Source organism: Ceratotherium simum, chromosome 26 (assembly GCF_057802395.1).
Source record: "Ceratotherium simum simum isolate JZ-2026a chromosome 26, ASM5780239v1, whole genome shotgun sequence".
Lineage (NCBI taxonomy): Eukaryota > Metazoa > Chordata > Mammalia > Perissodactyla > Rhinocerotidae > Ceratotherium > Ceratotherium simum.
In genome coordinates, this window is record NC_141925.1 from 38526761 (window position 1) to 38628437 (window position 101677).

Sequence of the window (101677 nt, forward strand, 5' to 3'; positions counted from 1 at the left end):
AATGAATTACATCAATAGATCTCCTAATAGTGAACCATTTGGGGACAAATGGTATCTAAATGTCTTCTCCCCCATTGATCTAGGGCCTGTTCCTCACAATAGCCTCCTCTCTTGGAAGAGACCATATTGATTCTCCTTAAAACCACAATGAGATAGAAATTCTAAGATCCCAGGAGACAGGCCACACAGCTCCCCTTATTTTTTTACTAAATGCAATGCCAAGATCATCCCCGCCTGTGCCAGCCCTCTGCCAAGTGAGGCTCTGGGATGGCTCCCCAGGTTTATGGTCCTAGAACTGATATGACTGTTGCCAGGCCCTGCACCCCATCTCTTCTTGCAAGACTGGGGCCTGTACTGGTTTATGGCTAAGGTCAGGGCTGAAAATGTGGCCCCAGAACATCCAACCAGCATAGACCCTAAGGAACAGGTTTCCCTGCTCTCAGAGAAATATGAGCAGCAAGCAGGCGCTTGTTTGGCTGCAGGGGCCTCAGACATCAACTGTCCTCCCTCATTACAGACATAAGTCTTGGCTTAAAATTGACAGGCTCAGTCATCTGCTTCCCACGAAGCGAAGGTATTACATGGCACTGTGGGGTGGGGTCAGGCTCCTCCAAGGGTGGCCAAGGCTCCTGTGGTAGGCGGGAAGTCCCACCAGGAAAGGGGGGGACCTTGGACCTCTGCTCCATGTTGCACACATGGCCAGTGGCCACTAGGACCGCTGGCTGGACTAGCTGGGCCTTCTCTGTGCCAGGCCCTGCTGGATGGTGATGAGACAGTTGAGGGGACACAGTTGCTAGACTTTGAGCTTTAGTTCAAAGGCTGATGGGGGAGGCAGATGAGGACAACCCAGTGTCCCAAGAAAAGGAGGGATTGGCACCGAGGGAGGGTTCCAGGCAATAGCTTGCACAAAGGGCTGTGCGTAAGAGTCTGGCACCTTCTAGTAGCTGTAGGACTGATAAAGTGCAGGACAGGGATGAGGCAGAAGGCGAGGCTGGGAAGGTCCCCAGGGACCAGTTCCTGGCAGCCCTTGGCATCATGGGAAGTCAGGCCACTAAAGCTGGAGAGACATAGCTAGGTTTGCATCTAGAGGCCAGACTGGAGGCCCAGGAGGAGGCTGCTGGTTGTGCGGGTGTGAGACGGACCAGAGCGGGGGTGGGGGGTGGGGTGGGGGGTGGAAATAGCACAGGCCCTGGGGACTGATAGGATGCATGGGACAAGGGACAAGGAAGAACTGGGATGACTTGGGTGAATGGTAGACACAGTGGGAGGAGTCCTAACACACAAGAGTCAGCATGTCCTTCCTCAGGAAGGAGGCCTTGTTATCCCCATTATAAAGAAAACTGAATGCCAGAGAAGAAGTTACTTACCCAGTCTCACAGGCAGAAAGTGGCAAAGCCAGGATCCAAACTCGGGTCGGACAACCAAGCTCCACTGGAGGGACATCTGCCGAAACACACTCGGTGAGCCTGGGTCTCCAGCTGAGCCAGGAGGGAAACACTTTGAGCAACTCTTGTTGGCACACCACCCAGGTACGCAGGTGAGATCTGCAGAACCACACTCGGAGGCCTGCAGACACCAAGGAAGTCCTTGCCTCTGTCCTCGCCCCAAGGTCAAACAAGACCAGGACTGTCCTGGGCACAGAGGAAGCCTTGCTGGCCGGTGCCAAACACAGCCTCTTCACGGCAGCCCTTCACGTGGACCTCCTACTTCCAGCATGTTACAAGACACCTCATTACCGCCCCACGTGGCCCCAGTTCTGCTGGCTGGCGGCCCCTGGACCCAACAACAGGATGCTTTGTCAGCGAACCTTGCCAACAGCCACCACCTTCATGCACTTTCCTCCATCTTATCACAGAACCTCATTTCCATGGTGCAGACCTGAACCTGGGCAGCAGCAGCTGCATGACCTCCTCCAGGTTTGGCAAAACCTTTGAGGTAATGCCTGCTCCTCAGAGCCAGGGTCAGAGGGGTATTCGGCAGGCCAAGGTGAGCTGCAGATGCTGGCAGCTGTGCTATCACTCCCTCCTGGGGCTGTCGACCTCCAACATGGTCAAGCCCAGGGGGTGTGGTAGCGGTCACTGGGAGTCAGGGGCTTGACTTCATCTCTGCCACTAAGTCCCTGACCTCGGGCCAAACCCCCTGCTTGGCACCCAGTCCCTGACCTCTCAGGACTGTGTGCAAAGGATGCCGTTCATGAGGTGGAGTGCACCTCATGGGGGGGTACAGGGGCAGGATAGGCGCTGTGGTTACCCTTCACTGTGCTTGAGTCTGCAGGCAGCCCATGTGATTGTGCTAAGCCTCAGTTTCCCCACTGCCATCTCCACCATACAGGGTGGAAAGGATTGAAGGAGGTAATGCCTGGCAGTCATGCTTAGTATCAGGACACTTCCTCTCAGCACTGAAATCCTGAGGCTGTTACCACCACAGGGCACCTAAGGACAGGACAGGAAGGCGAGCTGCTGCTCCTGGCTGGCCTGCTGTGGATCTTGGACGGGTCCCTGGCCGCTCTGGCCTAAGGTCCCTACTTGGTTAAGGAGCAGAGGGGGTCTCTCCCAGCTGAGATGCCCAGGGTCCAGTCCCTGTACCCCGTTCCTATGCTTGGTGCCACCTGAACCTTGCAGGACAGGCCTGCCTGAGAGTGACACTGTGCCCTTCTGGGTGAAAACAGCCCAGCATGGGGCCCACCAACGGCTCACGAACAAGGATTATGATAATGTCAAGTTTAATCTGCCAAATATACAAGTTGGATTCGTGGAGCATGTTTTGCCTGGGTGCTGCACAGTAAACGGAGGGTTCTTTAAATGATCCATGGGTAGGGTTAAGAATGGGCCCTGGCGAAAGGCAGAGGGGAGGCCTCAGTCAGAGGGGACTGGCCAGGGACGAGGAACCCAGGGGCCTGGGCTCCCAGACGACAGCCCCTCTTGAGTGAGCACCCAGGCACCAGATGGGCTGGTTGTCGCAAACTCGTCAGCAGCTGCCCCTAGCACAACCACCCCTACCGTGCAATCTATGGGACAAACGGAAGCTCTTCTTAGCCCACCTCCCAGGCACCCCCCAACCTGGGTTCTGCATTCTAAAAACAGCAAAAACATTCCCATGGTTACATATGAAATGCTGTCCTGCATCTTTCTGTCTCAAAGATAGCAGCTGCCCCCACCCCCCAGCCCCCCACCCACCATCCCCCCAAACCATTTCTGTGCCAAGATGAAGAGGAGGCCCCAGGCCATGGGGGGCTCCTCGTCGTGAGGGGCTGCTGCAGCAGCGCCAGGGCACAGGGTGGGCGAGACACGGCAGCGGTGCTGGCAGCACGGCCCAGGTCCCTGGTCTCTCCTGCCACAGGCCGTGCTACTTATTCAGGGAGAGTGACTGCATCCGTTTTCCTGACAAAGTTGCATCGTCTTTTGCTGAGGAATGGGAAGGGAAGGTAGAAGTTAGAACAAAACCACCCTCCACATATACAACCCCACATACCCCAGAATCATAGAACTGTAGGTCTGAAAGGCCTCAGAAAACATTTTGTGCAACTGGCTCAGCTGGCAGATGAGGACATCCAAGGAGAAGGGCCCACCCTGATGCCCTCCCAAGGAGACGATTTCTGCTGAAGCCACTGGACCCACGTGTCCAGTCCTCACCATGTTTGGGTGGCTGCCCCCTCCACAAAGGCCCACCAACATGGGAGCTACAGGGCAAATGGAAACTCTTCTTACCCACTCCCAGGTAGAACCCCATAATTCCAACCTCTCCCCGTGGATTCTAAAGTCTAAAATCAGCAACAACGTTCAAATAGTTTTACACAAGTCCTTTCCTGCTTGGCTTGTGAAGCAAGAGCTGCTAGTGAGGAGTGGGAATAACCAGCTATCTCTCCAGGGTGATGACAATGCCCTGGGCAACTGATTTCCCATCTCTAGGCCTCGGTTTCCTTGTGATTTGGTGAGGAGGCAGGACAGCAGGATCTCTAAGGGCTCTCATGGCCTCAAAGATGGAAGGAGTGCATGAAGCCAGGAGACAGAAAGTCATGAGTCAAATGCTCCTATAAACCAGACCAACTTCCCACAGCCAACCTGGCCTAGAGGAACCCCCTGCCACCTTTGGCCCCACTGGAGGGAGAGCATGGGGAAAGAGGGACACCTGGGCCAGATTTCCTCTGGGTCTGCACTGTGAAATCCAGCACAACCCTGCCCCACCCTCCCCAGCCCCTTGGATGGACAGCAGTGACCCCAGGCACCCGAGATCTTAGTGGGGCCTTCCAGTCCTGAAAGTCTGCACTAGGTCCCTCCCTGAGGCCTCCCTCTGGTGCCATGGACAGTGTTCTGCTGAGATTCAAACCCCTATCTGACTGTGCTGTGGCTGGACCCTCCTAGCACCCTGAGAGGTGGTGGGCGGAAACGCCCCTCCCCCTGACAGCCAGGAATGCAAGTGTGTGTGTGTGCACATGCGCGCACGCACACCAGGTGAGCCTCCGTTGAACAATCTGACCCCATCCCATGCCACAACACGGACACTGGAGTGCAGGGCTGGGTGGCGGGCAGCCATGGCCCAGCCAGTGGCTCAGGACCCACCTTTCCTCTCCTCTTCTTTCTTCCTAGCAGCCTCCTCCCGTTGTTTCCGGATGATCGCCAGCCGGGCAAGGTCAGCCTTGGCTTGTTCTGTCTTCCCAGCTAAATGCATTTTCATGTAACGCTCTTTTGCTTTCTGCTTCTCGATTTCTTCTCTGTTTGGATAAAATGGTGTCACAGAGGACATCTCTCCCACCATGATCAGCTAAGCTGGACGTGAGAGCCAGAATAAAGGCCTGGGGCCCAAGTGGAGGAGGACACCCAAGCTGAGGGAGGGGCCCTGGCTCCGCAGGCCCCCTCCTTGATGGACATGCACCAAACAAACAAGCAGAGGGACAGGCCTGGACTTGCGCATGGATAGGCTTAAGGGGCTGGGGGAAGTTCAAGTGGTGCACGTGGCTTCCCTAGGTGGCAAACATGGGATGGGGGTGAGCTGAGCACCTATGACCTCTGGAGAGCCTTAGCGTACAGTGGACAATGTAGGCTGGAGGGGACAGGCTGACTAGGGTCTGGTGTCCACGGTGAGAAAGGGGGATCAAAACCTATTCAACAGTGTGTCCAGAGAGGATGACCAGGAGGAGTAAGGCGCTGGAAACCACTTTCTATAAGGAGTGGACCAAGTGGCCACAGATGGGAACCAGGCACACCCAGTCTCAGGGCAATGTGGCATGGCACACTGTCAGTCAGAGCAGCTACATGTGCAAGAGACTGCCTCCACAGGGTGAGCCCCATTGGGTGCAGGAATAAGAGACTCCATGGGACAAAGGTGTCAGTCACTAAGTCACTAGGCAGAGAGAGGGGTGAGGGTCTTAGTTTCCCTCTGAGGATCTTCTTCCCAAGCCTGAGATTCTGAACTGGAGTGGGTGACCTTCAAGGTGTGAGATTGAAGGGTCCCATTTGCACCAGGTTCCTGGAAGAGCCAAGTTCTGGAGGAGGGGCAGGGATGCCCTGCCTGGCAGGAGCTTGGAGGAGGGACTTGGCCTCCTAGAGGCCCTCACTGCACACAGGCTGAGGAGTAAGAGAAACAGGCATGGGGCCTGGCTGGAGGGTAGGGAGAGAAACCCAGCCACCAGAAGTCAGATGAGCAGATGTCTCACCCAGGAGACTCTGGACAAGACACTTGCTACAGAGATGAGGAGGCAACACCTATCAGTCCAGCAGGTCCTACCCTGGGAGGGAGGTGCAGAGTCAGGAGCCTCAAAGCTGAGCCCTGGAGCTCCAAACCTGGCAGGACCACAGAGGCATCTGGAATGACGAGCAAGGTTGCTCAAAGGCTCTGCAGAGCCCCCTCAGTGAAGGCTAAGTGCCAGGCAGGCTGCCAGCCTTTATGGCTTTCATCTCTGCAACTCCAAAAGGCAGAGGTAGCCACTGGATCCCTTTTACTGATGAGAACAGTAAGGCCCAGAAAGAACAGTAACCTGTCCAAGGGTACACAGCAGCTGTGGCAGAACCTGGGCAGGCACTAGAGCCCTTCTGCTCTGGGAAGGCTAGCAGTAGCCCAGGCTGCTGGATTTCTGGGGACCCAGTCCCGAGAAGGAAGCTACTGGAGTGGTAGCTTCTACACCCCAAGCTCATGGCCCTTCCCTGTGGGGATTTCATAGACATATCCCTCAGCAGCCATGGGGTCAGCGCAGGAAGGTGGATTTAAATCCTAGCAGTCCAAGCAACTAGAAGGATGTGCAGCTATGACAAACAACTATGTACTGGGGCTTTGGGGGAAAAATAAATAAATAAAAATCTTTAAATCCTAGCAGTCCAGTCAGGAGGGAAACCAGGGCTGCTTTCTCTAGTGGCCTTCAATCTCTCATAAGGCCCTTGACTTCACCTGGTGGTCATCAAAATTCAGGGCACTACTTATCGAAGACTAGCCAGGTGCCAGGCACGTTAATACTCGATTAGGTCCTCACAGAACCCATGAGGAAGCTATCTGCAGCTCCATCTTCACCTGGGACTTGAGGAGGGCCCGGGGCAGCTGCAGCGCTGGGTGGGACCTTCCTGCACTATTCTGCCATCTGGATGGCACAGGCCCCCAATCCCCTCCCAATCCCCATGGCTATGACGTCACAGATGGGTGCAGGCCAGCAATGGTCAGATCAGGCTGATATGAGGGAAGTCTCCCTGGAGTAGGGTGCTCTGAAGGGAGGGACTGTAGGGTAACCCTCCACATCCCTGGGCATTACTGCAATTGCAACACAGGTCTGAATCTGCTGTTCTACTTTCCCTCTTATGTTTCTATTGGCGAAAAAAAACCTTGTTTTTTGGAGAAGCTACCATAGAGCTTTTGGGGAATGAGATGAAACAGAAACAAACACCATAGCTGGAACCCCACCCAGCCACCCAGGAATCCAGGTGGAGGAGCTGGGCACCTCAGCCCCCACAGGTCAGCCCCTGCCCGTGTGCCCAGGTCACGAGGCCCAGCAGCAGAGGTTACCGTTCTCTCCTCGAAAGCTCCTTGGGCCCGTCCAGGTCCAGCTGTGTGACTTTTTTGGTTGTCTGTGCCACCCGGTTGGGGTTCTCGATGTCAATGAGCCCTTCCACGCCTTTGCGCTTTTGCTAAGACAGAACAAGAAGCTGGCGGCTGGAGAAGTTTGGGACTGCAGAGCCCCTGAAGGCCACTCCCCCCATCTCTCAACAGCCCATCTGGACTGGGACAAACTCCTGTTCCACCCCAGCCCAATGTGATGCTTGGCCTAAGTCTCACAGTGGGCAGAGCATTCAGGAGTATTTTCACCAGCCTGGGAGGCACAAGGAGGGCGAGTGCATATGACGAGAGCCCAATCTATGCTGAGTCCCAGCAACCAGGGATTATTATCCCAGTGTCAGAAGAGACAGAGTGGAGGTACAGGGTAAAATAACTTGCCCAAGGCCAAAAGGAAGTAGAGTAGATGAGATGTGAACCCAAGCCTAACTCACATGCTCTCAGCACAGAGCACTACTCCCTCACTTCAAGCTCATCATCTGAACGCAGTTTTCCATGGAGTCGCATGCCTGACTGCAACTAGCAATGCTGGAGCCCCAGGAGGGTGGGCCAGGGAGGTGTGTCCTCAGGACCAGTTCTAAATCCTAGCCATCTCAGCTGACAGGCGGGAAATGTGACTAGAGAATGAGCCATCAGATCACACAGTGTATGGGTTTTGCAACCTGGCCCAAGAACCTGGAGCCTGCACCTCCCACCTCCCACCTCCCCCGGGGAAGTTCAGAAAGAGATGAGAGCACAGGTTCTCAATGTAGCAGGTTTGGTCCAAGTTTCAGGCTCTGTCAGTCCTAGCTTTTCTCTTTAAGCGACCAGGGAGATTGCTTCCAACGCCCGCCAATCTCAGCACCATACAGCGCTCCAGATGCCCATATCCAATGAGGCTACATTTACACACCTCCTCTTGGATACCTGACATCCTAAACTTAATGCGTCTAAAACAGAACTCAAGATTCACCCCTCACCCACCTCGCTCCTCTGCACAATCCTAAGCATGGCTTTCCCTCAGCCCCTTCACCCAATCCTCAGCAAATCCCAGTGAGGCGCGCTCTAAAATATGGCCTGAATCTGCCCACCCTTCTCCACTGTCATTGCCATCACCCTAAGGCAAGCCACAACTTCTTGTCTGGATACCTGCTGCCATCTCCCTGCTGCCACCCTCAACACCCTACAATTCACTTTCTGCAGAGGCTAGAACAATCTTTTGTTTTTGGTGAGGAAGATTGGCCCTGAGCTAACAACTGTGCCCACCTTCCTCTATTTTGTATATGGGATGCTGCCACACCATGGCTGACGAGTGGTGTAGGTCCGCGCAGGGGATCCAGGCCCCCGAACCTTGGGCGGCTGAAGCGGAGCGTGTGAACTTAACCACTATGCCACCAGGCTGGCCCCTAGGATGTAAACCCTTAAGAGCAAGGACTCTGTTTGCATCTGCCACCATGACTGGTAATCAACAGGCACTCGATAAATGTTTGTTGAGTGAATGAGTCTAAGTCTCAGGCCCCACCAGACTCAGTACCTGGTAATCATCTTCTTCATCCTCACTCTCATCTGAGTCTAGGGATTTCTTCTCTTTTTTGGGGTCACCTGCAGCCCCATCTCCACCTTCTTCTCCTTGTTCCTCTTCTTCCTGTTTCAGAAATGGACAACCTGCATAATCAAAAATGCAAAACAAACCCCCAAGACTGTGGCCCACACCCCACCACCCTCAGACTGTGGACCTTGAGAAATTAAGCAGCTGGAAGGCTCAGACTAAGTATGAGAAGGGTCCTACTCTGCGATCCTGGCCCCCAGTGGAGGACTTGGCTCAGAGGCAGCCTATCCACTTGGCTCCATGGCCTGAAAGCCATTCCCACAGCCCCTCATATGCCATTAAAGGCCCCACTCCCCTTCCCAGTCCGTGCAGCTGAGGCGGCCTGGGTGAGCAGCTCGTCTCCCAGGGTCACAAAGACTCAGCTGGGGCTGGCCCATATGGACCACAGTCCTCCTCAGCTTCCCTCCTGCTCCCCCAGCTGCCACATGTAGCTGCCAGGCTGTACTCGCTTTCCTGGGCAAGTCCTCCCCTGCTTTCCACTCCCACGGTCAGTGGCAGGCCAGCCACTCCAACCTGCCCAAGCAGATGCCCTGCTGTGCCGGCTTCCCAACAAAACAGCCCAGCGTGCCGCTTCTCTCCACCTTTCTTGCCTCCCCACCAAAAACCCCCCTTGTTACAAAACCATACGTCCTTCCCCCCCAGCACTTGCTCACACGCTCTTCGAGGTCCTGCTGCCAGCTCCTTCACCAGGCCCTCCTCTTCCTCTCCCTCTCCCTTCTCGGGGCTCCCAGGGACTTCACAGCTGTGCCACTCATCTGGCCTGACTGTGCTCCCTTCAGCCCTCAACCAGGTGAGGATCTAATGGTGTGGCAGGGGACGTGGATACCAACAATCATGGAAACATATTCTGTTTCCTGACAGAGGGCTGGAAAAAGTACAATGGGAACAGAGTAGAGGGATCTACTAGGCTCATACTGGATGGGGAAGGATGGGTAGCATCGATGACTATCCCAGAGGAGTGATGCAGAGCAAGGTCTGGAGGAACAGAAGGTGCTTTGCCTGTTGGGGTGTGGGAAGGCAGGGTCTAATGTCATACTGAGGTTGGCCAACAGTCCTGCATGGCTGGAGCAGACAAGTGGCGAGTGCTGGGAGTATGAGCTGCGGAGGGGCAGGGCCTGGCAAAGGGAGAGCCCCCGCAAGGCAGCAAGACAGGACCAAGATCAGAGACTCACTAAGGCAACCGTTGCTGAGTGAACAAAGTTCTAATTGATCCAATCAGAGGATGGCTTCCCTCTTGACTGTCATTAGTTGTTCTGGGACTCCCACCTGCTGCCCACTGCACCCACTACCACAAACCGCAGGTGCTGGCTTCTTCCTGAGAATGTGTGGTCTTGGCCTAGCCAAACTGGGTGCCAAAGAGGCAGGGTGCCACCCTGGGCCACTGGAGTGGCCTGGACAGGCATGTACTCACCCTGGCCTTCTGCTTTTCAGCCTGGAGCTGTGCGTCGATCTCCTCAGGGCTCGTGTACTGCCTTGCCCGGCCTTTGTGGCCTCCCTTTCTCCCTGCACAAAGATCGGCAGTTTAGGAAGGCAAGTGGGAAGCAGCTCCCTTGATTGTCCTGAGCCCCAGAGGGCTGTCCTGCTTGATGTGCTCTCATCAGAGGCTGCAGAAACTTCACCTACCCCTCACCAAGCTCCACCCAAACCTATACTCCCCCACCCTCACGTGTTTAAAAGGACACAAGAGGCAACACGCAACCACCCAATGTACCACCAAACTGTGTGCTGGATGCAGGCTGCCACGAATAAGACCTGAGGAGAGGACAGAGAGGACGGTGCACTGCATGGAGTGACTGGCTAAATCCCCCTTGGAATCCAAACATAGTGGACTCAGATGCAATCACAAGAACATATGACACTTACGCCCCTGCTGTCACTACAGTGCTTTCTACCTGCAGTGTTCTGTCCCAGCCACAGCTTCATTTGATCCTTCTCACAAACCTATGGTGCAGGAGTCACTGCTGGTCTCATTTTAGACAAGGAGACTTAGGATCAAGGCAGAGTGGTGAAAAGCACAAATGTTGGAGTCCAACCCCTGTGTTCAAATCTCAGCTCTACTGCTTACCAGCTTTGACTTTGGGCATATACTTAACCCCACAGAGTCTGTTTCTTCATCTGCGTCTCCACCTCACAGGGTTGTCATAAAGATGGATTTGCTAACACGTGTAAAGCCGTTGGAACAGTGCCCAGCACTGGATAAGCTCTACAAAAATGTTTGCTATGGTTGTTACTTTTCTCTCTAATACAGTATTTGCTGGGGGAAAAGAAACTAAACCACTGGCCACATTGGTGATCTACTACAGATGTCAGGGGATATAACAAAATACTTCGTGTTCACCTAAGTGGTATGATAGAAAGAGAAAACTTCAAACCTTTAGGAGAAAACTTTTTTGTGCTTGGAGTAAGAAACATGGCTTGCAAACAAAGTTAAAGTTGAAAACAAACCTGACTACCATCCAAGAGTTAAAAATGTGACTAGCAATTAAAGTTCATCTATGAGTATCAGTTTTATAGTCTGACCCTCTTGAGCCAGGACACCAGACTGAGTCCTGCTAAAGCCATCAGCCAGTTTTATAGCAGGGTGGCACCCCCTCTGCCGGTCCCAGAGGATGCTGGGTAACTGTGGCCTCGATCCATCCCTACCTCTCCTGAAAGCTGCAGCCCACCAGATTTCTAGAGTCCCTCATTGTGAGCAGAGATCTGTAATTAGACAGCCAGAGCTGCTCCAGACTCCAGAGACAGCAGCAGAGATATTGGCCCCCCCTGATTTCCTAGACAGCAGCTGCAGAGCCATAATTGTACTGCTACAGACCACACCACACATTTTTAATGACTACCTGGGTTCCCAGGGGCATCTCAGTCTATGTTCATGAAAAGTTCTAGCGTGAGAGATCAAGCTTGCCATTAAAAAAGCCAACACCCTTTCTTGCCCTCTTAATATTCCAGATAATAGTAACAACTCAAAGTTGGCTACTATAAGCTCTCATCCTGCACACTTGGCTATGGGTTACTGACCTTATCTTGGTCTACAGCAACTTTTATCAGGTCTTTTTGCCTTTAAAAATGCTTCACAGTTACATAAGGGAAACAAGAGTTGGTCACTTGCGCGTGGGGAATTTTATACTTTTTTTTTTTTAACATCTTCATGTTTTCTTTTGCTCTTCAAACAAATTAAAACAAGCAAGAAATGTAAACCTTGTCTGCCCACAAAGCTTTTCACAAGCCAAAAGGCCAAATCACTTAACCAAGAATTTCTATCTAGGATTTTCTAATTGTAACCTCCAACCTTGGCACAAAGTTATCTATTAAGTAGAACTCTAGGGCCAGAATTCTGGAGCCAGAAGGGCTCATTTAGCACCCTCCTTTTGCAGAACAGGAGACTGAGGAACACAGAGGAGACATGGCTCTTCCTACCACAGAATAAATCAGTAGAGGACTAGGTTTAAATGGAGTCAGCTCTGTAAACCTGGAAATAGAGTCAGGAAGTCATTTAGGTTTGAAAAAGCCCCAAGTAGATTTTCCTGTGGGCTGATGTATCTTAGCCAACCTGACACATGAGCTACCAATATTACCTGAACATCTGTTCTGTGCCAGGAGCTAGCCAGGCAGTTCAGTGCTCCTTCATTTTACGACCCCTATCCCCAGGTCTCCAAGCTAAGGCTTACTAGCAGGTGTTCCAGATGAGGAAAACAGGCTGGGGAAAGTTAAAAAACTTGTTCAAGGCCACAGAGTTAGTAACACAGCTACGCTTCAAATCGAGAACTTGGCTCAGGGTAAAGAGAATGGAGGACGGTCTACAATGTACTGGGAAGCCACGGATCCTTCAACGAACCGGCAAAATCTTAAAAATAACAATAGTTAATGCTTGGTGGGCACTTAACGACTGCCCGGCCCCGTCTTGGCACTCCACGTGGGTTACCTAGTCTAAACCTCGCATGAGCACTACGAGGTAGGTACAATCATCATGCCCATTTGCAAATCAGAAAATTGACACAGGGAGGTTCAGCGACGAGCTCACATCGAGCCGCAGCCGGACAGGGCAGTCAAAGCCAGATCTCCCTGGCTCGAGAGCCTCCAGGCCTGGCTCGCCCAGAGCCCGAGAGGACCCACGTTTTACGCGCGAGCCAGGCGGGCCCAGTACGGGCGCGGGACACGGTGACTCAGTCCCCTGCAAGCCTGGAAGTGGGAGGAAACTCCAGACCCCCCAGGCCAGGAGAAGCGCGCCCTAGATCCGGCCCTCCGCGTCGGCAGGACCCTGAGCCTCCGACTCCCCTGAGACCAGCGAGGGAGTGGCTCAAGGCCACCACCGTCCTGAGTTTCCCATCAAGACAATTGGGCGTCGAGGCCCAGGCCTGGCCCTCAGCCGGGGCGGACGAATGCCCTCTGCGCAGCTCTCCGAGACACTCGCAGGCTGAGGGGACAGCGGGAGCCGGGTTCGGGCCGCTCCTCGAGGCCCGCGGGCCACGCGCGCCCCACCCCTCACCTCCTTTAGGCATCGCGGCTCCGGCAGCTGCGGCGGCGGCGGCGGCGCCTCGAACTGACACCGGAACCGGAAATGTCTCGGACTCGACTTCTTCCGCCCGGTCCAGTCGCCTCCGCGCGCCTCTGCCGCCGTCGCGGTGAGGACCGAGGACCTCAGGGAGGCCAGCGCACGAAGCCGGACTGTCCCGCACGCCGCCTGAGTCCAGGATCGCCCGGGCGCCGCCGGGCAACAGCGCCCCTGGTCTCCCCACCCGGGGAGATGTGTGAGCGTGCCGGCCACCCCCCGGGAAGTGAGGGCTAAAGGCAAGAGCGATTCTGGAATTCTATACACGCAGATCTGCGGACACCTAAGATGACGCAATCTCCGCGCGGAGCTGGGCGGGGCTCCGCGAGGACCTTATCCTGAAGAGATCGCCTGGGAGGCGGAAGTTGCCGAATGAGAAGCGGCGACTGATAGCGGCGGAGGCCGGGGTGAGTGTTTTTCCTCTGTTCTTGAGTACCTTGGTAACGGCAGGGGCCAGCGATCGGAGGTCTGCACCGGCCCAGAGGGACCGGGAGGTCGGAGTGAGTTCCCGAGAGGACGCCTCCTCCGTTCTGCCGAGGGCACTGGAGGTTTGGGGGTTCTCTTCTAGGTTGTTTCCCCCACACTATTTTCTCTGCCGAGAACGTTTTGTAAATACTGCTTGTTCTTGTAAGCCCGTTTCTGATGTCGCCCTCTCTGTGAGCCTTCCCTCCTTCCCTCTGAATGCCTTTCCACTCGCCGCCTCTCTCGAGCGTTCCCTCTCTTGTATTGCCCTATACCTCTTTCTTCTTGATCTAGTTACCTCCTGCCTCTTACCTTTCCTCGGAGGCTTCCTCTGACTCCCAGATTGGGCCAGGGCCCTCGAATTTTCCCTAGATCATAGGAAATTGGTCGGTCGCGTGTCTTTTTCCTACCAGCCTGTGCGCGCTGGGGCAGAGACCAGATTCCATCGATCTCTAGCTTCAGCTCAGGGGAGACTGGTGCACTGATGTGGAAGTGAGGCGCCCCCGCCCCCAATCAGTCAGACTCTGCCAGTTCCCAGCTGTGCGACCCTGACTTTACCTCTTGGAGTTTGATTCCTCATCTGTAAGATTGTTATGGAGAATTTATGAAAGAAGGACGTGTGTGTATTGGGGGGGGGAGAGGCTTTGTATACTGTCAGGTACCTTATAGAAGGGAGGGACTGAATGAATTTGGGGGAGATGAGTCTGCTATAAATCAAAATAAGAAAAAACCTGAGTTCTCTTTGCCAGCTTGGAAATGCTGTGTGGTTTGAAAAATGCTTTGCTGTTTGGATTTGGACTGGCCTGTTGTATGGGCTTTACATGACTTGCCTTTTTGTAGCCTGTTTGTTGGGTTTAAAAGAGACCTCGGCAATCTGGCTAATCTTCTGCCGTCATTTTACAGACAAGACTGAGGACCAGAGAGGGAAAGTGACTTCCCCCGAGTCACAGAGTAATTGGTAGAGCTAGACAAGAACCTAAGCCTGTAACTGAAGAGACCAAAGATCTTTCTATTACACTCCTGGGAAGCAGATCCTAAGGTACTTTGGCTTTACAGCCTCTTTTAAACACTTATTCTCTCAGCTCCCCAATTATAGTCCTCCTCACACTGTGTTGTAAATGCCTTTTCACTTTGTCCTCTTGCTAGACTATCACCTCAGGGACAGAGGTTGTGTCTTATTCTTTGTTCTGTGTTCTCAATGTTAGCTAATAATAACAGCAAATGTGTTTTAAGCATACATTAAATGCCAGGCATGTTACATATAATTATAATTAAGTCTTCACAGTGATCCTATAAGGTAGGTTCTATTATCCTCATTTTACGGGTGAGGAAACAGATATAAGGAAGTGAATGTACAAAATGTTGGCTGGTGAAGGCCTTTGGGGATCTGGGGTTCAGATACCAATTCATTTAATTTTTCCCCCCAGATCTTTGCAGATTATTTTGTGAGGAAAAATGCCTAAAGTCAAAAGAAGCCGGAAAGCTCCCCCAGATGGCTGGGAGTTGATCGAGCCAACACTGGATGAGTTAGATCAAAAGATGAGAGAAGGTGAGTGGGGGAGTTCCTGTCTGAGGGGTCTGTGTCCAAGGGTCACAGCTTAGATGCCTCCAGGGGCCAGGCATAAATGCAAGTATAAATGGGAAGAGACAGGTGGCAGCGCTGTGGCCTCCTGACACTGACATGTTTTATTTGTTTTTATTAACTCATAGGAATGTTATAAGTGCCAGAAAATAAGATAACACTAATGAAAAAGTCCTCAAAAACGTTTTTTGGCCAACTTAAATATAAAAGCATTAGGGAATATAGATCAAATAGTCTACCAATAATTATTTACTATTTTGGTTAGATGTACATTCAAAATCATGCCATATATATTTACTTGGAAAATCCTGTTCTTTTTCACTTTTGCATTTTCTGAAACTTTTTTTTTTCAGATTTTTTTTGTAGGTCTCTGACACTGTTTTCATCATCACTTAGTTTTTGCATCATCCTCCAGTTTTCCAGAATGCACCATCTTCACTTCCCTCTAAATGTTATGTGATCCTGCACATTGTGGATCAATGTAGTGTGCTGTCTTTGGATATTTTATCTGAAGCCACAAGCATCTGTAGGTCTTATATGATCACAGTGTAACTATTTACTGAATTGTTTTTTAAAGATTTTATTTATTTATTTTTTTCCCCCAAAGCCCCAGTAGATAGTTGTATGTCATAGCTGCACATCCTTCCAGTTGCTGTATGTGGGACTCGGCCCCAGGATGAACGGAGAAGTGGTGCCTCGGTGCGCACCCGGGATCTGAACCCGGGCTGCCAGCATCGGAGCGCGTGCACTTAACCACCAAGCCACGGGGCCGGCCCTGAATTGTTTTTTAAAGTGATCTTTTTTTTTAAGCTTTTTTGTAACTAATCCAATCCTTGTTATTATGAGGTCATACCTCTAGCAATAATTACTAAATCAGTGTTAAATTACTTTGCCTCCTTTTTCCAAAACTGATTGTTTCAGATAACTTCTATTAAATGCCCAGAACTTGCCGTAATCAAGGTAATTTTGGGCTGAGAGATTTCTTCCCTAAACAGATCTTTATTCAAAATAAAGGACCTTGGAGAGTGCTGTAACAGAAGAGATTTTGTGAGTTTTTGAAAATAAATCTACTTCCTCTTTTAAGGAATGACTTTTTTGGGGAGAGTATTGAGGATGTATGTGATATTATTTACCTCCAAAAAGAAGTATTCTTTCTCCCATTTTTATTTAACCATTTCACCCTTCAGCATTTTTTTGCTTTCTCATTTTTGATAAACACACAGGTTTAAGACTTGGTTTCACATTACTCTCACTGCCACTATAAAGAAAGCAGACTGAGTGGATGGCAGGTGGTACCCGGCTTGGCTTCTGTGTTGGAAACAACAGGGAGCTCTGGAGAGGGGCAGAAGCTGCTCCTCACCTAGAGCCCATTTTACGTGGCATGTAGGCTCAGCATTGCCAGATTTGCTGAATTCTTTTTTTCCGAGAGAAGCCAGAGATCCACCTGTTTTATGTGAACGCTTCTAATTAAAAATTGAAACTTAAAATTATTTGTGGGAGGAGCCAAACAAAGCCTGCCCAGGCTGGTCGAGGCTGCCAGCTTCCAGCTAGTTTGTGCCTGTGGGATCTGTGGCCATGCTCCTAGGCCAGAGAGGACCCTTGTGTGGCCTTTGCACAGAAAAGCCCAAAGCCAGTGGCATTACTAGGCCTGTCCTCCTGATCTGAGGGCCATTTACAGGACAACTCACGCTTATTGAAGTTATTGGCACTGTTATCTTAGGAAGGAAAATTCCTGTTTTCTCTTTTAGTTTGTCCCTGGTATTTCCTAGCTGAGCACAACTGCCCAGCTCTTTATGTGTCTCTTAGGTCATTACTCAAGTTTTGGTATAGCCACTGGTGTCTTATAAGTCCCCAAACAAAAAGAGCCTGATTATAGGGACTGAGGGGCAGAGATGGGGGGAATTATATGTGGCAGGGGGTTTTATGGGTGACTGAGAAATAAAGGCACTATCTCTGTGGACTGTAACCAGGACATGTAAATAACTTCGCTTTTATAACTGAAAATCAAGCATAATCAACACTTGCATAATGAACATTTAATTAGACTTTTTGTGTGTGTGTAAGGAAGGTTAGCCCTAAGCTAACATCCGATGCCAATCCTCTTTTTGCTGAGGAAGACTGGCCCTGGGCTAACGTCCGTGCCCATCTTCCTCTACTTTATATGGGACGCCGCCACAGCATGGCTTGAAGAGCAGTGTGTCGGTGTGCACGCGGGATCCGAACCTGTGAACCCTGGGCTGCCAACAGGGATTGCACACACTTAACCACTATGCCACCGGGCTGGCCACCTAATTAGACTTTTTAAGAATAGCACTTTAAGAGAATTGTTGCCCAAGTGTTGATGTTATGGGCAGTTCTAGCAATAGCAAAGAGGCTAAAAACCAAAGTCTCATCTATGCCACAATACCCCCTACCTCTGCCCTCTTTTCATACCCTCCTAGTAGCAGGACTGTGCATCACCTGTCGGAAGCTGCCTTCCACTTTGTGTGTGAACCTGTACAAAACGATATCCAAGAGTGTTCACATGATCTTGTGACAATGGGTCGAAAAAGAGACTTAAAAAATGCAGGTGATGCTACGATTAAAAGATTGAGAAATGACTCAAAAGCACAGGGAGAGGGGTTCCACTTCCAGGATGGCAGCATAAGGAACTCCAGCTCCCCCCGCCCCAGTGGTCTTATCCAGTCATATGGCTTCCCACACTCTCCACCCAGGTGACCAAGTGTCTTCTCCAGCCTTGACTCAGCACTAACACTCTATACCAACTGCTTCTTAGATGGCCTCATTTGGTTATCTAAAGCCACCTCAAAATTAACATGTGCAGAACTGAATCCTCACTCACCCCCCCTCCACACACATACACAGCTGCTTCCCTTCTCAGGCCACAAAACATGGGGCTGTCCTTGACTCTCCTCTTTCTTTCATTCTTCCTATGCAAGCATCCAAGACATCCCGATTCCTAAAAAGGGTGGCAGAATGGAGAGGGAAAATTGTTACAGATAAATAAGACTTGAGACAAATCAACCAAATACAACGTCTGGATGTTGTTTGGATCTTAATTCCGACACACCAGTTGTCAACAGGTGTTTTTTGAGGCAATTGGTGAAAATTGAACACTGATTGAGTATGGGATGCTAATAAGGAGTAATGGTTGATTTTGTTAGGTGGCATATTGGCATTAAAGTCCTTAATACATTATAGATACAGACGTATTTATGAATGTGATGCTTGAGATTCATTTTAAAATACTCCAATGCCCTCCACCCTCAAAAGTGGGGAGAACCAGATAAAATAAAAATAGGTGAATGAATGTTAGTAATTGTTGAAACTGGGTGATAAGTACTTGGGAATTCAATATACTGTTTTTTTCTGTGTACTTGAAATTATCCATAGTGAAATCTTAGAAAATTCATGCATCTAAAATCTGACTCCTTTTATCCCATGCCCCCACCACCTGGTCCAGGCCACCCTCCCCTCTCACCTGGATTACTGCAGTAGCCTTCTGCTCCTCCTTTCCCTCCAGTCATCTCCACAGGGCGGCCAGGGTGAGGGTTTTTTTTTTGTGAGGGAGATCAGCCCTGAGCTAACATCCGTGCTAATCCTCCTCTTTTTGCTAAGGAAGACTGGCTCTGAGCTAACATCTATTGCCAGTCCTTCTCCTTTTTCTCCCCAAAGCCCCAGTAGATAGTTGTATGTCATAGTTGCACATCCTGCTAGCTGCTGTATGTGGGACGCGGCCTCAGCATGGCGGGAGAAGCGGTGCGTTGGTGTGCGCCCGGGATCCGAACCTGGGCCGCCAGTAGCGGAGCGCACGCACTTTACCGCTAAGCCACCGGGCCGGCCCCTGGGGTGAGGGTTTTAAGTCAGATCATGTCACTATCTGCTCGGGACCCTGCAGTGACTCTGCTACTCATCAGAGCAAAACGAAAGTCCTTCCCTGGCCTTCCAGGGCCAACACACTCTGGCCCTGGCTCTCTCGTGCTCCACCACACCCACCACCCACTAACCACACTGCTCCTCCTTGATCCCTGGTACAGCCCTGCCTTGGGGCCTTTGCATTGCTGTTTGCTCTGTCTTGTAAGCATGTTCACCCCACATTTCTTTTTCTTTTTTTAATTGAGATATAATTGACATAAAACACTGTATTAGGCGTATAACATGATTTGATATGCGTATATATTGCAGAATGATTACCACAATAAGTTTAGTTAAGATCCATCACCTCACATAGTTAGAATTTTTTTTTCTTGTGATGAGAACTTTTAAGATCTCCTCTCTTAGCAACTTTCAGACACACCATACAGCATTGTTAACTATAGTCCTCATGCTGTACATTACATCTACAGGACTGATTCATCTTATAACTGGAAGTTTGTACCTTTTGACCCCCTTCACTCACTTTGCCCACCCCCATCCTACCCCACCGGCCTCATTTCTTAAGGTCTCCTATCAGGTGTCTCCTTTGTGCCTTCTTTGATCACCTGTATAAAATGGCAGCTCCCCCCTTTCCCCGCTCGCCATCCCCTTCCATGTTTTCTTTTTCTGTGGCCATTACCACTCACCTCCAGGTGCTGATCTGCTTCCCTCCCCTGGAATGCAGGTTGGGGGCTTCTCTGTCTTGCCCGCTGCTGTATCTTGGGCACCCAGAGCGGGGCCTCACCCCTAGCAGGCACGCAGTGTGCACTTGCTGAGTCCTCAACGCCTGCCTTTTGCTGGGAGCACAGAATTTTGTTTGTGGAGCTGAATTAGAAATCCTAGGTGATAGAATGGTCTCCACATTGGAGAAAGGGAGGTACAGTTTTCTTGACCACTCCCTGCCTTTCTTCTCTGCTCTAAAAACTGAGAGGAGGTGGTAGACAAAGACCAACTGGTAACTACTAAGGGAAAGAGGTGCCTTGGGGCAGCTGTGAGCGCTCCTTGATCTGCATGTGCTGACGGAGCAGTTATTTCCTGCGCATCCACTGGGCTAAGAATTTTCAGACTTCTCCAGTTTTTTTTTTTCTCTTCCCTATCCCTAAAGGACTTTGATTGGGAAATGAAATTAGAGGTACCTTAAAGATGATTAGGATGCCACTTGTGGGCCCAGAATTATCTTTTTTTTTTTTTTGTGAGGAGATCAGCCCTGTGCTAAAATCTGCCAGTCCTCCTCTTTTTCTGCTGAGGAAGACTGGCCCTGGGCTAACATCCATGCCCATCTTCCTCCACTTCATACGGGACGCCGCCACAGCATGGCTTGCCAAGCAGTGCGTCGGTGTGCGACTGGGATCCGAACCGGCGAACCCCAGGCCGCCGCAGCGGAGTGCGCGCACTTAACCACTTGCGCCACTGGGCCAGCCCCGGCCCAGAATTATCTTGAGAAACTATTACAAATCTAGAAGTATAGAGACCAGGGTATTTTTTTTTTTTTAAAGATTTTATTTATTTATTTTCCCCCCCAAAGCCCCAGTAGATAGTTGTATGTCATAGCTGCACATTCTTCTAGTTGCTGTATGTGGGACACGGCCTCAGCATGACCAGAGAAGCAGTGTGTCGGTGCGCAGCCGGGATCCGAACCCGGGCCGCCAGCAGCAGAGCGCACGCACTTAACCACTAAGCCACGGGGCCGGCCCGAGACCAGGGTATTAACAGAGATTATCTTTGAATGATTTTTTTAAATGTTCGTTTTCTAATTTATCTAATTAAAAAGACATTTTTAATTTAAAACAATCATGTTTAAATCATGTGGTTTATTCTTCTTTATCCTTTTTAATATAACAGCTCTATTGAGATATAAATCATATACTATAAAATTTGCCCTTTTAAAGTGTTCAACTAAGGGATGTTTAGTATATTTGTGGAAGTTGGCCAACCACCATCACAATTTTACATTTCATCACCCCTAAAAGAAACCCCATACCCTTTAATAGTCATCCTCCCCACTCCACTTCCCCCATGTCTCCCAGTTCTAGGCAACCACTCATCTCCTTTCTGTCTCTGTAGACATAGAGTCATATCATAGGTGGGCTTTGAGGACTAGTTTCTTGTACTTGGCATAATGTTTTCAAGGTTCAGCCATGTTGCAGCATGTATCATTACTTCATTCCTTTTTATGACTGAATAATAATCACTGTATTAGGTTACATTTTGTTTATCCATTCATCAGCTGACGGACTCTGGGGTTGTTTCTTCTTTTTGGCTATTGTGAATAATGCTGCTGTGAACATTCATATACAAGTTTTTGTGTGCATGTGTGGTTTTCAGTTTTCTTGGGTATGTACCTAGGAGTAGAATTGCTAGGTCATCTAATAACTCTATGTTTAACTTCCTGAAGAACTGCCAGACTGTTTTCCACTGCAGCTGCACCATTTTACATTCCCACTAGCAATGTATGAGGATTCCAGTTTCTCCACATCCTCAACACTTGTTATTGTCTGTCATTTTGTTTAGAGCCACCCTAGTGGGTATAAAGTCACATTTATTCTTTATCCCTAGTTATCAAAAAAATAACACTACATCCTGCGCAAATTAACCCTACCCCTCAAAACAAAATAAACACAGACCTTCTTCTCCCCAGCTGAAACAGAACCTCATGAGGGAAAGAGGAAAGTGGAATCTCTGTGGCCCATCTTCAGGATTCACCACCAGAAAACCCGCTATATTTTTGACCTCTTCTACAAGCGGAAAGCCATAAGCAGAGGTAATTGGCTAAATTCTCTCTTGGCCTTTCCAAGTTGAGTAGCTTTTGGATTAATTTAAGTAATGGCTCTTATTCTTGCAACCTCAGCAAGTGTCATGATTTTTCTTACCACTAAAAAAGGGAGAGGGGCCAATGTTAGCTAACGATGGGTAGTGGTGGACAGGGGGTGAGGGAAGCTTTGTTACTCCATGGTCTGATGCCCTTTCCCATCTTTTTGACAGAACTATATGAATATTGTATTAAAGAGGGCTATGCAGATAAAAACCTCATCGCAAAATGGAAAAAGCAGGGTTATGAGAACTTATGCTGTCTGCGGTGCATTCAGACACGAGACACCAATTTTGGGACAAACTGCATTTGCCGGGTCCCCAAAAGCAAGCTGGAAGTGGTAATGTCTCCACCCCTGTGACGTCTGACAATTGAATTTGATGTTTCTTTCAGTTCAGAATTCTGACCAGGTTGACGCCTGGTTGATGGCTGGAATGTGGTTTTGTCCTTGGACGTCCTGCTGGCCATCCCCCCCGGGAGTCCCTCTGTTCAGGAATCTGTGCTGGGCAGTTTGGCAGGAATCATGTTTTTTAGGTCTGGGGGCCACTCTCACCTCCACCTTTGGGAAAGTTATTGAATTCCTTTCCTCACTTACGAAATGGGGATGATTTAGTTGGGTTTCACCATCAGATCTCGTTTGCATAGATAAGGGTCTTGCTCCTCTAAAAAAGAGGAAAAAGGAAAATAAACACAAACCACTGCTCTGGGGTCTTCCGTCCCCTGGGCAGGTCCCTGGCCAGACATCGGGCCACACCTGGTCTGGGGACAAGAGGGATCTGCTGCCATACAGATTCAAGTACACACCCTTCTCCCCGCCGTACCCCCATTAGGAAGTCCCCCAGCCCAGAGGAGGCCCTGAGGCCCCTGGCGCTGAGCCTCCTGTGCAGTGGCAGACCCACCTCCAGCTCGGTGCAGGGTATGACATGCTTGCTTTGTAAATAACAAGAATCATTCACACAGATTTTCCCCCCTTTTTGGGGGCACGCGTGTATGTTGAATTTGCATAAATTAAACGTGCATAGAGATATAACTTCAGTGTCAACAGCAGCTGTTTCCATCTTCATGAGGGAACCTGATCTTCCCCATCCAGAACTGTCATGGAGGTGCTTCTGAGGAGTGTCCTGTAGGGAGTGAATGTCCTGTTGCCCTCCTTCTTGGCGGGAGGGTTACTGTGGGGGCAGGGGTGGCATGTGGCAGGGGCGCAGTGTCTCAGCCATCCTCTGTTGCAGGGCCGGATCATCGAATGCACACACTGCGGCTGCCGGGGCTGCTCTGGCTGAGGCCCTCGGGCCCTGACCCCTCTCCACCCTGGACTTTGGACTTCACAGGTTTCTGCCACCCCCTTTCCCAGGAGCGGCTCTTCTCAGAGTGGTGCCCCAGGCCCTAGTCGGGCCATGGTCTCTACATGCGAAGGCTTTGGTTCATCAGCTGTGATTTGTAGAAATAAAACTTTTAAACCTTTCAGGCCCTGCGTTCGTTCTTTCACAGAGCCAGCAGTCTGTGGGACCCTGGGAGAGCACCTGGCCCTGGAGACCAGTTGCCTTTCGGACTGGATCCTGACTCCACTTCGTAGGTGATGCATGACCGTGAGCGAGTTCACTTTCCTCATCAGTGATGGAGGTGACAACCTCTCAGGCGAGGACGGCCTGAAATGACATGCCAAGGTGGCCCAAGCTGCTCCTGGACCTGCTGTGAACTTGTCAGCACCCTGGGCCCAGCTTGTCCTCATACCAACGCCTGCAAGATGCTTACTCTGGGCCAGACCTTTCTCTCATGCTTGAGGCTACACCAGATGTTCACGTGTCTTTAATATGAAAGGGACTCCTGGGGCTTCCACAAAGCACTGTGAAGGCCATGCACATTGTTCCAGCTCTGCTGGGGGTCCCCGGGGGCCTCCCCATCACTTGCCCCCAGGGCCTCTGTCCATGTCAGCTTTGGGGACGGTGTCCTGGTCCCCCTTGGGCTTGGTCCGGAACTTTTGCCATGGGTGGGGGGTTTCCTCTGCTGGCATCACTTTCAGCCACTGCTTATAATAAGCTCGGAAGCCATCGATCTTCTCTAAGTAGGTGTTTTTCCCTTTGTACTGTAATTGGAAGAGCATGGGGTTCAGGGTTCCGAGGAGCCACGATTAGAATCACCACATGCTACCTACAGCTAAGCCCAGACCACAGCAGCTGGCTCAGGCCCCAGGGAAGCTGTTCTTGCTTCCAGGTGGTTAAGGGGAGAGGGCAGAAAGGCTGTTTAATAGGAGTATCTTACTGGGGAGAAACAAAGTTGCTGTTCCATGGGCTAACAATCCTTCCTGCATACCTGCTGCTCTGCTCCTGTACCCAGGGATGTCACCCCAGCTCCACAAGCTAGAATCGTTGGGTGCCCCCAACCCTGCCTCCACAGTCTGCTGAGCATCTGCCCCTCGCTGGCACAGCCACTGCCTCTCTGACCATCCCCAGCACTGAGACAGTGGCCTCTGTGGAGAGGGGGGAGAAAAGGAGGAAACAAGATGTACCAGGCAGATACCAAAAGAAGGCTAGTAGAGGAATACAAAGAAAAAACAAAGTATTGGGGATACAGACTGCTACCACATGATGATAAAAAGGCTAATTCAAAAGATTTAACAATTCTAAACTTACGTGTACCTAAGATAGCCTGAAAGTACGTAAAGCAAAAACTTGACAATCACAAATAGAAGTCAGTCCACTGTCATAAGGGAGTATGGATGTAGGATTTGAATTCAATAAGCGTTAGGCCTGTGGTAGTCTGGTGACTGTTGATTGAACCTGAGAAGACACCTAGTGGGCCCTACACTACAGAGTGAAGAGGCAGTCCAGTAACCAGAAGATATTTGTAACAGAACAAAAGACTAGTATCCAGAATATATAAAGTACTCTGAAGAATCAATAAGACAAGACTAACAACCAACTGTCCAAACATGCCCAGCTATATGCCCTCTGCCTGACACACTCTCCACTGCCGTCTCACTAATTCTTACTAAGCCTTCAAAATGGCACTCGAGCGTCGCGCCAGCACAGACGTCCCTGACCCCAAGCTCCCACGGCTCGGTGTGTCCTTGCCAACTTGTCTCCCTCCTCACTGGGATTGTGCTCCTCCAGGTCACAGCTGGAGCAGTCAGCACAGGGTCTGACTCAGTGGACCTAAAAACCGAACCCCCAGAGCCTGATATCCTCAGAACAGCAGGGAAAGAAGGCCATTACAAAACACTCCATCACCGCCCTACTGCCATCCCCATTCACTCAACAAACAACAGTCTGTATTGGGCACCAGGCATTGGACAGGCCCCGGGGACCCAGGTGAGCAAGGCAGACGGTCTCCACCTCTAGGGGCTTATGGTTTCGTGAGGGCGAGTCACACATGGATTACAGGCTGTGAAACACGGTGACAGGGAATAGTGCTGTATGTTAACAGGAAGCAAGGCAGCCAGAGGGGCATCTCTGAGAAAGAGCCTGCAGGAGGAGAAGGAGCCATGTACGTGAAAAGCAGGGGAAGCCTAGTCAAGGCAGAAGGAATACAAAAACCCCGAGGCAGGAAAGAGGCTGGTGGTGTCTTTAGAAATGATGGAAGGCCAGTGGGACCGACAGCATCAACAAAGGGAAGAGTGGCCTGAGATGAAATGAGGCACGTGGACAGGAACTCGCGTGCTGTGGTCTAAGGAGTTCGGGATTTCTCCTAAGGGAAGCTACTGACAGTTTAGAGCAAGGGAAGGCCAATCCCAGAGGCCAGAACCAGGGGTGGGGGTGGCGCTGGTTAAGGAGACAATGGGCACATTAGAGCTGGGCGCACATACCCGGTCAAAGGTGGGCGGGTACTGGGCTGCGAACTCCAGCTGGCGGATGACCACTTCATTCACCGGGACGCTGTTCCGCCTCATGTCCTTCAGGATGTTGATGAGATAGGTGTAGTCCAGCTGCTTGAGGGCCGCATTGATGAGGGTGCTGTAGATGTGGGTGTTGGGGATCATCTGGGATTTCTGAAACATCACAGACATAATCAGTGAGATGATGGTGATTGTTGGGACAAAGCAGCCTGCTGTGGCACGTCCGGCTTGGGCAGTTACCCTGCCAGTCAGGTCTGCTCTGCAGACCAGCGACCAGGGACAAGAAGGGCAGAACCTTGTAGCAACAATGGGCTGCACTCCTCTCTCCAAAAGGAGAACACAGGTGCCCTGCCCTGTGGGTCCATCCCACCCTGTAGAGGACCCTACCCTCTCAGCCCCGAAGAGCTTGGAGAGAAAGTGTTGCTCTTGGAGATCAATGGACTCAGGCAGTAAACCATGCGCAGGAGATGACCTCCTTGGCTCTGGGCTGTGGTTTACTGCACCCCCCCGTCCCCCAAGAATTCTGACACATCCCTGCTCCAGTAATATCCTCCATCCATTCAGAGCGCTGGGGCCAAGACCTGTCCCCACCCCTCAATTTCACCCCACTGCCACCACCTTCAAGATCATAACACCCCTTACTTTCAACGGCCATTCCTGCAGCAGCTCACCAGGGTCTTTCTCCCAAATTGGGCCAATGACCATTCTACACTTGAAGCCAGAGCAACCCCACTCTTCCTGCCCCACGCACAGTTTATCCTGTCTGGGTGCAGAGGCCTGGGGGATTCAGGAGGCCCCCTCCTCCCTCCATCTAGCTTTCTTCTTGATTACCCCAGAGAGCTCCTGAGCACCACAGGTCCTGTCCAGCTCTGGGCCCGCTCACCTTCATGTCTGCGAGCAGCTGCAGACCGTCCCGTGGCCTGCGGCACCCAATAGCCAGATTGCAGAATGTCTGCAGGTTGGGGACAATTCCCCTCTTCGCCAGGACTGGCAGTAGCGCCTGTGGGGACAGACATGGCATCACAGTAAGCTGTAACCCACCAGCCCTGGTGAGAGCCTTCTCTGGGAAGCCCGTGGCTGGACACTGGACACCCTGGGGCACAGCTCTGCTCAGAGGCCTCCTGGCTCCCTCTGCTGACCACATTGGGCGCTGGCCTCAGTCCAGCTTTCAAGGGTCCCATGACCCGTCCAGCCATCTCTCAGGGCCCAGCTCCCCAAAATTCAGCTCTCTGCAAGTACACCCTGCCTCCCAGCCTGCCTGTCTCCAACATGCCATCCCTTCTCCCTGAATGCCCTTCACATTCCCGTGCCTCCCCGCTCCTCTGCTGGCCGTCCATCCCTGCACTCAGGCCTTCAACATCGATGGAGCACCAGGGTCCCTGGGGGCTGGCAGTCCTGCTGTCCAGGGCAGACGACAACACCGACAAGCGTGGGAAGTGCTGGCTGAGGGAGCCCCAGGCCAGGGGTGAGGAAGAGGATGCCTGCTCAGCCTGGCTGGCTCAGGGAGGGGCTCTCGCACGTCTGGCTTGTCTAGAGAAAGGTGTGATCTGCACTGTGGGCTGATGGCAGAGGCTGTGTCTCTGTCATCCGATGCTCACGAGTGCCCAGGTCAGCACTTCTGGCAAAAAAGGCATCCTAGGGAAACGTGGAATGAAGGGACAAAATCCCATGAAGGCCCGTGTCTCCATCTGTGAACCAGGGAAGCCTCCACGTGTGGTCAGTAAAAAAAGAGATGTGAAGCTCTCAGCACAGCGTCTGGCACCAGGTAAGTGCGATGTCAGTGGAGGGGGGCGGTGGCTGAAACGTGGGACACTCAGGCATCATTATGAGCTACCCACCTCTTGAGGCACGTGTCCCCACAGCCCCCTGTACGCCTCATGCCCGTCAGTGAGGGTATGTTTGGTGTTTGCCTCCCACCAATCTGTGAGCTCCTTGAGGAGGGCGGAGAGTCAGCTGGCTAGGTCACGCTCGATTACCAGCTTTTCACTCAAGCCCAGGCCCAGACAAGGGCTCCGCACAGCCTGCCCACCGGCTGTGGGAATGGATGACAGACGTGGCAGGGGAGCCAGGTCCCGCAGTCGGAGGGGTCAGAGGAGGGAAGGGTAAGGAGGGGGCCCAGTCGACAGCCCCATGCCTGCCTCTGTGCCCCTCACCTTCGCCCCCTCCAGATCGCCCAGCTTGCTCTTCTTCCTAATCAGCGTGTTGAAGAACGTCACGTCAGCCTCCACCTGGTGCGTGTCCAGGACGGTCAGCAGTGAGGACTCTGCGGGGCTCCCGGGCTCCACCACCTCAGCCAACAGCGTGAGGGTTTTGATGTCGGGCTGGAGCCCATGCTCTGCCATCTTGCCCAGGAAGCCCTCCATGCCCCCCATCAAGGCCAGTCTGTCGGCTGAGGTGGTCACAGTCCCAAAGGAGACCACATTTGGGGGGACTGTCCCCGGGGTCAGGAGGTTGGCCTCCAGCCTCCAGGAAGGTGGCTCCGGGGTCACGGAGGCAAGGGCCACTGTGTGGTCAGGCTCCACCTTGGTTTCTACCTCAGGCTGGACCTTGCTGGGGACCCTGGCCTCCTGAGGCTGTGGAGGCCCCTCAAGAGCCTGAAAAGGTTCCAGAAACAGCTGCCTCTCCAGGGCCTCCACATGCAGCCTGGCTGACACACTGTCGCTCGCCCTGGCCCAGGCTCTCCTCCTCGCCCGCCGCCCACCTGCCGGAGTCTGGAGCAGGACCGTCTCCTCCCTGGGCCTCAGAAGCAGTGCTGAGGCCACCTCTGGGTCCCCCAGGCTACAGTCCCGAGCTGCCCCCAACAGCAGGTTGTAGCCGTGCCGGCTTGGCTGGAGCCCCAGACTCAGCATCTGCCTCCACACCTGCGGGGGAAAGACAAGCCTCAGCTCCGTGCTCTCTCTCAGGGAGCAGGCTCCGGGAGTCAGCGATCAGCCAGCAAACACGAAGGGCACGAGAAGGACCCGGAGAGTGTCTAACCCAACACCTGGCTCTGGGCAACTAAGAATCCCAAGAATCTGGAACTCTGGGACACTTCACAGGGGTGCCACTCCTTTCCTCTCTCTAGCTCACCCTAAAACTGTTCTGCCCTCTCGCAGGGCCCCTGTACCAGGGAACAAGCTTTGCCCTGGGTCTCTGCCCATCTTCTCTGTACTCCCCTGGGGAGTTCGAAGCTGGGGTCAGGCAGCCCTGTTTCCTCAAGAGATGAGATCCTCTTCACCACACAGCGTGGTGTCTAGCACACTCAGTGTGTGCTCCAGCACCATGCTCTGCCTGGCTGAATCCTGCTCCACCCGAGCCCACTCCGTGCTCTCAAAGAAGCATGCAATCCAAACCTTAAGTCAGCCTAGACTCTTCCAGAACCTAGCCTCTCTGGCCGTCCCTCCCCAAGGAAGCACAGGTGACCCGCCCACTCTGATCATGCCTGGGTTGCTCTGATACCAAGACCACGCCATTCCTAAGATGCTGCACGGGCTCACTGGTCTCGCTTGCTCCTGTCTGCGGGCTTGATGGGAGGCCACACACAGTGGGGCTAAGAGCGCACATCTGACTTCCTGCCCTCATGAGGCACGAGCGTGCAGACGAGGCGGGGGTGGGTCATTTGGCGAGAGGACTGCTGCCCACTGGACGGGGTCTTGAGAGCAAGGGTCTTGGCAGCAACCACCATGGGGAATGTTGACAGAACTGAGGTTTAGCAGGGACACAGACACTATCCCGTGGCAGCAGGGATTCAGGCTCTAGAGTCATATGGACCCCGGTTCAAATCCCAGCTCTGCCATTTAGCGGCTGTGAGACCTCAGACACTTACTTAACCTCTGTGAGCCTCAGTTTCCTCATCTGTAAAATGGGGCTACTGCTGCCAAGCTTGAGCAGTTTAATGAGTGCGCAACACAAAGTGGCTGTTAGTATTATAGACCGTTTCTAACTAGAACAGATCTAGGCCAATGAGTGGTAGGAACTAGATCTTGGCTGATTTTCACTAAAAAGCAGCCAGAAGACGGCCAGCGGCCACTGCTTCCGGAGAGTCTACAGCGGGGAGGCAATATTTGGTCCAGGGCTGTCCCAGATGACTGGGGCTCAAACTCTGTGCAGACCAACTGCCTGGGGATCTTGTTGAGATGCAGATCTGGACACAGTAGACCTAGGTGGGGCTGAGACCCTGCATTTCTGACAAGCTCCCAAGTGACGCTGCTGCTGCTGGTCTGTGGGCTCCACCTTAAGCTGGAGGGTTCCAAGGGGGCTACAGTCCTTCCCAACTCTGAGAAGCTAGGAAAGCAGCCATGGCACCACTGCTAATACTACCTCCCCTCTTGAAAAGGGGGGGTCAGCTCTGGTCTGAGGTGGGATTAGAGCAGCGTGTCTCAACTCTGATGTCCCTGAGAAATTCTCAGGACCAAATGCAGACTCCTGGGTCCCACCTGCAGAGATGCTGAGGCGGGTGCTGCGCGGGATGGGCTGTGAGCACCCCGGGTGGGTGCACTGCAGGCATTCAGGGACCATAAGCTTAGCAGATCTGGGCTGACTGCACAGAAGGTCCCCCAGCAGAGTGGGAGAGTGTGGGCGGGCTGTGTCCTCACTTGAAGGGCAACCACGCCACCTCCGTGGGGCTTCTCTTCCTGCCATCTGTATAACGGGGAAGCAGTGTCCTCTGGGAAGGCCAAAAGATCGCAAAAATAAAAACACCCAGCACAGGGCAGGAGCAGGTGCTCAAGAAATCCACACAGGATCACCATTTCCACCTGACACAGGTGCATGGGGGAAGCAGGAGGGGCAGGAAGGCAGAGCTGGGAGGGACAGACCTGCAGGGCGTATCGGAAGCCCGTCTTCTTGTCCTGGATGCAGCCCATGAGCAGGAAGCTGAAGGTCTCCTCTGTGACCGCATGCCCTTTGTGAACAATTTCCTGGAGAAAGGAATGAGGAGGTCCCACTGAGAACCTGCCACCAAGCCTAGGCCCGGCCCGACAAGTCTGACTCAGGGCAGACACTCCCGGGGCAGTCCCAGGTTGGTGCACATTTAAGAGGTGGGGCCTCACTCTGGCTCTGGGGCTGGATCAGAACCAGCTCCCGAGCAGAGATGTCCAACTGCTGCCTGCACTTCCTCCTCCTCTCTTTCCCAGGCCTCTCTTCCTGGCTCTGCTACTATCGCTTCTGTGCAGCCCCTCTGCAAAGACCACCCCAGTGGTCACTTTAAGCCCCTGTCCTCAAGGCTTTGGAATTACACAGAGCTGGCTTCAAGTCCCAGTTTCACCACTGGCCAGCCGTGAGAGTGGGCAAGGCGTTCAGCTCCCTGCTCTCACCGTCCTCCTCTGTGCAGTGGGTCACAGGCAGGACCTGCCTTACAGGATCCTTGGAACGACCCCACAAGATGGCGTGCTGCCTGCACATGGCAAGTAGTTACCACTGGCCTCTCTCGGGCGTGTCAGGGTTGGCCACTGCCTTCTTGAGATGCTCCTTCCACCTCTCAGCACCTCAGAGTCTCCTCCTTCTCACCCCCACAACTGCCGCTCTCCCGCCTCCCGCTCTGTCACCAACTCTTCTACCTCAGTGAGGCTTTTTAGTCTGTGCTCTCTTCCTGGACAATCACAGCTGTCTCTTAACTGGTCCCTCTCCCTCACCAGCCAGACTGACCTGCCTAAAATACCAATCTGACACCTCTGGACAGGTCAGGTCAGAGGCCTATGAGCCACGCTGCCCCATTCCGGAAGCTTCAGGTACCTGCCTCAAACCCTGGGGGGATTCGTCATTCACAAGGAGGTCTGCAGGCTCGAGACCTGGTGATCCTGCCTCTCCAGCAGGGCAGGGCAGCCCAAGGCAGCCAACCCAGGGACTGGCCAAAGGCTGCTGTGCACCCCGTGGTGCATGGACAGCCTATCAGGCCCTCTCTCCTGGGACGGGCAGGTGGGAACTCACTACGTGCAGTGAGGAAGGGCGTCGGTCAGTGATGGAAGGAGCGAGACAGAAAGTAGTCGAGTCACAGTGGGTAGAACATAAGAGCAGAGAGTGAGCTGCATGTGCAGGGCCTGAGGGACGAGCAGAAGGACAGGGCTGCCAAGGGTTAGCTGAGCCCTGACACTGCCCTGGTTCTCCTGAGGTTTGGTTGTGGGCACCTGGAGCCCTGCCTGCTTCCCATAAGCCTTCCTTTAGGTGTTAACTCGTGTCTGTCTTGCCTCCTTGCAACCTGAGAAAGCAGAACCACTACCCACTTGGGGTCCTTCCTGCTCAAACCCCCTCCTGATCTCCTTCTCTGTGAACTGGGAATAAAACCCTTCTACTGGGCAGCTGGGGAATAGAAGAGGCTACAGACCAAAGGCCTAATGCAGTTGGGGCCAACTGCACTCCGACGCCTCCACTCGCCTGTTTCCCTGGAACCTGACACACCAACCGGCCAGACTCCACAGCTCCCTGGGCACCTGGACTTCTGCTCCCACTGCTCGTTCTAAGCAGAAGGCCCTCCCCGGTGAGCACTGACTCATCTTGAGTGCTATGAAGCCCGCCCGCCTCCAGGGCACCAACAAGTCCCACACAGAGGGACACGGCACACAGAAGCATACACAACTCACCACCCTCATGGGGTTGCGGGCCTCTCTGTCCATCAGACTAAGGCCACTGAGAGCAGGGTCTCGTGGGAGTCATCTGTGAACCCCAGAGCCCAGCACGTGGCCTGTCTCATTGGCCCCTGAACCTTCCTACATGAGTGACACAGACAGCCGCAGCCTCACACCTGTTACATGGGACTGGCAGGAAGGAAGAGCCACCCCCACCTTGAACACATCGAGGCACATCTTGAGGTCTGCGCACATGGCAGCCATCTTCAGCAGAGCGTGGTACGTTTTCAAGTTGAGCTGAAAGTTTCTGGCCTGGAGCTGCTGCCGGAGCTTCAGGGCGCTCTGCAGAGCAGAGTCCTTCCAGGGGGACTCAGCGCATACATTGAACAGGGCTGTATAGGTGGCATCTGAGGGCTCCAGGTCCCGCTTTTTCATCTGTAGAGATGGGGAGAAACTTAGAGGTGGCTCTGGAATCAGCTGAGTGCACAGGTGACAGCCACCTTGAGAGGAAGCTAGAGAGGACTCTGTTACCACATTCGACATGCCTAAGACGTGGGGTCTGTGCTAAGGCAGAGCTGAGTGACATTAACCTGACTCAGCCAGAGGAACTCTGAAAATTGACCCTGCACCTCAGATGCACCAAACAAGAAACCATCCTCCCCCAGGTGCTTTTCAGCCCATCCCGAGCCTGAGGTGCTCTGCAGCAGGGTCCTCCCAATGCTCCCACCCTCTGGTGGACCAGGTCGCCCTGACTGTTAAGGGGCCATGGGGTGGATCTGGTCTGGGAAAGGGTGGGAGAGGGCAATCAAACCCCAGCTCCAGTGTTTATTGAGGGGTCCTGGGCAAGTTAGTTCGTCACTGGAAAAATGGGGATGATACTGTCACCTTGAAAGGCTGTTGCAAGGGTCGGGTAGGAGAGTGGCCCCCGGACGAGCAGCAGCCGGGAGCATGTTACTGCAGCACATCTCAGGGGCCCCCTGGCTCTGCTGAGTCACAAACCCTGGGGTGGGGTCGACACTGTGCTTATCAAGCTCTGATCAAAGTGACTGAGCAGCTCCCTGATAAAGCCAAGCGCTCTCTGTTTCCCAGAGAACGGCCACCAGACCGGGCGCAGGCGACGGAAGAGTATAAAGAGCCCTGCTCTTAGAGTCAGGCCATTTGGGGCTCGAATCCCAGCACCAGCACTCTGGAGAGGGGTAACCTTGGACATGGCCTTCATCTCTCCAGGCCTCAGTTTCCTCATCTGAAAACGAACAGGGCAAGGATGGGGGTGAGAGAAAAGGAACATGAACAAACTGGGGCAGCATGGAAAGGGACGGGGACGGGTGGGGCCACGCAGGTGCTGGAGGACTTGCCACATCATCTCGTGTAATTACCCACAATCAGCGACGTTTCACAGATGATGATACTGAGGCCGGAGAGGTTAAATCGCCTGCCCAGGGTAATGCATTAGCAGGTGACACTTCAGGATCTGCACCCAGCTCTTTTTTGTGCCAAAGCCCATGCTCTTTGGAGCCTCGCCCCTGCGCCCCACACTCACGTCATTGTAGAGCTTGAAGGCCTTCTTCAGGTAGCCGGCCCGCCCGCAGCCCCCGATCAGCACTGTGTAGTTGCACTCAAGGGGCTGGAGTCGCTCTTCCTTCAGCATCTGCCTCTCAAACAGGTCCAGGGCCTCAGCCAGCTGTGCGGGGAGAACATAAGAGGGGGCTCAGGGTGGCCTCAGAGAGCCTCAGCCAAGAGAGGGAGACTGAGGCTGAGGTACCCTCCCCTGGGGCCAAGAACAGGCCTGCCCAGGAGCCAAACACCCTGTGGTCTGCAGCAAGGGAGCTTCGTGGTGGCCAGGAAGAAAAGCCCACTGGACACCCACCACCTAGAGGAGCTCTCGGCCCTACTGCCACGGCTGCCTTCCCTCTAGCAGGACAGTGAACTCCTTGAGGGCAGGGGCCATGTCTTTGCATCTCTGTGGCTCTCGAGTGGAGCCAGGGCCTGGCACTTAGTAACTCCTCAGAAAATGTTAATTCTGTGAATCCCAGGATCTGCCTGCCCTTGCTTCCTTGGTGACCCCACCTGCAGTACCAGCCCCCTGGCTCTGAGCTGATGGGAGTCTGGGTTCCAGTCATTTAGTAGGGATGCTCAGAGCCACTGTGCTGCACGATCACAGGGGGCTGTGACACGATCACAGCGACAGTCTCCTGAGATGGCACAGGATGGCAGCCCTGTGTCACTAGCTTCCTCCAACTGCAAACCCCTTTGGCCCACAGTAGTCTTTGCCCCATCCCTACTCCTACACCATCCCCTTTAAAGCCTCAGTTCACTCCTTTACCACTTAATTATCTTATTTCATCCATTCATTCAACCAGTAATCACTGAGTCCTATTAGGTACCAGGCAAGGTCTATATGCTGGGGATACAGCAGTGAGCAAGAGGGAGCTCCCTCATGGAGTACATCTTCTAGCGTGGAAAGACAGACACCAAATGAGATAACTAAGAAAAATATATACTATGTCAAATGGTGATAGGTGCTATGTAAAAAATAAAGCAAAAAGTGTCAGAAGAAGGGTGTGGGAGATTCAGTTTTAGATACGACAGCCAAGCAGGGCCTCACCCAGAAGTTGACAGATGAGCAAAGATCTGAAGGAGGCCAGGGAAGGAGCCATATGGCTATCTAAGGGAACAGCCAGTGCAAAGGCCCTGAGGCAGAAGTGTGCCTAGGAGTTGGAGGAGCAGAGAGGAGGCTGAGGTGGCTGCAGCAGAGTAAGTGAGGCAGAGGGGATGAGAGCAGAGAGATAAGGGGTGTGGAGGGCAGATCCTGCAGCCTTCATAAGCCATTGTGAGGACTTTGGCTTCTCTTTGTTTACTTCTCAACTTTTCATTATGGAAAATTTTAAACATACACAAAAGTAGAAAGAAGAGTATAAGATGGTGAAGAAGAGTGTACAATGATAAAGTTTGGCCAATCTTGTTTCATTTATACCCTGCACTCTCCCCCAAACTGTATTTTTTAAGGCAAATTCCAGACATTCTATCATTTCATTCATAAAATCTTCAACACATACCTCCAAGAGATTTTTAAATAGAAACGGAATGTCATTATCAATATCTAAGAAAGTGAACATCATTGATGTCACTGAATACACTGGGAATTCTGGAGAGAAGAGTAACATTATCTGCTTTCTGCTTTAACAGGATGACTCCGTGCTGCCAGCTGACGGCGGGGCAAGAGGAGGAGAGAGCCTCGGGGAGCCCAGTGCCATGTGTTGTAACAGCTGAGGAGGGCGAGGAGAAGGCTACGCCTGGGTGTTCAGGGGTAGGGTCATGAGAAGCGTTAGGACTGGTGACATTTTGAAGCTAGAGCCAGTGAGAGAAAGAGAAGAGTAGGGGTGACCTGAAGGTATTTGGCCTGGGTAGATACAACAGTGGGATTGCTATTCAGTGAGATGAAGAAAGTATAGGGAAAACAAGGTTGGGAAAAACAATCTCGGTGGATGTAGGTGGGTGTAAGAGAGATGGCGAGGAGGTAGCTGGATACACAGATCAGGAGTCCACGGGAAGGCCAGGCTGGAGATACAAATACCAGAACTGCAGTGAGGAGGCTGGCACTGAAAGCCAGGAGGCTGGCGGGTCACCCGGCGCAGTACCTGGGGTGAGTGAAGACAGAGGAGAGAAGAGCCCTGAGCATCCCAACATTCAGAGATCGGGAAGGCAGGGCCCCTCACAGAATACCGAGCCATGGGCAAGTAGGAGCCAGGAGCAGCAGAATCCACAGGTTCCCTCACCTTCCCTTCCTTGATCAGGTGTTTGCACTGAAAGAAGTACCAGTAAGGGGTGTTTCTTCGGCCCCGCCATGATTTTGGCTCCAGCTCCCTTGCCTCGTCTTCTTCAACACTCTGTTCCCTGAGCCGCAGGTTATACAACTGGGCCGTCGATTTGCGGAACATTCTCCGGGAGGAGTATTTGTCGGAGAGGGTCCCAAAGCTTTCCTCCCCGTCTTCCTCCTGGGTGGCTGTGGGGCTGGGCTGGCTGGGGTCAGAGCTGAGGCTGCCCGTGTTCTTCTGGCTCCCCTGGCCCAGGGGCAGCTGAGAGAGGGAGCTGCTGAAGGCTGCTGGCGCTGGCCGAGTCAGCCCCATGGCCCTCAGCCATGCAGGCCTCTTCCTGCCTCCTGCCCACCTGGCTCTGAGAGGGTCAAGGTGTTGCAGGAGGGACAGTCCCACGGGGTGGGGGCGGGAGAAGAGCTGGGCAAGTTTCACGAGGTCCATCTCTGGCTTTCCCCTCCAGGGCCTGACAAAGGTCAGAAAAAATAATGAAGTCAACTCAGGATCGCAGTCACAAAAAGCAGAAAGAAGACAGAGAAGTGGTGACAAGCCCAGACCGAGATTAGAAAGCCTAGGTTCAGACTGCAGCTCTGCCAAACAACCATCCATGAGTCCCTGGGCACTCACTGCTCTGGCCTCAGCCTCCTTGCCTGTAAACTGGGGTTAACTACAACGTTGCCCACACAGCACTGTAGCAATGACTGAACGAGGTCTCAGATATACACAGTGCAGTACAGTGCTGGCACAGTAAGCAGTCCACGGACAGAAACTATTCTCAAGCCATGATCTACGACACCTGTCACTAAAGCCAGATCTGAGTTTGAGTCCTGGCCAGAGCTGTGACTGGGCCCATTACTTAATCTCCCTGTGCCTCATTCAAATATGATGTTGAAATAAGTATCAAAATGTTTTAAAGACAAACTTATAGCATACTAGTATACATGCTTCTTTTTCTTTTTTATTTATTTATTTATTTATTTTTCCCCCAAAGCCCCAGTAGATAGTTGTATGTCATAGTTGCACATCCTTCTAGTTGCTGTATGTGGGACACGGCCTCAGCATGGCCGGAGAAGCGGTGCGTCGATGCGAGCCCGAGGTCCGAACCCGGGCCGCCAGCAGCAGAGCGCACCCACTTAACCGCTAAGCCACGGGGGCGGGCCCCATGCTTCTTTTTCAAGGCATTAAATAACAAGACCCCATCATGTCAAAGCAGTGCTGAGTGTAAATAACAGCTTGCAGTGGCTGCAGATACTCTGTCTCCAACTATCATTTGCACTCGTCCCCACTTGAAATTACGACTTAATTTCGGGCACAGCTAACGCTACTCGTCCGTCAGTCACGGAAAGCAATGCTCCATTTCACACAGAGAAAATAAAGGTGTCATTTTCTTCCTACCCAAGTTCATTAACCTGCCCAGACTAATAACCCCTGAATTAGAGGCACGCTGCCGCTGTCCTTCCTCTGGGTACCCGCTCCCCGCCGACGCTCCCCGGACCCTCAGGCCACCGGGACCCCTGTCCACACTGGCCTTCAGAGCCTTGGTTTCCTCACCGGGCGCCCCCGGCTCCGACCCCGGCTGCGAAACTCGCTACCTCTCTGGCCTGTCCCCGCCAACGTCCCGGGCTCCGGATCAAATAGGAACTCGCTCGAAGAATCCGGCCCAGTGAACGCGGCCCCACGCCCGCCCGGCACCGCCTAGCCCCCCGCGTCACCTCCCACCCTTCCCCGCCTCGCTCCCCGCCAGGCCTCGCGTCAACCCCAGTGGCGCCCCAGCCTCGCCGCGCCGCAGAACCTACTCTCCTTCCCCGCCACCTCTGGCGCGCGCCCCAGGCGACTTCGCGCAAGCGCAGTCCGCGTCACGAACTCCCCGTGCACGTGGTTTCAGGTTACCCGCGGCCCAGAGGACAGGCGGGCGTTCGGCTGGCGGCTAGCCGGGCCTAGCGGAGCGGCCCGTACTCCGCGCTCGATTGGCCCGGTCTGGACGGGCGACGGGCAGGCGCGGGCTCCGGGCGCTCCCGGCATCCCTCGGGCGGCGGTGGCGGCGGTGGCGGCGGCGGCGGCGGCGAGGCGAGGGGAGGCGGTGGCGGACCGTGTGCGGCCGGGCCGGCGGAAGGCAGAGGTGTGAGCGCGGCGAGGGACCTGAAGGGGAGCCGGGCCGGTGGGGCCGCCGCCGCCGCCATGCAGGAAATCATCGCCAGCGTGGACCACATCAAGTTCGACTTGGAGATCGCGGTGGAGCAGCAGCTCGGGGCGCAGCCGCTGCCCTTCCCCGGCATGGACAGTGAGCGCGGGGCCGGGGCCGGGGCCGGGGCCGGCGGGCGAGGGGCGCGACCGACTCGGTCCCGGGACCCTCTCAGTCCCAGGAGCCCGTCCTCTGGGCTCCGGGATGTCCTCCCCCTCGGTTCGGGACCTTCTCCTTGGTCCCAGGATCCCCTTCTCTGGGTTCCGGGACGCCTTCCCCCCGGGTTCGGGAGCTCTTCCCCTTCGGTCCCGGGGATCCTTTCCCCCCGGTCCTGGGATCCCCTTCTTCCTGCACTCGGACTCCAGAGCCCTTTCCTCGGATCGTCGATTCTCTGGGCTCTTGTAAGGCAATCTTAAGGAGAGCAGGACCATGTCCTCTTGTTCAAAGAATTCTTGAGTGAAGGCGGGTATCTCGGATTGGCAGTTACTCCCTCCTCCCTCTAACTACAGGAAAGTACTAAGATAGCCCCCTTTCCCACCTCCAGCCCCCCCGCTTTGAGCGCCCTCCTCTTGTTTTCATCCAAATTGGGATATTGGATGACTCATGCTGAGGGAAGGACCACCTCTCCCTCTCTGTCGGAGACCCACAGTTAAAGACTCTCAAGCTCCATTCCTCTCCTAGGACTCGCACTTCTGAGAGCCTATCCCCACTTCTTCTCTGGACCCCAACTCTGGGTCATTCATGACACCTGGGCAGTTGCCTGGGCTCCCTCCATTCTCCTTCACATGGTGGCTCCTGCTTCCCCCACGCCCTCACTTAGGTGGGATGTCTAGGACTTGAAAAGAAACCAGCAGTTTTCTTGTCTTCTCACCTTTCCGGATACAGTTGATGTCTGACGCTATAACATTAAAGCTCAGAGGGCTCTTAGAAGTCACTGAGTTCAATCCACAGCTGGGGCAACTGAGGCCTGGGTGGGGGAAGGGACTGGCTGAAAACCACTCAGTGCCTGGGGAGCTGGGTAAGCTCTCCAGAGTTCTTGACTGGTTCTGTTTGCAGTTCCCTGTGCTGTCTCACATAGCTGCTAGTGGACTTTGGCCCGTGTTCAACCACCGGTCCCTGGTCTGGTAGAGACTCCCTGCAGCCTTATTCCCCTCAAGTGCACTTCTGCACACATGGCCTCAGGTGTCCCCCTCATGCTGACACTTCTGTGTGAGATGTTGCTTATACCCAAGAGACATACCTCAGACAACCTTATTTTATACGTGCACAAGCACCATCTCCACTGTGTATGTCTTATAAGGAACTGCTCAAATTCAAATACACACTTATTTATCTACCCTTCGATGCATGTGATCACCTCGTGCTTGTACACGTACATCCACTTGGGCACACGTGGCCTTTTCCTGTGTTGGTGGCACTAGCTTGAGACCATGGAAGGTCCATGCAGGGCAGCTCTTTCCCTCCCACCTTTTTTCAGCCTGGGACCACAGATACTTGAGTCTGTGAGGGCAGGCGCAGTGGCGAGGGGCCCACACACCTATTCTTAGGGAGGGTCAAGGACAGCCTAGCCATGCGTGTGGCCCTAGCCTCCCGCCTCAGACTTGGTAGGTGCCCTCAGCACTCACTGCCTGCCCTCAGATTGAGTTCATTGTGTTAAAGCCCAGGGCGGCCACAGCCCTTCCTCCCTTGTCCCTGCACTTCATTCCTGTCTTAGTTTTGGGAAGAACTGTCAGTTCTGCCCTCAAGGCATGCTCTTTTATCCTGTCCGCCTGAAACCACTAGACTTCTGGCTTTAAGTAATGAAGCAACCTTAATCTCTGAAAAGAACGAAGGCCCAGAAATACTCTTAAGTGATACATTTTTTAGTGTAAGACTTTTTAGACTTTTTGAAATGCAAATGAATGACAGTGTTATGACTCCCAGTTCTACAACCTTAAGTCTGTCCTAGCAAAATCTGCCTGCTTCTAAGAAGCCAAGGAATCTCGTGCAAGTTAGCAAGGAGAGGCACGTAAATGGCCTTCAGAGATGCTGTCACTGGGTTTTCAGCCATTCTAAAATGCCTGCTGATAGAGAAAACTGTTTTTGAAGCCACGACAGTTTATTCTGGTAGCCATGGCAGGCGAATTTCTGGTGTCGTTAGAACAGCTTACTCCTGGAGCCCACTGACTTCTACCATGTTCAGCTTTTATTCTCCTGTACCCCTCTCCTGAGCCGGCTGCATCTGTGTAAGCAAGAGACTGTGCTCCTTTAATAATTGTGTGTTGATGTTGCATATTAAGAGCAGTCCTGCTTCTGTGTCTTTTTTTTTTTTTTTTTTGGTGAGGAAGTTCAGCCCTGAGCTAACATCTGCCAGTCCTCCTCTTTTTGCTGAGGAAGACTGGCCCTGGGCTAACATCCGTGCCCATCTTCCTCTACTTTATATGGGATGCCGCCACAGCATGACTTGCCAATCGGTGCGTCGGTACGCGCCCGGGATCCGAACCTGGGCCGCCAGCAGCGGAGCGCGCACACTTAACCGCTATGCCACCCGGCCGGCCCCTTCTGTGTCTTAAATTATGCTTTTCCTTTCAGAATAGCGTCTCCGAGGCACTCGCCTCTTCTCTGCAGCCTGTCCCTCCTCAGAGTCCCCATTTGCTTTTTTGTGCTTCCTGCCTCACGTTAAAGTGCCGGTGAATTAGCCCTCTGGAAGGTCCGAGCTAGGGGTAATTAATTTCTGTGATCTTGTGCTCCATCCTTCCTTCTCCCACCCACTTGTAACTCCCTGAAAGCGTCTTGCTTACAGAAGGCTTTCAGAAAGCATGGAGTAATGACTGGTCTCAATGTATATGTCTCATTTTGCAGGGAATGGCTGAAATAAGCTTTTTCCTTGCTTGGTGGGACATGGCATTTTTTTGCTAGTCTGTTTCCTATATCCTGAACCCTTCGTGAGTTAAGGGCCAGAAGGCTTCCCTCCCTGTCTGGAGACATCACCAGTAGCAGTCGCAGCTTGCTTTGTTTGATGCCTTTCCTTTTCTCTCGTTTCTCCAGAGTCGGGGGCTGCTGTCTGTGAGTTCTTTTTGAAAGCTGCCTGTGGCAAAGGTAAGAGACCCCTGGCTCCTGACATTCCTCCTGAGGAATCCCACCACCCTGGGGATGGGTTGCCAAGCGGTGCATCAGTGCGCGCCCGGGATCCGAACCGGTGAACCCCGGGCCGCCGCAGCGGAGCGCACACACTTAACCACTTGCGCCACCGGGCTGGCCCCTCGTGGAGTCTTGTTCATACTGACCAGGCCTTAACAGAGGCTGCACTATCCACTAATGAGCAGACTGTCCACTAATTTATAAGGATAAGTATCACTGGGCAAGACCTTACGTGCCATGTATAGGACCGGGCATTTTTCTTTCTGTAGGCAAATTTATCTGGAAACTAAATTTTAATCAGAAGCTTGAATAGGGAGCAGAGAATTAGAGCAAGGGGGCTGGTTTTTTTTTTTGTTTTTTTTTTTTTTTTAAAGATTTTATTTATTTATTTTTCCCCCAAAGCCCCAGTACATAGTTGTATGTCATAGCTGCACATTCTTCTAGTTGCTGTATGTGGGATGTGGCCTCAGCATGGCTGGAGGAGTGGTGCCTCGGTGCGCACCCGGGATCCGAACCCGGGCCGCCGGCAGCGGAGCGCACGCACTTAACCGCTAAGCCACGGGGCCGGCCCTTGGGGGCTGGTTTTAATGGATGATTTTTCAAGTTTTGATTCTAATCTCAGTCATCTGCCACTAAAGTGATAGACCTGCCGGATAGATCAGCCAGCTTGACCTCTGGCCCTCTGGTCGGGTAGATCAGCCAGCTTGACCTCAGGCCCTCTGGTCGGGACATTATTCCCCCGCTGGGCTCCTGGTCTCATTCTCATCTCTTCCCTTGGTTGTTCTGCCCTTCTGACCAGCCACCTTCTGTTAGCGCAGCCATCCTTAACATGGGGCACTACGACTGTCTGTGTTAACTGATATAGCACATGTGGCTATTTAAATTTAAATTAATTAAAATAAAATAAAGAACGCAGTTCCTCACTCACACTAGTCATATTTCAAGTGCTTCATAGCCATGTATTGCTAGTGGCTGCCATATTGGACAACATAAATAGAGAACATTCCCATCATTGCAGAAAGTTCTGTTAGATAGGGCTGGTCTAGATCTTTCCCAGTCATAGCGTCATTCTGGTTAGGCCTTCCAGGAGTCCTGCCAGGCCACTAGTTAGAAATATGACTTTCCTAGGGTATGGCTCTGTCCCATCTGGGGTGATGATCACTCAGATGCTGCTACAAAAGGCAGACCTCCCCTAGTTTGTATACAACGCATTTCTTCAGTTCTGAAGTTGATCTTTCTTAATTCTTGGAGGCTAAGTGGACACTTTTAACAAGAGATGGAGCCTGCCTTGGGTCCAGGCTTCTGCTGGTGGTCCTCTTTACATTCTATATTTTAGGGCTGTGTTTCCCACACCCTGGGCTTTCTTTTACCACCCCTACAAGTTCCACGTACCCCTGGAACTATTCTTTAAGTAAATTAAGAGATAAACTCATCCTCTTCCCCAGGATTGTTAAGCCTCCACTTTACAGTAATATCTGTGAAATGATTTGATGTTTTCGATTCTTTCCAAAACACTTTAAAATACAATACGTAACTATTAAAACTTAAAATATGTGCCCATGTACAGAACTGCCTAAAATCACATTGCCTTCTTCCAGCGGCACCCACACCACCTTCCAGGACGTGCTGCTTTCAGATGCTTGGGGGAGGTGTGGGGTGAAATCACCTCGGCTCCCCTGGCCCAGTGCCCCTGGGCTTAGGGCCGCCTCCCTCCTTACACCACCGTGTCTTCCTTGACAGGGGGCATGTGCCCATTCCGCCACATCAGCGGTGAGAAAACAGTTGTGTGCAAACACTGGCTGCGGGGGCTCTGCAAGAAGGGAGACCAGTGCGAGTTCCTGCACGAGTACGACATGACCAAGATGCCCGAGTGCTACTTCTACTCGAAGTTCGGTAAGGCGGCTGGCAAGGCCCCCCCTCCACCCAGATCCCCAGCCTCAGGCGCCCTGGGGAGGCTCCACCGAGAACAAAGGCCCAGAGGGGTTAGGCAGCTGCTCAACGCACCCACAGTGTCTGCTGCCTCCCATCTTTCCAGCTTCACATGAGGACCTTGGGCAGTGCCTCCCAACCTCAGCTGGCCCTTAAGTTACGGGAAGTTATGGTTATTCTCTAATAATCCCTATGGCTTTGTAGTGCTTCAGTTTTTTGAGCACTTTCAGGTACCCTGGAAAGTTGAGACTAATGAGGGTCTCATGGTGGGTGAGTGAGCAGTGCCGCTGGCTGGAGGCCTGTCTCTGCTCATGTCGGCCTTCCCCCCTAAATCAGCCTCTTCTTCCAGCGTGGGACTGATTGCCCCCGGGCCTGAGTTGGTTCCTTCTCTCTGGGAGTGTGATCCAGGGTAGTCGCTTGTCCGTCCTAAACAGCCCTTAAGAATAGCAGGTCTGGGGCAGCCCTACTCTTCACCTTGAGACTGAGATTGCCTTGATCCCTGCTTAGAGGACACGTGGCCTCAGCGGTCCTGAGTGGACTGCATGGAGAAGCAGGGGAGTGCTGGGGGGCGTGGGCTGGCAGGGGGCAGCCCAGCTGTTGTGCTCCCTGATTGAACTAGAATCCCCTGGCTCTCTGCTCTGGGTGAGGTTGCCCAGGAAGAAGCCCTGTTGGTCAGGACAAGGGTGGGCTCTGACCTCTGGACTGCTGGCCCCGGGCCCTGTGCAGGGTCCAGTGGGAGGCTGGAAGCCTGCTGTACTCTTTGTGGGGTGCTGAGGAGGGCTGGACGTGCACGCTTTCAGAGCACTGTTGCCAGAGGAGTCTTTAATTATTTCAGCAGCGCAACAGGCTTGGCGTGCTGGCTTGTTAATAATTGTGGCTTTTTTGTAGAGGCAGCATAAGCTGCGAAGTCAGAGCACAGACAGACAGAAATAGGACCCAGGCTTCCCAGCTACCCCACTATCTCCCCCACCCCGAGCAGCACTGGAAGGGAGCAGTGGCTTCTCCGTGGGCGCCATCTCCCATCTGGCCCCAGAGGCTGGAGCCAGCCCTCCTGGGCAGACTCTTGAGGGCACCTTTGCAGGCTGGCCTGGGTTCTCTCCCTCCCTGCTGATGGCCCAGAAGCCCCCAAGGCCTCTGATGCTCCCTGCCTGCCCTTCCCCTGCAGTGCCTGCCCTGGTGCAGACACACTGTCCGCAGCTCCTGTGCCACAGGTGACACAGGTGAGTGTCCCCCTTCTAGGCACCGGAGGGACAGTAGTGAAGCAGACAGACCCAGTCCGTGCCCCGTGGAGCTTTTGCTCTGGTGGCCGCGGAAGGAGGCAGCGGATACACTAGTGAGACAAATAAAGAATTATTCTCGATAAGTGCTGTGAATGAAATAAACAGCGATGGGACCACAGGAGGAAATCTCCTGTAGGCAGAGTGGTCAGGGAAGGCCTCTCTGAGAGACCTGAGCTGGGAACTGAAGGCTAAGAAGGGGCCAGTCCTGGCAGAGGCCACTGTGGCTGGGGGAAGGAGGAGACTGGGGAGGGGTGGGACTTGTGGGTCTGAGGAGGAGTTTGCGTTTTCTTTGCACAGCAGTGGTGAGGTTGGCCTCTCGTGTGTGCCAGGGTCTGGAGAGGACAAGTGTGAAAGAGGTGTGGCCGCCCGGTTCCCAGAGTTGGGCGAAAGGTGCTGGGGGCCAGCTGGGCAGATTGCTCCTGAGAGGGGCTGTCATAAAGGCTTTATCATGTCCTACCGCAGAGACCCAGCCTTGAGTTCCCAAATCTTCCCCACTTTTGTCCTAAAAGGTAGAATCCTCAGACCTTTTCCCTGTCGCAGCTGGTAGGTGTGAAGAACTGATCGGAGTGGAACAGTCATTTCCTGGTCTCAGCTGGTACATTTGCATATCTAGGTCCCCATGGTGCCTGGGACGCCCCCTCTGACTGGGAAAGGGGTGGAGTGATGAGTTATTTGATGGATGTACCCTGTGCCTGGCCCTGTCAGTGTCATTAACCCTCGTGGCAGCGCGGACACGTGTGAAGGAAGGACCCTCAAAGCCTGTGTACAGGTCAGGAACCAGGCTCTGAGACACTCTGCCCTAGGTCTCAGGGCTCGCCAGGCTGGGACCAGACACCAGAACCGCCTGGCCCTCCTTGCTGCACAGCAGGCCCCGGCCTTGGGAGAGGCTGAGGTGGGTCTGGGTCCAGCTCCCCCAGAGCTGTCCCAGGTAGACACATGTCTGGGTTTCCCTGCAGGGGAGTGTAGCAACAAGGAGTGTCCCTTCCTGCACATCGACCCCGAGTCCAAGATCAAGGACTGCCCTTGGTACGACCGAGGCTTCTGCAAGCACGGTAGGTGTTGGGGTGCCTGGGCACCTCCCGCGAGAGGCCGGTCTTCGCTTCCTCTGCCCACATGCCTCTCTACATGTCCCACCTGTTCCAACAAAACCCGGTGTTAGGCATTTTGGGACTAGTGAGGCTTTTTCACACCCTCAGCTCACTGGAGCTTCCCAAGGCTCCCATGTGGGCTCATTCACACCTTATTTTTCATAAGGAAACTAGCATTTCAGAGGTTGTCGCCCTGCCCACTGTCCCCTATGAATAAGAGTCAGAGCCAGCATTTGAAGACCTGCTCCTACTCTGCACCCCAGGCAGCGGTGTGGGCAGGGCTCTGACTGGCAGAGGGGCACGAGGGCATCCCCTGAAGAGGGGACTGTCTGCGTGACCCAGATGCTTGGCTCCCCAGGTCCCCTTTGCAGGCACCGGCACACGCGGAGAGTCATCTGTGTGAATTACCTCGTAGGATTCTGCCCGGAGGGGCCCTCGTGTAAATTCATGCAGTGAGTAGCCACCCCTGTCCCCCAACCCTGCTCCTTCCCCAGGCCCTGCTGCCCTCCATATCTTTCACTGGGTGGTGTCTTGCATATCATTAGGGACTGCAGGCTAAGAACCTGTGCCCTAAAGGAAGGGAACTTCAGTTTCAGGGCCTCCTATATGGGGCCCTGTGCTTGGGGTTCCACTAGTTCATGTAATTGTCACAAATGCGAAAGAGAGAATGTCCCCATTTCACACGTGAGAATGCTGAGGCTCAGAGCTCAGCCAGTGGCCAGGGCCACGTGGTGGCATCTGGTCAAAGGCAGGTCTGTGGGCCTCTGAAGCCGGGTTCTCCTTGCCCAGCAGGGCTCAGTGCTTCTGTCCTGGCCCTCAGTGCACATCTGTCACTTTGGGTGGTTGTAGGGCTGGGCTTCTCTCTGGGGTGGTGCTGGGACCACAGAGTAGCATCTCCCTGCCCCCCACCCCAGCGGCCTCTGTCGACACCACTGACACTTGCACAGAAGCACAGTGTCCTGGTTGCTGCCACACAGTGGGCAGGTGGCTGGTGCTGCCTACTTGGTCCTGCTCCCTAGATGAGAGCCCAAGAGCCTACAGGTGGCCCGGGGATTCTTGCTGGCAGAGTGGGCAGGCGTGTCCCTCAGGGATTCTGTGTTGTCAGAGGAGTCTGACACTTGAGTTAGAGTGTGTGGTCGGAGGGGGTTCTGTGCGTAAAGCCCCTCGTGGAGTAGGCTCATGCCCTCTGACAGTACCAACTGCTGTTCCCTTCATTTCTCTGAGCAGCACTTGCCCCACGTCTCACAGCTAGGAGTGGGCAGAGCTGGGCCTGAGCCCAGGCACGTCAGATTGTTTCTCCCTGCTGTCTGGTGACCTCAGGTGGACCTGAAAGCCAGCACCCACCCCACATCCAGGTGGTTCGTGTTGCTCTGTACTTGGGCAGGGCTGGCTCTGATTTTCCTGGGGCCGAAGTTAGAGAACACTGCCTGGCCTACTTCCTCTCTCATCCTCTCTTCTCCTTCTCTTGTTCTCATCCCCTCTGGCTGCCGGGTGACCAGCCCTCGATTTGAACTGCCGATGGGAACCACGGAGCAGCCCCCACTGCCGCAGCAGACGCAGCCTCCAACAAAGGTACCGTGCCCTGGCCCCTCCTTGGCCTGTGGTGCTGCCAGCCCTGGCAGTGCCCTTGCAGCAGAGAACTCGGTGCCTGCCTTGGTGCATGATCTGCTGGAGGTCCAGCTGGAGCCCTTGTGAGAGGAGAGCAGGGGAGGAGGCGGGAGAGGAGGGGAGTCACCCTGAGTTCCAGCAGAAAATTTGGAGAGCAAAGCAGTTTGCATCATCCTGTAGATAGAGGGCTGTCTGCTGGAGCCGAATGCCCACCTGGCTTCTCTTGCCTGCTTGCCTGGCGAGTGCTGCGGCAGCTCACCAGCACCCTCTGTGGGAGCCGCAGTGGAGGGCAGTGTAGGCACCATGTGTCTGTTGCTCTTGCTTCCAGTTCAGACACTTCCCTTTACAAATGGGAAAACTGAGACTCCTAGAGGGAGGGACTCACCTGAGGTGCCACAGCTGGCCAGGAGCAGACCCGAGGCACTCTGGCCAGTGCCGTTATTGCTCTCGGTGGAGGCTCTCGACTGCATAGAACAGAGGGCTGAAGGGCCAGCTGGCTCCAATTTTCTAGACAAGGGGGTCCCACAACCCAGCAGTGGGCTGACCCCCTCAAGTATGAGAGGAGAGGGGAATGCCATAGACAAACGGGAATCTGCAGCAGCCCTTCCAAAACCAAGGGCACCCTGGGTTTGGTGATGGGATTCGGGGGTAGGGGGCCCAGAGGAAGGGCTGGCCAAGTGCACCAGGCAGAGTCTCGACAGGCTGCGTAAACCTGCCCACCGATCTTGAAGCCTTACCTCTTACCGGGTTGGATTCTGAGCCCGTTGCCAAAGCCCCGCCTGGCCCTCCTCAGTGCTAGACGCTGAGCAGCCAGGAGGGGATGTAGCTGCACCTGCTGCATTGACCGCCACCCTCAGGAGGTTGTGGGGCAAATCAGATGGAACTCCTCATCAGCAAAGGAATTCCTGGGTGTGGGTACAGCCCTGACGACCTGGGCTTTCTAACCTGGGGTTCCTGCATTTATGGGGACCAGAGCCAGGAACCCACTTGCTTGAGACATGGCCTTGCTGTCCAGTCCCCACACCAGGAGCCCCGGTCCCCCTTGCTCTCATGACTCCCTAGTTGGAGGGCCCTCTCAGCCCGTAGACCGCAGGTCAGCGTGTCAGCCTCCAACTGTTTTTCTGTGACTGTTGCTCGCCGTGTAGGCTGCTAAACATCTGGCTGAACCAAGCGTTCATCCTGACCTGAAGCTAGAACCTCAGAAACAAAAGTAAGGCCTGCTCATGCCCTCGCCCCACTGCCCCAGAGACCTCCTCGTCTCTTTGGTGTTTTGTTTTCTACTTTTATTTTTCGTTTTTGTGTGTCTGCATGGTGTTTTTCGGGCAGTGGCTCCTGCCATCATCACCAGATGTTTCTTTTCTGCCTGCTCTCCTGAGTGGGGCCAACGTGGAAGCCCTTCTTCCTGCTGGTCATGCGGGAGAAGTCCCGCCCTCTTTTTTCCTGTCCCCATTGGTAGTCTGCGTGCACGTGTTTTCCGCAGTAAAACCGTGTTGTGTAACTCTTTCCAGCAAAGTAACAATCCGCCATTACAAAGGTCGTCCTCCTTGATCCAGTTAACGAGTCAGAACTCTTCTCCCAATCAGCAGAGAGCCCCACAGGTCATCGGGGTCATGCAGAGTCAAAACAGCAGTGCAGGCAACCGGGGACCCCGGCCGCTGGAGCAGGTCACCTGTTACAAGGTGAGTCCCGGAGCTGGGGGCGGCATGGGGTCTTCACAGTTAGTGGCCATTCCCACATTCCCCAGATAGTTAATTTTGAAAAATGAAAACATCTTTGTTTTTGCTTATTGTAAAAGTGGGCCACTCTGATGGGCTAGAGACCATCCTACTTCCTTCCACACACCAAGGCCAGGTAAACGAACGATTCAACACGCTGTTGAATGAATGAAGTGTGCTTGCAAGAAAGGGAGGGAAATCTTCCAGAGGCTAGGAACAAAGTGGAAGCACAAATCCAGGGAGGAGGAGCCTCTGTTGTCCTCAGAACCCACGTGGGCACACCCAAGGGAAAGGGATGAAGCTTAAGGCCCACGCAGGGAGGAATCAGATTAGAACACCCTTTTCCTCGCCTACACACACACATACAGGACACTCTTTTAAACTTATAAAGGGTAAACTTTTGAAAAACCTACTAGAAAACTTGTCTGTCTCATTCTTGGGTCTGCATGGAAAGGAGAGATAAAAGTCCCTTGAGAGTTTGTAGTCACTGGTGGGCCTTCCATGAGTTCAGGCCTATATTCATACCCTTGGTAAGGGCTGAAAGGCTGCAGAGTTTTCTAATCTAAAACAGCTCCAGCTGAGTGCCTGGCTCTTTGAGGAATTTATCCTCAACCCAGACCACACAGAATTCTCACAGCTAGAGTTCCAAAGATGAGTTCATAATTAGAAATCACAAAATGTAGAAGGAAATGAGCACCGAGTGAGTCAGCAGAAACAACTGACAACAGAAGTAGATTCGCGGAGACTTCAGATTTGGGAATTATTAGACAAAATGCAAAGTTAGTACACGCTTTTTGTAAAAACTTTTAGATGATGTAGAAGTGTTTGGGATACAAAATGAGTGTTGTCCCTTATTCCCACCTTTCCTACAACAGCCACATATTCAGTGTATCTCACACTTTCTGGTTTTGGTACTCCTTTACACTCCAAACTCCTAGAGAGGACCCTGCCAGGGCCCCTGGACCCCACTCGGAGAACTGCTCTTCTAAACTTCTAGTCACAAAAGCACCAGGATGGTATATATTTTAATATCAATAGGACCCTAATATGTATAACATTCTATAGTCTCTTTTTCTTTACAATATATTGTGGGTCTCTCTATGTCAGTATATGTAAATCTAATCTTTTTCAGTGGCTGCATAATATAACCACAATTTATTTTACCAGTTCTCTGTTGGTAGACAATTAAGTTATTTAGTTTTTGCTGCTAAAAACAGTGCTGAATCTGACACTTAGACATTTGTGAGCTCTTGTCTGATGATGTTGGTAGCATCCATGAATCCAATTGGAAGGTCCGAGTCAAAAGGCGTATACTGAAAATGTTCCTAGACATTTTAAAGAAAGGCCGAGCCACTGGTCACTTCTCACGGCCATCAGACACTCACTGAGCACCTGCTCTGTGCCACCTTTGCTGAGAGAACAAAGACTGGTGCTGCTTTCCTGGGAGGCGTCTGTGTTCGGGGGGCAGGGTGGGGGAGAGTGCCCAAAGACACAATAGTTAAAAGTGCATGTGGATTCAGGGAAGGCCTCAGAGATTTCTGAGCCTGAGCCCTACCAGGAGAGGAGAGTAGAGAGAGCGGGTGTGGAGAAGGTGAGGTGAACCCGGAGGCCTGCCCCATGCAGAGCAGACAGCTTCCAACTGGTCAGTTCTTAAGGACAGTGAGGAAACTTAGGTGTCCTGAGGCAGCCTAGCTGACATCTTGCCCCCGTCCAGGAGTCTTCAGCAGGGCTTCCTCTGAAGCAAGCTCTCCTAAGTCCTGAAATCTTAGCAAGGTGGTAGCGGGGACCTGACAACTTCTTACCAGGGGCGCTTCACAGTTAGTATTCAAGATTCCTCATGGGAATCCTGGATTCCCAGGATCAGCCGTGGAGGCCGATGGACATGCCAAGTGCCGTGAAGGGGCCCACGTAGTCCCTCCCTCTGGTCCTCACATCAGCTGAAGGGCTGACTGGTAGCTACACAGGCTACTCATCCATACAAAGGTCACACCTACAGATCAGACAGACTTGAAAACATGGGGACTGTGGGGTCAGCGGAATACAGCGGGCAAGAGTTCTGGGCAGTGACCAGGCAGAGCATGAATTCCAGGCCAGGGAAGTAGGGACTGGGAGGGCACTGGGTGGGTAAATGCAGAGTGGTGCCCTTACCCTTCTCACGACCCCTTGTTCAGTGCTTGAGACTGCTGATCTTATAATTCCCTTCTGCTTTTTGAGGAGTAACAGGAATGAATGAAGAGAAGCTAAGGAAGGGCCTGGATATTCAGAGCCGAGACAAGCAAGTCAGGGTTGGTGCTAGGTTTTTGAGGGGTGATTCTATGGGTCTGTTCACCCAAGTCTAACTGACGTCCCGTCTCTCTGATCCTGTGACCAAAACCTGTCCCCAGTGGTAGCTTAGGCAGGTATGCAAGAGCCAAGAGGGAAAACTCTGGGTGCAGCCCACCCTCAGTGTCCACAGCAATGAATCCCCAAGGTGGGGGAGGAACTGGGTGGCTTCTCTTGTGTTGTTCCCTCCCGTCTCCAGGGAGTCCCAGAACGGTGCCTCAGAGGTAAGTGACCGGCCAGCTGTGTCCAGGGTTGGTTCCTGGACAGGCGGGGGAGCTCTGGTGCCATGGGCTTCCCTTCTTCCTGTCACCCACCCTGAGAGCCCTTCCGTGGGCAGGCCCGATACAGCTTCTGCTGTGTGCTCAGATCCTCCTCTGGCCCCAGCAGTCTCTCTTCCATCTGCTGAGTTGCTGGCTGCAGTTTCTGCGCCACTGTACCTTCTGGAGCTCCCTTCCCCTTGAGTGTGAGAGCATATCTGTACCACTGAGAATGTCAGAATCCCGGTCCCCAGCCTGGTATTTGGTGGGTGCTGCCTTCGTTGAAAATTGCATTTGAAAACAGTGTTTTTGTCTCCTCCTTCCTTTCTGCTGTTCCCAGTGTGGTGAAAAAGGACACTACGCCAACAGATGCACCAAAGGGCACTTGGCCTTTCTCAGTGGACAGTGACAGCAGCTGGAGGCAGCTCAGAGCAGCCCAAGGGGCCCCACTGTTGGGGACGACGCTGGGCCCTCCTTGGGAGTGTGTACTTAACTGTTTAATGCCAGTGTTGGGGCAACTTTGGCTAGAGCTGACAGGCAGGCACGCTGGGGTTCATCATTCTGAGGGGCTATGTCTGTCAGTTTCCCTATCATTTTGCTGTCATCTTTTTTTTAAAAGGGGACATGTGCTCCAGTTTGGTCCCTCAAGTCGGCGTCATGTTTGTCTAGGCATCAAGGCCTCCTGTCTGGGAATCCCTGCGCACCGCCCTCTGGGGAGGGAGGAAGTTGTGGGGCAGGGCTTGTGCTAAGCAGTTCTGTACAGAAGACAGACGGTCCTTCCCCTCAGGGCCTCGTTATATAATAACACCAGTTCTTGGGGACCCCGGGGGCTAGTGGATCATTTAAAGCTGCGGCCAGGTCAGGCCTGCTTCCTCCACATCCTGCTGAATTCCGAAGCTGTGCCTATCCATGTGATTTGAAGGAGGCAGCCCTTCAGGGCAAACTCAAGTGCGCTTGTTGCCTCCGCCTGCTCCTGCTCCTGCTCCTGCTCCAGGGTGGCAGCGGCGGAGAGGAGGGGTGCAGGGCTCTCAAGGGTGAGGGTCTTTTTCTTCTGGGCTTATTTTCTTGGGGCACCTGCCTAACAGTGTTTAAGGTATACCTTACGCTGGAGCTGCAGACCACCCTTTAAATAGATGACCCAGTCCATCTGTGTACCTACCTCCTGCCCCATCAAGCGTCTGTGCTGTCATTCAGACACCTTTGGCCTATGGAGGAGCCACCCTGCTCCTGAGCCTCGAAATGTGAAACCATCACCTGCAGCCGGCTGGGCAAGTGGGCCTATCCAAGTTCAATTACAAGAACCATTTTTATGAAGTTGATTAAAGCTTGTTTTTTAAGCTGTGTCTCATTACTTCAGGGACTCTGTGCAGAGGAGAGGACTCTTGCTACTGGCTGCACTAGCTGTCTGGCACAAAGCTCTGCTACTGGTGCTCACTTGTCCCCTTTCAACAAATGTGAATCTCACCAAGGGCAGCCAAGCTGCCAGGGAAAGAGGCCTTTATACTGGCAGCTGGTAAAGTCTGGAGCTTGGCCTTTGGAACATCCACCTAGCAGGTCTCCTGCCTTCATCTCAGATGTTGGATATTACTTTATTCAAACTCACATCTTCTAGGAGATAATTAGCCACAGCATCCCAGCCCCTTATACTCCATGCAATATATGTGCTCACCACACACCCCTCAACAAGAAACTGGTTCTGGCCCTCATGTCACTTACTTTACTGAAGACCTTTGATGAAGATGAAGGGTAAGGAAGAGGGTGCTGGATACAGGGGCAGTTGTGAGCTATCGAGACTGTGCTTTCCCTCACCGCCCCCCCATCACCCACTGAGCTTCCTGCAGGTCAGCCTCCCTCACCAGGAGGGCCCACACTACCACAGCCTACCACCCAAGTGCCTGATATCCCGGGTAATGCAGGAAGGTGGGGTGAGGGGGAAGGCCTTAGGAACACAGCACTTCTGCTTTAGAGTGTAAAAGCCTCAGCTCACAAAAGGCTGCAAGTGCTTATGCTGCTCAAGGCAGAGAGCAGGGAAATACCTCTGGGCACTGTTGAGAGGGGTAACTCATCTAACTCTAGATGACACCCACCCCCTACTAAGCTGGGACAAGATCCCAAAGCCGTGGTGTGGGGAACCCACCAAGGCTTCACGGTTCAAAGCCCTGGGCTGTCTGGACAGTCCGCCTTTGGGATTGTACAACAGTCTCATCCTGCCTTGTGCAGCAGGAGCTCCTAGAGTGCAGGGAATTGGCTAGACTAGTGAAGGAGTCTGTATACCAGTCATCTTTTATTGGGTTCTCACTTAGGATATGAAAGGGTTCCGGGGTGCCAGGCAAAGGTCATGGTCAGGAATGCAGAGTGCGCCTCCACATGGCCCTCTTCAGTGGTACTTGCGGAGCCGCTCGTGTTCTGAAGTTGGAAAGGCAAAACAATAAGTTTCTTAAGAGGTATAGAGAGAGCACAAGATGGGGAGGGTGGGAGGCTAAAATCATGGAGAACCATCCTGAGAATTCCTTTCAGGAGATGACCCAGAACCTGCTGCCAGCGTCTCAGTGGTGTTGGCAGACATGGGGGCACAGAGGCACCTCAGGAACTAATCTCTCACCTGCCTACACCCACTCAGGCAAACAGCCCCCAAGGGCCCATCCTTTAGAGCCAACATCCCCCCAGATGCTGCAGACTGGCAGGGGGCTGGACACTGTGAGAAACAGCCCATGAAACCCAGTCAGTGGCTGCCAGTGACACTGTCCCCAGCATCTATTACCAGACAAGCTCCTTTTAGGTCTCAGAACCAGGAACAGCTATGCTTTTCTAGAACACTGCACAGACATTGGATTATACCACTCAACCTATTTCCCTCATTGCGTTGGCTGCTAGGAAGATGAAGCTAAATCTTCCACCCACCTTTCACAGAGCCTGCATATCTTATAGAAAGCTTCCCAAGTATTAACCTTTACCCCAGCTTTATCTTATTTTTCCCGTCTTTATTTTCTCTTTGCCAGAATTTTCTCACTTAAAATAATATCCTATATACTATATTCTGATAAGTCCCTCCAATTCTTCAGCTATCAGAATGATGGACTTCTAAATCTGACCGTGAACCAATACCACCCTCTCATGGGAACCCTACTGAAGACAAGGCAATCCAAGAGACACTCACTGAGTTCCTTGTAAGAACGGCAATAGTTGAAAAGCACATAAGCTGCCAGCACCATAGAAATCCCAGCGACGCCCCCTTTCTTCACGTTGATATACTTATTGTAATACCTGTAGTAACCTGCAAACGAGAGGAGGTCAGTGCCCTGCTTTGCTGTGAATGCTTCACGCAGTGCAAAGCTGAGTCCAGCTTAAATTCAGGGACCTAGTCCTGCTCAGGCTCTAAGCCACTCACCCTACCTTCACCAGTTGGTACGGGGGGAGAAGCACAAATGCCTCATAGGGTCCTGGGTCCCCACGAGACTAGGACAAGCTCCAGCTAGGCCCACCTTGATTCTGCCCCTCCTCTTTGGCGTTGATCTTGTAGACTTGCCGCAGCCTCTCGGCCTTTGATCCTACCTCACCCTCACTTCCTGCCCTGGGAACCCCCTTACCCTAATTCTGACCGAGAATCCAACACCCAGTAAGGGCCACTTGGCTGTGGCCAGCTGGGTCAGCCTGGCCCTTGGGGAGGAAGAAGGCTTCGTGCATTCATCTCTTTACTGGATGCCCCCACCAGCAAGGAAACAAACAGTTTCTGCCCTTGGAGCTCACAGCCTAGTCAATAAAAGAATGAAATGATCATAGGCCACAGTTTACAATAGTGAGGGATGCCATGAAGAAGCAGGGCAGGGAGCTGTGAGCATGAAAAGGCCACATTCATCTCCACTAAGTGTGGAGACAAGGCAGAGTATTCTAATCTGAGGGCAAAGCTGAGGAAAGGCCTCAGGGCAGGAGGAAGCATGGCACACAAGATAGCCACACAGAAGGAGGGGCCCCGAGGCGGCTGGACACCACGCGGGTCCCCGTGGGATGATGTGGGTCTTTATTCCTGGAATGATGACATGGGTTCCACAGGACTGATCTGACTAGTTGTGCCCTTAAAAAGGCACAGACCTGAAGGACAGACCATTTCAAATGTTCGTCTTGGAAGTTTTCCCTGGCAGGGAGATGAGCATTATATTATAGATTGATGTTTACTATGTTACCAACTAATTTTCCTCTTAAATAAATCTTATGACGTAAAAATGCTCAAGGATATTTAAGACGTTGGCAGTGGTACCAGGTCCAAGGAACAGAAAACACTTTGGCTGAAATATCTCAGAGCCAGCCTTTGATAGGACCAACCAAACATGGCAAGTCAAGGGTTAACAATCTCTCCCTGTCCTCTACATAACTTTCTGGTCTGAGACAAGGCCTTTACTGCCCAAATCAATTCAGGGCAAAAGAGAACTGAAGACCCAAAGACTGCTCTTGTTTACATATGTCCATAAGGCTGGCTCTGACCTCTTTGAAACGCTCCAGCAATGCCTTTAGGGGTGAAATCCCGCATCAGTATCCAGCTTGGCAGCTCCCCTATTTTGACTTCCATGAGTTTCTTCTCCTTCAATGGTACTGAAAAGGAAGAGCAAAAAATACACACACACTAAAAAATCTCCAGATAACACAGAGCATCAAAGGTGCATTCAATAACATCACTACACAGAGGCTGACATAAGTAATATTATGAATAAATATGTCACACCACGTTCACTGTGTTAAGCCAGAGTCTATATAATGGCAGAACTGCTGCAGCGACAGCTTTATTAATCAACAGGATTTTGAATAACAGCTTGCTGGGAATGACTGTGTGAAAACAGGACTAAGGGCCATGAGGAAGAAAATAATAAAGGGTAGGAGAGAATAGAAGGATTACTGCAAAACTAGTATTTACTTTACATATATTAGCTCATTTAATCTTCACAGAGAGCAGTTGATGCCTTTATTCTATAAGCGGGTGGGAGGATTAACTTAGAGAAGTTGGGCAACTTGGCCAAGGCCACACAGATTGCAGGCAGTGGAGATGGGACTCAGCCTCAGGTCTGGCCCCCACGCTCCTGAAACCAATCTGATTTCTACCTCAAGCATCCTACTTGGGATCACAGATGTCAAGTGACTTAGTAAAAATCACTCCAAATGATCCAATAGGCCACAGAGCATATTCCAATGAGAGTCTGGGGACAGAGGAAAGGAAGGGCTCCCAGTTGAGGCCATTCTGTACTCATCTCTGGGCTTCAGAATAAAATCGTAAGAGAACGAGGGAGGGCTGAGAAGGGGGTGGACCTGTGAATGGACAAATGCTCAGAAGGAGGAAATGGTCTTCCTTCCCCTGTCCCCTCCCAGAGATCAACTTTAAAAAGCTGCTTAGGGGGCATAGTGGTTGAGTTTGCGTGCTCCGCTTTGGCGGCCTGGGGTTCGCAGGTTCGGATCCCAGGCACAGACTTACATACCACTCGTCAAGCCATGCTGTGGCAATGTCCCACATACAAAATAAAGGAGGACTGGCACAGGTGTTAGCTCAGGGCCAATCTTCCTCAAGCAAAAAGAAGAAGATTGGCAACAGATGTTAGCTCAGGGCCACTCCTTCTCACCAACAAAAAAAAGCTGCTTAGCAGGTGTCTTCTTCCGGGCAAGGAGTCAAGGACTATTGTCCCTTCTTAAAAATAACCAACCACAGGAGGAGCCAGACTAAATCACTCCAAAGTTTCTTCTCCATTTTCGGGATCCAAGGAAAGACTAAGGCTCCTTAAGGACCAGCCTCAAGAGTCCACCTGGGGAATCTCACAGGTCTCCTGATATCTCCCAACCCTTAACAAAGACAAAGGCTGTCAAGCCATAAAAAGAAATGCAAGGCTTAACAGCAGCTTCTAATCTGCTACAGTCATCCAGTGAACCAGACACTTGGCCTTGATGGGCCAGACCGAGTGCCTGTCAAGAGACTTGCAAACATGGCTTTAGGGTCACAATTTAGGCTGCCTGTTCCAAACAAACTGGCCCCAACCTTCCATTTAGTTTCACCCAACAAATATGGAGCACCTGCTGTATGCTAGGCAGCACGCTAAGCCCTGTGGATACAGCACTGGCAGCAGATAAGAGCCTTCCTCTCAGGAGCCAACATTCTATGGGGGAAGACAATCGTCTCACATCCACTCATCTTCCCGGGCTAACCACACTTCAGCCAAACCCCTTTCTGTTTCTCCTAACAGGATTGTTTTCACCTGAAGGCCTTTGCTCTGCTGTGCCCCTGAATGATCACAGGGCTATCTCAACTTAAATGTCATCTCCTGAAAGGCCTCCTTCCCTGCCCACCTTATCTCAAGCGCCAGCACTTCCTTCCTATAACCTCTGAGCCTTAGTATCCTCATCTGTAAAATGCTTTATTCCAAGAACTGAAGGAGAATCTATGGAAAAGCATTTGGAACAGTGCTCAGAACTATAAACTGTTATTATTATTGTTGAAATCTCATTAAGGTTTACGTGAAACATCAACAAAAAAACAAAGGAGAAAGGTAGAGAAAGAAATGGCATATAAACTGAACATTAGGTTATACCTACAGTATTTTAAGCATGTAGGACTTTGGGGATAATCACACCCTTTAGTTCTTCTACAAACAGAAAATTGTGATTAGTTTGGTAATATTTTTGAAATATGAGAAACTCTCAAATGAACTTCAGGGTATGCTCCAAATCTCTGTTGGAGAGTTTAGTGTCAATGATATTAAGTTCAACACCAAACAATAATGTCATCTGAGAATGACCTTTTACCTTTCTCTGTCATGTTGCCTGTGTTATTTCTAGAAAAGTTGAACACGTACACATCTTACATCCCAGTTTTGTCTTCACTTGGATCGGTAGGCTTTTAGTCCAAGTACCACATTTCTCCTGAATAAGAACAGAGTCAATACCTTTGCGACACTTTCAAAGCCTTCCTGCATGTGCTGAGGAGTGCAAATGTCATTCTATAACCAACTGGCAGAATGTTACTAACTGCTGACACTGGGTAATGGGTACAAAGCGTTGTTACATTATTTTGTTGCCTTTGTATCTGAAACCTTCCATAATAAAAAGTTTAAAGATACTTTAAAAAACAGAACTATGTTGGGCCAACCCCAGTGGCCTAGTGGTTAAGTTTGGCGTGCTCCACTTCGGTGGCCCAGTTTGGTTCCCGGGCGCAGACCGACACCACTCCCCTGTCAGTGGCCATGCTGTGGCGGCAACCCACATACAAAAAGAGGAAGATTGGCAACAGATGTTAGCTTGGGGCGAATATGCCTCAGCAAAAAAAAAACCCACAAAAAAACAGAACTATATTGGGGGAGATGTGCAAAAGAAAAATAGTATTTTAAATCGAAGTATTTTTGATTGGTATAAGGCTGATGACAAAAAAAAAAAATCAAGTCACTTCTGGGCCCAGCATGAAGCTATTTTTTCACATTCACACAACTATGAAAACATATTCTGCATTCCCATGACCACATTCAGAGGCTTGCACGGTGCCCTGGCACATCACAGGAGAAAAAAGCCAACAATTTAAAACTTATTTTTCTACATATTTATATCTGTGTACTATGAAGATGAGAGTGTTTCCTTAACCAAAACTAAGAAATTTATAAGCACAGAAAAAAAAATCACATTAGCCTTAAGGAGAGCCAAGTATAGTACCATCACAAAACTCCAAGGGACCATCAGATTCATTAGAGATGCATCTACACTTACTCCAAGAATTGCTCTTTTAGTGGAAGAGAAAGGCCTCAGTCCTTGGCAGCCACACTGGAACCCTCCGCCAACACTCCTCTGCAGAGCTGCACATCCCTCTGCAGTCACTGGTTCACACCAGTAGAGTGTGGTAAGGAACAGAGCCAAATATTCTGGGTTGAGTGCCACTTTGTAGTTGTGTGCACTTGGGCAAGATACTGCCCTCTCTGTGCCTCAGTTTCCTCCTTTATAAAATAAGGCTAATAGCACCCACCTTCATACTTGGCTCTAGGTACTATGTAATGGGGAATTAATATGTCTTTCTGCCTGATTATGAACTATCTGAAGTGGGGAGCATCCCCACACAGTTCCTGGTCATGACAGACTTTCAGTGAAGGTTGTGGAGGGACCACAGGTTCTTGGTTGGGGAGGTGGCTACCTATACTTATGAATTCAAGAAGCATACTGTCCACCTATATGGAGAGGCACAGAAATGCCAAGTGTCTCCTGGGTGCTAAATCCAACTGAGGAGTTGGCCAGAGAGTAAAGAGTTTAGGCTTTGCAGGCGACACAAAGTCTCTGGAGCATAGTCTTTTTTTTTTTTAAACAAATTTTTTAAAAACATAAAAACCATTCTTAGCTCACAGGCTATACAAAAACAGGCCACGGGAAATCCAGCCCATTGGCCATAGTTTGCCAACCCATGATCTCATCTATTGCTGTTAATTCATATTTCCATCACTTTATTTTCTAATGAATAGTGGCTTTATGTTCTGGCAACAGACACCATTTAAAAGATCATCGGTAGGGGCCGGCCCAGTGGCGCAAGCAGTTGGATGCACACGCTCTGCTTTGGCGGCCCAGGGTTCGCAGGTTCGGATCCCGGGCGCACGCCAATGCACCGCTTGTTAAGCCATGCTGTGGCGGCGTCCCATATAAAGTAGAGGAAGATAAGCACGGATGTTAGCTCAGGGCTAATCTTCCTCAAGTAAAAAGGGGAGGATTGGCATCAGATGTTAGCTCAGGGCTGGTCCTCACAAAAAAATAAAAGATCATCAGTACTTAAGAGACTGGGACTCCCAATTCCTTCATGTGGGGTGATGCTGAATGGGCCAATGTGTGACAATGACCTTGCCCAAGGGTCACAGAGTGAAAGCTGGGATGACCAGCACTCGACTGTGGGCCAGGGAGTGTTCCAAGTACCTCACATGTAGAAAGTTGTTTAATCCTTAGACCACAGTGCTCTGCTTAAATAAGATGCCAAGTCCCAACGATTCCCTTTTACATGTCTTGTTTAAACAATACGGCACCGTGGATAAATATTCTCATGCCCATTTTCATAGATGGGGAAAACAGCATCACTCTCATCTTTTCTGATCCCCTCTTCATTTCTCCAGGCTGAGATTAAGAATATAGAAACTGGGGTAAGGCACATATGGGTTAATCAAACTCTGCCACTATCACGCTGTGTGACCTCAAACAGGCCACACCATATCTCTGACCATTATTTTCTTTGTCTTTAAAATGGGATTAACGTTCCCGGCACTGACTTCCTGACAAGGCTACTGTGAGCAGCTAGGGCTAAAACATGGTTTCCGTAAAAAAAAAAAAAAAAAAAATCAGTGTGCACAGTCCGATGAGTGCAGAGATTTATACACGTCTGTCACTGAAAAGCCTGCTGGTCATAAGGTCACGCTTGGGAACAAAGCTAGTTTACCACGACACGAGCCCCCGGACTCCTAGGTTTGAATGGAAGCTCAGCCCCCTCACTAGCTGACCTTGAACCGGTCACTTCACCTCTCTGAGCCTCTTCAGGGCACATTCAACATACAGGCATCGAATCTCACGAGGTGTCAGGCACCGTCCTGGGCCTAATTTGAGCTTCAGCTTTGGGAAGAAGGATAGAAGCTGCGCGCAGAATTCAAGTGCAAAGCGCCCGGGTCGCGGCGGGGACAAGAGCAGCTATTACTTAGCGGGGAAAGGAAGGGTGGCCCAAGGCGGCGTAGTCCCAGGCCCGGAGGCGCGTCGCCGGGCTGCCCTCACCCTCCCCGCCGCGGCCGGGGGCGGCCCTGGGCAAGCGGAGAAGGGTCGGACGGCGCGGGGCCCTCGGCAGAAGATCCGGTGCGCCTCAAGTGAGGGCCCGGTGAAGGCCCTGAGCGAAGGGCAGGCGGCTCCGCAGCTCCCTCCCCTCCCAGTCAGGCTCCGGATCCCGGACCCCAGCTCCTGCCTCCAGCCTGACGGCCCCAGCCAGGTCCGGACACTCACCGACTGACGCCATCTTGGAGTCCTAGGTGTCCGCTGTGCCGGGCCGCGCGAGGCCTGCTGGGTAGGGAGCGCGCGCCCAGGGGCCGCAGGGAGCAGAGGCTCACGGGAAGCAGGTCGCGACTGCTGCGAGGAAGTGGCTAGAGGTGCGCAACGGAGTGCAGGGCGAAGTCCCTGGAGGGCAAAGCACCGGGACCCCGCAGCTGGGGGCGAGGGGCTCAGCTTGGGCTCCTCGTTCTAGGAGGGAGGAAGGCGGGGAGGCTGGAAGTGGCCAAAAAATGGGAAATGAGGGGACAAGAGCATCCTGGCTTTCCTACTCCGTCGCCTTAAGTTTGTTGTGAGAGATGAGATAAGCTGCGACTCGCAAGGAATTCCCAGGCACCTGGAAAAGCTGGTCCAGGTGTAGGCTCCAAAAGATGTAGGTTTGATTCAAGAGTACTTATATGTGTCCCGGCTCGGGGCTGGGATCTGAGGACAGAAATAAGAAGACCCTAGGGTTACGCAGTCTGGCCCTTCTTTCTGCTGCTGCTTTTCCAGGCACGATGATGCCTCGCCACCATCTTGTTTTTTCTGCAAAGGCCACGATCAGGTGTAGATAATCAAGAACTTGGGCTCCATTCCTGGTTAAGCAATTCTGACATGGGCAAGACACTTCGATTCTCTGGATCTCAGTTTCCTGCTCTGTAAAATAGGGATGCAACACCTACCTGGCATCCTTGTAGGAATTAAGTGAAACAATGTGTGTAAAAATAAAGGATTAAGAACTGAGTGGATATTAGGAGTTGGACCAGTGAACTGATAGCTTTGTCAGGAAAGTGACTTGGGGGAGTTAATTATCAAACTCGTCTTTTATCCGTCCTTTATTCATTCACCAAACACACGCTGCTATGTACGGAGCACTAGGGACATAGAAATCAATCAGACATGGTCTCTGCACTCCAGATTCCCTGGTATTGTGTGGGAGACAGATGTGTAGCCAGGTGAGAGCACAGCAATAGATGGATATGAAGGTGCACAGCTGGGAGCCATGCACTCCTTAGTGAGGGGGAGGTTTGGGGGGGCTTCAGAGAAGAGATATTATCTAAACTGGCTTTTGAAAAATCAAGAGGCAGTTGCCAAGTGGACAAGGTGACAAAGGACACTCCAGGCACCAGGAACTGCATGAGCAAAGGCATAAAGGGATAGAGCCACGCAGTGGGGTTTGGGTCAGAATGGTAAGAGCTGCGAGTTACTGTTTAATGAGTACAGAGTTTCTGTTTAGATGATGAACAAGTTCTGGAGGTGGATGGTGGTGATGGTTGCATAACAATGTGAATGTACTTAATGCCACTGAATTGTACACTTAAAAATGGTTAAAATGATAAATTTTATGTCATGTATATTTTACCACAAAAAAAAAAAAATAGAAAGAAAGAATGGCATGGCAGCAGTGATGGTGGAGATAAGAGATGAGTCTGGAGAGGCAAGCAGGTGTCAGAACACAGAATGCTGTGAATGCTAGGTGAAGACTGGAGTGTATCCTGAGGGCAATGGGGAGCCATCGAGGGTTTAAGAAAGAGAGTGGCATGATCAGATTTACATACCATAACAATAACTCAGGCTGCTGGGTAGAGAATAGACAGAGGGGAGTGGGTAAAACTGGAGGATGCAGGCCAGCTATGCAGGGGACACAGTCCTGCAAGATGCTCTTGTCAACAAGTATTGAGTACTACTCTGTGCCAGGCACTGTTCCAGGCACTGGAGATCCTGGGAAAACAGCAAATAAAAATCCCTGCCCTTGTGGAGCATTCGTTCCAGAGAAGAGAAGGACAATAAATGGTGAAAATTGTAGCCCAAAGTTGGGCTAAGTTTGGCTGCAGTAACAACAAACAAACAAACAAAATAAACCCCCCCAAATCCCAGAGACTTAAAAAAGGTTATTTTTGGGCCGGCCCTGTGACTTAGCAGTTAAGTGCGTGAGCTCCGCTGATGGCGGCCAGGGTTCGGATCCCGGGCCTGCACCGATGCACCACTTGTCCGGCCATGCTGAGGCCATGTCCCACGTACAGCAACTAGAAGGATGTGCAACTATGACATACAACTATGCACTGGGGCTTTGGGGAGAAAAAGGGGGGGAAAAAAAAAGAGGAGGATTGGCAATAGATGTCAGCTCAGGGCCAGTCGTCCTCCGCTAAAAGAGGAGGATTGGCATGGATGTTAGCTCAGGGCTGATCTTCCTCACAAAAAAAAAATAAAAATTAAAAAAATAAAAAATAAAAGGTTATTTTTTACTGACTCTACATGCCCATCACAGGTAGTCAAGGGACTATTGATTGTACTCACTCAGGGATTCAGGCTGATGAGCAGCCACCATCTCAACCAGTTGGTTGCCATGCCAGAGAAAAGAGAACAGTTTATAGATGCATCCTGCCTGTCAACACCCTGGCCTGGAGATGCACCTGCACTGCCGTGCACACTCATTGGCCAGAATTGGTTACATGGCTTCAGCCACGAGAGGGGCCCGGAAGTGCAAAGCTCTCTTCCGCTGCAAAGAAGGGAATGTAAGAAATATTTGGGAAATGGCCATGACCTCTCCATTATGTCTTATGGTGATGAGTGGAGAAGAATAAAGGTGTGAAGGATAGGGAGTGCCCGAGGGAGAAAGGCAATGGTTTTAAATAGGGTGACTGAGCAGGCCTCCCCAGCGGTGACACATGGCAAAGGCCAATGGGGGTGCAGAGTGAGCCATGTGGGTGTGGGGTGAGGCGGCAGGCAGGGGGGGCGTGTTGGCTTCTTTACAGAAGGTAAGCAATGGAGACTAACGACAGGCACATTCAGGAGGCAGATCCTTGGGGTGTGAGATTGGACTGTGTTTGTTAGGGGGTGGTGGGAAGGGGTCAAGGACACGCTCAGTTTTCTTGCCTGGGAGGAGATGGACGGGTAGAACTATCACTGAGACGGAAGCAAGTAGACCAGCGCTGTCCTCTAGAACATTCTGTGGTGATGGAAATGGTCTATGCACTGTCCAATTTGATAGTCACCAGCCACATCTGGCTTTTGAGTCTTATTTATTTAATTTTAAGTAATTGATTGATTGATTAATTAATGTGGCCAGTGTCTACCTACTAGCTAGACCACGTTTTAAAATGTAGGTTTTATTATTATTCAGGTAGGATGAGGTCAACCAATCAGGAGATGATTGCCATTGAAAAGATGGTTCATTATTCACAGTTTCCAAGAGGACAGGATTTGGGGAGGTGTGTCGTGTAGCAGTGGGACAGAGAACAGGAGAAGCACCAGGTGGGTCAGAAGGCAGAGGGAGGGAGGGAAAAATGTGGGCAAGAGCCTTTGTCATGGTTTCCATGGGATGGAACAGGTGAGGCAGGGTAAACAGGTGTAGGATTGGCAAATTTGAATAATTTTAGGGGGCTCTAGGGTGTAGGCACTGGGGTGATTAGGGCAGGTGACCTGGAGCATAAGAGCCCGGTAAAGAAGGTGGTTGGGAGTATGGGCTCTGGAATGGTTGGTTTTCATTCGAAAGGTGCGCTCATGGGCAAGTTGTTAGAACCACATTTGGGGATTTCATCACAGGGACTACTGCTGGCCCCTCTGAGGCCAGAGTGGAGCACAATCACAGCCAGCAGGCACCAGCAGACAGCGGCAGGTGCAGGCTTGGCTAGAGCTGCCTGCCTCCAGGCACTTTGAGGACTGTACAATATTCTTCTCTATTTAAGAAAAAACCTGAGTGTGAAAAACAGAAGGATTTGTGGTTATGTGAAAACCAAGAGTCCAATATTAGTCAGCCTGAGAAAGGAAGGAAATTTTGACAGATGCTACAACATGGATGAACCTGGAGGACATTATGCTAAATGAGATAGGCCAGTCACAAAAGGACAAACATTGTATATCGCCATTTATATGAGGTACTTTGAGCAGTTAAATTCGTAGAGACAGAAAATGGAATGGTGGTTGCCAGGAGCTGAGGGAAGCTGAAGGAATGGGGAGTTAGTGTTTAATGGGGACAGAGTTTCAGTTTGGGAAGATGAAGAAGTTCTGGAGATGGATGGTGGTGACGGTTGCACAACAACGTGAATGTACTTAATGCTACTGAATTGTACACTTAAAAAGTAGTTGAAATGGCAAATTTTATGTTATGTATACTTTACCACAGTAAAAGGTAGGTTATTAAATAATCTTCTATAACAATTTCGTATAACATTTGTTGTTTTTTCTGGATTATGCAACGAATACACATTCAATGAAACAATTGAAAAATCCAGAAAGCCTCCAAAATAAAAGTGACTCATGCTTTCACCCTCAAAAAAAAAAAAAAAAAAAAGAGTCCAAACAAACCCCCAGAGTCACCATGCATGGGTTTACCCAAGACCCATGATTTCTAAGCCCTAGCTGTTCGTCCTCAGAAGGAAGCAGGGACAAGGAAGGGGTGAACCTGAGGGTCCTGCTGTCCTGGGAGTGTCATGTAAACCACCTGGCCTTGAGGCTCAGCGCCAGGCCCACACCCTTGACAGGAGGGCTGTAATTTACTCCCTTCCTAGCTCCATCAAGAAAACGGACTCCTCACTGGGGAAGAGATCATTTTCTTGACATTCATCTCCTTAGAGAAGTTCAATTCATTTGGAATGCTTTTTCTTTCCTTTCTTCTCTTAAAACAAAAACAAACATAAAAAAACCCCAATGCTGTCTGAGGAGGCTTTGGACAGCATGTTTTTATTGTATTGCCAGAATAATTCATCTCAGGTCCTGACAAGTTCAGCGAGTTGTCACCAGCAGTGTGTAGGGGTGTGGGAGCAGGAGGCATGGTACCCATTAAGACTCGTTCTAAAGGGGTTTGCATTTCTGGGGGTGACATATTGGGATCTGGTTTCCAGAGGGCGTGGGGCAGCTCTCTGTTAGATGGAAAGCTGTGGCCATTCCAGCTTTGGTGACCTTGAATGACGTTTCTTATCACCTCAGAAATAGTAGGAGTGCCTCCTACCAGCCCCATCTCAGGGAGCTCCTTACAGTTAACAAAGGCTTTTACAATCATTGTCTCATGCTACAAGGTTTGGAGGGTAGGGATCATTACCTTCACTTGTCAGGTAGACACAATATCAGACAATACTCCTTGTAATCCTGTTCTTATTGGCAGGTACACCGTAACCTATGTCTGCGGTAGCGACCATCAAACTCGATGAAAATGGTCAGTTGACTTTTCTGCTTCTTCCACTATAAATAGAGCTCCTTAAAATAAAGCTCTGTTTCTGAACTCAAAGTGTGGCTATCTCATCAGAGATGTCCAATAAATGTTTGTTAAGTTATTGTGTGAAAAAAATAGAGGTAAATGAGCAAAACAGTACATAAAAGAATCACAGTGAGAGTAGGAGAGAAGCAGAGTTATAACGGTGAGGAGGCTTAACAGGGTAATGCATGAGAGGATGCACCTGATGCAGAGAGGTGCTGACAGGGACAAGGTGAGGGGTGCTGAAGAGAGAGAGAATAGAGAAATCCCAGAGGATCTGATTTATATACAGTTAAAGGGAAATAAGACAGAAGGATGGTGACAAAGGGAAAGACTAGGTTAAGAGAAAGGAGGAAACAGAATAAATAAGTCAATTTTAAAAGGCGAAAAGGTTAGAAGTGAAATTTATACTACAAATCATGAAGACTCAAATGAAAGAAGAGGGAACATAAAAATAAATGAAATTGTAAAGGGTGGTTGAAAAAAATTAAAAATAGGAATCAACAAAAATACGGCACATTTTGAAGAGAATGTGAGAGACACTGTTGTAGACAGAGAAAATTGTAAAAATTACAAATTATTAAATGATGAAGGAATCAGTGAAGAAGGAAGGTGTGAATGTGTGTGAAAATGGAGAAATACAAAAATCTTATAAAGACTGCAATATAATAATAAACAAAAGGGACTGCTTTTGTCAGTTAGAGGTGCTATAACAAATTACCACAGACTGGGGGGCTTTTTTTTTTTGTGAGGAAGATCAGCCCTGAGCTAACATCTGCCCATCCTCCTCTTTTTGCTGAGGAAGACTGGCCCTGGGCTAACATCCGTGCCCATCTTCCTCCACTTTATCTGGGACGCCGCCACAGCATGGCCTGACAAGCGGTGCGTCTTTGTGCGCCCGGGATCTGAACCTGGGCCGCCAGCAGCGGAGTGCGTGCATTTAACCGCTACGCCATGGGGCTGGCCCTGGGGGGCTTAAACAACAGAAATTTCTTTCTGACAGTTCTGGAGGTGGAAGTCCAAGAACAAGGTGCCTGCAGATTCAGTCCTAGGTGAGGGCCCTCTTCCTGGTTTGCAGATGGCTGCCTTCCTATTGTATCCTCTATGGCAGAGAGCAGAGAGAGAAGCAAGCTCTCTCGAGTCTCTTACAAGGGCACTAGTCCCATCATGAGGGCTCCAGCCTCAGGACCTAATTACCTCCCAAAGACCCCACCTCATAATACCATCGCATCAGGGATTAGGCTTTCAACATATGAATTTTTAGGAGACACAAACATGCAGTCCATAACAGGAACCTAAAGAAGTGATGTAAATAGAGAAAATTAAATAGTAGTTCTCCAGAAGAATCTGTTGCTGTCACTCTCTTTCAACACCTGTTGAAAGAGGGGTCCTCAGAGGGGACTCACCTGAGCTGGTTTCGCTGGCCCCAGCGTGCTGGTGACTGGAATTGACAGGCTGTGACTGGGGGGATGGCTGGACCTAAGTTTATGGGGACCTGGTGAAGTGATCTCATTTCACACTGGGATGTGATTGTCATGTCACCCACATGGGCCTCAACACTTTCCAGGGTGGGAATTTCTGAAAAGGGTGTTAAAAATATCTAAAACTATGCTTTCTCTGGGAATTAGTGCTGAAAAATCTATTGGGATATATTCCAGATGTGATTTTTGTATTAATAGAACTCTACATGTGAATTAGAGTTGGGGTTCAGTATTGTAAACCTTAATTCTATACTAGGAAAGCAATAATTATGTAATAATTGGGTAATAATTAAGATATTAACATAGTAGCTTTGATGGAACACAATGCAATATTTAAAGTTGTGATGAAAAGGATTAGGCAAAAATGGAAGACGTAATATTTAAAGTAAAATAGATTCTGAAATGGTATTTATAATTTTTAAATAATTAAGACAAGATTCTTGCAAGTGGATAATATCTGAGGGGAATGTTAAAATAATCTTGTTAAATGATGGGCCTTTTGTTTTGTTCATATAAAATTTTCTTTTAGTGAAGTTATATTTTTAGGATCCTCTAAAGTTCTATATAAGCTCCTAGCCTTCCCACCAAACTGCTCATGTACGGATCTGAGCCTAAACTGCATATCAAAGGTTTTGAGAACTGAACCATGGAGTAAACAACTACCCAGGTCCCAGACTGACCCATGTGCGGTGCACATGCAGGACAAATCCAGATAGCATTGTAAAGCATTTGTCAAAATCCAACACCCGTTCATGATGAAAACTCTCAGGACACTAGGAATGGAGTGGAACTTTCTCAACTTGATAAAGACTATCTACAAGAAACCTACAACCAACATCATACGTAACGGAGAGAAACTAGAACCTTTCCCACTAAGATCAGGAACAAGGCAAGGATGTCCCCTCTCACCACTCCTTTTCAACATGGCACTGGAAGTCCTTGCTAATGCAATAAGGCAAGGTATACAGATTGGGAAGGAAGACATAAAACTGTCTTTGTTCGCAGATGTTACGCTTGTCTATGTAGAAAATCTGAAAGAATTGACAGAAGAACTCCTGGAACTAATAAGTGATTATAGCAAGGTTGCAGGGTACAAGGTTAATATACAAAAGTGAATTACTTTCCTATATACCAAGAATGGACAAATGGAACTTGAAATTAAAAATACCATTTAGGGGCCAGCCCGGTGGCACAGCGGTTAAGTGCGTACTGCGGCGGCCCAGGGTTCGCAGGTTCGGATCCCGGGCGCGCACCGACGCACCGCTTGCTAAGCCATGCTGTGGCGGCGTCCCATATAAAGTGGAGGAAGACGGGCACGGATGTTAGCCCAGGGCCAGTCTTTCTCAAGAAAAAAGGGGAGGACTGGCATTGGATGTTAGCTCAGGGCTAGTCCTCCTTGCAAAAAAAAAAAAAATACTATTTATGCGAGCACCAAAAAGTATGAAATATCTACATATAAATCTAGCAAAATGTGTACAAGATCTATATGAGGAAAACTATAAAAATCTGACGAATAAAATCAAAGAATAACTAAATAAATGGGGAGGTATTTTATGATCCTGGATAGGAAGACTCAGTATTGTCAAGATGTCAGCTCTTCCCAACTTGATCTATAAATTCAATGCAATGCCAGCAAGTTATTTTTTGGATATCGATAAACTGATTCTAAAGTTTATATGGAGAGGGAAAAGATCCAGAATAGCCAACATGATATTGAAGGAGAAGAACAAAGTTGGAGGACTGATGTTACCTGACTTCAAGACTTACTATAAAACTACAGTAATCAAGACAGTGTGGTATTGGTGAAAAAATAGACAAATAGATTAACGGAATAGAGGGCCCAGAAATAGAGCCCCATAAATACAGTCAACAGATCTTTGACAAAGGTGCAAAGGCAGTACAATGGAGCAAAGATAGTCTCTTTAACAAATGGTGCTGGAACAACTGGACATCCAAATGCAAAAAGTAAAAATGAATACAGATGTAGACATTACACCCTTCACAAAAATTAACTCAAAATAGATCTTGGATCTAAACGTAAAATGCAAAACTATTAAACTCCTAGAAGACAACACGGGAGAAAACCTAGATGACTTTGAGTGTGGCAACGCTTTTCTAGATACAACACCAAACACACAATCCACGAAAAAAAATTGAGAAGCTGGACTTCATTAAAATAAAACCTCTGCTCTGTGAAAGACAATGTCAAGGGAATTAGAAGACAAGCAATAGACTGGGAGAAAAATATTTGCAAAAGACACATCTAATAAAGGATTGTTATCCAAAATATACAAAGAACTCTTAAAACTCAATAATAAGAAAACAAACAACCCAACTAAAAAATAGGCGGGAGACCTTAACAGACACCTCACCAAAGACGATACACAGATGGCAAATAAGCATATGAAAAGATGCTCCACATCATATGTCATCAGGGAAATGCAAATTAAAGCAATGAGATACCACTACACACCTCTCAGAATGGCCAAAATCTGGAACAATGACAACACCAAATGCTGGCAAGACTGTGGAGCAACAGGAACTCTCATTCATTGCTGGTGGGAATGCAAAATGGTACGGCCACTTTGGGAGACAGTTTGGCAGTTTCTTCGAAAATTAAACATACTCTTACCATATGATCCTTGGATCCATATGATCCAGTCACACTCCTTGATATTTACTCAAAGGAGTTGAAAACTTATATCCACACAAAAACCTGCACACACACAAAAACCTTGATGTTTATAGCAACTTTATTCATAATTGCCCAAACTTGGAAGCAACCAAGATGTCCTTAAGTGGGTGAATGAATACCGAAAATGTGGTACATATAGACAGTGGAATATTATTCAGCACTAAAAAGAAATGAGCTACCTTACATGCATATTACTAAGTGAAAGAAGCCAATCTGAAAATGCAACATACTGTGATTCCAACCATATGACATTCTGGAAAAGGCACAACTGTGAAGACATAAGATCAGTGGTTGCCAGGACTGGCAGTGGGGAGAGGAATAGGTAGAGCACAGAGGATTTTAAGGGCGCTGAAAATACTCTGTATGATATTATGATGATGGATATATGTCATTATACATTTGTCCAAACCCATAGAATATACACCGAGAGTGAACTCTAAGGTAAACTATGGACTTTAGGTGATTATGATGTGTCAATGTAGGTTCATCCTTGGTAAAAAAGAAAAGATATACCATTCTGGTGACTGATGCTGATAATGGGGAAGGCTATGCGTATGTAGGGGCAGGGAGTATATGGGAAATCTCTGTACCTCTCTCTCAATTTTGTTATAAACCTAAAACTGCTCTAATAAATGGCTTAAAAAAAACATGCTTCAAGTACCGGCCACAGGTTGCGGCTGGTATCATCTCTCTAGAAAGAATTTGAGCTGCAAGATAGTAGCCATGGTTTTCTTACCAAGTTACGTGCCTGGGGTCTGTAGAAGCCCTCTATTCTCTGTATTTCCTTCCTCTAGTTCTTGAGTTATTTCTTTATACAACTTCACCTCTTTGATTGTCTTTGCTCGTTTTCCTCCCATTCTTGATTATCTGGAATAACTTCCTTTGGAGAGCCTTTTGCGTGATTTTTTTTTCCCAAAAGATTTTTTTCTGCTTTGACTTCCATTAATATTCTAACAATATTGTAAGCACTTCTTGCCTGTTTATGGAGGTATTTCCAACAACCAACTGCTGGTGTTGGAAATGTTCAGTCAATTGGTATCTTCTTTTCATGGAGAGGAAAGTTCCTAAGAACAACATAGTAGTAATTACAGCTCCTGGAAAACTTGAAGACATTCTGGCACAGACTCACCCCTCGCCCGAATGTGGCCATTAGCTGTCCAGTCCATCTTACCAGTTCTCCTTAGAAAAATCTGCGCTCCCCACACCTTTAGCATCTGGGGCTTCCTTCTAATCCATATTCTGAAGTTTTGATGATTCTGAGTACACATTGGGTCAAAAAGGCCGCCTCTCTGCACCTGTCAAAACTCTCTCTAGGTACGCCTATTCAAGACCTAGTTTCTCATTCTCTATTCTAGGCTTGCTCTGCTGGGCATGACTATAATAGTTTACTGATAGTTATCTACAATACAGGATGGCTTTTTTTTTGACGTGTCAAAATATAATTTACTCAATATAAACAGGATTGCCTGAATCAAAACTACAATGAGATAACACCTTACACCTATTAGAATGGCTATAATTACCAAGATGAACAACAATAAATGTTGGAGAGGATGTGGAGAAAAGGGAATCCTCATACACTGTTGGTGGGAATGCAAACTGGTACTGCCACTATGGAAAACAGTATGGAGATTTCTCATAAAACTAAAAATTGAAATACCATACGATTCAGCTATCCCACTACTGGATATTTATCCAAAGAACTTGAAATCAACAATGCAAGGAGACTTATGCACCCCTATGTTCACTGCAGCATTATTCACAATAGCCTAGAAGTGGAAGCAACCCAAGTGCCCATTGACTGAGGAATGGATAAAGAAGATGTGGTACATATATACAGTGGAATACTACTCAGCCACAAAAAAAGACAAAATCGTCCCATTCACAACAATATGGACGGAACTTGAGGGTATTATGTTATGTGAGATAAGCCAGTCAGAGAAAGACAAGCAGCGTATGATTTCACTCATATGTGGAAGATAAGCAAATACATAGACAAAGAAAACAGATTAGTGGTTACCAGAGGAGTAGGGGGTTGACTGGTGGGCCTAAGAGGTAAAGGGGCACATTTATATGGTGACTGACAATAATTGACAACTGAAGTTTCACAATGTTACGAACTATTATGACACCAATTGAAAAAAAATGATTGCATGAAACAATACATATTTGCAAAAACTATAGAAACAAAGAATGATTGTCAATACTGGATGGCTTTTGAGCTCAGGTGTTTTTGTTGTTCATTTAATCCCAAACACTGAGTATTCTCCAGTGGCTCAGAATTCGCCGCTGGGACATCTCCCTGTCCTGAAAAGGGGAACTGTTTGTCCCTTACCTGCGGAGCTTCCCACTGAAGCACTGACACCTAATTTCTCATCTCTACAGCGGTTCGGCTCCCTGAATCCCCCATTCCCAACCTGGTTTCCAGGACTCAGCAGCTCCCCTGGTGGCCTCAGACGGATATGCACAGGAGGCCGGGAGCTGCAGGTGTTAGCGGGGTGGGAAGCCTGGTATTATGAGCTGGACCCGGGAGATGCCAATGTGGGACGCAGCAGCCCCAACCCTGGACAGAGACGGGGGACACGACCGAGAGGACGGTGGGCGCGGGAAACTCAAGACCCGAGTCTGTGCCTGTGAAATGCGCTACGGGGCGAGGGTACGGGAGATTCCTCAGCAGAGTCAGCTCTAAAGGGCTTCTGGAAGAAAGGGATCAGCAGGAGGCCCAGAGCTGGAGCCCCCTCTCTCGGCGCCCAGACCCCATCTGTCCAGGGTCTGGCCTGGCACCTGGGCTTTTAACGTTGCGGTTCACAAACCTGGCCAGTCGAGGGCGCGTCACAGTGGGACCCTCTGGTCCCCGTCCCCCATCGTGACTCCATCCGTTGAAGACCCTCTAGAAGTGCCTCGTCCCTCTCCCTGCCCTGAGCGACCTGTTCTGCCACATCCTTGCCCTTCCAGCTCCTGCCTCCGTCTCCCCGTCCTGCCTGCTCTCTCTCCCGTGCAGAATCAGGAGATTCCCAGAGAAATCGCAGCGGCTCGGAGACAAGGACTGGCAACGATCACGACGTCAGGTGGAAGAGAGGCAACCCCCAGATCCGGAGTGCCCAAGGCGCCCTTCCTCCTGGGGCCGGCTGATCTCGAGACAAGCCCTCGGGCGCAAGGTCGGGCCTGATGGAGAAGCCAAGCAGAAGCGCTTCCTGAAACCGCCCTGAGGGCTGGGAGACCACCTGCCCCGTCGCGGTCCCAGGACTCTGACCCCGCCCCTTCCGAAGCTCCGCCCAAGGGGCGCACGGTTGTCATGGTGACGGTGCGTCACCATGAAACAAGCCTCGGTGCGGCCCTGTCCCCCACCCTCACTCGAGCAAGTGAGGTGACCCAGAATAACAACGTAGATGCCCAGATGGGAAGAACTGGACCACCGAGAAAGGGAGCCCAGGTGGGGGCGAGGCCCTGGCATGGGTGGCCTGGGGTTCAGGACACCCAGACCTGGGGCTCCGTTGGGACGGGCTACAGACACCGGGAATGGGCAGCAGCTCCTCGGGAAACCAGGAATCGGGCTCCGGGAGAGGACAAGGGCAGACGGAGCCCAGATGTGCACGTGGCCCCACACGGCAGAGCTGGGGAAGGTGCGAGGGCCTCACGCCGAGCACGACTCCTGGTCATAACATTTTCCTAGAAAGGAGCAGGGGCCTGCCCAGGAAGGGCGCTCTGGGACAGGAGGAGTGTGAGCAGAGGCCGGAGAATTGAGAGCAAGAGGGTCAGCGGGACTCAAGCACTGGAGGGTCGTCAGAAAGAGCTGCTTCATTGTTAAATGTTTACTTTGAAATCAAATTATACATTCACGTCGTTTAAAGCATTAAATCCTTTAGTTTTTTTTTAAGACACAGCACTTTTATCCCCTTCGTCCCATTTCTTTTCCTACAGAACACCCTTCTCCAACCCGCCACTTGTTTTTTATTTGAATTTTTCCCATCTGAGCACTGCTACCTATATTTCATCTCCTGTCACCCTGCCGTCTCTGGGGCCCTGGGACCTGTGCATTGGTCTCCTGTTGTAGTAAGGACGGCTTTGGTAAGTGTTGTCCATCTTTAATCATAGTTTTCAATCCTTCTGGTGTACTGTGTTCTGGGAGTGTTCTTAGGGAAACTTTTGTTTTTCCTTTCTTTTTTTAAAATCATAGTTTGCTAGATCTTGTTGCTTTCTTTTTAAATAAATTCCTCATTATATTAGGTGAGTTCTCTTGAAACAGATTTTTTTTTTTTCCGCAGGAGATAGTTATATTCTCTTTATCTGGAGAAAAAAATGAATTATCTGACACTAACACTGTCGTTCAATATGGTAACCAGAGTTACTTTTTGTGGCTATTGAAGTTTAAATATGAATTAAGTAATATGTAAAGTGTAGTACCTCATCTGCATTAGCTACATTTCAGGACAATACATAGAAGTCATAACTTTTATATCATTTATATATAATAATAAACAAAAACAATTTGTAAACCAACTCATCTTAAGTAGAACCATATCATTATCTTTGATGCTTTCTCTGTGCCCTCACTCGTTACAAGTCTTCCCTCACCCCTAGACATGATCAATGTTCTTAATTTTGTGACCATCAATTGCTTTCTCGTCTTTAGATGTTTATCATATTTTAAAATCACCAAACTATATCTGTATTTTTTTTTTTTTATCCCTTGAGCCTCCTTTGCCTCCTTCTTGTTTCAGCAGCCCAGATTTGACTCATTCCCTCCTCTGATCTTAGAATAACTTTGTAGGAATGTCTGTCTGGTCCTTAAATAAATCTTATTTCCCTCTCCTCAATATGAGTTTCATTTCTCAGAGTCACTGGCAGGGCTGCATTCCTTTGGATCTCCTTCTGCTGATGTCCCAGGATAGTTTCAGCTTATCGAGCCAAACTTTTGGGTGCGTTACTGCAGGATTCAGGAACACCAGTCAGTGCTCAGTAGCAGGGCTGGGGAGATGAGGGTTATCTGTGTGGGAAGAAACGTCTAAGACATGGATATGGCCAGAGAGGCAGGCAGGACCAGCTGATGAGTTCTCCAGGAGAAGTGCATGTTAGGTTGGTAAATTAGAGAGCCACCATGTGGTGAGCAAAAAGGGAGCAGGAACACGGACATCAGCAAGGACGAGAAAGAATAGCGAGGAAGGCTATTGGCCTCACGCATCCCCTTCCCCTGCAATCCCCTTTCCTCTCTCCTACATTTCTGAAATTCTATTCCTCTTTCAACCTCAGCTCAAATGCCATCTCCCCCAGGAAGTCTCCCCTAGTTGCATGTTTGGTATCCAGTCCCCCTACCTTGCCCTCCCCCTGCCACGTCTTTGCTAACACCTCTCTCTTGTCCTTGCCGTACTCTGTCTCAGTTATAGGCAATCGCTTGTGGTCCGTCTCATGTGATAAATAACAACTCCATTAGGACAAGAACAGTATCTTTTAAAATATTTTAATCCCCATGACTCTCAGCGTGGTGTATTGCACACAGACAGTTATTAATAAATGTTCATTGATTGAATGACCACAAGAATTCATTAGGAGAAACAGTGCCATGTGCAGAGTGGGTACTTGAATTATTCAGCCGCTCAATAAGTATTTATTGATCATGTTATGTACTGGCGTAGGCACTGGCACCGGAACCCTAAACAAAAGAGACAAAAACGTTCATCCTCAGGGAACTGACACGGAAGTTATGTGTTAGTTTTCTGACTGCGTGCTCTTGGGGAGTTCCCCAGGTGTGCTCTAATGGAGAAGTTCCCCATGAGGAACCTCGTGTGGCCCTAAATCCTCACGACATCACATCTTACATTCAAACAGTAGAGGTGGGTTGTTATCCAATTAGCCACCAGGGGGCACTCTAGGCACAGGAAAAAAGTCCTGTGGCTGATCCCCCCCCCCCCCCCCCCCCCGCCCGCCCCCACTAAACTAATGACTCAGAATTTGATTACAGCATTCAGACCCTCAGACAGGGACAGTCTGCAGCTGCCCGCATTTCCTTTAGGGGGAGCACAAGCAAGGAAACCACCAAACGACATATCTGCTTTTTGTGAAACAAGAGGGAGAAAGATTATGTGCTGCTGGATTTGTAATAGGTGATAGGCACCCAACTTACATCCATGCTTTTGTGTCTATTCCCAAATCTTGAATTGCAGTGTGATCTTAGACAACCATTTCTTCATTTGGTCACAGGTTCTCCATTTCCAGATGGAAATTTTGGAATGGGTGGTGTGCAAGGTCACATCTGGGTCAGAATTTCTGGGGGGTCGTGGTTTTTCTTGGTGCAGGGAGCCTCTGTCATTGGGTCTTGATGATTTGGGGAATCAGATAAAAGCAATGAGCCTCTCTCCATGCATTGCCAAGTTCATGATCTGTAACCACTTCAGGGTGTTCACTGTATCCTGAGGCCACCCATGGTCCTTGGTTAAGCAGCTCTGCCCTGTATCCTGCGTGGTGCCCACCCTGACGGGTCCCTCCCGCCCAAGGCATCGATCACGGCCCAAGCCCTGAGCGTTAGAGGAGAGGTTCAGAGACTGACCCACTGGGAGATGTTGGCTTTTGTTTTTAAGAACTGAGACACTGAGAAATGCTTCTTTGGGCAGAAGAAATGTGTCATCCTCTTGTTCTCCAGCCCCACCAAGCCCTGCCCCCCTCCAATGCAGTCTCATCAAGTGATTGTTTTCTAGAAAGTTGCAAACAGTTCAAGACTGGTCTCTGCAGATTCTCTCTCAAAAGCATTGAGTTGTCTCATAATTGGAAGTGAAGTCCTCCTAGCTCTCTGCGCCCCTCCCTGTGGGGACAGTTAATCCAAGAAAGATTTTTTTCTTGGTGTCCCAGCAATATGACCTGCCTGAAGTTGGCTGCTCTGGGTCTCCTTAACCTGGGAGCTTCCCTCACCTTCTCCATGCAGGTGAGGAACCGGGCAGAGGAAGCCAGACGGCAGGGGCTCCCTGGGTCTAATCAGAAGTACCTACCGACACCGACATTGTCATTCTGAAAGTCACGCTGCATGAAGAGGCACATCAGGAAGCCTAAACACTGTAGTTGTAGTTTAACGAGTGAAAGCTATTGGCTGAGAGTACACACAGAGCCACTTATACATACAGACACACACAAACAACTTCTTTCTCTCTGAAGCCCAAGGGATAACCCTGGTGCAGGAACCCAGCACTGAATATGTCCCAGAGCCATTTCTGTCCAAAGGCTGGTGAGATGGAGCAGGACACCAGAGGAGTATCCCCAAGAGGCCATCATGCAAGAGACCTTCCTGCTGAGGCATCCTGCCCTCAATCGCCTTCTTTGGAGCTGGATTCTGGGAGGAAAGAGTGTGCAGGATCCTGTCCAGAGCTTGCACAGAGCATGACTCTGGGGCTCCAAGAATCTACACCGGAAATGGAAAGAGCAGAGGGAGGAGGGGCCGCCCCATCTTCCCTTTAGCCACTACAGCTCTGAGTCACTGGGGAGTCCTAGACGGTGGAGTTAATCCCTTCCTTTACACATGGGAAAAGTGAAAGCTGTACCATGATCATCCTGGGAGTCAGGAATTTGATCTGGTTTCCTTCCCAGGCCTGCTCATAGCCTAAGCCCAGGCTAAGGGGGAAAGAGGAAAATCAGTCCTCTTTCTCCAGCTCCGCCCGGAGAAGCTTGAGTACTAACCTCTGTGCTGTCAGATGGACAGCACGGACCCGGAGAAGGTGGAGTAAGCAAGTCCAAAAAAGAAAAATTACAAACCAAAGATTACAGTTATACTAGCTTTTAGACTAATAATTAAAAACAAATGTACTAGTCTCAAATCATGTAGATAACAAAAGGTGATGTTACAAATGATTGTTACAATAACATTAGCTTTATAATTGCCAAAAAAAAAAAGTCCAGCAGCCCTGGCTCCCTCTGAGCTGTGGTCAGGAGTAGGGCCCAGCAGGGGCACGAATCACTGATGGTGGGCTGCTGTCCTGGATATGCGGGGAGTGTGTGGCCAAGGGCAAGTTCCCTCGCTGGTCTGCTGGTCTCAGATTCCCAACACATGATTCTGATTCTGACACCAGTTCCAATATGTGGGTATTTTCCCCCACAGCACCAAGCAATTCTCTGACGCCCAGCTGAGTGTCCTACAATTCAACTCAACTCTGACACTATCTACCAGGAGACAGCGTCGGATCCCGCAGGTGAAGGGCTCAGCTCTACAAGACTGCCTTCCCCCAACTTCAGACACCAGTTGCAAGTCCAGGTTGTCACCTGGGCTTCTGACCAACTGGCTAGAGATAGGGGGTTCTAATGACCCCCTCCTCGGGTTTGATTAATTTGCTAGAGCAGCTCACAGAACTCAGAGAACATTTGACTTACTAGATTATTGCTTTATTATAAGACGACATAACTTAGGAACAGGCAGATGGAAGAGATGCATAGGGCAGTGTATGGGGAAGGGCACGGAGCTTCCATGCTCTCTCTGAGCACCACTCGCCCAGCACCTCCACGCGTTCACCAACCTGGAAGCTCTCCAGACCCCATCCTTTTGGATTTTTATGGAAGCTTCATTACATAGGCATGATTGATTAAATCAGTGGTCATTGGTGATTAAACTCAATTAACATGACATTCATAAGGCAAAACTTAGCCACAGTAGAAAAAAAAACCAGAGCAGTGTTGTTTTTGTGGGGATAGAGGTGAGGATTGACTGGGAAGGGACATGAGAATTTTGTGGCGCTAAGGTAAATGTTCTATAACTCCTCAGAGATTTGTGTTACACAGGTATATGCACTTGTTAAAACTCATCACTTAAGATATGTTCATTTCACTGTAAGCAAATTCTAACTAAAATGAATACTGTAAAAATGTGGAACTCTAGTTAACACACATTCTGAATTATCTAAGGAAAAGTGTACTTATGTCGGCAATTTTCTTTGAAATGGATAAAATAAGATGGGTTGATGGTTGGATGGGGGCTGGATAGATATGTGATAAAGTATATTTAAACGTTAATGATAGAATTAATGTTGCAGGGATACAAGTGTTTTCAGTCATCCATTAACTTTCAAAATTTTCATAATTTAAATGCTGGGAACAATCTTTAGGAGACCTTTCCTACTTTCATCTTTTGTGGAGGTGCCCCATTCAGAGGAGCGTGATGTTTTAGGGTAGCTGGATCTGTCGGGATGCCAAGACAATGGAGGAAGAAGCCTGTTCAAAGCAAGAATAGGATACTAAGCCATCATGCGGATTCCTTTAGGGACTTTCAGAGACCTCCCTCCCTCAGTGTTCACTTCCCTCCAGGTAACTGGACATGTGGAGGGAGGCCTGCACAGCTCAGAGGGGAGCCGTGGAGTTCAAGGAGCATGGATAGGGCCCCAGGAAGGGGGCACTGCTCCCTGAGTGTGCCTGGTCGGGTAAGTGTTCATGTGAGACACCCTTTGTGCTGGCAACTCCCCCATAAAGAAATCACTAGTGTGGACTCACGTGTTCCCTCATCCACTTTGAGGGAGAAGAAAATGCACTAAGTGAGGCTGAGTGCAGCATCCTTTCCTCTCCTCCTCCTCTCGTAGACTCAGAACGTCTGACGATGGCGCTCGTCAGGGCTCTGATTTTTTTGTTCCAGGATTCTACCTACATTTCCTCCCTGGCTTGTGCCACCTGCAGTGAGCACCTGTCATGATTCAGCCCCCTCAAGCTTCACACGGCCCCTGCCCACCTGACCCCTCCATTCTCCTTTGGGCGGGAAGAGGTCTGCATCTTTTTCAACACTGGGAAGACTTACTATGAGAAATACTTGGCACCCGCCCCTTCTGAGGCTCCCTTCTTCACCCCGCTGTTCTGCAAACAGATTTTACTGCCGACAGCACTTGCACACCCTCACTTCCATTTCCTTTGTCAGCCAGAGTTCTCGAAGCTTTCTGAGATTTCCCATAACACCGGAGATGCTGAGCTCACGATGCTCTTCATTCTGGCGATGCACTTCCTGTGGTCACCGCTCCACCAGCACTGGAACCTTGGTATTTCCCTCCACACCCAGTGGGGCTCAGCTTGGTGTTTCTCTTTTTCTTTAGCTTCCCCAAGGGCAGAGAAGGTAGATAGGGATGAGAAGTGGGAGACAAGTCTACGCCTGAGCTCAGAAGAGGAGCTGCGGGTCAGAGCGGTCACCTCAGTAGAGTCTGCTTTAAAGGGCTCCTGGAAGGAAGGGACCAGCAGAAGGAGCAGGAGCTAGAAGGTCTCCTTCGGGTGCTAAGACTCTGTGTCCAGCACAGGCCCTGGCGACCTGGGCTTTTATCCCCACCCCACGGCCGACCGGCCAATCCCAGGCTGAGGATCCTAGCGCGTCAGAATGGGGCGTGGTGCTAGTCCCTACCCCCACCTGACTCTTTGGAGATGTCACCCCAGAGTCCTTTCCCCAACCCACCTACTCTCCGCCCACTTTCTAGTCAGGAGACGTCCCACAGCTTATTGGTGAATTTATTGGAGCTCAGAGATGGTGACCTGTTCCAGGATCACACTGCCAGCTGGAAGCCGACAGGCCATGGAACAGAGTACCCCCAGCTCCAGGGCGCAGACAGCAGCAGGGATCACAGAAGCCCAGTACTAAGGCTGCTTAAGTACTGGTGGTGGGTGGGCCCGCGAGCCCACCGCCCTCAGAAGCCCCGCCCCGTGCGCATTTTCCTAGGTGACGGTAAAGCAGCCTCAACAAGCCCCGTCTTAATTTCTTAATTTGTTCATCAGTGTGTAGTTCCCGCCGTGTGTCATTTGTCGGCCTGAATCACGGAGCTGTTTTTCCTGGTTTGTTAGTGTTTCTATTCTTTGTACTTAACCTTTATTCTGGCAACAGGGGTAATTATATTTTAGTGACACTTGGGGTGGTGTTTAGTAACGAAAAATAGCAGGTGAGGACAGAAGTTTTAGAGGGTGTGCTGTGTCAAAAAATAAAGATTGATGGGGAGAAGACTTCCTTGAACAATGCCCTTTCATGCCTGTTGTCCATGGTGTTGGGGATGAGTTGATTTAGGAATAACGCTAAGAAGATCTGAGAACGCAGAAAATGAGGCACTGAAACTCAGAGAAGACTCTACTTCCTGAGATGGTATGGCATGCTGTGGGTTTTGCTCTTGAAAGTTGCTAGGTAGCTGTTACTGCAATAAGTGAACACAGCTCCCAGGGAGTGAATAATTAACAAATGAATGAAAATGGCAAACCAGGTTTACCCTAGAGCTCTGAACCCTCTCTTTGTTCTCCAGGGGCTTTCCATCAATGTTAGCCAAAATGTTAGCCAAAACGTTTACCTTTTTCTCTCTGCAAGTCCCTCTCCATAAAGGATCCATCCAGGATGCACCCAACTTCTTCCCCTCCAAAATCTAAGGGCAGTGTCGCATTTCGTAATTCAGAGGTGCCGTTCCCGGAGTTGGTTCATGTGTGTTCCCTCCTTAGCGGTGACGAGGCAAATGAAATCACTTGACCGTAAGACTCCTGTAGGTGTGTGATGTTATCCTGAGCATCCCAACGGGAAACAGCTGGGAGGGTGGGCGTGCCTCACTATAGAGCATATAGACATAGAAGACTAATTATAAAAACCGGCACATACAGTGGAGCGGTGCACTAGGAGTCTTCTGCGCCCCTGACTCAGAGTTTGATGGGTCAAGACCCTCCCCCACAAGGCCTTGGTCCTTATCTTTCCACTCCAGTGTTTGAACTGTGAACTCTGAAATACCAGAATAATCTGTTGAGCATTCCTTTGACTTGGCCACCCCCAAGTACAATGTCTGCCTCCACCTCAATGACTCCCACGTGGTTTCCACTCAGAGGTGTTTTCTCTGTTAGGAAAAGTCAGGGACTGGGTTTGCCCCGGACTGGCCGAGTTTTCCCAGATACTCCGCGGTTTTAAACCTGCAGCTGAGGGATGGGGTAGTTGAAGACAGTCCTTTGATGGAGAGAAGCCTGAAGCTATATCAGAAGCTCTATCAGAATTTCTGCATTTGAGTTAAGGGATTAAAATCAACAAGTGGATTTGGGAACAAAGGCCAGAGTTTTCATCTTCAGTAGTTACCTAGGCACCTAGGCCACAGTAAATCGTCCACAGAAAACTATCAGAACAGGGATGTTCTGGGAATCCACAATAAAGCTCCTCCATGACCTTTCATCCTGGCTCGGAAGCTTCCTACCGAATATCAAATGCAACCTGTTAACCATGAGACATCCGTTTAATGGCTACAGCTGCATCTACCTCCACAGGTGGGTTCCTTCTACCAGGTGGGTGTGGATGTGGACACCTGCCTCCACCTCAGTCTCATCCCTGGGAGGGGGATGGAAGGGTCTCATTTTTTCTTTGATACATTGGAGGGCACGGGGCCGGGGGCGGGGGACACGTGCGCCTCTACCCTGCGCATGCTTATAGAGACCTATTAAAGCTGAAAACTTTTCAGGAATGAGTTGTAGTTGGTATTTCAGACACAGCGGTCAGGGTTCAGAGAGATTTCAGGATGGGACTCAGGCTGGAACTGCCTCCCCGTCCACCTCTACTTATGGGTCTTTCCACTTGGGCTGCTTGTCTCTGACTGAGGGAAGTTCAAGGGCTCCCCGGGAGCTGAGCACAGTCCTGTTTTCCAAGTTGCTTAACACCAACGAGAGGCTCCGGTACCACAGCTGTTTGCTGGCTGCAAATTTCACTTTGTTTTGAAACACTGGGAGTGCTGTCCTGGGCCAGGGTAGCTGGACTCCAGGCGTCTGTTCTGACATGAATCAAGGGCTTGGACTTCACCTCTCTGGATTCAAGCTCCCTATTGCTATTGGGTGGATCATCCAAGGCTTGGTGAACCCTGCCTCACAATGATAGTGAGAGTTGTGGTCCAGGATCAAAGAGTGGTGACTAGCCAGTTATCCAGTGGTAATTTTGATGACACCTCAAACTCCCAAATCAGAAGGATCATGGGGCTCTGTGTTCACCATCTTCTTTCATGCTGAAAATCAAGATCAAGCAAAGTTGTACCTTGTGCATCCGGGGAAGTTTCAATCCTCCCTGAGCCATCATAGGACACCTGCGTTGCCCACTGACAGGTGTCCCTCCTCCCCAGCCAAACACCCCATCTGGCACTGTGCCCCACCCCCATCCCCCACCCCCACCCCCCGCCCCACCGGTGGATCTGGGCCACCAGAGCTGGGCAAGAAGGAAAGTCCCTCGAGGCTCGCATGCCCTCACTGAGTCAGTGAACAGAGGATAGCCGCGAGGGACACCTCTCACATCTCCCCATCTGGCTAGACCAGAACCAAGCTCAACTCGTCCTTCTTTCTCGCTGATGCCGCCCGATCCCTTGGCTGTGCTTTTGCTGTAGCTGGGGAGAGTCACCCAGGGCCGGGCTAGTGTCCGGAGTGGCCTGCCCTGCAGACCAGGATGCCCGGCCCTGTGACCCGGCTGCCCGCTCCTGTCTGGGCCAGCCACGGTCGGCATGTCAGACCGACGGGCCTGCACCATCCGTCTTCTGAACTCTCTCCTCACCCACCCCCGCAGCTATTTGACTTCCACGGCCCACCGTCCTGTGTCTAAACCAGCACGCTTTCTGCGGGCTGATGAGCGTCGGGATTCCGCGCCTTAACCCGGCCTTGCGTTCGCTCCCCCGCACAGTTCTGTGGCCGGCAGGGCTTCTTGGCCATTTCAAGTCGGAGAATAAGTTGAGCTCTTTTGGGCCCCAAGAGCTCCAATCGTTCGCTTCATCGGAGAAAGCTGCGTATTTCCTGCTAGGGAGACAGCTACTAGACGGTTCCGTGTCTCCTTTGCGGGTGTATCAAGTTGTGCCGGCCGATGTGCACGCCGGCACCACTCGCGACCTCCGCCGGACTTGACCATCTTGCCAGTGCTGACCCGGCTCCTGCTCCCGGTTTCCCGCGCGCGCGGCGGGCAGTGCGGGCAGTGTTGCGGCCCCGAGGGGCCTCGCGACCCCACCCGCGGCCGCCAGCGCACTGGCCTTCACCCTCTTTACTCCCCCTCGTGCACGTGTCAGGGTTGCATGATCATCTGGGTGGCGAGGCGACAACGCTGCCGACCTGGTGCGCTCGCTTGACCACAGCACCTGGTCTCCATCCTCCACACCGCCGCTGCGGCCGGCAGGCGGCAGTCTCCTCCCCTCCCCGGCCCGCGTCTCGGGATGGGGGTAGGGGAGCGGCTGCGCCGTGGGAGGGGCCGCCACCCCGCCCGGACTTGGGGCGCCGGCTTCTGGGATGAGAGGCGGAGTAGACGCGGAAAGTGGGGGGAGAGCTCCTCGATAGTCTTGCTGATGTGGTGATCACCGCTGTGGGGGCTGTAACACCCTCCTCCAGGCGGAGGGGGCAGCTAACTTTTCTTCCACCCTCCTCTCCCCCCAACCCCGCTTCCAGCCTCCCCGGAGCAGGTCCCCGCGCACCGCGGGGTGGTAATGCTTCCCAACCCCCTCCCCGACTCCCTCCACACCTGGGAACAGGGAGGCCTCTTCCCGGGACAGGACCCCTGCGCAGTGAGCCCTCCAGGCCGACTCCCTTTTCACATCGAAACGGCTTCACGCGCCCCTGAACGCTCCCTTCAAAAAGCTCATTTCAGTTTTTCCTTACGGTGTTTGTAATGACCGCGGGCGGTGTCTGCGCGTAGAGCTGAGCCTGAAATGGAGTTGACCACCCGCTTGGGCTGCTGCTCCCGAGCAATTGGAGTCAGGAGACCAGCCCTTGAGCCAGGGTCTGTAACTCCCACCCTCCGGGGATGACCTTCATCGGTGGGATCTGGGCCCCAGCGGCGGCGCAGGGATCAGGTCTTCCGGGCCCGACGTGTCCGGCCCTCCGCGGGGCGAGGATCGGGCGCGGGGCCCATAGTCACCCGCTGACTTCACCCGGGAATCTGTAAGTTTCACTGGGCTGATTTGCTTGAACTCAGCGGGTGGCAAGTCCGGTCCGAGGGCCTGATCTAAGTTCGCATCCAGGAGGGGAGAGCCAGCTGGGCGGGCGGCTCCTGGGAGGCGGGTGGCAAGAGCGCACGTGTCCGGGCTCCCGGGGCTGCCGGCGCTGTCGGTCAGGGGCTGGGGACCCGCGGGGATCGCCGCCGCAGGGCCGCACACCAGCACGCAGCACGCGGGAAGGAGCGGCCGGGGACACACTGCGTCCCCTCCTCCTTCTCCCCTCCCCCACGTCCGTCCCGGGGCACGGGCCGGAGACGCCGGCGCCGCCCGAGCCCGGCGCGCCCACATCCGGAGCCTGGAAGGGCCCAGAGAGAGGCCGAGGGGAGCGCCGAGATGACCCCCCCCTCAGGCGGAGGGAAGGGCTGAGGGGGTACAAGCTATGACTTTATACGTGCAAATGCCAAGATGGGGGAGGGGAGGCCAGATTATTCCAGAGATGCTTGTATTTCCCACGACAGCATCAGCTGCACGTGCGTTCCCGCGTGAGCACTGTCAATGCATTTTCAGAACCGAGCGACCGTGATGGGAAACTAACCATGAGGTAAGAACTGTATTTGTACCTCAAAGCTCTGCGCTCTTCCTGGTGGGATGTCTCGGGACTGTTCCCGACAATGTCACTTCATAGCTCCTTTACGAACCGTCGGGCAGAGTTGGCACTGAGCAGCGAGATGTGGGAAATTGATGAAAATTTCTGTCTATAGCAGAGTGAGTCCCCTGTTCTGCCATACTGCTTGTACAAATACCCCAGCTTTAAGAGGAGGAACAGTTTTAAAAGAGAGAATCTCCACTGATGTAATGGAGGGGTCTGAAATTTTCACCTCCGAGGGTGACCCAGGATAACCGGCCAACCCAAGATGTGAGGGAGCTTGTTCACTGGAGAGTCTTCATAACCAGACAATAAAGGAAAAGCAGGGAGGGCTCTCCCAGGGCTGTCCCTTCTTAGATGACTCGCTTTGGGCCGCTGTGTATCACCATGAATTCGAAATTACCCACACACCAAATGGGCCATCAACATTATCCACTGTCAAAAGGAAATCTGGACTTTGTAAGGAGAGACTTTACTGGAAAAGACCATTGCAATAGGAAAAACATTCTGACCTTGGGACCTGCAAGCACCTCAAAATCAATCAGACAAAGGGTTTTCTTTTATAGGGAGGGGTGAGCAGGGCTAATAGGAGCTCTTCGAGGGAGGCGGGCAATGGGTAGGGGTGAAGAGACTGCATGGCCAGGGAGTACTGACAGGACACGTTTCTCTGAATGAGCTTGTCCAGGGGGAGGCTCAGCACTTTACGGCTTTGGCACTTGTAGGGCGTGTGCAAGCCATAGTTTAGGGGCATGTGGGGAGGAGAGAAGCCTGACTAGTCTGGTCAAGCCAGACTAATAGTAGATTAGATCTACTAATAGCAGATTCACATGCAGTTGTAAGACATAATACAGAGAGGTCCCATGTATCCTTTACTCATTTCCCCCTGGAGCAACATCTTGAAAAACTGTGATAGCATACCACAACCAGTATATTGACATTGATAATATTGAGATACGGAACATTTCATCATCACAAGGATCCCTCGTGTCGATCTGTTTTTGGTAGCCATACCCATTTCCCTCCTGCCGCCATCCACACTGCCCCTGGCAACCACTAATCTGTTCTTCTTTGCCATAATTTTTATTATTTCAAGAATGTTGTATAAAGGGAATAATACACTATGTAACCAATTCGAGATTGGCTTTTTGTTTTTCGTTCACCATAATTCTCTGGAGAGTCTTCCAAGTTGTCGCGGTGTATCAATAGTTCATTTTTTCCCCCATTGTTGAGTAGTATTCCGTGGTATGGATGCACCACAGTTTGTTTAACCATCACCCATTGAAAGATAGCTGAGTCGTTTCCCGGTTTGGGTTATTATGAATAAAACTGCTGTAAACAATTGTATACAGGTTTTTGTGTGAAAGTAAGTTTTCATTTGTCTGGAATAAAATTGCTGGATTCTGTGGTAGTTACATGTTTTAATTTTTTTTTTTTCCTTTGAAGAAACTACCAAACTGTTCCCCAGAGTGGCTGTACCATTTTACCTTCCTATCAGCAATCTATGAGTGATCCAGTTGCTCTGCATCCCTGCCAGCATTTGGAGCTGTCACTTTCTTTTTAGCCATTCTGATAGGTTTATAGTGATATCTCAACCACATAAGTGATGTTATGACTATACACTGCTGTCACCAGAGGGTCTCCTGCTGTGAGGGATTTCCCCTTCTCTTGCGACCTATCAAATCACTGCCCATACAAAGTTCAGTGTGTGCTGTTGCCAGCTTGTGGTCATGTCTTTTTCCTTGATCAGCCTCCAAATCCTTGAATTTACCCCATTATGATGAATCTAAGGATCAGTGTCCAGATTAAGCAAATACCCAGATGTGGAAATGTCTGGCGATCTCACCTCACCTAATAAAGGCTCTTCACTTTCTGGAATCTTAGTGCATCCGGTCCTCTTCACTTCCACAAGCTTTTGGTCTTTTAAAGCACGCAATTTCTTAACGTGTCCTTTTTCTCTAGTCGTTGTCATGCCTTTACTTAATAACCTTACCTGGAAGCAGAAGTACCAGCAATTTCTTCCGGCTTTATTGAGATACGATTGACATATAACACTGTGTAAGTTTAAGGTGTACAACGTGATGATTTGATACACGTGTGTATTGTGACATGCTCACTGCAATAGGGTTAGTTAACACCTCCATCATCCAGCAATTTTGCTAGCACCGAGTGCCAGCCTCTTTCTCCTCAGCGCAGAAAGCCTCTTCTTTCTGTTTGGACTCTTCTCCCACCCTGAAATTGGCAAATGCCCCAGGGAGAAGCCAGTGTGAGCCAGGCACTCACGTCTGCGCAATTCCCTTTTTTCAGGGATCGTAGCTCCCCAAGTCCTATCTGCACTGGCTTCTGCCCAGTGTCTTAAAACAGTGTTTTGTGTGCTTTGTTGAGCTTCATAGCTGATTTTGGTGGGTCGGGCCAACTCAAGCTGCTCAAGACAATTGGAACGTGAAATTCTTTTGCCCTGAAATGTTTTAAACCAAAGAGTTTTTCTTTTTCTTCATTTTTATGTAGAGAAACACTTAAACAGGAATTTCAACGGCAATAATAATTCTTCCAGCAAGCACTCTCCATAATTTACTATTAGAAGTCACATAAAACCCTTGATGTGTTCTACTCAGATCCTAGTTAAAACATGCATTTAATTTTAACTTTTGCTGCTGAGTTTGTATCAGGCACATCTTATGCACCACTTCAGATTCTCTTGGCTTCCCGTCTCTCTGGTTGCACACTTCACTGTAGCAACTAGCTCTGCAGAGCTGTCACGCACATTATGCAGTTGCAATCCAAGAGCACCCCTCATTTTGTCCTGTGCTACATGCCTCTCCCCTCCCAGGTCTGGACCTCCAGGTTGATGCTGAGGAGAGAAATTCCCCATGATCAAAGCCCACATATGCACGACCAGGTTCCTCTTTGTGTGTCAGTGTGTTTGTGGAGAGCGTGTGTGTGTGATCACAGGGCGTATGGTCATTGTGGGATGTTTGAGGTTCTGTGCTGAGGATGGATAGTCAGGATGTGTGTGTGTGTAGTCAGAGGATGTTTCAGATCTTGCGATATCGGGAGGAATCGGGTGAGTGTAGGTGTTGTCAGCGTTTGCTTGTGTTCAAGGGTGTGTGGTCACTGCGAGCTACGTGTGTGTGGTCAGGATATGTTCAGAGGGTGAGGGCGGAGAGAGCATTGTCCGGCTGCTACCTGTTCAACACTCCTCACCTCTGGTGCACCACTGAGTCAGTAAAGGCACGAAGGGGATCTCAGGGTCCTGAGGAAGGAGCAGGGAGGTCAGAGCTGCAGGATCTGCTAGGGCTCGGGAGATGGGAGAGACCTGGATCCCGACCAGTGAGAGAAACAGGAATTCAGGGTCTGAAGGCTGGGGGACCTGCAGGCCTCGGTGATTACAGGTCTGTATGGGAGAATGATTGAGGTGTTTGGTCAAGAGATTAAATGGGGGATGGGAGGTTGAGTTACAGGGCTCTGGCATGGGTGTCTGATCCACTTGGGGAGTGGAGATCAATGCAGTCTGTGATTTTGGTGTTTTTCCAGGGTCAGTGATTGTGGTTGAGTGGGGTCAGCTGTTTGTGTGCCTTTGTGGGGTCAGTGATGGGTGGTGCCTGTTAAGCAGAGATTGGGCATGTGCGGGGTGAAAGCAGACGTCCTTGTCTTGTTCCTATATTAGGAGAACAAACTTCCCCTCAATGATCAGAATCTCCTCCAGTGGGGGAGAAGGTCCTGCAGTGAGTGGCTCATGGAGCCCCACTGGTTCCCACTGCCCCTGACTCACGGCCTAGGGGAGCATCCAGCAGAACCTCCTGGAGGAATCGCATCTTGTTTTTTAAAGTAAACATGTAATAAGTTCCCAGAAAACCCCTAAAAAATGATCGCAAAGTCTTCAAGGCCCATAGGAACTGCCAACCTGAGGGAAAATGTGCAGTTTTTCATGTGAGCTATGAAAAACCTATAGCCCACATCATACATTATGGTGAAAGACTGGATGCGTTCTCCCTACAATCAGGAAAGGGCAAGGATGTCTGCTCGCTGCCACCTGGGCATCAAGGTCGAGTCTGAGCTCTTGGGGTCGGACAAGGGTTGGGCTGTGGATCTGGAGGTCTCTGCTTCAAGGACATTTTGGGTCAGGGTGTATGTTTTAAATCTGAGCGATATTCAGCTTTCTTCATTTCCATCCTAATAAACCTTCCAACAGTGTCCCCACGGGTGCAGGTGCGAAGCTGCTTCGCGAATGACAGCCCGGCCTCTCCAGAGGGACGCGCCCAGGGAAGTATTGTGATTTTGTTTGACTAAAAATGCAAGGTTTTTGTGTGTGTGTGTGAGAGAGAAGGATTAGCCCTGAGCTAATGTCTGTTGCCAATCCTCCTCTTGTTGGGGAAGATTGGCGCTGGGCTAACATCAGTTCCCATCTTCCTCTACTTTTTACGTAGGATGCCTGCCCCAGGGTGGCTTGATAAGTGGTGCGCATGTCCGCGCCCGGGATGCGACCCTGGGAACCCCGGGCCGCTGCTGAAGGGGAGCGCGCGACCTTGACCACTACGCCACCAGGCTGGCCCCTAAAACCGCAGTTTTTGAGACATCAAGTGTAGCAGTTTTCTTTTGGGATTGGTGACAGAAAGTTTCTTGTTTCAACACATTCACCTTTCTTTTCCCCCTGTTAATGTGAGACTATTTGAGAACAAAAGAAAAGCGCGTCTCTGCGACCTAGACCCGCGAACCTTCAGTGCCGGCGAAGAGCGGTCCGCGTGGGAGGAGCCCGGACCCCAATCCCGACACAAACGCCCCCAGCTGATCCCACCCTGCGAGGGCGTCTGCCTTAGGGGTCTTCCTGGGGGAATAGACAGCGGCCCTTTTCTTCAGCCCTCTCCACACGCCTCGGTTCGAGCTTCGGGACAATTCCTCGTTTCAGGCACGGAAACGATCTCCACGTCTGTGTCCAGAAGGCGCTCACTTGACTGTTCTAATATTTTAAAATCCCCTCTCATTAAAAAGAATATGTATTTATATATTCTACTAGGGCATATATCTATAGATCCTTTACATCCCGTAACTCTATATCTCCAACATAAAGGGAAACTAGTATCACTTGCTATATTTGAAAAATGAAATACGTTATTGAAACAACAAAGCACACTTCATCCCGTTGCAACTTGACGTGGCGCCGTCCGAGCTGCGAGAAATGCTGGGAGGGCGAAGGCTGGTTCTTCAGCCGCTGCAGCAAATTCCCTGCAGCGTCTGCGATGGAAGCTTTGCTGCGGGTGCTCTTGTATAAATGACGTGGGACCTCCTAAATGTCTTCCGGGAGGCCTGGATATGGGGGGCAGGTGGGGGGGGGCGGCTAATGCCTGTGCCAAAAACCAGCCTAGAACCAGAGACCTTCAAGCCTTCAGTCTAAAGCGTTCCCAACCGGGCTAGTCTGCCTGTCAGCGTGGGGCTGTGACACACAAGGAAATGTCTCAACTAGTCTTTGTTCCCAACTCAAAACCATCGTTCTGTTCTGCATGTCCTAAAACTCCAAAATGGAAGGTTTCCAGCCACCCCAGCAAAGATAGAGAGAGGCCTTGGCACCTCAGGAGGTGTGTATGGTGCCCAAGTCCGGGACAACCCGCCGTTAGGTGACTCCTGCGTCCAGAATCTCCCTGATGCCAGCTCCTCCGCATTCTGCTCAGCGCAGTGAACAGAGCGCTGAATCCTGTTATCCAATTTACAATCCAATTTCCAATTTCCAGTACTGAAATCCTGTTGTCCACGGTCACGCTCGACCTTCCGACCACAAAGCATTAATCTCCCTCCTGACCCCTTTCTTTAACCTGAAAGATCACATCAGGTGGCAAGACATATAGAGCCCAGTGTTTGCAGGCTCTCAACACTCATTGTAGTGTTTTTGTTGCCATTGTTTTGTCTTTGTTTTTTTGTATCCGATGAGATTTCTACAAGGAGTGTTATTTTTTAAAGCAAAACAAAACCAAAAACAAAACAAAAACTTCTAAGTACTTTTTAAAGGAGGAAATAGCTTTCCTCTGTAGGTATGACCCACGTACAAATCCTCGTGCTGCTCCGTGTGCAGAAGGACTGGGGAGAGGAGAACCCAGATCCCTGACGACCCCACCCCAGCTTTCCCTGTGAGCCGTGCCTCGCATTTGCCACAGTCGCTCCCCAAACCTTGCTCCCTAAGGCCTCCTCAGGGAGGTGGCTTTCCCAGGAGGCGAGTATTCCCTGCGCCCTCAGCTTCTCACCTGCTTCATTGACATTTACATCCCACTGTGAATAGCCCCGTTATAAAAGGGACCAAGAGCTCACAGTCAGTCCCAGGCCAAAATGAGGGCAGGGTAAGAAACAAATACTGGACGCTGTACCCGACAACCGCTGAAACTCCCCTTCTAAAGCACAAAAAAGACGCCAGCTTCCAAGACCTCGTGGCGCAACGGTAGCGCGTCTGACTCCAGATCAGAAGGTTGCGTGTTCAAATCACGTCGGGGTCAAGGTCGTGACTTCCATCTTTAGCAACCAGCACAAATTTTTTCCGCCAGCTCCCAACCTCAGACTTTCTCTGACCTTTTCTTTAGTCCAAAGGGACTTGTGAACAACTCAATAACGGACAGGCACTTAAGCTGAAGGGTAAGGATGACAGAGAAGGGAAGAAAAGCCCACATGAGCCGAAATTTAGGTCGTTCTGTTCGTTTCCTTATCAAGACCATGCTTCAGATAGGACATTAAAACAGGGCATGAGGAGACTTTGTTAACGAATTCATTCTGTCAAAGCGGTTTTATTGGGTCCCCAGACGCGTCTGGCACAGTCTCCCTGGGTTGATATTTGTGTCACCTTGATGAAAAATTCAATTTCCCAATTCTTTCCCCCTCCCTCCACCCCTCTCCGTCTCTCTCTCTCTCTCTCTCTCTCTCTCACACACACACACACACACACACACACACACACAAATACAGAAACACATATTTTTCATGGTTTGAGCTTCCTTTGTCAAAAGCCCCTGAACATTGTGGTTAAAGGGAAAATACTGTGAAGCTGATTCACAATTCATGTTGAGGATGCAGTCCTTGAACTCTCTGCGAGTGGAAAATTATCTTGGCGTTTACCACCTTTTTACCTAGGATTCATCTAAATGCGGCTCTCCGATAGGGCTATGAAACCACCAAGTTCCAGATACGAGCCAGTTGTCGTGACCTGAGAGCAAGGAAAAACCGACATTAGCGGAAATGGAGATCATTGCGGATTCATCAGGATCAAGCTTTCACTGCGCCAGCCCCACTCCCTCTTCAGTTTCCAGTCTGTCCTTTGCTGAGCCGAAAGAAATAATAAAAAGCCTCCTCTAGGTACGGTTTTTAAAGGGCCGTGATTGATGAAATCTTCAAATTGATAGTGTAGCACTTGCTTTGACGTCCAAGTGATTTGAACACCCAACCTTCTGATCCAAAGTCAGACGTGCTACCAGTTATGCCACGAAGTCACAAACACCAACTCTTTTTGTGTATGTAACGTGCTGATTTCCTCATTTCTCAGTTGCCAAAGTTCAGTATTTGCTATCCGTGAGTCCAGACAGTTTTGACACAGAATGAATTCGTTAACAAAGTCTCCTCATGCCCTGTTTTAATGTCCTATCTGAAGCATGGTCTTGATAAGGAAACGAACAGAACGACCTAAATTTCGGCTCATGTGGGCTTTTCTTCCCTTCTCTGTCATCCTTACCCTTCAGCTTAAGTGCCTGTCCGTTATTGAGTTGTTCACAAGTCCCTTTGGACTAAAGAAAAGGTCAGAGAAAGTCTGAGGTTGGGAGCTGGCGGAAAAAATTTGTGCTGGTTGCTAAAGATGGAAGTCACGACCTTGACCCCGACGTGATTTGAACACGCAACCTTCTGATCTGGAGTCAGACGCGCTACCGTTGCGCCACGAGGTCTTGGAAGCTGGCGTCTTTTTTGTGCTTTAGAAGGGGAGTTTCAGCGGTTGTCGGGTACAGCGTCCAGTATTTGTTTCTTACCCTGCCCTCATTTTGGCCTGGGACTGACTGTGAGCTCTTGGTCCCTTTTATAACGGGGCTATTCACAGTGGGATGTAAATGTCAATGAAGCAGGTGAGAAGCTGAGGGCGCAGGGAATCCCCCCCCCCCCCCCCCCCCCCCCCCCCCCCCCCGGGAAAGCCACCTCCCTGAGGAGGCCTTAGGGAGCAAGGTTTGGGGAGCGACTGTGGCAAATGCGAGGCACGGCTCACAGGGAAAGCTGGGGTGGGGTCGTCAGGGATCTGGGTTCTCCTCTCCCCAGTCCTTCTGCACACGGAGCAGCACGAGGATTTGTACGTGGGTCATACCTACAGAGGAAAGCTATTTCCTCCTTTAAAAGGGTACTTAGAAGTTTTTGTTTTGTTTTTGGTTTTGTTTTGCTTTAAAAAATAACACTCCTTGTAGAAATCTCATCGGATACAAAAAAACAAAGACAAAACAATGGCAACAAAAACACTACAATGAGTGTTGAGAGCCTGCAAACACTGGGCTCTATATGTCTTGCCACCTGATGTGATCTTTCAGGTTAAAGAAAGGGGTCAGGGAGGGGAGATTAATGCTTTGTGGTCGGAAGGTCGAGCGTGACCGTGGACAACAGGATTTCAGTACTGGAAATTGGAAATTGGATTGTAAATTGGATAACAGGATTCAGCGCTCTGTTCACTGCGCTGAGCAGAATGCGGAGGAGCTGGCATCAGGGAGATTCTGGACGCAGGAGTCACCTAACGGCGGGTTGTCCCGGACTTGGGCACCATACACACCTCCTGAGGTGCCAAGGCCTCTCTCTATCTTTGCTGGGGTGGCTGGAAACCTTCCATTTTGGAGTTTTAGGACATGCAGAACAGAACGATGGTTTTGAGTTGGGAACAAAGACTAGTTGAGACATTTCCTTGTGTGTCACAGCCCCACGCTGACAGGCAGACTAGCCCGGTTGGGAACGCTTTAGACTGAAGGCTTGAAGGTCTCTGGTTCTAGGCTGGTTTTTGGCACAGGCATTAGCCGCCCCCCCCCACCTGCCCCCCATATCCAGGCCTCCCGGAAGACATTTAGGAGGTCCCACGTCATTTATACAAGAGCACCCGCAGCAAAGCTTCCATCGCAGACGCTGCAGGGAATTTGCTGCAGCGGCTGAAGAACCAGCCTTCGCCCTCCCAGCATTTCTCGCAGCTCGGACGGCGCCACGTCAAGTTGCAACGGGATGAAGTGCGCTTTGTTGTTTCAATAACGTATTTCATTTTTCAAATATAGCAAGTGATACTAGTTTCCCTTTATGTTGGAGATATAGAGTTACGGGATGTAAAGGATCTATAGATATATGCCCTAGTAGAATATATAAATACATATTCTTTTTAATGAGAGGGGATTTTAAAATATTAGAACAGTCAAGTGAGCGCCTTCTGGACACAGACGTGGAGATCGTTTCCGTGCCTGAAACGAGGAATTGTCCCGAAGCTCGAACCGAGGCGTGTGGAGAGGGCTGAAGAAAAGGGCCGCTGTCTATTCCCCCAGGAAGACCCCTAAGGCAGACGCCCTCGCAGGGTGGGATCAGCTGGGGGCGTTTGTGTCGGGATTGGGGTCCGGGCTCCTCCCACGCGGACCGCTCTTCGCCGGCACTGAAGGTTCGCGGGTCTAGGTCGCAGAGACGCGCTTTTCTTTTGTTCTCAAATAGTCTCACATTAACAGGGGGAAAAGAAAGGTGAATGTGTTGAAACAAGAAACTTTCTGTCACCAATCCCAAAAGAAAACTGCTACACTTGATGTCTCAAAAACTGCGGTTTTAGGGGCCAGCCTGGTGGCGTAGTGGTCAAGGTCGCGCGCTCCCCTTCAGCAGCGGCCCGGGGTTCCCAGGGTCGCATCCCGGGCGCGGACATGCGCACCACTTATCAAGCCACCCTGGGGCAGGCATCCTACGTAAAAAGTAGAGGAAGATGGGAACTGATGTTAGCCCAGCGCCAATCTTCCCCAACAAGAGGAGGATTGGCAACAGACATTAGCTCAGGGCTAATCCTTCTCTCTCACACACACACACACAAAAACCTTGCATTTTTAGTCAAACAAAATCACAGTACTTCCCTGGGCGCGTCCCTCTGGAGAGGCCGGGCTGTCATTCGCGAAGCAGCTTCGCACCTGCACCCGTGGGGACACTGTTGGAAGGTTTATTAGGATGGAAATGAAGAAAGCTGAATATCGCTCAGATTTAAAACATACACCCTGACCCAAAATGTCCTTGAAGCAGAGACCTCCAGATCCACAGCCCAACCCTTGTCCGACCCCAAGAGCTCAGACTCGACCTTGATGCCCAGGTGGCAGCGAGCAGACATCCTTGCCCTTTCCTGATTGTAGGGAGAACGCATCCAGTCTTTCACCATAATGTATGATGTGGGCTATAGGTTTTTCATAGCTCACATGAAAAACTGCACATTTTCCCTCAGGTTGGCAGTTCCTATGGGCCTTGAAGACTTTGCGATCATTTTTAGGGGTTTTCTGGGAACTTATTACATGTTTACTTTAAAAAACAAGATGCGATTCCTCCAGGAGGTTCTGCTGGATGCTCCCTAGGCCGTGAGTCAGGGGCAGTGGGAACCAGTGGGGCTCCATGAGCCACTCACTGCAGGACCTTCTCCCCCACTGGAGGAGATTCTGATCATTGAGGGGAAGTTTGTTCTCCTAATATAGGAACAAGACAAGGACGTCTGCTTTCACCCCGCACATGCCCAATCTCTGCTTAACAGGCACCACCCATCACTGACCCCACAAAGGCACACAAACAGCTGACCCCACTCAACCACAATCACTGACCCTGGAAAAACACCAAAATCACAGACTGCATTGATCTCCACTCCCCAAGTGGATCAGACACCCATGCCAGAGCCCTGTAACTCAACCTCCCATCCCCCATTTAATCTCTTGACCAAACACCTCAATCATTCTCCCATACAGACCTGTAATCACCGAGGCCTGCAGGTCCCCCAGCCTTCAGACCCTGAATTCCTGTTTCTCTCACTGGTCGGGATCCAGGTCTCTCCCATCTCCCGAGCCCTAGCAGATCCTGCAGCTCTGACCTCCCTGCTCCTTCCTCAGGACCCTGAGATCCCCTTCGTGCCTTTACTGACTCAGTGGTGCACCAGAGGTGAGGAGTGTTGAACAGGTAGCAGCCGGACAATGCTCTCTCCGCCCTCACCCTCTGAACATATCCTGACCACACACACGTAGCTCGCAGTGACCACACACCCTTGAACACAAGCAAACGCTGACAACACCTACACTCACCCGATTCCTCCCGATATCGCAAGATCTGAAACATCCTCTGACTACACACACACACATCCTGACTATCCATCCTCAGCACAGAACCTCAAACATCCCACAATGACCATACGCCCTGTGATCACACACACACACACGCTCTCCACAAACACACTGACACACAAAGAGGAACCTGGTCGTGCATATGTGGGCTTTGATCATGGGGAATTTCTCTCCTCAGCATCAACCTGGAGGTCCAGACCTGGGAGGGGAGAGGCATGTAGCACAGGACAAAATGAGGGGTGCTCTTGGATTGCAACTGCATAATGTGCGTGACAGCTCTGCAGAGCTAGTTGCTACAGTGAAGTGTGCAACCAGAGAGACGGGAAGCCAAGAGAATCTGAAGTGGTGCATAAGATGTGCCTGATACAAACTCAGCAGCAAAAGTTAAAATTAAATGCATGTTTTAACTAGGATCTGAGTAGAACACATCAAGGGTTTTATGTGACTTCTAATAGTAAATTATGGAGAGTGCTTGCTGGAAGAATTATTATTGCCGTTGAAATTCCTGTTTAAGTGTTTCTCTACATAAAAATGAAGAAAAAGAAAAACTCTTTGGTTTAAAACATTTCAGGGCAAAAGAATTTCACGTTCCAATTGTCTTGAGCAGCTTGAGTTGGCCCGACCCACCAAAATCAGCTATGAAGCTCAACAAAGCACACAAAACACTGTTTTAAGACACTGGGCAGAAGCCAGTGCAGATAGGACTTGGGGAGCTACGATCCCTGAAAAAAGGGAATTGCGCAGACGTGAGTGCCTGGCTCACACTGGCTTCTCCCTGGGGCATTTGCCAATTTCCAGGGTGGGAGAAGAGTCCAAACAGAAAGAAGAGGCTTTCTGCGCTGAGGAGAAAGAGGCTGGCACTCGGTGCTAGCAAAATTGCTGGATGATGGAGGTGTTAACTAACCCTATTGCAGTGAGCATGTCACAATACACACGTGTATCAAATCATCACGTTGTACACCTTAAACTTACACAGTGTTATATGTCAATCGTATCTCAATAAAGCCGGAAGAAATTGCTGGTACTTCTGCTTCCAGGTAAGGTTATTAAGTAAAGGCATGACAACGACTAGAGAAAAAGGACACGTTAAGAAATTGCGTGCTTTAAAAGACCAAAAGCTTGTGGAAGTGAAGAGGACCGGATGCACTAAGATTCCAGAAAGTGAAGAGCCTTTATTAGGTGAGGTGAGATCGCCAGACATTTCCACATCTGGGTATTTGCTTAATCTGGACACTGATCCTTAGATTCATCATAATGGGGTAAATTCAAGGATTTGGAGGCTGATCAAGGAAAAAGACATGACCACAAGCTGGCAACAGCACACACTGAACTTTGTATGGGCAGTGATTTGATAGGTCGCAAGAGAAGGGGAAATCCCTCACAGCAGGAGACCCTCTGGTGACAGCAGTGTATAGTCATAACATCACTTATGTGGTTGAGATATCACTATAAACCTATCAGAATGGCTAAAAAGAAAGTGACAGCTCCAAATGCTGGCAGGGATGCAGAGCAACTGGATCACTCATAGATTGCTGATAGGAAGGTAAAATGGTACAGCCACTCTGGGGAACAGTTTGGTAGTTTCTTCAAAGGAAAAAAAAAAAATTAAAACATGTAACTACCACAGAATCCAGCAATTTTATTCCAGACAAATGAAAACTTACTTTCACACAAAAACCTGTATACAATTGTTTACAGCAGTTTTATTCATAATAACCCAAACCGGGAAACGACTCAGCTATCTTTCAATGGGTGATGGTTAAACAAACTGTGGTGCATCCATACCACGGAATACTACTCAACAATGGGGGAAAAAATGAACTATTGATACACCGCGACAACTTGGAAGACTCTCCAGAGAATTATGGTGAACGAAAAACAAAAAGCCAATCTCGAATTGGTTACATAGTGTATTATTCCCTTTATACAACATTCTTGAAATAATAAAAATTATGGCAAAGAAGAACAGATTAGTGGTTGCCAGGGGCAGTGTGGATGGCGGCAGGAGGGAAATGGGTATGGCTACCAAAAACAGATCGACACGAGGGATCCTTGTGATGATGAAATGTTCCGTATCTCAATATTATCAATGTCAATATACTGGTTGTGGTATGCTATCACAGTTTTTCAAGATGTTGCTCCAGGGGGAAATGAGTAAAGGATACATGGGACCTCTCTGTATTATGTCTTACAACTGCATGTGAATCTGCTATTAGATCTAATCTACTATTAGTCTGGCTTGACCAGACTAGTCAGGCTTCTCTCCTCCCCACATGCCCCTAAACTATGGCTTGCACAAGCCCTACAAGTGCCAAAGCCGTAAAGTGCTGAGCCTCCCCCTGGACAAGCTCATTCAGAGAAACGTGTCCTGTCAGTACTCCCTGGCCATGCAGTCTCTTCACCCCTACCCATTGCCCGCCTCCCTCGAAGAGCTCCTATTAGCCCTGCTCACCCCTCCCTATAAAAGAAAACCCTTTGTCTGATTGATTTTGAGGTGCTTGCAGGTCCCAAGGTCAGAATGTTTTTCCTATTGCAATGGTCTTTTCCAGTAAAGTCTCTCCTTACAAAGTCCAGATTTCCTTTTGACAGTGGATAATGTTGATGGCCCATTTGGTGTGTGGGTAATTTCGAATTCATGGTGATACACAGTGGCCCAAAGCGAGTCATCTAAGAAGGGACAGCCCTGGGAGAGCCCTCCCTGCTTTTCCTTTATTGTCTGGTTATGAAGACTCTCCAGTGAACAAGCTCCCTCACATCTTGTGTTGGCCGGTTATCCTGGGTCACCCTCGGAGGTGAAAATTTCAGACCCCTCCATTACATCAGTGGAGATTCTCTCTTTTAAAACTGTTCCTCCTCTTAAAGCTGGGGTATTTGTACAAGCAGTATGGCAGAACAGGGGACTCACTCTGGCTATAGATAGAAATTTTCATCAATTTCCCACATCTCGCTGCTCAGTGCCAACTCTGCCCGACGGTTCGTAAAGGAGCTATGAAGTGACATTGTCGGGAACAGTCCCGAGACATCCCACCAGGAAGAGCGCAGAGCTTTGAGGTACAAATACAGTTCTTACCTCATGGTTAGTTTCCCATCACGGTCGCTCGGTTCTGAAAATGCATTGACAGTGCTCACGCGGGAACGCACGTGCAGCTGATGCTGTCGTGGGAAATACAAGCATCTCTGGAATAATCTGGCCTCCCCTCCCCCATCTTGGCATTTGCACGTATAAAGTCATAGCTTGTACCCCCTCAGCCCTTCCCTCCGCCTGAGGGGGGGGTCATCTCGGCGCTCCCCTCGGCCTCTCTCTGGGCCCTTCCAGGCTCCGGATGTGGGCGCGCCGGGCTCGGGCGGCGCCGGCGTCTCCGGCCCGTGCCCCGGGACGGACGTGGGGGAGGGGAGAAGGAGGAGGGGACGCAGTGTGTCCCCGGCCGCTCCTTCCCGCGTGCTGCGTGCTGGTGTGCGGCCCTGCGGCGGCGATCCCCGCGGGTCCCCAGCCCCTGACCGACAGCGCCGGCAGCCCCGGGAGCCCGGACACGTGCGCTCTTGCCACCCGCCTCCCAGGAGCCGCCCGCCCAGCTGGCTCTCCCCTCCTGGATGCGAACTTAGATCAGGCCCTCGGACCGGACTTGCCACCCGCTGAGTTCAAGCAAATCAGCCCAGTGAAACTTACAGATTCCCGGGTGAAGTCAGCGGGTGACTATGGGCCCCGCGCCCGATCCTCGCCCCGCGGAGGGCCGGACACGTCGGGCCCGGAAGACCTGATCCCTGCGCCGCCGCTGGGGGCTCAGATCCCACCGATGAAGGTCATCCCCGGAGGGTGGGAGTTACAGACCCTGGCTCAAGGGCTGGTCTCCTGACTCCAATTGCTCGGGAGCAGCAGCCCAAGCGGGTG

General features: G+C 50.7%; 4 protein-coding genes and 2 non-coding genes across 13 annotated transcripts; 3 read left to right on the plus strand and 3 right to left on the minus strand.

Moving 5' to 3' along the window:
- Positions 1 to 3170: 3170 nt before the first annotated feature.
- On the minus strand, positions 3171 to 13250 carry PDAP1 (PDGFA associated protein 1). Its single transcript, XM_004440841.3, has 6 exons — positions 13107 to 13250; positions 10035 to 10126; positions 8549 to 8659; positions 6988 to 7109; positions 4560 to 4711; positions 3171 to 3404 (listed from the first exon to the last, which is right to left on the minus strand). The coding sequence occupies exons 1-6, from the start codon at positions 13117 to 13119 to the stop codon at positions 3346 to 3348; spliced, it is 549 nt and encodes a 182-aa protein (XP_004440898.1). The 5' UTR covers positions 13120 to 13250; the 3' UTR covers positions 3171 to 3345.
- A 102-nt stretch (positions 13251 to 13352) lies between these two features.
- Positions 13353 to 23401, plus strand: BUD31 (BUD31 spliceosome associated protein). Its single transcript, XM_004440840.3, has 6 exons — positions 13353 to 13576; positions 14535 to 14670; positions 15059 to 15180; positions 21767 to 21889; positions 22111 to 22277; positions 23167 to 23401. Exons 3-6 carry the CDS (start codon positions 15087 to 15089, stop codon positions 23215 to 23217), a joined length of 435 nt encoding a protein of 144 aa, XP_004440897.1. The 5' UTR covers positions 13353 to 13576; positions 14535 to 14670; positions 15059 to 15086; the 3' UTR covers positions 23218 to 23401.
- On the minus strand, positions 17160 to 61689 carry PTCD1 (pentatricopeptide repeat domain 1). 6 transcript variants are annotated; one of them, XM_087417571.1, is made up of 11 exons: positions 61597 to 61689; positions 56104 to 56211; positions 45320 to 45332; positions 36088 to 36580; positions 33852 to 33992; positions 32528 to 32746; positions 30566 to 30667; positions 27923 to 28630; positions 26653 to 26769; positions 25740 to 25922; positions 20920 to 24020 (listed from the first exon to the last, which is right to left on the minus strand). In XM_087417571.1, exons 1-11 carry the CDS (start codon positions 61607 to 61609, stop codon positions 23838 to 23840), a joined length of 2280 nt encoding a protein of 759 aa, XP_087273697.1. In that variant the 5' UTR covers positions 61610 to 61689; the 3' UTR covers positions 20920 to 23837. The 6 variants fall into 6 exon arrangements, with proteins under 6 accessions (XP_087273693.1, XP_087273697.1, XP_087273695.1 ...); XM_087417569.1 differs by lacking the exons at positions 45320 to 45332; positions 56104 to 56211; positions 61597 to 61689 and adding an exon at positions 37920 to 37989 and having other exon boundaries at positions 36088 to 36589; XM_087417568.1 differs by lacking the exons at positions 45320 to 45332; positions 56104 to 56211; positions 61597 to 61689 and adding an exon at positions 37675 to 37778 and having other exon boundaries at positions 36088 to 36589.
- Positions 38171 to 52961, plus strand: CPSF4 (cleavage and polyadenylation specific factor 4). 3 transcript variants are annotated; one of them, XM_004440838.3, is made up of 8 exons: positions 38171 to 38404; positions 41333 to 41383; positions 43166 to 43318; positions 45591 to 45686; positions 46081 to 46174; positions 47222 to 47294; positions 48839 to 49009; positions 51965 to 52961. In XM_004440838.3, exons 1-8 carry the CDS (start codon positions 38302 to 38304, stop codon positions 52031 to 52033), a joined length of 810 nt encoding a protein of 269 aa, XP_004440895.1. In that variant the 5' UTR covers positions 38171 to 38301; the 3' UTR covers positions 52034 to 52961. The 3 variants fall into 3 exon arrangements, with proteins under 3 accessions (XP_004440895.1, XP_004440896.1, XP_014651101.1); XM_004440839.3 differs by having other exon boundaries at positions 38173 to 38404; positions 48914 to 49009; XM_014795615.2 differs by having other exon boundaries at positions 38174 to 38404; positions 48917 to 49009.
- A 31188-nt stretch (positions 61690 to 92877) lies between the features above and the next one.
- TRNAW-CCA (transfer RNA tryptophan (anticodon CCA)) lies at positions 92878 to 92949 on the plus strand. Its single transcript has one exon. It is a non-coding gene; the product is annotated as a tRNA-Trp (tRNA).
- A 1359-nt stretch (positions 92950 to 94308) lies between these two features.
- Positions 94309 to 94380, minus strand: TRNAW-CCA (transfer RNA tryptophan (anticodon CCA)). The gene has a single exon. It is a non-coding gene; the product is annotated as a tRNA-Trp (tRNA).
- Between the last annotated feature and the right edge of the window lie 7297 nt (positions 94381 to 101677).

Bases quoted from the DNA above. Each gene is read 5' to 3' on its own strand.
- PTCD1 (XM_087417567.1), bottom strand. From the start codon at position 36,732: ATGGATGGTTGTTTGGCAGAGCTGCAGTCTGAACCTAGGCTTTCTAAT. The intron at 32,747-33,851 runs GTGAGTGTGGGG...CCATCTCTACAG, and splicing joins CCTTCAAGCTCTACAATGAC to ATGAAAAAGCGGGACCTGGA. The intron at 30,668-32,527 runs GTGGGGGTGGCT...TCCTTTCTCCAG, and splicing joins TGTGCCTCGATGTGTTCAAG to GAAATTGTTCACAAAGGGCA.
- BUD31 (XM_004440840.3), top strand. From the start codon at position 15,087: ATGCCTAAAGTCAAAAGAAGCCGGAAAGCTCCCCCAGATGGCTGGGAG. The intron at 15,181-21,766 runs GTGAGTGGGGGA...TCTTCTCCCCAG, and splicing joins AGATCAAAAGATGAGAGAAG to CTGAAACAGAACCTCATGAG. The intron at 22,278-23,166 runs GTAATGTCTCCA...CCTCTGTTGCAG, and splicing joins CCAAAAGCAAGCTGGAAGTG to GGCCGGATCATCGAATGCAC.
- PDAP1 (XM_004440841.3), bottom strand. The intron at 8,660-10,034 runs GTGAGTACATGC...TTTCTGAAACAG, and splicing joins CTGAAAAGCAGAAGGCCAGG to GAAGAAGAGGAACAAGGAGA. The intron at 4,712-6,987 runs GTAACCTCTGCT...TTATCCAAACAG, and splicing joins GAGCTTTCGAGGAGAGAACG to AGAAGAAATCGAGAAGCAGA.
- CPSF4 (XM_004440838.3), top strand. From the start codon at position 38,302: ATGCAGGAAATCATCGCCAGCGTGGACCACATCAAGTTCGACTTGGAG. The intron at 46,175-47,221 runs GTGAGTAGCCAC...CCGGGTGACCAG, and splicing joins CCCTCGTGTAAATTCATGCA to CCCTCGATTTGAACTGCCGA. The intron at 47,295-48,838 runs GTACCGTGCCCT...AACTCTTTCCAG, and splicing joins AGACGCAGCCTCCAACAAAG to CAAAGTAACAATCCGCCATT.